This window comes from Bombus vosnesenskii, unplaced genomic scaffold (genome assembly GCF_011952255.1).
Source record: "Bombus vosnesenskii isolate JDL3184/JDL3185 unplaced genomic scaffold, Bvos_JDL3184-5_v1.1 scf7180000016265, whole genome shotgun sequence".
NCBI lineage: Eukaryota > Metazoa > Arthropoda > Insecta > Hymenoptera > Apidae > Bombus > Bombus vosnesenskii.
The window spans coordinates 1-119,631 of record NW_022884334.1 but is presented as its reverse complement, the minus strand read 5'-3'; the positions used below and the strand labels follow the sequence as shown (position 1 = coordinate 119,631).

Genomic DNA, 119,631 nt, shown 5'->3' with positions numbered 1-119,631 from the left:
AATACGTTATAACGTCATACCGTATAACGTTATACCATATTACACAATACTTTATAACGTTATACCATATAACGTAATACGTTATAACGTCATACCATATAACGTTATACCATATAACGTAATACGTCATGGCGTTATACCATATGACGATATACCATATAAAGTCATACGTTATACCGTTGTACCATATAACGTAATACGTTATAACGTTATACCATATAACGTAATACGTTATGACGTTATACCATATAACATAATACGATATATCGTTATACCATATAACGTAATACGTTATGACGTTATACCATATAAAGTAATAGGTTATAACGTTATACCATATAAAGTAATAGGTTATAACGTTATACCATATAACGTAATACGTTATAACGTTATACCATATAAAGCAATGCGTCATGGCATTATTCCATTAGACGATATACCATATAAAGTCATACGTTATAACGTTATACCATATAACGTAATACGTTATAACGTTATACCGTATAACGTAATACGTTATAACGTTATACCGTATAACGTAATACGTTATAGCGTCTTACCATATAACGTAATACGCTATACCGTTATAACACATAACGTAATACGTTATACCGTTGTACCATATAACGCAATACGTTATAACGTTATACCATATAACGTAATGCGTCATGGCGTTATTCCATATGACGATATACCATATAAAGTCATACGTTATAACGTTATACCATATAACGTAATACGTTATAACGTAATACGTTATAACGTTATACCATATAACGTAATACGTTATGACGTTATACCATATAACATAATACGATATATCGTTATACCATATAACGTAATACGTTATGACGTTATACCATATAAAGTAATAGGTTATAACGTTATACCATATAACATAATACGTTATAACGTTATACCATATAACGTTATACCATATAACATAATACGTTATAACGTAATACGTTATAACGTTGTACCATATAACGTAATACGTTATAACGTTATACCATATAACTTAATACGTTATAACGTTGTACCATATAACGTAATGCGTCATGGCGTTATACCATATGACGATATACCATATAAAGTAATACGTTATAACGTTAAACCATATAACGTTATACCCTACAAAGTAATACGTTATAACGCTATATCGTATAATGTAATACGATATAACGTTATACCACATAACGTAATACGTTATAACGTTATACCATATAACGTAATACGATATGACGTTATACCATATAACATAATACGTTAAAACGTTATACCATATAACGTAATACGTTATGACGTTATACCATATAACATAATGCGATATATCGTTATACCATATAACGTAATACGTTATGACGTTATACCATATAAAGTAATACGTTATAACGTTATACCATATAATGTAATACGTTATAACGTTATACCGTATAACGTTATACCATATAACGTAATACGTTATAACGTTATACCATATAACGTTATACGTTATAACGTTATACCATATATCGCAATGCGTTATACCGTTGTACCATATAACGTAATACGCTACAGCGGCAAACCATATATCGTTATACCATATAACGTAATACGTTGTAACGTTATACCATATAACGCAATGGGTCATGGCGTTATACCATATGACGATATACCATATAAAGTAATACGTTATAACGTTAAACCATATAACGTTATACCCCATAAAGTAATACGTTATAAGGCTATACCGTATAATGTGATACGTTATAACGTTATACCACATAACGTAATACGTTATACCGTTGTACCATATAACGTAATACGTTATAACGTTATACCATATAACAGAATACGTTATAACGTTATACCATATAACGTAATACGTTACAGCGTTATACCATATAACGTAATACAAATGACGTTATACCACATAACATCATACGTTATATCGTTATACCATGTAACGTAATACGTTATAACGTTATACCATATAACGTAATACGTCATAACGTTACACCACATAACGTTATACCATATAACGTAATACGCTATACCGTTATACCATATAACGTAATACGTTATAACCTTATACCATATAACGTAATACGTAATATCGTTATACCATATGACGTTATACCATATAACGTAATACGTTATAACGTTATACCATATAACGTAATACGTTATAACGTCATACCATATAACGTTATACCATATAACGTAATACGTTATAACGTTATACCATATAACGTAATACGTTATAACGTTATACCATATAACGTAATACGTTATAACGTTATACCATATATCGCAATGCGTCATGGCGTTATACCGTATTACGATATACCATATAACGTATTACGCTATAACGTTATATCATATAACGTAATACGTTATAGCGTAATATCATATAACGTTATAAGTTATAACGTTATACCATATAACGTAATGTGTCATGGCGTTATACCATATGACGATATACCATATAACGTATTAAGCTATAACGTTATAACATATAACGCAATGTGTCATGGCGTTATACCATATGGCGATATACCATATAACGTAATACGTTATAACATTATACCATATAACGTTATACCATATAACGTAATACGTCATTACGTTATACCATATAACGTAATACGTTATAACGTTATAACATATAACTTAATACGTTATATCGTTATACCATATAACGTAATACGTTATACCGTTGTACCATATGACGTAATACGTTATAACGTTATACCATATAACGTAATACGTTATACCTTCTTACCATAAAACGTTATACAATATAACGTTATACCATATAACGTAATACGTTGTAACGTTATACCATATAACGTAATACGTTATAACGGCATGCCATATAACGTCATACCATATAACGTAATACGATATAACGTTATACCATATAACGTAATACGCTATAGCGGCATACCATATATCGTTATACCATATAACGTAATACGTTATAACGTTATACCATATAACGCAATGCGTCATGGCGTTATACCATATTACGACATACCATATAACGTATTACGCTATACCGTTATATCATATAACGTAATACGTCATTACGTTATACCATATAACGTAATACGTTATAACGTTATACCATATAACTTAATACGTTATATCGTTATACCATATAACGTAATACGTTGTAACGTTATACCATATAACATAATACGTTATAACGGCTCACCATATAACGTTATTCCATATAACGTAATACGTTATACCGTTGTACCATATAACGTAATACGTTATACCGTTATACCGTATAACGTAATACGTTATACCTTCTTACCATAAAACGTTATACAATATAACGTTATATCATATAACGTAATACGTTGTAACGTTATACCATATAACGTAATACGTTATAACGTTATACCACATAACGTAACACGTTATAACGTTATACCATATAACTTAATACGTTACAGTGTTATACCATATAACGTAATACAAATGACGTTATACCATATAACATCATACGTTATAACGTTATACCATATAACGTAATACGTTATAACGTTATCCCATATAACGTAATGCGTCATGGCGTTATACCATATGACGATATACCATATAAAGTAATACGGTCTAACGTTAAACCATATAACATTATACCCTATAAAGTAATACGTTATAACGCTATACCGTATAATGTAATACGTTATAACGTTATACCATATAACGTAATACGTTATAACGTCATACCATATAACGTTGTACCATATAACGTAATACGTTATACCGTTATACCATATAACATAATACGTTATAACGGCATACCACATAACGTTATACCATATAGCGTAATACACTATACCGTTATACCATATAACGTAATACGTTATAACCTTATACCATATAACGTAATACGTAATAACGTTATACCATATAACGTTATACCATATAACGTAATACGTTATAACGTTATACCACATAACGTAATACGTTATATCGTTATACCATATAACGTAATACGTTATAACGTTATACCATATATCGCAATGCGTCATGGCGTTATACCGTATTACGATATACCATATAACGTATTACGCTATAACGTTATATCATATAACGTAATACGTTATAGCGTTATATCATGTATCGCAATGCGTCATGGCGTTATACCGTATTACGATATACCATTTAACGTATTACGCTATAACGTTATATCATATAACGTAATACGTTATAGCGTAATATCATATAACGTTATACGTTACAACGTTATACCATATAACGTAATGTGTCATGGCGTTATACCATATGACGATATACCATATAACGTATTAAGCTTTAACGTTATAACATATAACGCAATGTGTCATGGCGTTATACCATATGACGATATACCATATAACGTAATACGTTATAACGGCATGCCATATAACGTCATACCATATAACGTAATACGATATAACGTTATACCATATAACGTAATACGCTATAGCGGCATACCATATATCGGTATACCATATAACGTAATACGTTATAACGTTATACCATATAACGCATGGCGTTATACCATATGACGATATACCATATAAAGTAATACGTTATAACGTTAAACCATATAACGTTATACCCTATAAAGTAATACGTTATAACGCTATACCGTATAATGTAATACGTTATAACGTTATACCACATAACGTAATACGCTATAAAGTTATACCATATAACGTAACACGTTATAACGTTATACCATATAACTTAATACGTTATAGCGTTATACCATATAACGTAATACGTTATAACGTTATACCATATGACGTTATACCATATAACGTAATACGTTATAACGTATTACCATAACGTTATACCACATAACGTAATACGATAAACGTTATACCATATAACATAATACGTTATAACGTCATACCATATAACGTAATACGTTATTGACGTTATACCATATATCATAATACGTTATATCGTTGTACCATATAACGTTATACCATATAACATAATACGTTATAACGTAAGACGTTATAACGTTGTACCATATAACGTAATACGTTATAACGTTATACCGTATAATGTAATACGTTATAACGTTATACCACATATCGTAATACGTTATAACGTTATCCCATATAACGTAATGCGTCATGGTGTTATACCATATGACGATATACCATATAAAGTAATACGTTATAATGTTAAACCATATAACGTTATACCCTATAAAGTAATACGTTATAAAGTAATACCATATAACGTAATACGCTATAACGTTATACCATATAACGTAATACGTTATATCGTCATTCCATATAACTTAATGCGTTATAACGTCATACCATATAACGTAATACGTTATAACGTTATACCATATGACCTTATAGCATATAACGTAATACGTTATAACGTTATACCGTATAACCTGATACGTTATAACGTTATCCCATATAACGTAATGAGTCATGGCGTTATACCATATGACGATATACCATATAAAGTAATACGTTATAACGTTAAACCATATAACGTTATACCCTATAAAGTAATACGTTATAACGCTATACCGTATAATGTAATACGTTATAACGTTATACCACATAACGTAATACGTTATAACGTTATACCATATAGCGTAATACGATATGACGTTATACCATATAACATAATACGTTAAAACGTTATACCATATAACGTAATACGTCATGACGTTATACCATATAACATAATACGATATATCGTTATACCATATAACGTAATACGTTATGACGTTATACCATATAAAGTAATACGTTATAACGTTATACCATATAACGTAATACGTCATAACGTTAGACCATATGACGTTATACCATATAACGTAATACGTTATAACGTTATACCATATAACGTAATACGTTATAACGTTAAAGCATACAACGTCATTCCATATAACGTAATACGTCATAACGTTATACCATATGACCTTATAGCATATAACGTAATACGTTATAACGTTATACCATATAACCTGATACGTTATAACGTTATCCCATATAACGTAATGCGTCATGGCGTTATACCATATGACGATATACCATATAAAGTAATAGGTTATAACGTTAAACCATATAACGTTATACCCTATAAAGTAATACGTTATAACGCTATACCGTATAATGTAATACGTCATGACGTTGTACCATATAACGTAATACGTTATAACGTTATACCATATAACGTAATACGATATGACGTTATACCATATAACGTAATACGTTATAACGTTATACCATATAACGTAATACGTTATGACGATATACCATATAACATAATACGATATATCGTTATACCATATATCGTAATACGTTATGACGTTATACCATATAAAGTAATACGTTATAACGTTATACCATATAACGTAATACGTTATAACGTTATACCATATAACGTACTACGTTATAACGGCATACCATATTAAGTTATACCATATAACGTAATACGTTATAACGTTATACCATATAACGCAATGCGTCATGGCATTATTGCATATGACGTTATACCATATAAAGTCATACGTTATAACGTTATACCATATAACGTAATACGTTATAACGTTATACCGTATAACGTAATACGTTATACCTTCTTACCATAAAACGTTATACAATATAACGTTATACCATATAACGTAATACGTTGTAACGTCATACCATATAACGTAATACGTTATAGCGGCATACCATATATCGTTATACCATATAACGTAATACGTTATAACGTTATACCATATAACGTAATACGTTATATCGTTATACCATATAACGTAATACGTTATAACGTTATACCATATAACGCAATGCGTCATGGCGTTATACCATATGACGATATACCATATAAAGTAATGCGTTATAACGTCATACCATATAACGTAATAAGTTATGACGTTATACCATATAACATAATACGTTATACCTTCTTACCATAAAACGTTATACAATATAACGTTATACCATATAACGTAATACGTTGTGACGTCATACCATATAACGTAATACGTTATAGCGGCATACCATATATCGTTATACCATATAACGCAATACGTGATAACGTTATACCATATAACGTAATACGTTATATCGTTATACCATATAACGTAATACGTTATAACGTTATACCATATAACGCAATGCGTCATGGCGTTATACCATATGACGATATACCATATAAAGTAATACGTTATAACGTTATACCATATAACGTAATACGTTATAACGTTATACCATACAACGTAATACGTTATAACGTTATACCATATAACGTTATACAATATAACGTAATACGTTATAACGTTATACCATATAACGTAATACGTTATACCTTCTTACCATAAAACGTTATACAATATAACGTTATACCATATAACGTAATACGTTGTAACGTTATACCATATAACGTAATACGTTATAACGGCATGCCATATAACGTCATACCATATAACGTAATACGATATAACGTTATACCATATAACGTAATACGCTATTCGGCATACCATATATCGTTATACCATATAACGTAATACGTTATAACGTTATACCATATAACGCAATGCGTCATGGCGTTATACCATATGACGATATACCATATAAAGTAATACGTTATAACGTTAAACCATATAACGTTATACCCTATAAAGTAATACGTTATAACGCTATACCGTATAATGTAATACGTTATAACGTTATACCACATAACGTAATACGCTATAAAGTTATACCATATAACGTAACACGTTATAACGTTATACCATATAACTTAATACGTTATAGCGTTATACCATATAACGTAATACTAATGACGTTATACCATATAACATCATACGTTATAACGTTATACCATATAACGTATTACGTCATAACGTTATACCATATGACGTTATACCATATAACGTAATACGATATGACGTTATACCATATAACATAGTACGTTATAACGTCATACCATATAACGTAATACGTTATTGACGTTATACCATATAACATAATACGTTATAACGTAAAACGTTATAACGTTGTACCATATAACGTAATACGTTATAACGTTATACCGTATAATGTAATACGTTATAACGTTATACCACATATCGTAATACGTTATAACGTTATCCCATATAACGTAATGCGTCATGGTGTTATACCATATGACGATATACCATATAAAGTAATACGTTATAATGTTAAACCATATAACGTTATACCCTATAAAGTAATACGTTATAAAGTAATACCATATAACGTAATACGCTATAACGTTATACCATATAACGTAATACGTTATAACGTCATTCCATATAACTTAATGCGTTATAACGTCATACCATATAACGTAATACGTTATGACGTTATACCATATAACGTAAAACGTTATAACGTCATGCCATATAACGTAATACGTTATAACGTTATTCCATATAACGTAATACGTTATAACGTCATACCATATAACGTAATACGTTATAACGTCATACCATATAACGTTATACCATATAACGTAATACGTTATAACGTCATACCATATAACGTAATACGTTATAACGTCATACCATATAACGTAATACGTTATAACGTTATACCATATAACGTAATACGTTATAACGTCATACCATATAACGTAATATGTCATAACGTTATACCATATAACGTACTATATTATAACGTCATGCCATATAACGTAACACGTTATAACGTTATACCATATAACGTGATACGTTATAACGTCATACCATATAATGTAATGCGTTATAAAGTTATACCATATAACGTAATACGTTATAACGTCATACCATATAACGTAATACGTTATAACGTCATACAATATAACGTTACACCATATAACGAAAAACGTTATAACGTCATACCATATAACGTAAAACGTTATAACGTCATACCATATAACGTAATACGTTATAACGTTATTCCATATAACGTAATACGTTATAAAGTCATACCATATAACGTAATACGTTATAACGTTATACCATATAACGTAATACGTTATAACGTCATACCATATATCTTTATACCATATAATGTAATACGTTATAACGCTATACCATATAACGTAATACGTTATAACGTTATACCATATTACGTAATACGTTATAACGTTATACCATATAACGTAATACGATATGGCTTTATACCATACAGCGTTATACCATATATCGAAATACATTATAACGTCATAGCATATAACGTTATACCATATAACGTAATACGTTATAACGTTATACCATATGACGATATACCATATAAAGTCATATGTTATAACGTTGTACCATATAACGTAATACGTTATGACGTTATACCACATAACATAATACGATATGTCGTTATACCATATAACGAAATACGTTATGACGTTATACCATATAAAGTAATAGGTTATAACGTTATACCATATAAAGTAATAGGTTATAACGTTATACCATATAACGTAATTCGTTATAACGTTATAAGGTATAACGCAATGCGTCATGGCATTATTCCATTAGACGATATACCATATAAAATCATACGTTATAACGTTATACCATATAACGTAATGCGTCATGGCGTTATTCCATATGACGATATACCATATAAAGTCATACGTTATAACGTTATACCATATAACGTAATACGTTATAACGTTATACCATATAACGTAATACGATATGACGTTATACCATATAACATAATACGTTATAACGTCATACCATATAACGTAATACGTTATTGACGTTATACCATATAACGTAATACGTTATAACGTTAAAGCATACAACGTCATTCCATATAACGTAATACGTCATAACGTTATACCATATGACCTTATATCATATAACGTAATACGTTATAACGTTATACCATATAACGTTATACCCTATAAAGTAATACGTTATAACGCTATACCGTATAATGTAATACGTTATAACGTTATACCACATAACGTAATACGTTATAACGTTATACCATATAGCGTAATACGATATGACGTTATACCATATAACAGAATACGTTAAAACGTTATACCATATAACGTAATACGTCATGACGTTATACCATATAACATAATACGATATATCGTTATACCATATAACGTAATACGTTATGACGTTATACCATATAAAGTAATACGTTATAACGTTATACCATATAACGTAATACGTCATAACGTTAGACCATATGACGTTATACCATATAACGTAATACGTTATAACGTTATACCATATAACGTAATACGTTATAACGTTAAAGCATACAACGTCATTCCATATAACGTAATACGTCATAACGTTAGACCATATGACCTTATAGCATATAACGTAATACGTTATAACGTTATACCATATAACCTGATACGTTATAACGTTATCCCATATAACGTAATGCGTCATGGCGTTATACCATATGACGATATACCATATAAAGTAATACGTTATAACGTTAAACCATATAACGTTATACCCTATAAAGTAATACGTTATAACGCTATAGCGTATAATGTAATACGTCATGACGTTGTACCATATAACGTAATACGTTATAACGTTATACCATATAACGTAATACGTTATGACGTTATACCATATAACATAATACGATATATCGTTATACCATATATCGTAATACGTTATGACGTTATACCATATAAAGTAATACGTTATAACGTTATACCATATAACATAATACGTTATAACGTTATACCATATAACGTACTACGTTATAACGGCATACCATATAAAGTTATACCATATAACGTAATACGTTATAACGTTATACCATATAACGCAATGCGTCATGGCGTTATACCATATGACGATATACCATATAAAGTAATACGTTATAACGTTATACCATATAACGTAATACGTTATAACGTTATACCATACAACGTAATACGTTATAACGTTACACCATATAACGTTATACAATATAACGTAATACGTTATAACGTTATACCATATAACGTAATACGTTATATCGTAATACCATATAACGTAACACGTTATAGCGTTATACCGTATAACGTAATACGTTATAGCGTCTTACCATATAACGTTATACAATATAACGTTATACCATATAACGTAATACGTTATAACGTTATACCATATAACGTAATACGTTATATCGTTATACCATATAACGTAATACGTTATAACGTTTTACCATATATCGCAATGCGTCATGGCGTTATTCCACATGACGATATACCATATAAAGTCATACGTTATAACGTTATACCATATAACTTAATACGTTATAACGGCATACCATATAACGTTATACCATATAACGTAATACGTTATAACGTTATATCATATAACGTAATACGTTATAACGGCATACCATATAACGTTATACCATATAACGTAATACGTTATAACGTTATATCATATAACGTAATACGTTATAACGGCATACCATATAACGTTATACCATATAACGTTATACCATATAACGTAATACGTCATTACGTTATACCATATAACGTAATACGTTATAACGTTATACCATATAACTTTATACGTTATATAGTTATACCATATAACGTAATACGTTATAACGTTATACCATATAACGTAATACGTTATAACGGCTCACCATATAACGTTATTCCATATAACGTAATACGTTATACCGTTGTACCATATAACGTAATACGTTATACCGTTATACCGTATAACGTAATACGTTATACCTTCTTACCATAAAACGTTATACAATATAACGTTATATCATATAACGTAATACGTTGTAACGTTATACCATATAACGTAATACGTTATAACGGCATGCCATATAACGTCATACCATATAACGTAATACGTTATACCGTTGTACCATATAACGTAATACGTTGTAACGTTATATCATATAACGTAATACGTTATAACGGCATACCATATAACGTTATACCATATAACGTTATACCATATAACGTAATACGTTATAACGTTATACCATATAACTTAATACGTTATATCGTTATACCATATAACGTAATACGTTATAACGTTATACCATATAACCTGATACGTTATAACGTTATCCCATATAACGTAATGCGTCATGGCGTTATACCATATGACGATATACCATATAAAGTAATACGTTATAACGTTAAACCATATAACGTTATACCCTATAAAGTAACACGTTATAAGGCTATACCGTATAATGTGATACGTTATAACGTTATACCACATAACATAATACGTTATAACGTTATACCATATAACGTAATACGTTATAACGTTATGCCATATATCGTAATACGTCCTAACGTTACACCATATGACGTTATACCATATAACGTAATACGTTATAACGTTATACCATATAACGTAATACGTTATAACGTTATATCATATAACGTAATACGTTATAACGTTATACCATATAACGTAACACGTTATAACGTTATACCATATAACTTAATACGTTACAGCGTTATACCATATAACGTAATACAAATGACGTTATACCATATAACATCATACGTTATAACGTTATACCATATAACGTAATACGTTATAACGTTATCCCATATAACGTAATGCGTCATGGCGTTATACCATATGACGATATACCATATAAAGTAATACGTTATAACGTTAAACCATATAACGTTATACCCTATAAAGTAATACGATATGACGTTATACCATATAACATAATACGTTATAACGTTTTACCATATAACGTAATACGTTATGACGTTATACCATATAACATAATACGATATATCGTTATACCATATAACGTAATACGTTATGACGTTATACCATATAATGTAATACGTTATAACGTTACACCATATAACGTAATACGTTATTACGTTATACCATATAACGTAATACGTTATAACGGCAAACCATATAACGTTATACCATATAACGTAATACGTTATAACGTTATACCTTATAACGTTATACCATATAACGTTATACCATATAACGTAATACGTTATAGCGTTATACCATATAACGTAATACGTTATAACGTTAAAGCATAGAACGTCATTCCATATAACGTAATACGTCATAACGTTATACCATATGACCTTATAGCATATAACGTAATACGTTATAACGTTATACCATATAACGTAATACGCTATAACGTTAAACCATATAACTTAATACGTTATGACGTTATACCATATAACGTAATACGATATGACGTTATACCATATAACGTAATGCGTCATGGCGTTATACCATATGACGATATACCATATAAAGTAATACCTTATAACGTTAAACCATATAACGTTATACCCTATAAAGTAATACGTTATAACGCTATACCGTATAATGTAATACGTTATTGACGTTATACCATATAACATAATACGTTATATCGTTATACCATATAACGTAATACGTTATAACGTTGTACCATATAACGTAATACGTTATAACGTTATCCCATATAACGTAATGCGTCATTGCGTTATACCATATGACGATATACCATATAAAGTAATACGTTATAACGTTAAACCATATAACGTTATACCCTATAAAGTAATACGTTATAACGTTATACCGTATAATGTAATACGTTATAACGTTATACCACATAACGTAATACGTTATAACGTTATACCATATAACGTAATACGCTATAACGTTAAACCATATAACTTAATACGTTATGACGTTATACCATATAACGTAATACGTCATAACGTTGTACCATATAACGTAATTGGTTATAACGTTATACCATATAACGTAATACGTAATAAAGTTATCCCATATAACGTAATGCGTCATGGAGTTATACCACATGACGATATACCATATAAAGTAATACGTTATAACGTTAAATCATATAACGTTATACCCTATAAAGTAATACGTTATAACGCTATACCGTATAATGTAATACGTTATAACGTTATACCACATAACGTAATACGTTATAACGTTATACCATATAACGTAATACGTTATAACGTAATACGTTATAACGTTGTACCATATAACGTAATACGTTATAACGTTATACCATATAATGTAATACGATATGACGTTATACCATATAACATAATACGTTATAACGTTATACCATATAACGTAATACGTTATGACGTTATACCATATAACATAATACGATATATCGTTATACCATATAACGTAATACGTTATAACCTTATACCATATAACGTAATACGTTATAACTGCATAGCATATAACGTTATACCATATAACGTAATACGTTATAACGTTATACCATATAACGCAATGCGTCATGGCATTATTCCATATGACGATATACCATATAAAGTCATACGTTATAACGTTATACCATATAACGTAATACGTTATAACGTTATACCGTATAACGTAATACGTTATAGCGTCTTACCATATAACGTAATACGCTATACCGTTATACCATATAACGTAATACGTTATACCGTTGTACCATATATCGTAATACGTTATAACGTTATACCATATAACGTAATACGTTATAACGTTATACCATATAACGTAATACGTTATATCGTTATACCATATAACGTAATACGTTATAACGTTATACCATATAACGCAATGCGTCATGGCGTTATTCCATATGACGATATACCATATGAAGTCATACGTTATAACGTTATACCATATAACGTAATACGTTATAACGTTATACCGTATAACGTAATACTTTATAGCGTCTTACCATATAACGTAATACGTTATACCGTTATACCATATAACATAATACGTTATAACGGCATACCACATAACGTAATACGTTATAACGGCGTACCATATAACGTTATACCATATAACGTAATACGTTATAACGTTATACCATATAACGTAATACGTAATAACGTTATACCATATGACGTTATACCATATAACGTAATACGATATAACGTTATACCATATAACGTAATACGTTATAACGGCTTACCATATGACGTTATTCCATATAACGTAATACGTTATATCGTTATACCATATAACTTAATACGTTATAGCGTTATAACATATAACGTAATGCGTCATGACGTTATACCATATGACGATATACCATATAACGTATTACGCTATAACGTTATATCATATAACGTAATACGTTATAACGTTATATCATATAACGTAATACGTTATAACGTTATCCCATATAACGTAATGCGTCATGGCGTTATACCGTATTACGATATACCATATAACGTATTACGCTAGAACGTTATATCATATAACGTAATGAGTTATAGCGTTATATCATATAACGTAATAGGTTATAACGGCATACCATATAACGTTATACCATATAACGTTATACCATATAACGTTATACCTATAACGTAATACGTTATAACGTTATACCATATAACGTAATACGTTATATCGTTATACCATATAACGTTATACGTTATAACGTTATATCATATAACGTAATACGTTATAACGGCATACCATATAACGTAATACGTTATAACGTTATGCCATATAACGTAATACGATATAACGTTATACCATATAACGTAATACGATATAACGTTATACCATATAACGTAATACGTTATAACGGCTTACTATATAACGTTATTCCATATAACGTAATACGTTATACCGTTGTACCATATAACGTAATACGTTATAACGTTATACCGTATAACGTAATACGTTATACCTTCTTACCATAAAACGTTATACAATATAACGTTATACCATATAACGTAATACGTTGTAACGTTATACCATATAACTTAATACGTTATAGCGGCATACCATATATCGTTATACCATATAACGTAATACGTTATAACGTTATACCATATAACGTAATACGTCATAACGTTACACCATATGACGTTATACCATATAACGTATTACGTTATCTCGTATTTTGTATCTCTTATCTTACTTGCTATATTTTCTTTTGTAGATCATATTCAGCGAGCTAAAACTCCTTGTTGAACACATGAACGAATTCAGGATTACCATTTGTTGTGTTGTGGATTATCTAAATATAATTTGAAACATACGTTTACGTATTCGAATACTTAACATGCCTACTACGTTTATGTTTAAAATTTCGGATAACTGAACAACTTTACCTTACCAAGGCCCACGGACTTAATATAATTCTGCTCAGTTCTGTAAAACGGTTGAAAATGAGAATCGAAGTAATTTTTCTCAAGTCTAGCTCTGCTAGTAGGTGCTGCCCAAATTTCTATCGGGTTACTTGTTATAGAGAGATACGTCATTCCGTAACTTAATCCCAATATTACGCACGAACAGATGATTAACGTGTTGAATGGATATTTTGCGAATGCTATGGAATATAAGTATATTTAGTGTAATCGTATTATTCACATCTGTAAAAATAACAGGATAGTCACTAACGGTATACGAATATATATGAGATATAAAGATATATCTATAAACTTATAGTGATAAACGTAATTCAGTACTATGATTAATAATACAGTATTTTGATTAACATCCAATACAACACACGTATTATAATTATATAAATACATAAATAGATAAAGTAATTAGAAAAACGTACCTTTGCCCCAAGCAGTGATAGCCACATGAAATATTTTGTGATATCCTCTACAAATAATCCGTTTGTTTCCGTCTTCATCTTTCACAACATATCAAACAGATATAGAACAGATATAAATTCGCTTATGCACATAAGTGCCTATATATGTACTTGTACTACATAGTACTACAATGATTTTTCAACATTATTCGTTGGCGATTATTAGATATCGTAAAACCCTTATTTAAAAAAACACTATATGAAAAGAATGTTTTCAACATTTTTATCATGGTCATTTGTTGTACGCTAGATACTAATAAATTTGGTTCAAAACATGTTCTTTTTACGTGGCCGCCTATGTCTAATAAATTGTGCATCACGTTCGATCTAACGCTATGTACATATATATTTACAATGTACATAGCATACAAGTACGTATAAGCACTTATGCAAGCTGCTTATATTAAATATTATAAATACCTAAACGGAATATTCTCCGTACGAATTGATATACAAGTGTGATTAATAAGAAGTTGTAACTGATTGCAATTGCTATTATGATACCACAGGCGTCCATTCCAAAAAGAATGAAGGGAATATTATTGCTTTCGTCTAATTTGATGAGAGGACAGGATTTTGGACAGTCAACGCAACTACATGCCGATAAACCCTGTCAAAAAAGAACACAAATATAAATCATCTTTTATAGTTATAGTAACAGTTTATGTACTCATTAAAACATAGACATATGTATGTATTTAATTATATGTGTTTTGGTCTACTCTTTGTATGTGTATTCAATGTGTATCATTTGATACACATGTGAATCACAATATGAATCATTTCAATGTGTATTCGTCTTTGGACTCACATCATACTGTTCGTCACATGTCTTCGTAGGTTCGTTCCAATATGGCTTATCCGTGATAAAAGTCATTCGAAAGGCTATAAAACCATTTGCAACCGGATCACCTTAAAACTCGTACTATCTACAATTATACTTTTTTGAAATTTTGATATAAGTATGTAAATAGATAACTTACGTAAATTTACGTAAATATCTATTGTTTCATATAAAGTTACGGTAGGATGGTTTACATTTTATAATTGCTTACAATTTTGCATTGCATTTACTAGCACCGTGAACTCCACAAGTGAAATCCATAGCTAAATTTCCAGATGCTGGATACGCGACATTCTTACAGGAATCATAGGTATCGTTCATGTATTTTTCATCAATATAAACCTAAAACGATTGAAAATGGATATAATTTATTTATTCATGCGAAAAATTGAAGAATAAATAGAATAGATTTTTCGAGAGACATTAAATTTTTTACATTTAACGAATTTGTTATGTCATAGAATGATATTAAAGCGCGTCAGATTCACTCACTTCCAATTCTTCGACGTATTCTTTGCCTTCTGAAGTTTTATTTGTTTTCGTGACATTGAGAAATCTACTTTGTTCAGGACTACAACTTAAATGTAACTTATATACATTTTTTATACAAGTTGGACATCGGCCAAAGATGGTTTCGGCCATAAACAGCTGTGTAACCAACGTTTCAATATTATCAGAGTCGCAACATAATTCTGGTTCATTCGAACCTAAAACATTTACACGTAACTACATATTTAAATATATATATGTACAAGACCTGATACATGAGAAACGAATAAGCAATAAGTAAAGATACAAGTAATGTTCAAAGTAAAAATGAAAATGAAAATGAAAATGAAAATGAAAATGAAAGTAATACCTATATTTTCGAAATATTGTGGACGTTTTCCACGGAGAAGTTCTGAGGCTGATGTGTTATTGATTGGTTTTGCAGTATTATTTGCCGCACACGCAAGCTGCAAATTTTTCGGGTACCACACTTTCCGTACCATACACAGTGGTATTTATCTGTGCGTTGCGTTAATTGTAACATATAACAGAATAGTAGTAAAACAAATATTCTGTTTCGACTCATATTGCGAATAATTCAAAACTCAAGCGTGAATTTCGGATTTCACCCGTAGATTATGTTAACTTCACAGAGTTTGGTTCTTTTCTTTTTCGATACCTCTTAACTTCCTTCCTTCACAATCACTACCAACAAATGAATTGATAACTATTTTATCATTAATGTCACCTATGAATCGTTTGTTTTGTTACTCAATCGAAGAATCAGTCTGGAATACCTTAAACTAATACTGACTTTTCGTCTTCATATCGAATTTATCGAACATCTTATTGTGTGATTGAATATATTAATAAAGGAGCTGTTAGAAAGAGATGAACATTTACAATGAAATTAAACTTCTCGTAAGCAGTAATGGAAATATAAAAACTTATCGGAGCAGAGTACATCGTAGATTAATATCGATATACTCAATAAATCATTGATCGTGCAGGGCCGGTTTAAAGTTTTTCAAGCCTGGAACGTTTGGAAAATGACTTAACGGTGATTCTTCATACAAAAATGAGAAAGGGAGAGGCGTGTTGAAATGAAATAAATTTCCATAAATATAAAATAAGACTTATTTTGGAATAAATCATATTGAAATATTTTTATAAAATCCAGTTTCTTTTGTAATTGTTTCATTTTTACAAAAGTTTTTAAAAGAATAATATAAGTAACATAAATATATTGTATATACAGCGTTTGGTCGAATAATTCCTTATGAAGAAACAAGAAGAAACTATAGAGTAAAATATTTTCATATAACGCTCCGTTTCAGAGAAAATCAAAATTGAAAATTTATCAAGTATATATACTTGATAGAAGAGAGAAGAAATTATATAAAGTAGCTTATTAATAAAATTTAAAACTTATAAAACAAGCTACCGTTACAAAACTTTTTTCAAAGCATTTTCAAATTTTTGTTCCAACTTAGACAATTATTTTCAGGGACTTAAAAAATGGGAATTCCCAGTGAAGACACTTAATCCGTACCTGGCCTCAGTGTCAAGTTGTGCACACCTGGGTTCTATCTAGTTTTAATTGGAAATAATAATACACCTGTGTTATGTACTTTGTCGCAGTTACCGAATCATTCCTACTCTACAATATTATTTTTAAATTTTACTCTTGTATATACGTATATATAATAAAATCAGATAGAATCGTAATAAAAGAAAGAGTAATATGTAAGAACGATGAATGGAGTAGAAAAGGAGGTAGAAAAGATACGCATCTTTGATACTGAATAATTATATTTTAATAACTTAATGATTGTACAAATGGATCATTCTTGAACATTTCCGTGTAACCGAGGAACAATAACAATAAATACAGGAATTATCATAATTATATAATGTTCATTACTAATGTATAATTACACAAAACATAAACAACATGTTTGCACTGCCTTTGCGTATTTATACGTAAGGTACAAGGTTTCTCAATTTCTGATTCATCACACAAGTGTGCATATGTATTAATGACAGGGAAATAATATACGTAGAAAGATTCGTTATATCGTCATTGTATTCTATACTTGTTTTATTTTAACACGACCGGCCCACCCTGTTCCAATTTGTTTTGTATTCATATTAATATTCATATTCATATTCATATTCGTATTCATATTCGTATTCATATTCGTATTCATATTCGTATTCATATTCGTATTCATATTCGTATTCATATTCATATTCATATTCATATTCATATTCATATTCATATTCATATTCATATTCATATTCATATTCATATTCATATTCATATTCATATTCATATTCATATTCATATTCATATTCATATTCATATTCATATTCATATTTATATTCATATTCATATTCATATTCATATTAATGTTCATGTTCATATTGATGTTCATGTTCATGTTCATATTCGTATTCATATTCATATTCACATTTATATTCGTATTCCTATTCATATTTGTATCTCTTATATTTCCGTTTATATAATTATACAATAATAATTCTATCGATCTCTCTCATTTCAAATATTCGGATTCACATCCATTCAAAGGCTGATGTCCGTTTATTTTTTGCTTCCCACTTCCTTCTTCTCTCATTTTTCCAACTTTCTTCTCTCATTCCTCCGTATACATACACACATACATACAATCAAACGTACACACATCACGGAGCCACGTTTACCGTCTTCACTCTTATTCATTCACTCACTCATTTACTTACTTTTCCCCTTTTTCTCGCATCCTGTCTCTTCTCCCTCATTTTTGTTTTCTCCTTTCACTCTGTATACTCAGTGCCCGTAACAATATCGAAATTGTCGTCGTCACAATTTAAGTACATTATGTTCAACGGTATCGATAAAGTTTATTTCAATAAAATTTCTGGATAATGTCAATAATATAGTATAATAGATGATAAGTACTTGACGATTCACTTCGATTGGGGCGAAAAATATGAAACTTGTTACTAGGCCAACTATGTACCAAGATACGTCTCCGAGCTACAGTGTTGCGACCATTTGCCATTTTTCTCATTGCCTGCGTTGCGTGTTTATTCAATCTTCAGGAACTTTACGATACTCCTAACATTTTTAGGATCCGTTATCGCGCACCAACGGCCTAATTTTTCACAAGCTAAACACACAAAATACTTTGATCTTAATTATTTTTTCGCTTTATCGCTCTTCAAATTTCCGATTTCCTCTCATTCTTATTATTAACAATATTATCGATACTTTTCTTTATTAATACTGTTAACGTGATTATAATAATTATAATTCTCATTTTTCGTTGTACCAGTTTTCCTTCTTTTGAAACAGAAAAAATAATTAATCTAAGATTTCCATTGATTGTCATATAAATATGAATGTATGTATGTAGGCGTAATACGATCTACTGAATGGAATATTAAACACTAAAAACCTTATCACTAGGTTTTTATGTTTGATGGATAAAGTATTTCATATATAACAAACCGATTTAATACTCTGAAAAATTACGAGAAAGTAATATTTATTATTGGACCAATTACTCCTATCACGATTCTAACTCATTCTGTATCGATGTTAATTCCAAATGAATTACAATTTAAAGAAGGAATCTCATTGTGTAGGATAAACAGGATGTTATGCAGATCGAGAAAAAAGGAAATACCAACTTTTGTTCGGAGACGTATCTCGGTAAAATTTATATAATAAAATTTGTGTGTTGTTACATATTTTAATATGTTGTGTGTATGTAGTAGTAGTAGCAGCAGTAGCAGCAGTAGCAGCAGCAATTGCAGTAGTAGCGGTAGTAGTAGTAGCAGTAGTAATAGCAGAAGCAGCAGTAGTAGTAATAGTAATAGTAGTAATAGGATTAGTAATAGTAGTAGTAGTAAGAGGAAGGGGAGAGGTGGGAGTGGTAATAGAAGTAGTAGTAGGAGTAGCAACAGTAGTAGCAGCAGTAATAGTAGTAGTAGTAATAGTAGTATAGTGTAGCAGTGTGATAGTGTAATAATGTAACAGTAGTAGTAGTGGTAGTAGTAGTAGTAGTGGTAGTAGTAATAGTAGTGGTAGTAGGAGAAGAAGGAGGAGGGGGAGGAGGATATAGTGGTAGTAGTAGTAGTAGTAGTAGTAGTAGTAGTAGTAGTAGTAGACAATGCAATAACTCGAGCAACGGAAAATCTGTAAATCTTAAATCCGCACGCATTATATCTATAATAATCGTTAAGTAGATATTTTGTTATTTCTTCTCCATCGTGAAATATTAATCAATAACTTATTATGTACGTACGTATTGTGTGTATATGCGCACGTGTGCGATTATGCGATTACTATGTAAGTGTGTGCATATGTTGCAAAGTGTGCACGTATGTATGGATGTTGAATGAGAAAAAAAAGAGCACGTGGTTTTATAGCATAATGATAATTATAGAAAGTGTAAAGAATTTTATCGTACAGCTACGATCAAGCTTTCAAATTCTATAAATCGGTGTAAAATGTACATCTATCGCTTTTCTGTGATTTCAGTTTGTAGTCTTATTTTATTTTTGGTTGGTTGACAATTTTTCATTTTTTCAAATTATTTCTCATTTTCTTTCTTTCTCTTCATTTTCTTTCCTTTCTTGCTACTCTTCTTCTACTCCTTTTTATTTGTTTCCTATAATTTGTCGTATTTGGTCTTATTTGGTTTATTCTTTCGTTATATACAATATTCAACAGTATACAATGCTCATTCAATACGTTTTTTTATTGCCCGCGTGTGTCATTTTTTCTACATGTTCCAAGTGAACATACGCAAACTTCAAGCGGAAGCGGAGCGTAAAAGACGATTTTCAACCATGATCTTTCAAAGATACTTGACATGGATTTTCAAGTTTCGGTAGTAATATGCAGATGTATTCGTATATTCATACCCCCCCCCCCCCGCCCAGAATATTACATTTCTTCCATTAACTTTTATACATTTTAATCGTTTCTCTGTAAAATCCCTCGAAATAGAGTGAAAGCTAACATGAAATACCTTTCAAAATATTTTTTGACTGAAACTCATAGTCGAACTTTAATGTCTCTATTTGTGTACTGAGTTAAATACTAGCATTTTAATTTCGAGCCGCTGATATAGAAAGATGTTTAAATAAATTTATAACTTAAACTTCAACAAGTTCTTTGATACAAGTTGTTTTTGTAAAAATATTCACGAAACGCGATAAAACAAGCAGGATGCATTACCGACACACGCACACACACACTGACATACTATTTAGTAAACATGATCAACAGCGCGGTGACCTATCATTTGTAATGTAATTCTACGAAATTACAGAATCTGATAAATGTATTAATAGCATGTGTGATTTTTGCTTTTCGTAAAGATAATTATCGAATAAATTTGTTAATACAAATGCGTGCGAGGAGGATTTAAAACAAAGTCTAAGCTTTTTCATTGTACATAATTGCTGCACGATAAACATATCCGTGTATGCAACAAGATAGTGAAACTAATGATGGAATAGTCGCCGATCAAATAGAACGACCAGTTGATTGATCGAATTTAAATTTCTTATGTGCTCTTTTCTCATTCTTTTTTAAATGAATGTCGCGCGAAGTATATCTCGCTACATTGTTGTTTCGTTTCTTCAGTATATCCAGTTTGTTAGATCAAGTATACTGGATGATCGGAAATTTGAAATTTCTTACACAAGGGATTCATATTTAAATCGGTAGTGTCGAACATGAAAAAGATTAATTGGAGGACACGACTAACGAATATGCTGGCATTTTGACGAAGAAAAGAAATACAAGAATAATTTGTTCGACATATGGGCTGTCGTTGGTTGATATGTGCTTCAAATTCACATTTCGTAACGCATCGAACTATTTACTGTTATTCATGAAATTAATGCGAAATGAAACAAAATGAAGTGGAAACGAAACACGAATTGAAACGAAGTGAAATGAAATGAAATAAAATAAACCTTACGTTAAATTTTTCGTTTCATTATTTGTTTCAACAAGAAATTAGCATAATAAATCTAATAGTTATCTTGTCCGACACAAACGATTTATACCATTGATGGTATCCCTATGAAATGTTTAAAAGAAAATATATCGTATTTTGATTATGCATCCATATATGCGTGTCATTCATATAGATAATATGTGTACACGTACATGTATATATAGGATGATTCCAAGTAGTGTTCAAAAATTTAGGGATATATTTTAATTGCCCAATGTATTACTTTACCTCTATCGTTATCGATTTATACTATTTCACGGCAACTCCTTTTTTCTTTTCAAAATAAAAAAAAAACATAGAAGAAAAGTATAAGATCTATCAGTGAGTGCATAAACGTAAGTAAGTTCTTACTTATGTATATACGATTCACTTCGTTTGATATAGATATCCTTAGATTTATGAACAACCATTTACTCCCATCCTGTATACATATATTTTATTTATATACACACACCCACGAGCGCACATACGTTCACGCACGCACATACGTATATATATATATGTATATATATGTATATACAGTGACGTGCAAAAATGGTGTGCGGCCACCCTGTAAAACAAAACAAAAATTTTTTTAATTGGACCAAATTGGACTTGTACCTTTTTGAAAAGTTAGAAGGCTTAGTTTACTAAATGACGTGTAAACAAAATTTTGACAAAATTGCAATTGATCGGAAATGAGAAAAAAATAGTAAAAATTGTTCTTTTATAACCCTTTTTTTATCTAAGTCTGTAATGGAAATTTGAAAAGTATGTTTTGCACATTTATGTCAGTTATAAAAAATTTGATCGAAATTGGTTAACGTTCCTATAAGCTAGGAACGATTAAAAATGGTGAAAATCGCAGTTTTCCACGAATTTCGGCCTATAACCGTAATGAATCTAAAGATTCTTACGTTTTTCGATGCCTGTCACTTATTTCTTCATCAACTGAATTCGATGAAATTTTTAACATATATAGTATAAGTGACATAAATTTATAAGAAATAGTGTTTAGAGTTTCATTGCTTAGTGAAATAAAAAAATTGTAAAAAGTGATCTTTACTATTTTCTTCGTGATTCCATTGTAAATTTTTCAAAATATTTTTTACACATCATGTAACAAGCTAATTCTACTAACTTCTCAAGAAAAGTCAAATCGTTTGAACTAATTTTAAAGAAGTTATTCTGTTCTAAATGATGACTGAATATTTTTGCACGCCACTGCATACGCGTATATGTACAGGGTGATTTTTTCGCTAGCCGACTCAAAAGCAGCGTCGCTAATCACTCTATGGATCATTTACTCTCATTTTCATTTTACATATATACAACACATAGCCATCTCTGCACTAACACAGTGCCGATATTGACTTTTAGTGATGAATGTGACAGATCACATATACCGACACGGCGTTATCACTGCGGTGAAGCAACGTTTCCTTCGAGTTAACTAGCAAGAGAATTACTCTGAATATATATATATACACATACATATATATATATATATGTAGATATAGATATACTTTCTGTTTTCTAATTTACAAGTATTTATCCCTCGATATCATGTTAACTTATATTAGTATTCAATAACAGGGCGTTACGCGTCAAATATCGTTACTTTTTGTGATATTTATATATCGATGTTTCGACGGTATTTCACGCAGACACTTGTTTCACTGATTGCGAACTGTATTATATTAGTGGTACATTTAAGTTTAAACGCATATATATTACCGTAATAATTTTCTTTAATGGTATCAATCCGATACCATTCCGCGTATCGTTACGCTCTTTGTCATTCACTAAGCTAATAACCTGCAAACCTGCAAACCTACAAATCCAGAAATCAACAAATTCACAAATTCATCCTTATAGTTTTAGCGTCGAATATCCTAATTTAGTTTAAGTAGCATTAAAAATAAAGTTTAAGTAACATTAAAAATAAAATTCCCTATAACGAAAGAATGACAATATTGATCGCGTCAATATTACATTATATACAGAGTTTATTACGTTGTATCGCATTGCCGTCCACGCAGAAAAAAACATGAAAATAGTTACATTTACATTGGTTAAAATAGTTACGTTTAACCTAAAAGTGGTTAAAAATTAATCCTTAATTTTCACCCAAATATTTTAAAGAAGAATTACTTCATTGTACGATGCAGTAGTAGTACAAGCATGCAGTAGTAGTAGCAGCACCAGCAACAGCACCAGCAACAGCAACAGAAGAGCCAGCAGCAACAATAATTGCAGAAGTAGTGTGGTAGCAACGGCAGCAGTAGCAGCAGTAGTAATAAGAGTAAGTGGTAGTAGTTGTAATAGTAGTAACAATGATACTAGCAGTAGCAGTAATAGTAGTAATAATAGATAAAGAGAGAGAGAGAGTGTCTTGCGGTATTCGTTAAAATCGTTTACTGCCTGTTAATATTGTTGGTTGAATAACGTATATCTATGCAGTCTACATATATGCGTGCGTGCGTGTATGCGTGTGTGCGCGCACAAGTATGTATGTATGTACTTACTTATTTACGTATGTACATGTCAGTGTATGCGTGATATTTGTATTTTTTAATACAATTAACGTTTGATTTTCATTACAATATGATGGTAGCAGCGAATAGCAATATCGCGTCTTTATTCGATAATAGGTGAAAGATTAAAAGATAGTTGACAAAAGAACGGAGAAAAGAGTCCAAGTACGATTTCCGCTGGAATTGTTACCAGTTGCGCATAAGACACGTACCGAAACATTCGCCGTTTGTTTCGTGGGAAAGCTTGTTTCCCATTAAAAGCAAAGTTCTCTCCCTTCTTTAAGATTCTCTCCTGTCAAACAATTGAATATCGTTCGTTGTACAGAGGAGTAGCACCAACGACGTTTTATAACGCGTAGCGCGTTTGGAAGACGAAACGAGAAGAAGGAGATGTGCAGGAGGGAAACGCGTAGTGTTAAAGTTTAATTAAGTATTCCGCGTGGGCGGCAAGCGAGCGCTAGTTTTTACAGTTTACACGGTAATTGAGTAGTTATTTGGTTTATTCTGTTGCACGGTTTTTAAACTTAACTCGATGGTTCGTCAATCAGTTAACATCTATTTAATTTAAACGTGGTTATTACAGTTAGATTGTTGAGCACAATTATTGATTTCTATCAGAGACTTTCGGGAGGCGCTATGAGATGAGCTTATATCCCCAAACTCGCTGGCCGACTTACCCTTACGTGGCAACGTCGTAGACTCTCCTAGCGAGGGTAATTCCCGTGGTTTCCAAATCGGCGAACCTTCAACAGGTAATATTCAATACAGATATATAATAATATATACATAAAATAGTATACACATGTATACAAGTACAATATAATAGACCATATAACGTAATGAGAGACCTCTCGTTTAAGATAAGAATGCTTATTCGATTGAATATGAACTTCTTACCAAGTTCCTTGACTGCGATCGGCTGATAATTTTCCGGCTGATGAGAGGATTGGATCAGTCTCGCCTGACTACCCGTACTTCCTGCTGAAATTGTTGAAGTGGTGCTCAAAGTCAAATGATTCGGTGTGCGGCCCAAATTCGCCTTCTTCTCACCTAAAAAAGCTTGCGAATCTTCTTCTCCTTCGGATTTTGTTCCTGAATCCATCTCGACTTTCACCTCTCCTGTGCGTTAAAAATAACGTTCCTCAGAATCCTCCATTCACGTAAGAAAAAATTAATTATATTCGTGTCATAACAAACAAATCTCACCGGATGTATCGCTGATAGTCTTGCTTCGGGAGCGAAATGTTGTTTGCTGTTGATTGATTGCGCCTGCTGGCTCCTCGGTATCTTTATCTTCGGAGCTTTCATGCTCTACCGTTTGCTTCGATTGGCTATATTTTCGTTTTACGTTATGGGAAGTTGGCAATATTTGCGGTTTAACCGTTTTTTTCGATAGCGTACCGGTAGTTACGGCGCTACTGTTACTGCCATTTTGTCCCTGGCTTGCCGACTGTTTCTCAAACTTTTCAACATGTCCAGTTGACATTCGTGGTGAAATAGTAATCGGTGGTTGGCTCAAGTTCTGTTTCGTCGATGGTATACTCATATTTCGAACCGATTCTCGAATAATTTGACGTATCGTCCTCAAAAATGCATTTCTGAATTCTGTTGTGCTAAGGAAATACATAAAGGTAATATATGTATAAATGTTACACATATTACGTACAATTTCGATTCTAATCGCTCTAGAAATCGTTAGCTGGTAGGGTATACAAAAATCGGCTTTACCCAACCAATGTCAGCATTACATACCGTCGCCTAAAAAATACTCGAATTCCGAACATGGACCAATATGATACGAGTAAAATTGACAATGCCCACCATTTGATGGGCAGTTTGATGGGATTATTATCTTTTTGCGAACTTTGCCAGGTTTGAAATAAAATATGTGGATATTAATAAATCCATGTGGGCAGCGTCGCGCTAAGTTGTTTTTGTGTTAATCTTATTAACACAATTAATAGTTCGTCGTTCGCTATTCAATTGTTTCTTCGGACTTCACCAGTCAGCAGTGTATAATACTGACATTCCTCGGGCAAGACCGATTACGCACACCCTGCTGACTGCGCCCGTAACGTAATATGAAAATGTTTGTTAAGTAGTATAGCATATGATACATCACGCGTATATACAATAAAAAGTATATACCATACTTTTATATATACATACATATATAAAATGTACCTGACAATGATGTGTAGCGACAAATTAATGCAGGTAAATTTGTCGGATGATGCGGTGGTTCAGGGCAAAGCGTGTATGTTTTAAAACTTTTAATTCAAGAAGAAATACCGTTAGACGATACCTGTTAGAAAGCACGTATACTTTCTCCGATCTTCTCTGTAATTGACTTCTTAAGTGGATCAATTCCCACAGGAAATGAGATTCCATATCTTTGGCGGAACTAGCTCTAACTTGTACTTCCGTTACAGGAATTAATACTTGATAGCGAATTATTTCTACCTCACTGGAATTCGCTTTAGTGGATACCCCCTGATCAAAATATCATTAAATTTATGATATGTGTCCAGATATATATATTGTATATAAGTATACATATAAATAAATTTTTATGTTATTTTTAAGATGAAAGAAGAAAATAAAAAAATTACCATAAGCTTCTTCTTTTGTCTCAACCTTTCTTTACACAAGAATACGACAGCAGACTTAAACACAAAACACATTGCGTGCAGTTCCAGTCCTTTCTTGATTTTACCAAGAAAGTCGGAAATATTGAGCCATTCGACCCCTCCATAATATAAAAGATCTCCTGGACTTAAGTCGATCGGCTGGCGAGATAGCATCATTGCAAGATACGCATAAAATGCAAAATGTAGAATATAAAATCTGGAAGTGGAATGCCTTTGAAAGTTTATTATATTTTATTTACCTGTTTGCAAGACTTTTGATGTTGCCTGAACAAGTGATCAAAGATAGCTCCGTATTCTTCGTGAATCCTTTGCATTTCATTGATGTGTTCTGCTACTTTCTCCATTCCTTTTAAGGCTTCTGTACTCGTGATAAACAATTAATATTAATTTAACAAGTTTTTGTATATATTTATATAGAGACAAACATTTATAATAATTGTCTCGTTTACCGATCAAGTGCTGGTGCTCTTCACTTCGTTCGTCAGTTAGGTTTCGAAGCTGTTGTAACAACAACGGATATTTCAGTATTCGTTGAATAGGTTTTATCAAGTATGATTCTAAAGTCGACGAGTGTTGCTGCCTTGGATTGCGCGCTTGCAGGAACTCTTGTAAAGCTTGGTTTCCTTCATCTAATAAAAGAAAATAAAGAAAAGTTCATTTAAAGCATTTTTTTCTTCATTTTCTTAATAGAGTATAGATAGATTTTAATAAAGAAGAAAATCGGAATTTTACTCACTTGGATGTAAAACCTTTTGTGCTTTTGAGTGGCTAGCACAAAACGAACTGTACAACTTGAAATGATTTACATAATATAAGAAGGCACTTCCAATAGAAAACAGGACACCCTTTGAAAAAAATATAGATAATTCGCACATTGTACAATACAAATACATATAAATCTTTTACTTCGTACTTCTTTTACATTATTGTTCATACGTATGTATATGTGTATACTTGTACGTATGTATGGTAAAGAGGAATACACGTATACCCATACATACAAATATTCGATAAAATAAATACAATAGATAGCAAAGGTATAACCTTCTTATTGCAGATCATCAATATTGCATACCTTAAATTGACTAGGATGGTCGAAATTATTGAAATCAGCTTCCATCTCGATCGCATGATCAAGATTTTGTAGAAATTGTCGTTGAAATGTAACAATCTCTTGTATGTTCCCAAACAATGCGTTTATCTCTGCATTCGATAAGAATGTTTCGCGTTTAAGGGGTTCTAAGTAGTTCTCCAGCAAATTATTTAAGTTCTGAAAAAGTATTTCATTTGTTCATGTAATGTAATACCTATTTTAGTTATAAATATTTTACGCGACAATATATGTATATTATATATACGTATGTATCATATGTTTACACAATGTAGAGTGCAAATCCCCTAAGATTGAGATTGAGATTCGATTTTAACCCTGCTGCATTTTTCTGGTCATTTTCGAGTCGATTGTATTTTTCTAATGTTACAAAATACCTCAAGTTTCGAAAAATATGACTAAATTTTTATTAGCATGCATGATTCTTTGCTTGAATTTTATGCGAAACATTTTCATAGATCTTGTTATTTGTCAACGTGAGAACGAGATTGAAATATAAAAGTTTGAGGATCGCAGCAAAGTAAAGCGTCACATAAATACAATTTCACAATAAGTTGTGATCAAACGCACCTTCACATAAGTACGTTCAGTTTCAATTAATTCTAGAATAACTTTCTTCAATTTCTCAGCATCGCTTAATTGCCGACTCGGCGTCATAGCTTGAGAATGAGAACTAACAACACTTCCAGTGGGACTAGATTTTCTTGTTTCACCAGGTGATCGACAGATACCAGTTACTTGTTCGGCGGTTTTCAATAAGTTTTCTATTTCGAATGAATTTGTGCGAGATGTTTGTTTGCCATTTTCCATGTGAGCTGCTGACGTACACTCCTGTGCGATACTTTCTTTGCCTACATTCACCGACATACACATATGAGTATGCACAGATTATATATTTGTAATAATAATTTATTTGTTAATTTTATTTTATTAAATTATTAGATAAATACTGTATATTTTGTAACAATAATTCGACGCTTTATAGTATGGATAAAATTAACTAAAAATCTTTTTATTAAGAAAGGAAAGAATCACTATTATGCTACTGCTACTGCTACTACTACTACTACTACTACTACTACTACCAGTATTGTTACTGCTACTGCTACTGCTACTGCTACTACTACTGCTACCGCTACCGCTACCGCTACCGCCACCGCTACCACTTTCGCTACTACTATTGCTACTCTACTGCTACTGCTACTGCTACTGCTACGTTACCGTTATTGTACGAAAATGCATACAGTAGGAATAAAAATTAAAATAAAATAATGTTGTATATCCTAAATATTTTTTCTCAGAAAAGTTATTACAAGCAGAGAGAGAGGGGTAATAGAAGAAAGGGACTGAAGAAAATATGGAATAATGTTGAACAAAAAGTGGAAAATAAACTGTTCAAGTAGACAAAAATCCTTACTCCATCCGGGGGCTGGAACGATTAAACCGGAAATCATTTCTTCGCTTATAACCGGTGGATCAGAAGGTGGTGGCGGGCAAACCAAACTCTCGATTATATCATCGGTGACTCTCATTATGCCTGTAAGATCTGGTGGTTCAGTTCGCGAAGATCTCATCATCATACATAGACCAACTTCTTCTTGCAACACACTTTCCAAGTACATCATGTCTAAATCGCTTACTATTGCACCGTTAATTACCATGATCTCGTCTCCTTTAATGATTCCTGAAAAATGTCAAAATAAAAAAGTATCACGTTAGAAGTTTAATTTGAAGTCCGAAGGAACATGTGTAATTTTTAAAAAATGATTAAAAAAGAATAAGAATACATATTATCATTATTAATTTTGAAAAATACACAAAAATTAAAATGCGCTGCATAATTTATAATGTTTAAAACATGATTTTATATTATTTATATTATATATACGTAAACTCTCTAGGGTACAAGTGTAATAGGGACTTTCTCTGTCACGGACAGCACGACTTTCTTTGTTTCACAGACACAGTGACTTTCTTTGTTTAGGGGCAGCCATTTTGAGAGACATTCATTTCCCAAACGGACGGATAGAGAGCAACATCAGAGATAGACAAGATCACAGAAGAAAGAATAATTATTTAAAACATTGAAGATTGACGGAGAAAGATCGGTAGCTCAGGGCGTTGAAAATCGATTCTCGATTTTCAGGTATTGCACAGAACTTGTTATTTATTGTTTACTGTTATCGATTGGTACTAATTGTTGTTTACTCCTGTACTTCATTTAAGTATTATCACAATAAACTCGATTTTCAGACTTCAAAATCGATCACCTGAATTACCCCGAGGTTTACGACATTACATATATATATATATATTATTTAATAATATATATATTATTTTATATCATTTATATATCATATAAATATGTACATTATGCATGCCTTGCTTCGTTAAAGAATATAAATCTGTATTTGCTCAGTTAATGGGGAGTACAATACAAAAAATCAATGTTTTTCAATGTCACTCTCTACAAGATATTCTGCAGATGCAGACAAAAAAAAATCTGATTAAGGTCACCCGACTTTGTGTTTCCACATGTATCTCACCTTCATTCTTAAATTAGATCAAAGAGGGATGGAAAGAGAATCTTGAGCTTGCCTGACTGATCTCCTATTTATATTACATCAAGCAGTTTTATGGAAAACGATGCGAACGTGTAATTTTATCGAATTTTCCTCTGAAGAATGATATATTAAGTTCGAGTTTACGAGTATACGTGTTTATTATGCTAAACGAATAAAAATAAATAGTTGATTGATTTAATTTCCATATCGTTAATGTTTATACTAGTAAAAATCTTGATTTATAACAGTTATAACATAACTCACAATGATAATCAGTTTGAAAAATGCGTGCATCGTTTTACTTACCATTTTGCATTGCGACGCTCTTATCTTCAACCCTGCTAACGTAACAACACAATTCATCCTGCCGATCAGAATTCTCAATTAATTCTGCCTCCACCGAAAAGCCCCACATTTGTTCAAGAGTATTCCTCTGTAGCTCTACTTGATATAAGATTTTTGCGCAAACTTCAACGATCTCATGAGTGTGCAACTGAAATATATGTATATTTACTTAGATATGCTATAAATATGTAATTACTTCATTTATTCTTCGTTTACAATAGTCTCGCAATTAGTAATTAATAATTAGTCATTATTATAAATCAGATAGTACTTTATTTCTAGTAACAATAAAACAAAGGGATAGCCTTTCATATAAATAAAAATGTTCGAAATCAAACTTCTCGATAGAGAATTTTGCAGTAAGAATATATATATTATATGTATAATAAATTACTAGAAAATGATTACGTCAGTTCAATTAGTCAAGGAAATATCGACAAATAAGTGAACGGTTTAATTCGTAACATATAACACGACATTAATACTTACATAAGTTTCTATCATGTCCGTTCTATGTGGTACAAAATAATTATGATCTTCCATGTCGCGTCGTTTCTTTACACGAACGAAATGTTCCATCGGATTAAGGTTTTTCCTGTTGCAAGCACTCGCAAGGAATTCCTCTACTGTCATAGCGTCACGCACAAAGACGGATACCAGCTGAAAATAGAAACGTAGATAAATGTGAAAGAAATTATCTTAATTTTGATGATGTCAATTGTACAAAGTTACCGTTACAATTTTATATTCTTTCTAACTATTTCAATTACGAACATTCATAGATAGATTGGTATACTTTTAAATATAATATCACAAACAATAATTAGGGTCGCTTACCTGATTTTCCGGCACATACACCTTCACGGTTTTCTCGTCATCTCTAGACGATATTTGAAGGGATCTCCTACTCGATCCACTATTGGATCTCGATAGTAACGGTGGTCTTCTCTTGGTAGCTCCTCGTCCTGCTAGTAGATTATTCAGCAACGAAGGACTTCGTGCGCAAATAAAAGCATGAAACGACGATACGGTAAAGACTCCTAATTTGTTTAATGTTTGCTTCGTAGCACGAGATACGTGCGTCAATAAACTCTGCGGAGAAAATAAAAGATTTGAATCGAGGTGATTCTCGTATCGGAATTATCGGCTGCCCCTACTAATCTAGCGGAAACTGGCTCGTTGAAGTTTTACAAGATTCTATTTGCGGTTCACGGTGGTCGATACAAGTTTCCGATTCTCTATACGGTCTATAATGAGTATAAATTATGCACGTTAACGTAACACACAAGGATGTTTTACAGACTATTTGCGTATAGTCGAAAATTTCATTTAGTCATTACATTTATTAGAATTTTATTACGTTTAAATCAATATACAGATACAAACCTTTGGGTTTGGTAATTCGCCACTCTGTAAACTCGCCATATAGCATCTTAGTCGGAATTGCTCACAATGAAGTCGCTCCAAATTTTCTTCCCATTGAACAATTTGATTATTAATCTGCTGTTTTGTTTCTACATCGGATACAACAGACTGCTGAAGATCCGCCATGTGTTTTAGTTTATGATCCTAAAGAATAGACGATAGAGACGTTTAAACGATTTTCCCCAACTCTTCCGCTTGGTGGTCAGAAGGAACATAAATTAAAGCAAAGTAATACATAGCTATATCCGGTCCGCTTACCGATTCTATCGCTTTCTCTAAGCGAAATATTTCTTCTTGCAATAAATGAAGGGTTCCGGTTTTACCACGATGACGTGCAAACGCAGCGGCACATGCTGAATGTATGCTGTTCACCCAGTTTTCGAGTTCCACTTGACATGGTGCCTAGTATATAAAAGTAAGAAAGGACTTACGATTGATAATCGAGCAATATATATCGATAGAAACTGTATTATCCAGTGTATGACACGATAATTCGTAATGGTTTCGCAATACGCGCTTACCTGGAATAAATAAGCATCGCCGAATGCGGTGCTTAAGCAAAATATGTAATCCCGTTTTGGATGTTCCGGAATTGGTTGCATTATTGCACCATCGACTATAATCAAGTGTTTTGGTGCTGCCTCCATGGCTCTACTTTCTTGCGAATCACAAGGATAGAAGAGAAGGGTAGTTCCCTTTAAGCAAACCCAATAACCTTTCCAACCCCTCTTCCTCGCCAGCTCGATTTGATGCTTCTTTCGTAACAGCCATTTTTTCACGCTTAAAAATCTGCAATTTGATATTTGTGTTAAATTTACGTTAGAAACTTAATGTATGTTTCTCTATTACAAAGCTCTTCTTTCCGCTTACCCAGCTTTTCGAACTGCTCCCGTGCAATTGAACGAAGCTGCAGCGGTACCAGTCTGTTTTCCTCGATATGGAGAATTTATGACACTTTCACCATCGTCGTCATCGCTAACGGCAGTAGTTAGCGACATTTTATCATCGTCTGACATCTACAACATTTACCAATATTACTATCTGATTTGTCCACTTTCTCCACTTCAATGAAAAGGAATGACAAGAAAGTATGTATATACATCGTTTTCAATCTCAAATGTACAATATTAAGTTGACATTTTCCGAACTATATATATTTATAAACATAATTTTTATTACGATCGTAAGTGCAATCCAAGTAGGGTTGGCGTATAATCAAACGTAAACAATTTCTCAAACTGGAACAAAATAATCAGGATCTATGTGTGTGTGTATGTGTGTAGAAAAGACGATGAAAAGAGCAAGTGATAAAGAAAAAGAAGAAACAGCAAAAGGATGTGTAGAACATGTGACGAGCATAAGAACTGATGCTTCTCATGTAAGAATAAAAATGATATTATACACCAATTACGAATATTAACATATCAGAAATGTTGATACTTGTGTTATATACTTACTTTATATGTTCTACCGTTTTACGTATTAGCATATTTATTTAAATATAAAAAACGATCGTATACAACGATACATTGTGGAAAAAATGAGTAAAGATACGGTAAAAATACAGTAACTGCGGTGTATCAATGTCGGTATACATAGTTATTGATTCTCGTAACGATATATCGGTAAAGGTAACAGCAACGATAATGGTAACGGTAATAACGACGGTATAACAGTAACGATAACGGTAACAGCTACGATAACAATAATAGGTACTAATGAAAACAAGATTATAATAATAACGCGGAAACTCTGGTGTCTCTACCTTTTTAGCATAATTTGTCATACCGCGAAGCTTTTCGCGTAATCCCCAAAAGCCTTCACCAGCCCAAAAACTTACGACTTTTTTTAGAAAGTCGGCGTTGCAAGCATCCGCTGTCATATGCGGATGGTAATGACAGTAGCAACCTTCCTTCAGGAGCTTCATATTTTTCTTGGCGGTGCCGTTTATCTTGAACATGATCTCTTTGCGGGCAATGCTGAGACCGTGGATGTAATGCTGAGCCCAAGTGTTCAAAGCACCGTTAATGATCCTAAGCAACTTGTAGTAGTAACCGTCACCGAGACCAAAGTTGACTTTTTCTCGAACGTTCTTGTAATTAAACCAATACAATTTTCTCGTTTCATTGATACATATTACGCTGATGGTGTGCCTTTTGCAAAGGCAAAAGTACTTTCTGCAATGTCTTTTGTGAAGTGTTTTCAAATCTGTGTAGCTGCTGCTCGGATTCAACAGATTTAAGGTACTATTCATGCACTTGATTGACCATCTCGGTTCTACCATTATCGTATATACTTGATTACGTTGATGCTTTTGCTGAACCGAATCAAAAGATTTCAGATGGACGAATCAACGAGAGAAAACGAATCAGCTTTTCCTAAACAGTTAGTAAGCAAGAGTAACTCTGATTCGAATTCGTCAAAATCATCGTGTTCACCTCGACCTGTTCGTTCTTTTTCCCCATCGATGCCTTTATTGTCGTTTGGACGGTGGAAGAATAGACAACGTGTCGTTCAATCGTAGATTTGAAAGATTCCGTTCGATTTGGATTCCTTTGTTAATTTGATTCAAGCTCGAACATGTCTAAAAGCATCCTTCTATAGAACATTTCGTATCGCGTTTCTCTTTTACGATTCTAAACATGAAAGAATATTATTTGATTGGCAAACGTTGCGTTAATCATTGTAAGAACTGATCACCTTGTTATCTTGAAACTCGATGCTTAAGGCATAAATTCTTCCCTTCGGTTGAAAATTTGGACAATCTTTTTAGTAAAAGTGACAGCGTATGGCTCCAACAGTTTCCTGAATAGATGTAAAATGTTAATTACGAATGTGCATACAAAATAAAATAGGCACAGTCGTCGTGCATTGTGCATTTTCTGTGAGCATTAGATTATCGCTCTGACAGAAAGAGCTTTTTAACCATTAGTCCAAAAGCCTGTAAGAGCCACGTAGCCATGTAGAGAAAAGACAATAGAAACGACGAAAATAAAAGAAGCAAATCCCCTAATCGATTTCAATATTTTACACCTTATAACAATATATTTGATATTTGTCACGAAGGACAGAAGCAATCTTGTCGCTACGTTTTCATTACATAGGAGAAAATATTATAATACCACCGTTGTAAGATGAAAATCTTCCGATTATTTGTACATTTATAATCTCTACTTAAGGCAAACTGCTTTTGCACTATACAGATCACTACTAGGATCCTTTTTATGTGATTTTCTGTTTCGTAAAACTAGAAAGAATCTGTTTTAGAAAATCGACAATTTCGCGGATATACCGTAAACTTGTACTTTATGTGTTTTTTTTATATGCATATGTTTCAACAGGGATGCCCATTTCATCCTTCCATTTGATTTTATTTTTCAAGGTACATGCAGAAAGAAACGTTCCCTCTCTCTCTCTCTCTCTCTCTCTGCTCCTTTCTCTCTTGAATAAGACTTTTCTTTCTTTTAATACTTTCATCGATCTTTTTTAAGAAGCGATAATCAAATCCCGGGGTTGATTAATAAACCGAAAGGATTATTCTAAAAATGTTCCTTTTTCTTGGTAAGTGGATAGGTTTCAAAGGTAAATATATAGAATACTTTTGCAATATATGCATAGAAACGAACTCTCTGTATAAAAATATGTTGCATTTCTCAATATCACGTTCTCTTTAGCGTTTTATATATACATACAGATATTCTATTCGAACACCAAATACCGTATCTCAGTTTAAAAATTTCTATTTCTTTTCGAAATTATTCTTCCTTTCTATTTTCATCCGCATACATCTGTTGCCTTTCCGTTATCCTTTTTATGTATTCTTTATACATATCCATATTTCTCTTCTACACTTCTTCTCTTTTCCAGCTCAACTCTTCTTTTTCTTTGTACTTCAGAACAACAATTTGTTAGAATGAGTTTGTTTGTTAGCTCATTACCTGCTTTTCTAATTTCTCTAACTTATAAATCTATGTATCAACTATTTTGGAAAATCGTTGCTAAGCGAAACGGAGCAGGGAAATCAAAGTAATAAATATACCAGGTATCTAATCATTCAATGTATGTATGAATAACTAAAACTAGTCGAAGAACTTGATGTGTAGTTGTTCTTTGTCAACAGCACGTGAGCCCGCACGTGTCGAACGATTGTTTTAAATGTGATTCTTCCAGAAGGAAAATTTCTATACGAGGTACCAACGAAAATATTCTTGTCCGTCGCAGTTCTTCTAGTGGAGTTGTTCGGTGTGTAGCTGTGTAGTTGTGTAGGTGCTACACAGCAAACCGCGGGTTCGGATATTTTTCTGAGAAAATCTTATTTGTTCACTACCGATTTGGATCTTGTGCGAGTAACCGAAACGTTTTCCTGTTCAACAACGTATGATAACAGAACTTTGCGTGTACGGCCAATCTTCAGAAGTGTCACTAGTATCTCCATTCATTGTGAAATGCGCGTGATATTCCGTTGGACAGACTCCAGACGGTATTGGTCCTCCGAATCTTGGAGAACCGACCGCTAATTGTTAGCGAGCAAACGAAATGACCACTTTAGTGACCAGAGAAATCGATCCTGATTTCTCTGAGCTTATTCGCTGAGCTCGATAATGATCGAGCTCACTTCTTGACTTTACGCGAACGAGCAGTGAATTAGTGGGCCGCAGCCACGAACGTGAGTTGCTCCCGACTGGGGCGCTGGAGAACAGAGAAGTGGAGCTGCTACCGCGAGGGGAATCAATACCTCGCTCGCTCGCTCGTTCTGTGGAGGCCAAATGGGGGCCGGGGTAAGCGGGGTAGTCGGGGTAGTCAAGGTAGTCGGGGTAGTCGGGGTAGTCAGAGTAGTCAGGCTACTCGGAGTAGTAGGGATAGCAGTAGAAGTAGGGGAAGGAAAAGTTGGCAAGGGAATGCGAAGAGACCGGAACCGTCGGGGTTTGGAATGGGAAAATGGGTGACAGCACAGAAAGCGGGTGGGAAAGCGCAGTGGAAAGTAGTCTGTAGGGAAAAATGAGTCGTAGATATCGGTACTAGCTGCTGTTGTTGCCACTGTTGCTACCGTTTCTGATATCGTTGCTATTGCCGCCATTATCGTTGCTGCTACTACTTCTACAACTTTTAGTCAAGTAAAGAATACGTTCCGAAAATAGCGGTGCTCTCCTTTGCGCATTTTACGAAGAAGAAGCATCAAATACGATGCAACATAATCAATTGTAATTATCGATATTAAAAAAATTATAGCCTTGCTTTGACATGCTTGCGTTATCAATCTCTAGGTGTAGGTAATACATATATATTTACTTTACATACACACACGCCTGAAATAAAATCCGAGATAATAAAGTTTAATTTGGCGGTTGTAATAAGTACGAAGGCAAAATAACGTTGAAGGTATTCGAAAAACTATTTAAATATATAATCAGTCCACTTCCTCCGCTTTTCTCTTTTAAATTTTTCCATTAAACATCAATTTATGTTATATACATCATCTACATATATAAATGAATGTTTTTCTATATGAGTATGCCATTTAGGATGATGATATAATGAAAGGAAGAAATCATATGTAACTCGAATACATGTTCATAACAAAGCAATACAAAATTAATCCCTATCTGTTACTTTCTTTTCATCTTTCTATTCATCTAAAACTGATGTATCGTATTATATTGTGTTCTATCGTGTTATATCGTAGTACGAAGTAATAAAAGAAGGGAAAGAAGCGACATTGTGTACCATCAATGTTCAAGTACGATGCATAGAAATAGGCTGAAAGGTGACTCGTGCAAAGCATGTGTAGGCAGGGTCAGTAGGTTATCGACGTTTAACGAATAGATACGTATTTTTTTAGTACGTATCATTCTCTCTAACTGGTCACTATAAAAATACATTCATTCACACGTATTATATTTATTTTATGATCAGATTATGAACAACAACCGATACAATATCACGAAAATGTGATCATTTATTATCTACACGTAGATCAAATTTATATAAATGAAATACGCAAGGAGAAAAATGAATGACTTTCAAAGAATATCGATAATGATCCGATTCGAGACAGGGAACTGTTCTTTACTTTACTCCAATTATACGATTTATAGTTTTTAATAAATATATCTATCTTTTTGAAATTACTGTATACACAGTACATACACACACACACGCGCGCGCGCACACACACAGGCTTGTAAACACTATATGTCAATCTATTCTATCACAGTGTAACGAAAATTTTCGATAAACGAATCATCCTTTTTGATTGCATAAAATTTAACTCGATATAATTATTGTATTTTATTTGTCTGTTGTCAGTTTGTTATTAATCAAGTATCTGCGTTTATATTTTTACCTTATAAAGTGCAGCTAAGTGAAGCAATAGTGAACTGTTGAAGTGGGATATTGATATAAAAGGGTGATAAGGTCGACAACTACTTAGGGGACTCACCTCTGAGGACGTCAAGTAGCAAATTCTCGAGTCTGTGCTCTCCAGTGAAGCTTGTTGAACAATTCCATATCTGCCATCCCGATCGGACATATAATCCGATCTCACGCTGTCTTGTCTATCAAAAGTTCCTCTGCAAAATTCGAAAAAGCAAACACACACACAAAGTGTTATATCTTAACGATTTGGCGCAAAGAGGCACGTATGCATTGTCAAAATGAATAGAATAAACGTCTTAGAATTCATATCTATTGCGTAGATTTTAATTTATGATCAGAAACATAGCTTTACAATTATATGGTTAGTTAAATGTTTTGTTGCAAATTATTCACCTTTGTTCTAAAGAATCAGTTCGATTTGATTTATATCCGCTATCGTTAAGGCTGCCCTCGTGTCTTAGCGATGGTAAGGAATCCCAAGGAGAATCTCGTTTATGTCCCACGTAACTTGGATTCATTGAACTAGAAGCACCAGAGCCAAGTGTCGAACTACCAGACTGCCATCCATCAGAGTGGCGAAACCATTGTGCACGTGCAGACTCTCCAACGCAGCTGGTACATCTTAAAATTTCAGCATTTTTATGTATCTACGAGTATACTATCCTGGTTACGTTGTTCATTATTTCGAAAATAATCAAAAGCTGTTAACGCGAAAACGTACATTATATATGTAGAATATACTATTAAACAATATTAATATTTAATATATATTTAAACTAATATTCTTAAATGATTATCGTCTTCTATGTTTTCTTCGGAAAAGAATTAATAAGATGACATCTATTTGCTGACAAAAGCAAATTTAAAGTAACGAAATAAAATTCTATTTTCTTAAAAGATGAAATTCTTCCAAATTTTTTACTTTTTACTGATTCTCTACTTTCTTATTAGTTTGATCATTTAAAAGACAAAAGCAACAATTTACCTAGAATTATAATCACTAAGATATCCACGATCTCGGTCAATTTCTCTGTCTCTTTTCTCCCTAATCATTTCATTACGATCGCTGTAGTAACCGTCCCTATCTTTACTATTTTGTCTTTCATTGCAATGACGGTACGATAGTGGTAACGTTGACGATTTATTGGAACCGGGACCTGTGAAAATACAGAAGAATGCGTTAGACATAGAGAAAATACATTGCTTGAAAATGAAACGATAAATTTCATCTTTGAACGAAATTTATTGATTGCCGAAAGATTTCCTCAACTTTTCATTCATTATCTTTTAATTATTAAATACGGATAAGTAATACGACAGAATCAACAAGTCGAGTAATGTGTAGTAGAGTTTGGAGTATATGTGTACGAAGACTTTTAAGAGGAATAAACAAGATACTTAATAAAACTTACGTCTTCGTGAAACGTGAGGTGTACGTTGAATGTTCAACGGTATATATTTCGCAAATTCTGCAACATTGACGCTCGGTTTAGTATAGAAAAAGGAATAGAGGAAACACAGAAGGCATATAAAGTGAAGGTAATGAAAGGAAAGGAGAGGGAACAAATAAAAAGTGGAAAAGGAAGGAAAGAATGTATGTACATAATACAGATGAAATTTGTCGATAATTTGAGAAATAGGTTTACTACTCACCTAAATCTTCCATGCTTTGCGTTAGCAAGGCCTCAAAAGTACGTAAGCTGTAGCTTTCGGCATCCATACCCTTGGCCAAAGTGTTCCTCAGATGCATCTCATATTCGAGAAGAAGTCTACTAGTTGGACTACCAGGTGTTGATACAGATTGCATGTTTTGTTGTTGATACGCCTGACCACCATTGCAACGACGCGAACTGCAGTGAGTCGGTTGTTCCATATCCGAGTTTCCATTCGACGAACTTGGCGTGGTCGCGTAACACTGATTATCGAAGATGACATTATCCGATGGCGGCGACATATCACCTGTGCATCGATTACGTTCCGAATCTAAATAGGTCCTGGCTCTGCTGCCTACGACAAACAGGTGCTTCATGCAGGAATTGGAAACGGTGTGATGTTTGTATTCAGCTGTCGAACGTAAAGAATCGTTACTTTTTTGCGTTCACGTTCATTCGATGGTGTAAGTTGACATGCGCCATGCATCCCTGTTAATCAACTACGCACCCCTTTATTTATTTATAGAATATGCAATGCAATTTTTTTTAGCACTTAGAACAATACGATACTAGCTGAAGACTAGTACGTGTAGTTCATAGAATCAGTCGATGTCAACAGCATTCAGGTCAATTCCGCTAGTTTATTAAGATTTAATGAATTTTTTTGCGCAACACGCAACACATAACACAGTATGTAAATGTGTACGTGTGTATGTGTCGCGACCAATAAAAAGAACCGTTGTTTGGTCACTTTTACTTGTTCAAAAATTTTTACAGAGTTAATTTCTGTCAACACAATATTGCTTTTCAAACAGGGATGCTTATGTACGAATACATTTCTTTTGCCAGTTTTCTCTCCTTAAGACCCCGGTGCAAGCGAACGGTTTGCGATAACGTCACCGCCGTGGTGATTTGCCGCTGTGTTATAGAATAACATTATTCGACAGACGAAAGCGACAGCAAATTGTAGCGGCGCAGTGGTGACGTTGCCACAAACCACTCGTCTGCACCGGTCCTAAGCCTATCATTACAGTGCATGCATGTTATGGCGGATTCGATACGTTAAAGCAAGCGAACATGTATGGATGTATGTTCATAAGTATATATGTATATATGTAATTATGTATGTATATATATATGTAGATTCTTACGAGTGTATGCATTTCGGTTTTCAGATGTTTCATTCGTCAAAATAGCGGTTCATCAAAACGCGCATCTACTGTAAACATAGTCTTATACTATATATTATACAATAATGTTTAACAATTGCACTTGACACTATACTCTTGTTAATGAATAATCATTTACAAAAATATGGATTCTTTCAATTAAATGAAATATACATAAGTAATGCATTTAAATATAGTTATACATAATATCGTTATTTTGAGTGTGAAATAAAAATTACGCTATTAAATTAATACGCGATAGAGATACTTCTTTTCTAACAGATATATATATATATATATATATATATATATATATATATATATCTGTTAGAATATATATATAGATATATATATATATATGTGTGTGTGTATCCATATAAATAAATAACGTGCAAACAGTCCAAAGAATAGAAGTTTCATATATTCGCAATAGTAAATAAAATATTTTTTGGAAAGAAAATGATAAGATAAGAGATTGAAAGATCACCGAAATTCTAGTTTCATATTATTATAAATAATTACATACGCTCGTACATTTATGAATGTATGTATATGTGTAAAAAGGAATTTCGTGTCCCACTAAGTTCCAAATTGTAAATGAAACGAGTTAAATAAAAAAATATAACTAAAATCCGAGAGAACAAAAGTGAAAAAAAATGCATGTATCGGACCGTAAATGAAATTGTTATCGTATGTACCAGTGTACTGACGTCCCATGTCATGCACGCTCCTAGATGCCTGGAACTTGTTATTATATGGTACTCGATATAGATGAGCACAATTTTCATTTTCAGTCTCTTGCATAACGTATTTCTGATTGTTATTGCTTGGGTGGTAATGATAATTATGATGGCTGTGCCTCTTTCTGGTCATCTCTGGGGATGTAACAGGACTATCGATACTCGACATTGGTTTCAGCATTCTTTTCAAGGTATTCGAATCTAAACTAATTCCACCGTTCTGTGCATTTTCAATTCTCATATCATCGGTACTCTTACTTTTTGATTTCTTTCCACTGTGATTATTGTTCACTATGTTGAAGATATTGCCATTTTGTATTTCCAAGTCTGTATAATCAGCAGACTTTGTATGATGTAATTGCTCTTTTCGTAAAGATTTATTTTGTAAAGTACCACCGGCTTGTGTACCCTCTGATTTTAGCATTTCAGTACTATTTTGTTGAGTAGACGAATCTTGACTTTGCTTCTGACCTTTCTTCGGAGAAACTGCAGCGCCTTTTTCTTCCGGGCTATCGATCTGTAATTCAGATCAAGCAGAAACAACTTATTCTTCTAACTTTCTTTTATATTTCACTTACTTTTATGCTTACTCGTACATTACTTACTTACTTATAAGTAGTTACTTCATTTTGTTAGTTATCGTTAGTTTGAATCGAATGTTAACTTTAATGTACATGTATGTTACGATGTTACACATTCTATATACGTATAAGAATATACACATAGATAATGATTGTACAACTTACCTGTGATCCAACGGTGACTGTTTCGATTCCTACGTTTGCCGTCTTTGGTGTAGTTTGACAGGTTTCATTTTGTTTCTCCTTTTGCTTTGATTCGCCTGTTTTCGGTGTTTTTCCTGGCGTTACATTCGCATTGTTAACGTTGTCGTAGAGGGACGCACTGGATGTTGCTGCAGTTATTTTATCACGAGCTGGTGTCATTTCAACTTCCGTGGATCTTGCCATAGTTCGCGGAAGCGTAGAAGTACCTGGATTATGTATAACAGAATAGCAGTAAAATAAACAGAAATATATCATGTAAAAAATCGAAATGCAAATTGACGTTTAAGTAGATAGCTCAGTGTCAGTATATAAATAATTAACTTAATAATCTATTAAACATGCGCGCCTCTACATGAACACAAGTATGTTAAATTTTTCGTTCCCGTAGATTACTTGTCTATTATGCAATCTTGAAATTAATTTACGTATATATTAATATACAACTTAACAAATATATCGTACCACAAAAGCCTCGATATCTAGCTTCTTGGCTTCGAAACCTGGCAAGTTGTTCTGGGGTCATACAAGTGCATTGAGGTTCCCTGGATCTACTCGGTGATGCCGGTGTCGATAAGGGCTTTCTCCGGGTTTTGATCTTTTGTTTGTTAGGTGGTTCAAGCTTCAACGAGTAAGAAGAGGACGCTTTCCTTGAAATCTTGAACGACGGTGACTGTACGAAAAATTAACTAATGACTGTAAATGACTCGAATACCATGAAACTTAATGCCGATCCCTGTTCTTATGAAAATGTCCAAAATGATTCCATGCGTACCGCACAAAAGAACATTCGTTATAAACTTACGCAACATTCTCTGAATTGTTTAGCATCTATTGGAGAAGTAAAATTCAATCCCCACGTATCGTTGGTCATTGTATCTTTCCAGTAAACAAAACACTCTGATGCTTGTCCGATACGTGTGCCTAGAATAATATTAATTATCTTTTAATAAGTTACATTTCTGTCTATCGTCTTTCATACGATATCAAGTAATGATCTTACCTGGTTGAACTAATCGTACATCCAAAATTTTGTCCACCTGACTGTTGTATGCGGTAATATGGAAAATACATTCTGGCGAATCTTGAATGCATGTGATATTTACAGGAACTAAATCCTCGGAGACCTGCTGCCACTTTACAGTCCCTGCTCCACTGGCACTTACATGGAACACTTCGGCCCATAGTCTAAAAATTTTTATTGCTAAATTGTAATTGAACACAGTAAAAACATTTGTTGAGCGGATATATCGAACGGATATATCGAACGGATTACTACCGAAAGGAAACGAACAAAAACAATTCAAACGAACAAGATGTTTGAATATCAGTCAGCGTAGAAATATCTATTCAGCACATGGTATGACTACTATTGTAAATAACGTTCTCTATTCTCCGTCTTCCTCTTCTTCTACTTGTTCTTCTTTTTTTACTTTTTCTTCATCTTCTGCTTCACCTTTTAGCGCGTGGTAGTACATGAATAATTTACAAGGAAGAAATCAAACTAATATGTCAGGTGAATGTCTTTGACAAATTTCAACAGATCGGTTTGAATAAAGATAATCGTATAGAGTGTACATCTGTTTCGTTTCGTTAATCAATTATTACAGAATACAGACTTACACTTCGCATTTAATCGTGAGGAAAACTCCGTTTTTTTAAATATTTGAATTTTAATATTGAATTTTGATATATAGTAGATATATGTATGTAACGCGATTGCGAAATTAGCAGGAAGCTAAAAAGTTTATACATTTCGAGTGTCGAAATACATAATATAAGACATTTTTGTGTACAACGACAAAAATAGATGTCTATTCCGAATTCTTTCTTTCTGTCTTTTTTAAAAGGATATGTCTTAATCCTCGGTAACTACTAATTAATTAACTTTTACTAATACAATTACGGTTGAATCTCAATAAGTTGAATCTCAAGGAAAGAAGCAGAATCTTCGAATTTTTCGAATAAGAAAAGTTTAACAAGCGGGAATTTAACAAACTTAAAGAAATTTCGTGCAAGGAATAATATTTTTCAAATTGTGACAATTTGAAAAAAAAAAGATTAATTTTCGAAGGTGAATTTTTTATTTACGAAAATAAATGATAATTTACTTTATATTATATATAACTTGGGTGTGAGGGATACGCGCATGATGCAGAAATCTAAGACTTACAGAGATAAATTTCAAATTGTAGAGGTTAGCCTTGTTTAAATCGGAATTATACAGGTAAAATAACGCACCTAAACACGTGGCAAATAATTCGAGATAAAGTAAGTTTATATATCCAAAGCGGGTCGGAAAGCAAAGAATGAAATTGTAGTGCTATAGAAGTTTTCGCGTCCTTGAACTTCAACTGTATTATTCAGCAGGCAATAGCAGAAACTTAATATCGTAAATAAAAGACTGTAAGGAAAATATTTATTTCCAAATAACTTTAACGCAGTCCAAGATTTAAATCGTCCCTATAATATTCTATATATCGTCCCTATAATATTCTACATATCATCCCTATATTATTCTGGAGTTGGCTATATCAATGAATGTTTCTTCTCACTTCTTACGGTTTTAATTTAGTCGTTTCCCTTTTGCTTTTCATTTCTTTTTCTTATGTTCTGAAATTAAAGAGTACAAGATGCATATTTGTATTTTCAATTCATTTTTGAAGAGACATGCATGTCAATAACGTAAATAATTAAAGTATCAGCTAATGTGCATGTTTTGTTGTATAAATTAAACTTACAACGTATCGCGATCCCACTATCATCATTTTTGTGCAGCGTTATTATGCACGATTTCTTTCTTTTGAAATAGAATGCAATAATAACTGTATCAAATATAATTGCATAAATTGCAATGTGCATGCAATACAGTCCTAAATTTAACAGATAATGTGTTACAGTCATATAAGCATGACGAAATTTAATGGACAAAGTGCAAGAAAAGATTAACTCATATAAGAGCATGTATATCCTAAAGTGAACGTGTTACTCATATTAACAAAGTATCAATAACATTTATGGTTAGAATTTTTAAATAATTCTAAAATTATATTGGTTTGAAAGTATATAATAATTTTAAGTATAATAAAACTACAGAAATGTATAACTGACCACAGCATATGATTAAACAATGTTCAAAAACGAATTATACATTTTTAAGATCTGACATAGTTGTCAAATTATATGTATAGCTATAAAATCCTCCAAAAGATTTATGTTACGATATTAATTTTAAATTTAGTAGAAAATCATATGTTGTGTCTCCGATATTAGAAAAGATAGAAATATGATTAAGTAGAATTTCAGCTAAGACAATGGGCGATATGGCAACTAAATGACAGAAGATCAGGGATAGATAAAATAGGATATGTATCAAAAAATGAAGTCAGAATAGAGAGAAAGGAAGAGAAAGTGATTTGATGCGAAATACGTATATAGATGATTGTAAATATAGGTACATATGTGCGTGTCAGAGAGAAAACAGTAAAAAGACAAATAAACAAGAAATAAAAAAGAATGGAAGAGAGCGAAGAAAACAAATGAAAGAGGAAAATCTCAGGTAGAACAATTTAATTAAACGCGTATTTAATCAACATTATTACAATAGATAATAGTCTTTGAGGATATTTCAAGTATCAGAGAGGAGAAAAGAGAAGATCTTCAGTTTCACGAAATATTGCGCGCTCTTATTTAAAATTCAAATTGAAGAAACAGTATGCGCATTATGGGCTAAAAGTACACGCTACTGCTACATAGATACAGCAGGGAAACAAAGATAGTGATTAGTTCTCTTAAAAAGGACAATGTAAAAGCAAACAGTTCGAATAAATATATTCTACCTGAGGAGAAAACAAGTAATAGTGCATTCGATGTAAATGTGTATGTATGTGTTATATGGGGACATGTGGATAATTGAGTTGGAAGCTAAATGAGAAGGAGCAATGTGTTTTCATGAGTAAGTAGCCTTCCTAAAATGTAAAGACTGATAATGGAGTCGAATGGAGTGGTTGAATGGTTGAATGGTATGGTATGCGCACCTCTTCCTTTCTCTTAAGCTTCCGCACCTGAGCAAGTGGCCAGTGTCACCCCTGCGACCTCCGCTGCCGCCCATTCCGCCCCTCGCGCCAGCCTGCCATGGTGAATCCTCGTAACGATAAGCCTTTCTGATAAGAGGAGCACAACTGCAAGACAACTTATTGCCCATTCTACTCTTGTTATTCTCTTATACCACCTGTAATCCTTCCTTCTTTCACGCAATCTTTGAATAATCAATTTACTGTTTTTTTAACAACTACCACTATTTCTTCCTTCTTTGTGCTTTCCTTGTCTGTTTGTGTTTCCTTCGTTAAGATTTGATCTTAATCAACCTGTTCTGTTGTGTGCGTTTTGCAGTCAGTGGTCAACCCCTCGTTTCTTCTTATTCTTGTTGTTCCTTTTTTGCTCCCTAATTATCGATGTTTATCGGAATATCAAGATGCTGTATATTCACGTTGATTGGCTTGTCTATCGACGTTTGGCACCGTTTTCATTAATCATCGATTTAGTTGATGATAATTTTTATTTCATTCTCTTGTTCTATTCTAGGAAGCACTGTGTAACAGGGACAATACCCCGCGATATGAGAAAGGATGTAGGAGAATATACCTTTATTGTCACATCATTGCAGGTGTTCAAAAGTTTATCAGCTTGCCCCTGACATAATCGCTGGAAATATAATAATTGTATCATATTAATTTAAAAATTGTCAGTGAAACAAGCAAAAAAAGAGAAGAAAAGGAGAAGATTCTGTGTCGGTCATCAGCCTTTAACTTTAAGTCACCTTTAACTTTAACCTCAAGTTTATTTAATCCGATATTGTTTCTTTGGACAGTATCAGAGAGAGAGAAACAAGCTTTACATTAGAATATAGTAAAATTGCGTAATGTTACAATTCAGTTACATAATTACTAATAAAAAGAAAGCATTTGGTCAAATATCTTTAAAAATTATATGCAAAAGATGATATATTCTCTGCTTCAAATTATTTCGATACTTAAAAAAAATAATTACGATGACACAGTGTCATACGACGGCACAGACATTAGCGAGGTGAATGAAGCGGAACAAAGTGTTGCGTGGACGTGTTACGGATAATAATAGGGGTGGCGTTGCCGAGAGGGTTACTGAACCGATACAGACTTTTCACCTACATAATACGCATTACTCTGTTATACTTATATTCGTTATTTCCTGTGTGGATAAATATTGGTTTACCTCAATACTGTTCGCTATTAAAGTTATACCTACCTATTTGTAATAACAAGTAGCGCCATTTTTGCTTCAAAAACGACGAAATATCAATATACATACAAGCTTTTGGGCATTGATACAATACGACGCAATCATTTCGGCAAACAGGAATAAAAATACAGATCGCGAAATTACTAGGAACAATTAAAAGCAGCTAGGTAAATGTACCTTTAGATGAATATATTTAGTGTCTGTTAATCCGGTAAATAAGTGTTGGAACAAAATAGAATGACAATTAACGATATGAATAAAAAGGACACTACAGCTCGAAGTAAATCTTGATTAACCATCGAAAATGCTTCTCAAAATATCATTTCGAAACTATTTAACATTTAACATTACATTTAAAAACATTACGCAATTAACGATAAATAGCACATGTCACTGTAACTAGTAACTAATCATGTTATCGAATAATAAAGGAAGACCGACACCGCCTAATCGAAGATATTTCACTGTGGAATTCGAGTAAACATTGCACCAGCTAGGATATCCCCATTTGCTGTTTGGTGTTTAATCAACGCCCCTCGTTCCTCAACTTTCAACAAGAAACTCTTCTATTCAAGGTCCTTTTTAGCCTTTCTCATTTTCTGAACACCCTCTGAATACACTTTATCGTATGCTTTTCGTTCTTTCTCCTTTTACGATTCTCCTTCCTCGCCCTCCACCGCCCCACTCTCGCTCCCCCTCTCCCTCCTCAGTCTCTTTTTCTCACACATTTACTCTGCCCAGATAAATAAGTACACATATCTTCTTGTGTCCGCTCGTTTGTCGCCTACTCATTTGTACAGGTTCATGTATTTCGACTTGATTTAGTCACGAGAAAAAACTCACCATTGCATTGGCGGTATCTTCGCCACAGCGGAAGATGTCGAACACGTTCTATGTTTGACGGTAAAAGAAGGTGGAAGTAGAATGACAGTGAGAAAGAAAAAAAGGGAGAAACGAATAGTGAAGGAAGGAAGAAAAGGATATATGCTGTAGTAGGAGATAGAAAGATAAACGAACGGATGAGAAGGGGTTAGGGACGGAATCAAAGAAGGGATGGGCTACCGCGATCGTAGTAGCGGGGTGTGAGATCACGGTATCCACCCTTTTCGAAAGCAAATGATTCGCAAACGATCACCTGTCAAACAATAAGCGATAGTCGACCTAATAACTGACGTCGTTCAACAGGATCTAAAACACCTGACAATTCACTGACAGACTATTTAAAATAAAAGATTACGCGTCCGAAATTTCCGGTATTTCGCGCGAAATCCTCGCGGACGGCGTAGTCATGGATACTGCAGGATCGGGTAAAAGAGGCGACTGCCCCGTTACCCACTACCCCTTCTTCTACGAATGCGCGCCCCTCGACCGAAAATGTCAATATCCTCTCTCGCTGCGCCCGCGATGCGCTCCATGTTACTCTGAACAGCCCTGTATGCGTTTTCCCATTCCCCTTCGTCCACCTCCTTTCGACCCCTACACCAGCCCTTTCCCCCTCTTCTTCCTCTGAGTTTTACTCCTACTCCTACTTCTCTGCCCACCCCTCACCTGTTCCTTCATTCTCCCGATTTTTTTCCTTTCTCACCTCTTCCTCATCCCCACTTATTCTTTCTCTTTTTATCTCTCTCAGTTTACTTCTCTCTCATTATTTCTCCTTCGGACTGTATGTCGATTACGTGTCTCCCCACTTTAGTCCTATCAGCAAGTACTTAAACAGGGATGTCACACAAAGATCAAACTATTTTTACTAAAATTTCGAAAATTTACACCTTATTTCATTTCTTTTCACTCAATCAGCTTATGCACTTTTCTCTTCAAAGTCTTCACTTTTATCACCTTTATCCCCTTTTGCATTTGATCAATTATATCGAATCAATTATTTAAACTTTCGTTAAACTCACCGTGAAACAAATGCAGGGTGATCGCTGTCACCGTCGTTGTCGCCGTCGTCGTCGTCGTCGTCGTCGTCGCCGTCGTCGCCGTCGTCGTCACCGTCGTAGTCGCTGTCGTACCTCTATCCCGAGGCGTAACCATAGTGATTAGCGATCGATAACAGGCATGCGCATTGTCAAATTTACTCGTAAAACGAAAGAACCACCCTCGTTTTACTCTCTTGTACCACATGATCCACTGCTAAAAGTACCACCAAAGATTAACGAAACCACATCTTCGATCATCTATGCGCATGTAGCATAATTTATTATCATACACGGACTCGAGTATCATCGAGCCTTTCTTTTTTTCTAATTGATTAAACGTGTTCAGTAATTAAGGTATACATATCTATATAAATAAATTTTATCCCTATTCGTATACATAGTGCGTCAACGTGCATATATAATTCAATGATATATACAGAATTTTCAAAATCATGAATGATTTTCATTTCACACACAATTCTGATATGAAACCTTCAAATATAATTATAATATATTATTATTGTTATTATTATTATTATTATTATTATTATTATTATTATATTGTAACATATTTAGCAATATAACAACCAAATAATGCATGTATTTCTTCTAATGTTTATTATATATACATAAGTATTCTGTATATATCTATTATATTTAATACTTAAGAATGAAACGATGAATAATATCAATGACATTATATGGCGTTCAATTATAATTATCATTATCTTTCGCTAATTTCTTTTTTTAATATTAAATTCATAAACTTTATCTTTTATTATAACAGATTATATAATGTAATAATAACATTGATTGTGAAAATGTGTGATTTTGACTATTGATGTAAATATTCTAAATGAAAAAAATATTCGTTTATACATATACATTTGTATGTACATTTTATTTGAATTTATTGCTTTTAATTCGTCAATAGAAATAGAATTTCTAATCGTGGTACATTTCAATTTAATAGATAATAATGACAAAAATACGTAAATAAGACGTTACACAAACTTAATCACGTACATATATATGTATATACATGATATATTTTACACATATATATGTACTCAAATCCATATATATATATCAAAGTATACATATCAAAGAAAAAAAGAACAAATAAAAAAAGACACACGACATTAACGTTCAATTCATAATTCGTATTGGATACAGCTATTGGATACGCATTGAATACAGGAGAAATTAATGTTAGACAATTTTATCATGGAAAAGAGCTTTAATCAAAGTCACTAAATTATCCATTTTTCTAACATCATGTGTGAATTTACATTGTTAAATTATAAAAGAAAATATTTCTAATATTGCTGCGAATTAAATTAACAGAACCTCTTGAACGTAACCTATCTTTAAATCTTACATTATTTAGTGCCCAACTGAAATCAATGTGGAAAATGTTAAAAAGAATAACGCAAAATCTAAAATCAAATATTGGAACCATACAATCTCGTTTTCTTAGTAATGTATTAGCCAAATATAAAGAAAATGTTGAGGACAAAATGCAAGCTTGGCAAATTCACTCATACGGTGGATTGGAAGAATTAAAACTTTCAAATGTTAGGATTCCAGTGATCGCTAAACCAACAGATATTCTTGTCAAAGTTGAAGCCTCTAGCGTAAACTCCATAGATATAGCTATGACAAGTATGAATTATCTTATACTAATTGTCAGTTTCTTTTTTGTTTCTTACAGCTTAAACAATAAATATGTAGCATCATAATTGAATGTTTTATATTAGAAGGATATGGCGCAGTAATGTTAAATTTAATGAGAAAAGCTAGAAATCTTACCAGTGGACAATACGGTGAATTAGAATTGCCATTAACTCTAGGTAGAGATTTTTCTGGCATAGTAGTGTCAAAAGGACACGGTGTTGGAGATAGATTAATGTTAGGTGATGAAGTATGGGGTGTAGTTCCTGTGGAGCAACAAGGTTGTCATGCTGGTTATGTAGTTGTTGATAATAAATCGGTAAATAAAATTGGATAAGTAAATAATAAATATAAGGATACATTGCGATATAACATACAAAATATATAAATTATAGTGATGTTCATTCATAGGTCAGTCTACGACCTAGAAATTTATCATACATTGAGGCTGCCAGTATATTGTATGCTGGCCTTACAGCATGGTCTGCATTATGGATTACTGGTGCGTTGTGTTATAAAACTAGAATGGCTACAAGAAGAAATAATAGAGTCCTAGTAATAGGTGGTTCAGGAGGAGTAGGAACTATAGCAGTACAACTTCTAAAGGCTTGGAACATGCATGTAATACAAATTGATATTGTCATTTGTGATACAAGTAAGAATTATTGTTTTTATGTATTATAAGACATATTAAAATGATTCAGGTCATTACTACATGCAGTAGTGATGCTGTAAATATGGTACAAAAGCTTGGACCTGATGTTGTAATTGATTATAAATTAGATGGTGCTGATTCAAGAATTATTGCAGAGGGGCCGTATGTAATTCAGTCATTAATCTATCCTACATTAAAGAATGTCTATTTTTGATATAAATTTTATTAATTTCCAATTCAGCTATAATATAATTTTGGATTGCGCTAATCAAGGGGCAGATCAAATACGATTAAGGGGTTACCCCCATAGTACTTATATAACTTTGAATTCTCCGGTACTAAAAAATACCGATCAACATGGATTGATTGTGGGTACAGTGAAGAATATAGGAGAGCTGGTAAAATATAATATTCCAATTGAAAATAAAAGTACAGTGAAATGGGGATTTTTTATTCCTTCTGCAGCAGGAATTAAAACACTTAAAGAATTTGTCGAAAGTGGAAAGGTATATACACACACATATATCATCATAATATAGCATACCAATATCTTCTTACTTTGCACAGGTGGTTCCTGTGGTTAAGAAAGTCTACCAATTTCAAGATTTACCATTAGCTTATGATAGAGTAACTCAAGGTCATTTACGAGGTAAATTGGTTATTGATATGAGATAGTATCATCAATGCAATAGTAATTATTAAATAAGTATACATCTTATTTTTAAATAAATGTTCAGTTTACATTATATATTGTGTATTGTATTTTGTACTGATTTATTTTCATGAAGAATGTCATTTTTAAAACCGATTTTATTTTGAACTTCACACCAACAATCACTAGCTATATCTGTTGCCCTTTCTGTACCGCTTTTCAAAATTTCTTGCAAATAAACTGGTTCCTTAATTAATCTTGAAAATTTTTCACGAATAGGAGTCAATTTTTCTATAACTAAATCCGCTACCACTAATTTATATCTGCAATACACAAATAGATAAATGAAAAGAAAATAACTTAAATACATAGCGAGCAAAGATAAAAAAACTTAATATCTTAATTTACATACTTTCCAGTATCTAGTTCTTCTACTTCAGAACATATTTGATTTGGTGATTTTCCACTAAGCATGGAATGGATAATAACTAAATTTGCAACACCAGGCCGTGTTTCTGGTTCATAAGTTACTTTCGATATACAATCAGTAACTGCCTTCTTTATTTTTGTTGCCAATACTTCTGGCTTATCTAGTATATCTAATCTGCTCTTTGGATTTTGGTCAGATTTTGACATTTTCTTTGAAGGGTCACGAAGAGATTTTATACGTTGACTTGCATTTTCTGCAACATATGCATTCTATTAGCAATAAATATATCGTAAAATATATAGTTTATTTATCTTTAAATAAATAACATTTTTACCATTAACTAAAGAATGAGGCACGGGAAAAGTATTTCCAAATCTTTTATTGAATTTAATGGCTAACTCTTGTGCGAATTGAATGTGCTGAACTTGATCTTGTCCAACTGGAACATGTGTTGCTCTATAATATGCATTGTTTTTTTTACTAAATTATAGTTTCAATTAATACAATGTATTAATGTATCCTGGGGATACCTACTTATACAGCAATATATCAGCACTTTGTAGAACAGGATAAATATATAAACTTAGAGGGACATCTTTTAATGTCTGACTTTTCTCTTTGAATTGAGGTAAGCGAGCTAGTCTTGCTAAAGTTGTTAGACACCCCAAAATCCAGGACAGTTGTGCGTGTGTATCCACAGTAGATTGTTGAAATAATATGCTCTTATTTGGATCAATACCGCATGCTAGTAATGTTGCCGTCATTTTAAATATGTTATCATTTAATTCCTTTGGATCCTATAATGTTTATTCTTAATTGACTTGTACTCATATTTCTTTTCTTTTCATTTTAACGAAACCAAAACTTCGTTTTTTATAAACAGATATATATTTAATAAATAGAATAGATATAGTTCTTTGAGTATGTTACCATTAAATACAGAACATAAATTCAATAAATCTTTACATGCGGTAAAGTAGTAGAGTGCATATCTACAATGCTCCAAATAACATTTTCTCCGCTATCTTGTAACTGTACCCATTTTTGTATAGCTCCAAGATAATTTCCCAAATGCAAGTTTCCAGTTGGCTGAATTCCCGAAAATATTCTCTTTGGATAGTCACTTTTGGAAACCTATAATTAATTTTGTGATATATATAAAATCTATATAATATGTATATATGTATAATATAATATGTATATATATATATATATATATATATACACATTATATATGTGTGCGTGTGTTACACAATTTTTAACATAATTAAAATTAACCTTTTGACTGTATTCTTTCATAGTTATGCATTTGAAAGTATTTCTTCGACGCGTGATAACGTTTTTCAATCTCGTGAACATTTTTTATCAATTTAGCACCGCTGTAGTTATAAAATCAAAATCAAATATTAAATACTTGTTTTGAATTTATCGTAACAACCATCTAGTATCAAATTAAATACGATACACATTTTACTATTAGAGTTGAGATTTTGTGACATTAGAAACCTCAAAACTTGGAAACCCGGAACTTTGTACTATTTTTATGATCTGAAACTTAATTGATACAATTCTACAAATAAATAATTTATAGTCTGTTTCCTAGACAAAATTTATTAAAATATTCATTTCTAACAGAATAGGTACTCCTCAGAAAAGGAGGAAAAAGATAAGCATTCCAGATTTTGATAGCTTCGAAGCTTTATAAAGTCTTGTCTTCAGATACAAGTTCTGTGAATATAAAAATTAGATTTCGTCTGATCTTTAGTTTTTATTCATATTCTTATATGTACATATTACATATATACTACATCTATGATACAATCACTGATCATTAGACATAGCTCTTACCATTGACTAAAAACAATATAGGTGTAACACTAAACGGAACTTTGTGTCTCACATTTTGTAATATCGACCTGATAAAAAATCGGAGTGTTTCTTATGTCCTCTAGATTTACTACAGAGGAAACAGGAATTATGTATATTTAACTCGAAAAGTTAAACTTGTTAAACATGTAAACTATAAACGTAAGCAATAAGGGGAAGCAATTGATGAACTTCTTAATAATTCATAGGAGAAAATTACTACATTAATTATGGTTGAAATTAAAAACAAATTTTTTTAAATTATGAAGAACGCAATTGCAATACGAATATTATATGTATATGAATATAGTTACTTATACATATAAAAAATTAAATACTATTAAAAAGGAATGGGAGACTATGTAAGGGAGGACGTAAGACATTATATTGTATGTATATGGAATACAACCAATAGGAGTCTTCTTCTGTCGATTTCACAATGGATTCTGAAACAAACTCAAACCACAAAAAATTTAGTACGATCCTATGAGATATGTAATTAATTACCAATAGAAGAGATTTAAACATCATTTCATCGTATTTGTGTATCTTTTCCTTTTTAATGATTTCTTTTAATTCATATATTACACTTTTGGACCATTAACGCTGATATGTATTGTAGAGGTTATCAAAAATTCATAGGTATAATTGATACTTCTTAGAAGTTGATAAATTTGCAAATACTTATTTATTTATAGTATTTTAAACGATATACGAGGAAAAGTTTAGATATGGCAAACTCTCCAACTTTGCGTTATCTGAAACATAAAAACACTCTCCCTGGAGAATCTGACTATGAAACAAAAACTGTGAGAATACTTAGAGAACAGAAAAGTACAGAAGAACGCGATATTTAATTATTGAAAATTTTGGAGTGAAATAAATAACTATTACCTGGTATTATATACATAAGTAAATTGGCTACACATACATATGTAGTTTTTATAAAGGTAGACGGGCATCTTTCTCATTGTTTTTAAAAATGTAATGGGCAAAAGCTATTTATATCATATTGTACATAACATTTTCATTTATTTTTCTATTTTTTATACAAAACAAGTATAGATCGTGTGTGCAAAATGAAATACAAATATGATTTACTTTTTTTCATCAATATTTTTGTCACTTAAAAATTTTCACCTTTTAAGCTGTAATATAATTGCACTGAACGACTTTTTTCTTTATTTTTTTTTATTATATAAGAAATGTCCATTTATATTAAAGTATACGTACGCTATGATGAATTTCCATTACCTTCAGTTTCAGAACAACACAAAGATAAAAATCACGATATCTCATGCTGTTTGTCATAAGGCAGTTCGTATGTCTTATTAGTAAGTCTGTTTGTTTTGATATTATGATTCTGAAAAATATAGATAAATTTGTTGAAACATTACATAAAGATAAGAATAACAAAGTAATTCAAAATTGTCATATAATTGTCTAATTATCAAATAATTGAATTATCGAGAAAATCTAGAAAAACAGTGGTAACAAAAATATGAAGGGTCGAAAGACATATTCAGTGTAAGTTGAAATATTAATAGTGTATCTTCAGTTGAAATATTAATCTTAATTTTAATTTCTATTTTAATTAAAATATAAAATATAAAAGTAAAATCAAAATTGTTATTCCTATATAGAATAATTATTGGAGCAGGCATTGCTCCTTAAATACGTATTCTTTATTTTAAGTTATTTGCATTTTTACATTACAAAAAGTTTATATATAAAGTACTAGTTTGTTTTAACTTTACAACAATAACACTTACATATAAATACAAGTTACGATGAGCTACATAATAAAAAATACAATGATATTGCTAAAGCTTAGTGTTAATTCAGTATAAACTCAATTGAACCACCCCTATTATCCTAACAGAAATAAGGGGATCGATCAGTTCGTGGCTTCGATTATCTAATCGTAACGGAAATTTACGACTCCCTTTGACGTGCTTTCTCGCGATCGCGTCTCTCCGCGAATGGTCGAATAAACACTTAGAGAACAAGTATTTATAATTTACGAAACTTCTGGCTTCAATTACAGAGACTTACACTAAAGTATGCTCTAGGCCCTCCACATGTTTGATGCCACATGCTGTGCATTTATTATAAGTCTGGGCATCACCTGTTGCTGATTTGAATTTGCAGTAGAACTAGTAATAATAGTAGTGAACGAAGGTTGTTGAGCGCATGTTCTCATATGCACTGACCAATGTGATTGTTGGCAAGGATAATCACAGTATGCAGTATTCCAACAGCAGTAAAATAATGCTTCTCTGCCACACATTGCACACCATTGTTTACGTTTGATTTCTTCGATACAACGTAACATCCCCTCTTCGGCTTCTCTACGAGTTTCCTCGACAGCACGTAATCGTTCGGCTTCTAGGCTTGCCTTCATTTCTCTTAATATTCTGTCTGTAATAAAAAAATATTTGCGAAATGTATATGTAACCTTCGTAAACAGACATAATAACATGTAAAATAAAATGACGCACGAAGCGACCTGCAAAGACATACCAGTATTGTGTTTTAATTCTGTTAATTGTTGTTGGTGTTGCCACCTCATTCGTTCTATCTGTAATCTTAAAAAATGAACTGACGCTTGATGATTTTCGGACATATTACGATTTTCACAATTTTGATTCTCATACGCTGCTTCCTTATATGCCTCTTCCATTAATTTAGCCATTTTTGTGGCTAAATCTTGAGCATCATGATATAAACGGGCACTAATAGGACCTGCTTCTGGGGGCAACATTTGGTACTCGACACAATTTTCAGCCTGATGAGTAGACGTATGAACAGTAGACTCGATCGGACTGGATAATGTATTTATCGATGAACGAGAAATATGTTGCGGGTAATTACGAGGTTTATTAGGAAATGATTTTCTAGCTCTATTTTCCTTTACTTGTTGATCTTTTATTCTCAACGAATCTCTGAAAATTTGTTGTACGTGAGCCGAAATATTGCTCTTTTTTTCATTCTCGGTAGTTTCCTCAGTACACTTTTTCGTGATATTAGATTTATCATCATTTGCTACGAAAAGTAACCCGACAGGTTGATCTGTAGTATTTCTTCTATTAATGTCAATATCGCCATTAATATCAACATCAAGTGATGTTTTATTAGTTTGTACTGAAATGGACGATGTTGTTAAATTACTATTATTATCACTTTTAGAGCCTTCTTTCAACGTCATTGAATCATTCTGACGTTTAATCAAAATTGTCGATTCCACCATATTTTGATTTTGTTCCGTTGTAATAAATTTTAAAGCTTTCTCAGCGTTCATTTTATCGACTATTCTAGTCTTTGGTTTGTATACTTTTTCTGTGTTTTCATGGTTTCTAAAATTATTCTTCTGTAAATTTACATTTTGGCCGACATTTCTTTTAATAACGTTCACTTTAAAGGGAATTCGTTTTTTGGATATGTGAATGTCTTTTGCTATATGCTTTTTCGGGGATTTTATCTCTTGTTGTAATGAATTCTCCAAGGATTTTGCATTATTGTTTGTTGCATTTTCTGGATTAATATCTTGTTTCAATATTGTAGAATTTGGTGCTTTCGTGTCATATTTTATTGGATTACTGATACATTTCTCATCATTTGCACTATTTGTATTAGTTTTACTTGTACTTGGCGTATTTATATCTTCTTTCATCACCACTTTGAACTTTGCTGACATATTCTTCTCTGATTGCATATTCACTTTCCTTTTTCTTTCTCTTGGTTCATTTAAATTATTAGTTGTAATCGTAACCGTTTCGGTTTTGTGAAAGTTATCAGATTCTTGTTCTGCTTTAAATGATTTATTTTCAATTTTGCTTCCTTTGTTAGTTACGTTAAATTCATTTGATATTTTATTTTCAGTATCGGAATTGTCTGCTTTTTCCGAGTTTGTTTGCAAATTATTTTTTACATGAACCCGCTTTTTAAGAAGCGGCGTCTTTTTGGGAAGCAAGAGTTGCGGTGATGTACAGTTATTAGAATGAAGAGGATCATAATTTGGTAACAGTAATTTTATTTGCATTGGATCATGCGGATTATATTGCACTTTGGGAGGCGCAAATGTAAATTGGCCAAACACAAGTTCTAGCTTGCGACAGTGACGAGTAATTTCCCTAACACACTCTACCATATCTAATTTTCTCTTCCTCGGTAATGGAGCAGGTGGGTTTTCAGAATATAGATACAAATCTCGCGGAGGAACCCATGCTCGATCGTGTTCCCCAAAAAATCGTACATCAATGAAACCTTGAGAATTGATTCGAGGCATAGCTTTAGCAGGCCAAAATGGAAAGCCTTTCAACTTCGCCCACACAAGTGGATGAGGACGACGACAGGGTTCAATAAACCATGCTGGTTGTGGTCTTGGTAAGTTTCTGCCATGAGCATAACAATCAGGGCATGCTTCAATTTCTGATACTTCCTGACGTGCCAATTTAATAATCTGTTTCGCGGCATTCGTTAATTTAGATGTATCTGTGTATACACCACCACCTGTATAATTTAATTTAAATAAAACCCATTTAAGCATAATTTTTCTAACGTACTTAATTCTAATATAATATTAATTTATGTTTACACACATACATGTGTTGAATACAATACAATTGTGTTGTATCCACTTGGCATCAGCCATGAATGCGTCTGTACTACCATATAATTTAGCCCGAACATTCGATTCTAAAAGGCTCAGATCCATTGGCTTTACCACATAATCTAAATAATTTGGAACCTCAGAAAGTTCCACTGGTTTCCAAAATGGTTCTGACTATGACCAAAATACTTGAATTCAATTTTACTAGAATAATGCAAAAATAATTTAATATAAATAGAAAATTAATACATACACCAGGATATTCTCTCATTCTGTCGACTACATGTTTCAGTAATAAACATAATTGGTCAACAGATAGTTGTGCCATAGCTGTAGAACGTGTTTCTGCATTCTCTGCCTGTAAAATAGCTGCACATTCCCCACATATCCAATTTTGAATAATCGACTGTTGCATTCCTATACATTTTCGATGCCATGATCTAGGGCAAGCACTGCAATGTGCTTCTACAGATTCCTTGTGACATCGCCAACAAAATTTATCATTTGTATTTCTCCTTTTTCGCTTATTTCTCAAATTATTTTCATCTAAGGAAACATCCGTCTCTTGTATACTGAAAGAATAAATTTAGTTTCTAGTTTATTTTATTTTGTGAAATATTAATTTTGGCGAAATATTTAGAATCCTAATACCTAGCACTATGTCCTTACACAGACTCACATTTGTAAGTAAAATAAAATAAAATGAAAAATGTTGAACAGTAAAAATAAACATTGTCTATGCTTACCTAATATTTCGTCGTGTCCTTTTTAAATTATTTCCACTTTTAAACACAGTTTCTTTTACATTTTCATTTTTACTTGACTTAAAGTCATTGTCAGAAACAGAAGAAATTGTATCCAACTTCCCTGTATTCTGCCTACGTTCTATTTTATTTATATTACATTTTACTTCTTTCTTAATGTTTTCTAAAATGATCACTTCCTTATTTTTACTTTCCTTTTGATCAGAATTTGTAATATCCTGTGCATCTTTAATGTCGTCCTTTGTATCCACAATGGCAACTTTATTTGTTTCCTTGTTAATGTTATCAATTAGATTATGTCCTTTTTGGACATTTGCTGATTGTGAATTTTCTTCTTGTGATTCATTTGTAATTGAATTTTGTAGATACGAGGAACCTGTAAGATCTTTCTGCGCCTCTACCGATGTCATTTTGATGTCATTTTATTGCATGCATTTAGTTGAATATATGTTTACCTAAACACAATGTTGAAAACAACATAATTGTTCTTCTCTAGATATAAAAGATTATTTATATATTTAAAAGGAAAGTTCTTCAAGTTCAATATATGTAATATTGAAGAAATATACAAAAAATATATATATTCAGTAGATAAGTTAGAATTCTTAAGAAACTTTAAGAAATAGAATAAAGAACAAACATAGAAATAAGCTTTGTGAAATAAGCTTAATGAAAAATATTTACCAATGTTTTGTTTTATGTTCGATCAAAGTACTTTAATAATCTTTTAATTGTTAAATTAATAGATAAAAATGTCTTTGTCTACTTATTCCTATAGTATTTAGTTTAGTACAAAATAAATAGGAATAAAAAATGTTGTTCCAATAATATTATTATATTGTATATTGATTAACAACAATATGATAGAACACATAATAATAGTAAGGTGAACATAGGGGATTTTAAAATATATCCACTACTATAATATGCAGATAAAACAATTACCATCTGTATAGAATTTATATAGGAATCCGAAAATAAAATTAATGAAGTTATTTTCAATGATTTCTGTAACTTTTAAAATGTATCCAACAGGTCAAGTAAATCACTTTCTATATAAATCCCAAACAACAAGGAAAGCGAAATATACCACTCACTAACACGACATTGCATCAAAAGCATGAACATTCTTTCTCCCCTCCAATGTCCAGGGTCCTTACTACCAGTGCCTCCATCCCTCGGTAATGTTTGTAATTAATTACAAAAAGCGCAACATGATATTTGAAATTTACAGCACAGACGAACACATCGGATCATAGAGATATAAAGATAGAGTGTGTAAGTAAGCTGAAAAAGTGATATAGGAATAGAAAGAGAACGCTACTTATGTCTTTTTCTAATAACGCACGCATATTACATATTTGTATAATAAATATATCATAAATATATCAACGAGTCACGTCAGTGTACATGCCTGATTTGGCAAGGACTAAAAGAGGACTCTGTGCAGCGTTCCTATTCCAATATTTACACGGTAACATACGGCTTATGTACTCTATCTTTCTCTATGATACAGAATAGACCTTGCATCATCGACGAGGTACAGAATAAACCTAGAGCTTATGAAACTTTTCGTCGCATGTTCTGAAATACCGATCGTGTAAAAAATCAGAAGGTTACTTTGCCTTCTACAATTTAGAGTAGTGAATTTAGGGATTATCTTGGATCCAACTACCAAAATTGGTAAAGTCAATAGAAGTAAAAAGATGGTAGAAGTAGAAATACTGCCAAAGGCATAGCATTGACGAAGTACAGAATAGACAATCAATGTTTTTCGTGCCCCATGTTTTGGGGATCATCTGACCCCTCATACCATTTTCGCATCGCATGCTATATTATCGATTCCATATAATAGTGGTGGGGGTAAGACTTTTAGTGTCTGAACCACGATCATATACATAGGTCTGAAACTTCAATGGAAGAGGTAACTATTTAATGTCGGGAATAGTATTTTACAAATCGACCACCATAAAACGCTACGATCGAGAAGTTAGGATTTTGTATTTAACGCCATCCTTTGGTGAAAGTATTAAAGGTAAAGAATATAAACTAAACTTCAACTTACTAAGTGACTAAATTAAAGTATTTTTTATAACTTGTCACCATTTATCTGAAGTAAGTACATGCGCAATATTTCATTTGGTACAGAAAAATGTCTAAATGAGTATTAATTATGAATTTTTATTAAATATGTATCGTTCCCAATAAAAAAGTTTAACAAAATTAGAACTTCCAAATCAAATATGTACACATATATTTAATACTTTTATATCTGATGCGTGTATTGGAAATTAAATTTGTTTTTAGCTTTGTTTAATTTATTAAAAAATTCTGTAACTATCAACACTATTTATAATACATGTAAATAATATCATGTTTAAAATATTCATGATTGAAACATTTCGATGTTTCAACTTACTTTACCAATTGTATTTGTTGAGTTAAATATAATTCCAGCATCCATGACTGTGAATCGTAGAAGGCACAAGAAATACTCTGATTTTTTACACGATCGGTATTTCAGAAGATAGGGGACAAAGTCCCATAAGATGCGAGGTTTATGCTGTATACTTGTCTATGGTATGAATTAAACTTATCTATTTTTTCGGTATGAAATTAGTATTTATTTGCAATAAATAGTTTGTGGATCAGTAAAAAAATATATACATATATTTATCAAATTTTTATTATAAAATTCGGTCGCTTAAGAAATAAAAACGTTCGTATTTCAGTCATAAAGTACAAAAGTACGTATTTTTATCCTATAGTTGTATTCTATATTAATTTACAATCGATAATTGCAGAGACTCATTATATAGAATTATCTTCCTTATAGTATGCTGTGAATTCTGCAACAACATGTGCATTGTATTCACTAAATTATATTGTTCGAAGTGATCAAAGAATTATCTTGGAATCAGTATATAAATACGTAAATTATAAATTGTTTAAGAACGCGACTCCTGAGTCACTCCAAACCGTACATAATCATACTATACGTTCATTAAAATACGGTTTACATTTATTAACAGACTTATCTATACTAGTAACTGTATCGTTACTATACTGCGATTATAATATTTATATGAATACAATGTTTATATAAAAATGCACGTGTCATGAATGAATCTTACTAGTTACTACTAATTACTACTTTTATCCGAGTTGCAACAATGTTCCATTGTTTTAATCAAGCAATTATAGATATGTACGCGTAACATAATTTTACTAGTACGTTACAACTGGCTTTAGAGTTTAATGATAAACAATGCAATACAATAGTAACGCGTAACATAATTTTACTAGTACGTTACAAATGACTTTGGAGTTTAATGATAAATACATTTATGTATTCTATCCGATGAACGAATGATAAATTAATAAATTAATGAATGACTTACGTTCCTTATGATACGAGAAATAATTTATTAATTTGATTAGAATCGGAGTGCTCCAATCTGGTTCCAGTTTATTTAGCTTTTCGCAATATAAAGTTGAATTTCCATGGGATCGTGTTGAAAAAGCGTTGCGTCTAAAAATATATTACATTGGTTCATTATCGTTAGTTTGGAATATTGACTTATTCGAATGTATGTTATAATATATATATATATATATGCTTGTAACAGTACGTTTTCCGTGTTATCATTGGTATTATCATTGGTACTATTGTTAGTATACTGCCGCGTTTCTTCATTTCTTCTCATTATACGAACTGGTCTATAGTTGTTGTATATAATGACTAAGCAGTCGGGGATTAGACAAATCATAACAATGACGATGGTTAAGAACCAGAATGTTATCGACGATAATAACGTCGGGAAAACTTTCAGCATATCGCCGTCATATCGTCTGCGAAATAAATGTAAAAGATATCTCAGAGAAATGGGACAAAATTATAGGTTTCACAATTGCGAAGTTTGTAATATTCTTACTTACACATGCACGAATGAATAAAGAATCGCAAATACAAGGAATGTTAGTTCTGATAATGTTACTGATAGTACGAGGGGTAGCGTCCAATAGCAACTACGCAATAGTATCTAAAAATTGGAAATCATAGAGAACTTCGTGTAACGTATTTTCCTATGAAATAAAAATATATTTGGTATACCTGCACATTGGCCACTAATGTAACTAAATGAAAAACAAATGTACTAAATGCCCACTGATCTATTGATGTATTATTATGCAGTATAACAGGATTGATGGATATGTACACATGTGACATATAATATATGACAAGGGTATGCCATAAAGCTGGAAGAATATATTAGGTTTAGATCGTGAAATCTTCTGAAGTTTGATCATTGTTAATGAATTATCTACTTTACCTAGAGCGCTCCATACAAAAAATTGCCATTTAGTTAATAAATAATTGTGCCGATGTAATTTGTACAAATATGGTTGGCATAATAGTTTATCGGCAGTGAAGTTCTGTTCGAACAATCCGTACGCCAATATCGGCAACGATGTAAATAAGACATTGAAAAGCATTAAGAACAATGCATCGTAAAATGCCTGAAAATACGTAGATCGTAAAATGAAATCATTTGCATATAATTGTAAGTGAACATCTGTTTCAAAATTGTTTTACCTGTGCAGAAAAGCCGCAATATGTGTTGTACAACACTTGCGGTGTAATGAAGATAAAATTCTTGTAAAAAAAATACTGCGTCAAAGTGCTGACTCTTACATAGTACCAATGTCCGTGTACCAGTAGAACTTTTTTTAAAAATTTAAATTTCGCTATCGCGAAATCGGAGCACATGGTCGCTTGTCGACCTTCTTTGCCCATTATTCCGATTCCGACATGAGCTTCTTGTATCATCGAGACATCGTTTCCTCCGTCGCCAACGGCCGCGGTGTGCGGTTTATTCTTTGCTTTTTTAACCAGGCTTACAATCTGCACAGATTTAAGAAAATCTTATAAACATTAAAAATCAAAAAACATTATATAAAATGCATTTTTCTTCTCTTACGATAAACTTACTTGGCTTTTCTGCAATGGCGTTAGCCTGCAACAAACAACTGCATCGCAGGCCATTGCAACTGATCTGAATTGTGCCGCATGGTCCCTTAGTGCAGTTGCAATACTGCAGCCATCGACTAGCAATCCGTACTGTCTGTAAGGTTCGAGGATAATTCTTCGCCTGGAATCGTATGAAACCAAATAGAATAACAGTATGAATTAAAGTTGGAATGATCGTATGAAAAATAATTAAATTGTACCTACTCAAAATTCGTAAGTTTAACTAGACAAGTTTGCCCTATGGTTACTTCTAGCATTCTTAGTACTTCGGTACCACTCTTGAATTGACCACAAAGAAACGCTATATTTTCCGCAGTTTCTGCTTTGTCGCCAGTCAACACCCACACCTAAATAAAAAAGAAATCGTGTGATCTTGACAGAGTCTGTCTTCTTTTTTTCTTCTTGTTCTTGGTATTAATCCTACGAACTTTAATACCGGCTACTTGCAAGCACTCCAATGTTTCCGGCACATCTTCTTGAAGACGATCCTCAACAGCGGTCACACCTAACAGAGTGAGCCCGCTTTCCATCTGATCATAAGCTCGCTGCATGTATACCGCTCGTTCCATTCCAATTATTTGTCTAGCTTGTTCCACTCTCTGTAATAGTCGATCGTATTCGATCTGGCTCATTTTCTTATAGCCAACAACTAGGGTTCGAAGACCTCTCTAAAAAATTTGTTAACGATACATATAGGAAGTAGGAAGTAACGATCGAATTCACAGTAATGAAAGTGCACGAATTTAGTGCAAGAATCGACTAACCATTGAAAAATCGGCCACGTGTGTGATAGCTTCGTTGATTTTGCCTGAGACAATCAGTGGTAACATAGCGGAGTCGGCCCCTTTGCAATATAACCAGAAATCTCCAGCAGTGTCTTTCACTATAACCGACATCCTTTTGCGTTCTATTGACAAAGAATTAGCGATTTAAAAAACCTGCGATTCCATTGACGATTCTATAGATCTTCGAATACTAACCGGAAGTAAATTCTAAAACTTCGAGCTTTTCGTAGGTCAAGATATTCTTATAAATTTTCAACTCTATCACGTCGTTGGTGCATTTTTGGAAGACCACCCCGCATCTGGCACTGGCCTCGACCAAAGCTTTTTCGTCTGCTGATGCTGCCTACCGCATAGTGATCAGATATTTTTAAATGTTCGACCGATAGTCAAATTAGCTTCGCATAAAATATCGATGTTTTCGTACAGCTTTGTCTTTCGTTCGTTATGAATTACGTTAACACGACGTGTCGACGTGTCATATGAAACGAAAGAATTTTTCAACATTTCGCAAAGAAACAAAAACATATGACAATGTTGATTTATGTTCACCTACGAGACAAATATTTTTACCTGATACTGCGGCAAATTCGGATCCATTAGCAAGGAACTGTTCACCTGCAGGATCTTTTTTTGTTTAAAGCTGGCGCGATATTCCGTGCGTCTAGCGATAACACCGGGCGCCTGACTCGGAGGTGAAATTTGAACCGAGTGGCACAGAGAAAGGCTTATCATAAAATGCCAAATATCTGGCTAGAATTTAATTAAAAACTATATTAAACATGGACTTAAAGGAAGACTTTATTCCATTGTAAATGCGACATTACCTCCCAAGTTTTTAATCGGATTGCTTGATTTTCGTCGCCGTTCGGAGGTAATAAATATAAATTACCATCGCAATCTTTTTCGATATAAACTTTTCCATTGATCGAGGCTCGCCTGAACACCATCAGATTTTCCGTGAGTGTACCGGTCTTGTCCGCGAACAAATATTCGACTTGTCCAAGCTCCTCGTTTAGATCCGACGTGTTGGCCAATGCCGGTTGGTTCGTGACTTCGTCATACATATCGAGATCCCAGCTGAAGAAAAACGAACCGAGGAATTTTTGTAATTCTGTAACGAGAACAATTGATTGGAACTTGTTAGAAATGTTCCTATTTGCATCGCGATTAAATTGAGATTAATTGTGGCAATATTTAATCGATAGAATTGCAATTCTGAACGATGATAATTTGGTATCGTACGGCAAAAATATTTTTAGGACGAAGAAAGGATAAAAAAAAACATGGTTTTTACCTATTGTAACGTACAATGATATCGGCACAATGTAATTGTATAGAATGGTGAAGCTCAGAAAATCTGTAGCCAATGAACCGAAAGTAATGGACTGGATAGTACCAAGGTACGATTCCCACTTCGCATTCGCCTCTGTTATGACTTTCATTACACAAGATTCTAGTACCTCGACCAGAAGTAAGACGATAAACGAGATGATGTGTTTGTTGATGGATCTATAAAGAAACGTTCACTATTTATAGATACTTTTCATTTCACTGAACTATATCAGTTTTCACATTCTATGAGCATTTTGCATTTTTCAATGCGCTTACTTTTCAGCTGTGGAGAATTTGTTGCTCTTTATCTTGGAATTGAGGGACAGTTTTGTATCGTGACCTGTGTAAATCGCACAACCGATAATATAATCTGTGTCTTTTAATCTGGACCCACGAAGCAATAAATTATTAATCGTTAGATGTCCATTGGCTATTTCATTGTTCCCATTATTTATTTCCAGTTTGCCATGAAAAGCATAGAGATCGGACGAAGGATGCTGGCAAGTAACAGTGGCTTCCATAGATGCTATTTGTTGCATGGTCATTTTCGTGAGTATTTTTGGGATCATCACAGCCTAAACAAATAATAGTTCGATAAATATCATCGACACTGCTATTTCAACGTTTTTTATTATGAAATCTGTTCCTTAACACGTTGAATGCCGCGGGGGTCATCGGTGACCGGCGCACCAAGATTAGTAGAAGTACATAATTTGAACAAATGCCAATAGTTATAAATTTTGTATTATTACCATCGTTACCAAAATGGTGTGACGAAATTAATGCGGTATAAAACATATAAAAACAGTTTTATTTATACATGAAATATAGATCTATTATCCAGTGGCTGTCGATGGGAAATCCCACTTTTACCTGAGTGAACAATAACCCTAAGGAACGTTTCGACTTGAAAAATGTTTGATGGCAATTAAGAGCCTTAACAGTTGAGGTGTATAGAACGTGATAGATGCTGAAGAAACACTCGGATATATTTAACCCCTTGGCCTACACGCTATTTGCTGATCGCGCGTGCCATAGTAAGCAAGAAGTTCAGTCGCGTACCGTGCCATTCATCTGTTCAGCCGTATGCCCGAATTGGCGCAAGATGTATACTTCTTATGACATGTATATTTAGGGGCTACAAAAGGAATTGTGAAATAATAAACAACGTTTGAGGACAAATAGTGCTTTTAAGACGTGTTTTAATAGTGTTTTTAGATTCGTGGTTTTCCCTTATGGCACAAATTCTTTACCACGAGTCTCGCTTGTGGTTATAGACCAAGGGTTTAAACAGTATATTTGTTAACAATTCTCATTTCAAGACGTTTCAAGTATTAACAATTCTCAAAGTTTTCGCTAGGAAAGTGAGGAAAATGGACGTCGCTGTTAATTGGTTAATCTACTAGGTTGGTGGTTGAGGAAGGATGCTAACCGCCCTCGAGAGAAAGTTGCTAGCATCGTATCTGAGAAAAACCCGAGAAAGGATTTCTCGTATTTCTTCGTAATAGATAATAGATCAAGGAAAGCTAAGATTAAGAGATATTTGTTCAGTTTGAAGGACCTTAATTAGAGAAATCGGAAGACTTATAGCGGGTACTTAGGCTAGTTGAAGGTATGCCGACTTTTCGAAGATCTTTCGACATTTAGCAATTATCTTGTCCGAAGAACGGAGCTTTTGTGTAGCACGTCCCGGGATAGAAACCGTTGGAAGGTCTGTCGTCGAGTGCTGTTACACAGTAAAGTAACAAATGCTAAATCTTGTGACGGTCCGTTTGTGGATTGTGGTTTATCCATACGTTTATCCAACGCGAAGAAACAATATGAGATAATTGATAATCGCGAAAAATAAGTGAATCGAGCCAAATTACACCACAGCGCCATGGAAGTTACCGGTGACCTCAGTGAGATAAATTCATTAATGTTGATTATACACCGTACGATACCTCCTGTAGGTGATATTTCAACATTATATTGTATGTATCACATAATAAAAACTTCATCATGGCGGCACGGCCAAACCTTGCGAAACCGATGTGGCATTCAACGTGTTAATTCGATTAAGAAAGAATTACTTGCTTTTAGATTGGTTTCACCATCGAGATTCGATGTGGTGATATAGCAGCGTTCCGTATTATCCGTGCTAAAAAGAAGCAAAAGATCGCAAGGAACATCTTGCTCGCGATACACTTTCACTAAATCTCCAACTACTATTTCTTCACAAGGTACGTTCTAGAAATGTAAAATAAAGAAAAGTCTTTTTAAATTTTCCTCTCCACTTGATTTTTATATTACTACTTTACGTTCGATGTTGTAAATTATTATATCATATTGGTTTATCGTAAAAGGTATGAGAATGTTTACAAACAGACTTAACATCCGTCCCTTCTCGATTTCTATTGTTATCGTATTTTTGATATCTTATCGGTCGTGGTTGTTACAACACTCTTTGTTGTACAAAGTGTAATTTCTGTACTTCGAAGTTTAACTTTCGATTGGTGACAGATAAAAAGATCTTTACAAGAAATTTGTTACAAGAGTGACGTAAATTCTCTACGGAAAGAAAAGTAAATTTTTCAGGGAACCGGTTTGAAATAAGATATTAGTAATTAATTATTTAGCAAGTCAAACATCTTTTTCCTTTAATTTCGCTTCTGATCTCTAATACAAGCTATAAAACGTTTTGTTAGATAATATAAATAATATAAATCGAATAATAGCGACGTTCCTATCCTAACAGTGGACACTTTTAGGATTTCACGAAGATGGTAACCACCGCTGAGGGTAACCACCTATATGATAATCAAACAGCCAAAAATTTCTACCAAATGTCCAAATCGGACAAATTGTGAATGTAAACAACTAAATAAAAAAAAAAGGAAAAAACTTTTAGGATTTGTTTCTGCAGATATGTAAGAATTAGTAATTGTTTATACACGTCGCTCTTCTATCATGCCACCATATCGAACCAATTTTTTCAGATATGCCAATACAATTGCACCAACCTGTACACATTTATTACGGATCACTGTGATGAATGTTCGGTTTATTCGTTTGTCTGCCATGTAACGGTTATAATCTTCGTAGCCTTGCTTACACGCGGTTACAAATACGACGAAACTTAGCGGTAGAATGCTGGTTAACGGAGAAATCGGAGATATTATCATCACAGATATTATTGTCATCATGAGAAAATAAAAATTTGCAATCCGTCTGAACTGCTCAAAGAGATTCTTTGGTAGAAAGTTCCATATTGTGTACTGTAAATGAAGTGATCCAAAAATAAATTACGCACTGGATCGATATTTTTGTTTGCTAATTGTAATACCTACCTTTTTAGAGACTATGTGATTACTCGGAAAAATTGTTTCCTTTGGATCGTTACTCGGGCTAATAGTTATAACCCTATGATCTGCGTACAACGATATCGCGTTGCCCTACGTATACAAAAGCATTTTAATTAATTAGAAAGCCGAAAGCAATAGATTCATAACTTAGATTGTCAATAAACATTTGGTGCACTTGCTTTCACAAAAAGGACCGCGTGGGAAAAGGAATATTGGGTTCTTAGGAAAACTGGCACGCGTAATAATTTCTTCGACTTGAACCATCTTCTGCGAATAAAGTGCAATATTCTTTTACCGAAAGATGTTATGTCAAGTTGCACGTCTATATAGGGCAGGTTAATCAAATCATCTAAGGGTTGCGTGACATGTTGCGTCATTTCATCTCACTTTATTCTGTAATGCCGAATTACTGATTTCTATCTCAAACATTTCTGCGAGAAAGTATCGATAAGAAGCTTGGTGCCATATCAAAAACGTATGGCGAGAACGGCGAGAGAAGTTGCAGTTTTATCAATCGATCTAGTTTCACTGTTTTTCACTGTTTGTTTGAAAAATTTAGGCAAATTTATTTATTACGATTTAAAGTCTTTCTTTGAGGAACGTGTGAATGTGCATGCATCCAGCTACAGGCATATATATATTCTGTAAATTCAAACACGAATGATTCTTTCTTTTAAATTATCCTCTTTTAATTTATTGTAAAAGGCAAAGTACTAAATTTGAACTTTGAGAAGTGAGCAATTTCGTACAAGAATTTAAAGAGTATTAGCCGAAGTTAGTCGACAGAGCGACCTTCCAAACAGTCAGGTGTCACGATGTTATGATCCCGGGTTCAAATGCGATACGTTTGACGATTAAATTTGAAATTTCGAAAGTGTTTGTACAAAATTTTCAGCATCTTGGTCGCGAATACCATCAAATGGGGACATGTACACGAAATCACAATCTTATAATAGCTTTCGACTTTTCGTCTCATATGTGAATCGCTTGTTCAAGTCCCGCAATGACCAACATCGGATATTCAAACGTTGCCTATTCGTGCCGTTCGAGCCGCAACAGTCCAAAGTGCGTTTTCACCATGATGACCAGAAAGGCGGTCGTAAGAACAATAGGTACGACTACGTCTTGAACATGAATAACAGTCAGTACTTGGATCACATGTACCAGTTGTGGAGGAAAGATCCGAAGTCCGTCAGCACTTCGTGGGATTCCTATTTTAGATTAACTTATGCTGATAATCTACCGGAGTCAATAGCTTCCAGCTCACCGAAATTCTCCACCTCATCGGGGTATTCATCAGCTTCTAACTTGACAACACCTGCGTCCACTCGAGTTGAATTATCTTCTAATACGAAACCGTCAAATTCTGCACTATCAGGTGGTCTTTTCCTTAGAGTTTAATAGTATGTTTATGATAGATTACAATATTCCGTTTATATAAATTACTTGTTGCCTATTAAGATTATATACAAACGAAGTTTCATTGTATGTAATATTACGATATGGTTTTTTAAAAAAGCTATACATGTACAGTATACAAGTCTTGGGTCATCTGCGATAGCGGTCTAGCAATGGCAATCCGTCATACTTTCAGGAAATATTTCTACACGGAGTTACATAGAAACAAATCTTTAGATATTTCTTTTAACCATACTACTTGTTTGTCGTTTCTGCTAGTTCACGATTTTTTCTAGACACTTCGGTAAATTAAATGTTACAAAACACATATGAGATCATTTAGAGCCAGTATGGAGAGAAGAGCAAGGCAAAGAATATAAATAAATTGTTCGAGATATGTAAAGACATATGTAATGGTAAATAGTAGGATGCGAGTTTATTCAAAAATTGTTTGACAAGAATCACGAGAGATTTTTTTCTGCGACAGGATAAAATAGAATTACATAAAACGTTAATTATTTCAAATCATTGAATATTCTTTTAGCGAGCTACCAATCATTCTTGAATTAAACATGTACGTAAGTACAAAATATTTTCATTTAGTAGGTGACCAATGACTTTTGCACTGTACTATATTTAAAACAAAATATATCGTCATCTTGTTACCGAATAGCATCAAGTTCTGGAAAGAATGCAGAATCGAAATCCAACGGTGACATGCAAGGTGAACAATTTATAAATGGAGCTCTTGATATTAATGCCACGATTCGTGCTTATCAGGTATCACTCATCAATCGAGACCTAAAGTTAAATTCACCTTAGTAAATCCACTCGTCAATAGATCGTCAAGTTTGTCTTTATTGGTTTAAGGCACGTGGTCATTTAATAGCTGATACCGATCCACTGGGCATACAAAATCCAGAATCGTATAAGCTTCAAGGCACTTCTAATTTACCACCCGCGATCGTGGTGCGAGAACATTTGAAAGGAATGACCGAGGCTGATATGGACAGAGAATTTCCTCTTGCTCCATTCACCGTGATTGGTGGTCCTAAACGAAATCTTCCTTTGCGCCAAATACTAATGAGATTGAACCAAGTTTATTGTGGTCATCTAGGTCTCGAGTATACCTACATTCACGACCTTGTTGTAGTAAGTATTGTCCCTTAAAGAGAATAAGGAAGAACAAAAAAAAAAAAAATAAGTAATTGGATTGTTAAATAAAAGAAAAGTAGTGATTGAAAGGTGTTTGGAACTTAGAAATTACATCGAGTATTATATGAAGAATTACTTCACTAAACCTTTCCAGTTAGATTGGTTGAGACAGAAGTTTGAAGTACCTGGAGCTTGGGAATTACCAGCTGATCATAGAAAATTCATTTGGGTAAACATTATGAGAGCAGTAACGTTCGAAGGCTTTTTGGCGCGAAAATTCCCCACTGAAAAAAGATTCGGTTTGGAGGGTTCCGAAGCTTTTATACCATCGATGATACAATGCTTAGAAACATCAGCAGAAAATGGTAATAAAATTAATGAATTATTGAAAAAGCTATTTTCATTTGCATCGGCCGAAAGATGTAACATGTTTATAGGAGTAGAAAGCGCTGTGATAGGAATGGCTCATCGAGGACGGTTAAACACCTTGATCAATGTTTGTTTCAAACCGCTGCATCAACTTCTTACTCAGTTTCATCCGATTCCTTTGGAAGGTTTCGGTTCTGGTGACGTAAAGTATCACTTGGGAACACACGCGGAAAGAATTTTAGAAAGGTAAAAAATCACGTTATTATATAGTGACGCAATTTACGAAATTATAAATAATTCAACTGAAATTATTTGCAGATCCAAGAAGAAGATTCTTATTTCTATGATGGCTAATCCGTCTCATTTGGAAGCAATCGATCCTGTCGTGGTCGGTCGAGTTCGAGCCGAACAAGTGGAAAAGGACGATGCTAAATGTACGTATGCATCTATGTTGACTGCTGATCAAGAAATTTATGATTAAAAGTTTGTTTATTCCAGTCGGTAAGAAGTCTATGGCTATTTTGGTTCATGGAGATGCCGCCTTTTCGGGGCAAGGTGTCGTTTATGAAACGATGCATTTAACTAATCTGCCAAATTATACGACTGGTGGCGTCCTTCATCTTGTAATTAACAATCAGGTAATGATATCCATTTGTTACTACAATCGAACCTAATAAATGATCAATTGTTTTAACGATATCGATCAAATGTAGATCGGTTTCACCACTGATCCAAGATATTCCCGGTCCAGCGTTCATTGCACGGATGTAGCACGTGTTGTAAATGCCCCTATATTTCACATGCATGCCGACGATCCTGATTTAGTAGCTTATTGTAGCAAAGTTGCTGCAGAGTATAGGTACTTATATGTTCTATTTTTATATCAGTATAGGAATCATTTTTCTGTCACTTGGAAATTAATGATACAGGACAATGTTCCACAACGACGTTGTTCTGGACATCGTGGGATATCGAAGATTCGGACACAACGAATTAGACGAGCCGATGCTTACGCAACCATTAATGTATAAACGTATAAAGACGCATCCGAATGTACTTACCATTTATACGGAAAAGTTGCTCAGAGAAGGAGTTATTACCGAAGCGATTGCAAAAGAAGTGCATACAGATCTGATTACTATTCCATATATTGATAAGTTTTTAGTCGTCCGTTCTATCTCTTACTATTTTTCAATTTGTCTAGGAAACTGAAAAATATTTTGACTACTGCGAAGCAGAGTTTGAAAAGGCGAAAACGATAGACTCGTTGCACTTGAGCGACTGGCACGATATACCGTGGTCTGATTTCTTTGCTAATCAAAGTCCCAACAATAAGATACCATCCACCGGCATCAACATGGAAACCATGAAGACAATTTGTAAAGCAATATCAACTCCTCCCAAAGATATCGATTCTCATAGTCAGGTATACGGTGATTAAATGAATAAACATTAAGGTATGGTTTATTTTTTTTATGTTTCCGTGTTTCGACATATTAGACATTTCAGTTGTTTTCCTCGATACTAAGAACATACTGATATCCTATCAAAGTATTCTTCGAAAACGTTTGGCTGAGACAGCTATGCCGAAACGATTTAACGTTTTAACGTAGGTGCTGAGGGTAATGGACAAAAGAGCGCAGTTAATGGAAGCTCGGCAAGCAGATTGGGCGATGGGCGAATGCTTAGCGTTTCTCAGTCTGCTGAAAGAAGGTCACCACGTGCGGTTGTCCGGCGAGGACGTCGAGCGAGGCACCTTTTCTCACCGCATTCATATTATTCACGATCAAAATAAAGATAAAACGTTCAAAAATATTCTGCATGATGTGTTTCCAGGACAAGCATTATACACGGTTTCTAACTCTTCGTTGTCGGAATATGGTGTTTGCGGTGAGTCTTGTAAACAGGCAATATCTTTTAAAAAAGCAGTTACGATAAGCAACTGATGAATTGCATGATTATGAGTATAGGATTCGAGTTAGGTTACTCGGCTTACAATCATAACACTTTGACGATGTGGGAAGGCCAGTTTGGTGATTTCGCAAATACGTGTCAGGTAATCGTAATGATACATCATATATACAAAAGATACCCTTTGATTTTGTTGTGAAAAATCAATATATATGTTTTTGAAAAGAACGTTATCATTATCATATATTATCGCTTTTTAATTTGATACAATCTCTGTTATTAAAAGATTATAATTTAAAATTAGGCAAAATTAATTATATTTAGGTTACTATAGACACTCTTTTATGCTCTGGCCAATCGAAATGGGGTAGACAAGTAGGATTAGTTTTACTTTTGCCGCACGGAATGGAAGGTCAGGGACCTGAACATTCGTCTGCGAGGCTCGAGCGATATCTCGAGCTTTGCGACGACGATTATATTTATCTTCCGGGTACGGAACCGGGTGCACCCCAAGGAGAGACCGTGGAGCAAATTATGACACGGCAATTATTTGAAATAAATTGGATCATCTGCAATTTAACGACACCCGCAAACCTTTTCCATGCTCTTCGTCGTCAGATTCACATGCCTTTCAGAAAACCACTGGTTAGGCAGATTTTACTCTAACTACATCTATTATTTCTATTATTTACGTAAAACTTGGCATAACCATTTATCTATTCATGCAGTGTATTATGACGCCTAAATCCTTACTACGTCATCCAATGGCTCTATCGTCTTTCTCCGAAATGGAACCTGGCACATCATTTAGACCTATCCTTTCGGATCCTCTTGTCAAACCAGGTAACATACAAAAGGTGTTGATTTGTAGTGGAAAAGTGTTTTACGATTTAGTCAAGGAACGTGAGGAGAAACAATTGGAGGATAAAATAGTTATCATTCGTCTCGAACAATTATGTCCATTCCCGTATCATCTTCTCGCGGAAGAAGTAGCAAAGTATCCGAATTCTAAGGTAAACCAATCTAATTCTTCTTTGTAAGGATCTGGTCACGTGTTTTGTATATTTAGATAATGTGGTTCCAAGAAGAACATAAAAACCAAGGTGGGTATACGTACGTGAGGGACAGGATAGCATTAGCTCTAGGGAAAAAGTTGGAAGAAATAGTCTATGGTGGTAGACCACCATCGGCTGCTCCAGCAACTGGTAGCAAACTGATTTACACGAAAGAGTATAATGATATGATGGCTGATGCTATGAATTTCTCTTGAGCTGCAGTTAGTCGAACGCTAAACAAAAGATATGTCGTTTGCAAAGTGTAAAAATAAAGCAGAGAATGTACGAGATGACCAGATAACATAAAGTACGAATGAATGATTAAACAATCAGAATGAATGTATATATATATTCAACCGTATAATGAATTTCTCCTTGACTTTCGTTTTCTCAGTTTGAATGTCGTCCCTATCAATCAGATGTTCTTTCACACTCACCAAAAGACATAAGTGCTTATAACCAGACTTCTTGTAACATGTGCAAACCCATCTACCAAGGTGATTCCACATTGTACTTTTCTTTCACTGAGTGTTTATTCTGATTCAGAATTACTGTGATATAACAAGTGAGGCAGACGATTATGCGACGTGTAAAGTACAACTGAGCTTGAGAACTGAATAGTGTTAATAGTCAGAATAGCTTACACACACACACATATAAATATATGCTGAGATTATATTTACGGATCAAACATCTTTATTCTTATATACCATTGTAATGCTTTTTGAGTGATGAAAATCTGATTGTGTGTTGTAATTTGTGAACCAATATTGTGTACATTATTTTTTGAAATTTTATATCAAATAAATATGTAAAATGGATATAGTCGTTTGCGTTATTCCTGCCAAATATCGCATATGCATTAAACTATAATTAATGAAAACATCAATGCATTCTGAATAGATTTCTTTAGAGCCTTGAATACGTTAAAAATCTTGAAAAGTATAATCAATTAATGTGACCTCGTGTTTATAGATTTTTAACGAGAAGCAATTATATGTGGGCGACCCTGAACCTTCAGCAGTAAGCCACTTTATATATCTTCAATTATTGTCAATATTTTAGTATTTTGCATACCATATAAATATGGACGTATGTCGATAGTGAAATAATTACGCGATTAATTTATCGTGAATAATTTATCCCGGCTTACTTTTACCATCTAGAACGGACGTATGTATATGATTAGATTTGGTAAAATGCCAATAAAAAATTTATTTCTAAGGAAATCGTAAATCTATCAAACGTTTCTTCGTATTTTGCTTCTTTCGATTCTCAAGAAACATATTTCCTTTAATAAAAAGATTACGTAAAGTACAAGGTTCTTACCATTCTGCATATAAACTTTGACACCAATGACCCACCGTTGTAGAAACTTTCTTTTTCTAGTTAAATGAAATGTTTTCTTTGTTATTTTATTTAATTAATTATTCATTTACTTATCTATCAACATATAATTATACAATTCTTATATAATTCTAACCACATTATCCACTGACTGTCACTTAAATCTTATAATATATAAAAACTTTCAGTCATGTGTTGTTTCCGTTTGCAATTCTGAGCACTGAAATTTATTTAATTAACAGAATATATTAACAATTCATAACATATTTTACACAACATTTTAACAACGACATGGATAATTACTTCTAAAAATTCTAGCAAATATAATACTAAGTACAGTGTTTGTTGAATTAAAAATTAAACGTACTTATACAAATGACTTTTTTAACGCTTCACTAAACAAAATACACAGCAAACTGAATTGTTCAATACACTGACTGCTAATATAAGAGAGGATAGTAACTGAGATATTATATCGTGACAGTGGGTAAAAAAACTGTTATCCGTTCATCACCAATCGCCAATATATGTTTCATCCTATCAGACATTCAAAGATAAGCAATTTTTAACGTTATCGAACGGGCGTTCTGTTATCTAGCTTACCTTCTTTGCTAGATTCGTTAATCAATACTTGTAATTTTATCTAAAATTTAATTTATTGAGAAATTTGCCTGACAGTATAGAAGTAATTCAAAATTTATTATCTTTAAGAAGGTTTACATTAATTAGGTATAAATTTACATTTTAGCAAAGTATTTTTTTATTTTCTAAAATACGTAATGAAAAATATTTTCAAATATTTTCCAGATGTCCCACCTTCATCATTTTCACTGTTCTATAAGTTATATTATTAATACTAGAACTATCACTACAATGAATAAAATGACCAATTCGTAACTTTTCATAGAAATTTTGTAGATAGATATACATACATACATTTTGATTAGGATACATACAGGATTTGAATGACTTTTCATAAAACGTAAAGATGAAAGCTATAATGTTTCAATTTAGATTTCTCTGGTACAAAGTAATTAAGTAATCTTAAAAAAGTTAAAGATGATCGTTTTCAAGTGGTGGTAGAGAACGGCGCGCGTTTATAGTTTGAATTGAATTTCCCGCGACAGGAGTTTCTGTTTCCTCTTATTCAGAAAGATGGCACATGTTGGAGAGTGGTAGTTGAAGGTAGAGGGAGGTGGTGCGCAGAGCATTCAACGCGAGTAGTCGCTGAGTCAGTCATTAGTCTGCGTTCAGTGCGCGTTACGTCCTTTTGCGTTACATAATCAGTTAAAAGGAGAAAGCGAGACGGAAGAACGTATCAAACCGAAGAAGCGATTTCGGCTGTGTCTCGCGTTACCGCAAGCGCAACGGCACTGCCTGCCGCGGATCAAGAGATATGCCGCAGAGTGGAGACGAATATTGCTAGCGTTGTAAAGGATGCAACTGGATTTTCCACTGACGGATCGATAACGAACGACGAGCAGTTTGACACGGGTAAAATGTCGACAATAAAGTCGAGTGGTGGTTCACCGGGGACCGCTCGTGTTTTGCCCGTGTTGAGCCACTTTAAGTACGAACATCTCGTTGCTGGTGTATCCGGTGGCGTGGTTTCCACGCTGATGTTGCATCCTTTAGACTTGATCAAGACCAGATTTGCAGGTAAGTAAATTCGAGTGTGTCTTTGCTGACGACATAACGGCTGTGCATGCAAATGGCGGGTACGAATTCAATTTATTCGATATATGCACGTGGTAAACGTGCTATATTGTATATTTATACGTGCTAGAAACAGAAAATTTTCCCCTATGTTCTGCTTTTATTCTGTGACTCACACAGTCTGACATTATGCGGCTTATGTTATAATCGTTGTGTAAAATGAATATCTCGATAGTTGAATTGTTTAATTACAGAGAATCGAAGAGAATATTGTAATAATTATATTCGTAAGTGAAATCATTTTCAAAACAAATGATGCTATTTGCCATGACAATTTTATTTTATTTTAATTTTCGAATGTTTCTTCACGAAATACCTATGTTTCTATTTTTATGTTTTCTAAAATACCGCATATTCTATCTAACATAAGCTTTGTTATGGATTCATTGATGATACATTGTTAATCTAAAATAGTATTGTCGCATAAGTAATTTCTATAATAAATGATCTGATAAAAATTTCTTGAATAATTTCTCTAATATTAATTTTTGCAAATTTGGTGCAAATACTTTCTATATTTAAACTTGTCATGAGGAAAACCGGGAAGCAAGATACTAAGTCTGATATTAGTCATTTTTTGTTGGTAGATAGTCGGTCCAATTTTATATACATATATACATATATATAGAAGTAGTTCGAAATAACGTGTAGGTTCGTTAACACATTGAGTAGCGATAATTACATTCAAAAGAATATAATAAAAAACTGTGACGTCTACGGTCGACGCTCCTATCAGTTTGGCCGACAAGGTCGAACAAGAAAAGCACGTGGCGTTATTATGAAGAATAAAAAGTATTTTTGACCGGCTTAAAGACAGAGACAAACGATGTCCCTTAACTTTGCATTATAAATACTGAATGTTGCACGCGACGGGAAATGACGTTTATTAACATCGATTTTTGTTATTTAATTCCTTTAAATAAAATTCTTTCTATTTACAAATTATGATCGAATATATTTATGTATTGTTATGTGATTACATATTTTTAATTACAGTACATTGTTTACTTTGCAATTTACCTTACTTCACTAAACTCCCTGTAAAACTTAAACTACTTCTGCTATTTTACTTTCACTTCGTATTTTACTGAACTGAAGATTGTGTTAATTGGTGTGAATCTTCATGATACATTTATGGTAAAAATTAGCTAATGATCGATACCACATATACGTACACATGGTTATTCACTTTACTCAGAATCCGCGCTCGCGAGAACATATGAGAATGGCAACAGTGTAACATGTACGCTTACTACTGCAATAAAATGTCGATCGTCATCTACGAGCTGTTACTAGAAGTATAATTAGAAATTAGAAATTTGATTGTCGCCGAAGGACTTTAAATTTGATGTCACTATAAGGACAGGACTATCACTGAGAAAACTAGCTTCGCGTTTTCGCTCGACGATTTCATGTCCCTGCGTGCTCCTGAAATTTCGAAGCAAGCAAGTGCAACCGGTTTTGATATCTTGGATTATGGTACTAACGAACTACAATTAAATTTTCACGTTATTATGAACGTTATTATATGGAGAGTCCTTTTATATCTTGTTTGGTAATTTTCATTTTTAACATATTTAACATTTTCTGCGTCATACTTTAAAATTTATTAACAATCATTCTCCATAAATTGGCCGCTTTACCTGATTTTAGATCGTTCTACTGTGATTGAATTCGCTGCTCCGATGTAAGAATAGGAAAACAATTAAATACTATACAATTAACTACAAATAAAATACTTCATAGAACTCATACCTAGACAGATCAGTTTAAAAAAATAGACTTCCGTTGTTAGCCGACTAGTTCGAACGGACCCAGGTACTGCAGTACGAGGGTTAAATTTATTTGTATTCTTCTGAAATAATCTGTCTAAATATGAATTTTGTGAAATGTCTTACTATATCTCAATCGCTTTCCTTGTTCCCTATTCTTACATTCGACATATCCACAACAGAACGATCCAAAATTAGGTAATAGCGATCATAAATTTTGAAATACAACGTAGAAGAAAATTACCAAACGAGATATAAAAAGGGTCTTCAAGAAAGTGAACAATTTTATTGTAATTCGTTAGCGATGATAATTTCATTATGATTCGATCGTTCAAACAGTTGAATACAATTTTAGACAAAAAAAATTGAATTGTAATTACATTTCAGGTAGACATAATTTAAGATATCAAAATCAGGTGCGTTTGCTTGCTTCGAAGCTTCAAGCACGTAAGGACATGAAATCATCGAGCGAAAATACGAAGCTAACTTTCTCAGCGATCATCTTCTCCTTATAGTGACATCAAATTTAAGCCCTTCGACGTCAACCAACAAAAACCGCTCTGTGTCCTCGCCTAATTTTATTTCTAGTAACAGCTCATAGATGGCGAGCGACATTTGATTGCAGTAGTAAGCGTACATGTTACACTGTTGCCATTCTTATGTCTCGTGAGCGCGGGTTTCGAGTTAGGTGGATATCCTGTATAGCCTAATTGTCATGCGAATAATATAACAAAATTTGCAAGAGTAGTACATAAAATTTAGATTATATAATAATCTTAAAATACACGAATGATGTACCTCGAAATGAAATGGAAAGTTATGGTTAACTTTCAACCACATTTAGGAATGGAAAGTAGACATTCCTGTAGTTAAATTGACTTAAAGAATATCTTTGTTTCACGTTGTTGCGAATCTTACTGTTAGTGCCTTATTAACATTTCTGTTCGGTCATTACGACTATACTGCTTCTCAAATGTAAGAATTTCCAGGAGAAGTCGAATTTTCCGAAAATTTTTTTTGTTACCTTGTATTGACATTTATTGTTAACATTATATTGTTATGTTCAAATTATTTAAAGATTACATACTCGGAATCGACCAGTTTATCGCTAATGATATTCAATACAAGGAGCAACGGTCATAGTTTCGTATTTCTGCTTTTCCACGTATTTAACTTCGGTCTGACGAACTCAAACTAATTCAAATATTTATTGCATCATGCATATTAAGAAATATATTTCGATTTACTAATATAATTTTTGTTAGTTCATTGGTTTTGTTTACATCAAGAATCAAAGATCTTTTTTAGGAATAGTTGAAACGTTTTTATATGAAGGAGTATTAAGATATGATGTGAACTTAAAGAAAGAGTTTATTTCAACGTAGCTACGTAATTTCTGTTAATTAACGTTATAAAACGAATTTTAAAAGATTTCGTAGCATATTTGATTCGAAAGTAGCAACTTATTTAAGCATAATCGAAACTTTCGCGTATAATGAAGCGTTAAGATGATAGGACCTTATACAGAAGCTTATTTCATCGTAATTTTTTATCTCGCTATCATCAAAAGACTGATGATGTCCTCATAGGACTCGTTCTTTGTCGTATTCTCGTCGTAAAATCCGTTGGCTACACACCAAATTGCAAGAAATTCCGCAGATTGCGTCATACGCACGTGAGCCCGAACAATTTACATTTTAATGTTTTTCTCATGATCAAAGTTTCGTCTCGTGTGGCGAAATGAAGTAGATAATTTAATTGTTTGGTTCACAATAACTACACTAAAAACGTGAAATTTATTAAAAATAATTAGGTGATCATTTCGTTTGAGACAAAGAGAGATTACTTTTAATTCCGTATGTTTCCTGATATCGTGTAAAGTAACGTTACTATTTGATCGTCCTATAAATAATTATCTTTTTTTGAAAATTGAACGATGAATTTCGTCAGACCAGAAACTTCATAAACTAGAATAGAAAATTTATCTGAAAGATGGTAATTGAAATTAGGAAAAATTAAGTTCATAATAAGTAGTACACATACCGCAAAAATGCATTATTCTATTATTAATTATACATATTAATAATCTAATCGAAACATTATTAATTTTAACTATTAACCTAATATTATTATGGAAATTCACGTCGAGACGTAAATAGAGAATGTCATCTTCTTAGTGATTCCGAATAAGTTTCATTTCTCTTCATACATATGTGTATGAAATAAAATTAGCGTAGTACATACAAGCGTAGGATGTTTGCAGAAACTGTTGACAATTTAATTCCCACGAAAAAATACAATGGTAAATGTTGTAGAAAGGCTTGTTAATTATTCTGTTTAAAAGTATTTTGCAATGTTGCAATGGTGGCTGTGTAATACGTTTAGAAATTTGTGGACTCATCGATAATTTACCGCAACAAACATCTTCCTGAACACAAAGAATAATGAAGAATCGTCTTTTTGTGCCTGTGGCGAGTGAATTAAACTCAACACGATATAGATTATTGTTTGTTGGAAAGGAATTCGTCGAAATATCTAGTGCAATGCAATTAAGAGTAAAATACGATTTCTATTATATATCAAAATGTCACGAGATTGAAGTTGCAATACGCTCATTAGATAAATTATGACACGTGATGCGAGAAAAAATAATTAGATTTTGCTTATCATTTGGCTGCTCTTTACGTTATCGTCACGAGTTGAACGAAAAGAAATAGCGAACGTTATCTGGACAATGGTATCAGTTAGAAGAATTTTACGTATTAGCAGTTCGTCATGCTCTGTCTAGTTGCACCTTCCTCCTGGAGTCCTGGAAACAAGATGTACTCATCACTCTATTCTTTTTGCAGTTAGCGATGGTCACTCACGCGTGGGCCCACAATACAAAAGCCTTAAAAGCGCAGTAATGCAAATTGTTAAGACTGAGGGAGTGAAAGGTCTTTACAGAGGGGTAACGCCAAATGTCCTAGGATCTGGTGGTGCATGGGGTTGCTACTTCTTTTTGTAAGAATTTTAAATTATTTAAATACTTTTATAAGAAAAGATTTTAATGTAATCCTTGTTAATAATACATGAAACTTGCTTTTGTTTAGCTATAATACCATTAAAACGTGGATTCAAGGTGGAAATAGTAGGAAGCCGTTAGGACCATCATTGCACATGTTCGCTGCAGCAGACGCTGGAATTCTTACTTTAGTTATGACAAATCCACTTTGGGTAGTAAAAACACGTTTGTGTTTGCAGTACATGGACGATAAACATCTTCCAGAAACACTTAGATACAATGGAATGGTAGATGCAATTAAAAAGATATATAGAACCGAAGGATTCAGAGGCTTGTATCGGGTAAATGAATTTCCTTTTAGAACATTAGATTTTAATTTGATTCTCCTTTTTAAATGTATTCATTAAACTATAGTAAAATATAATATAAAATTTTATAAAACGTATGTTTACAGGGATTTGTACCTGGAATGTTTGGTGTTTCGCACGGTGCTATCCAATTTATGGTGTACGAAGAACTAAAAAATTGGTACAATAATTACTTGAATGTACCGATTGACAGCAAACTGGTAAGTCTATTGTGCAATTATACATATATGTTGAATTGATTTGACATTTAAAACACAATCCTGAAAAAATATTATCTTTATTCTTATATTTACAGAGCACATGGGAATATATCAACTTCGCGGCGGTTTCAAAATTAATTGCCGCCGCCTCGACTTATCCTTATCAAGTTGTTAGAGCACGACTTCAAGATCATCACCACAACTATAATGGCAGCATTCATTGCATTCAATCAATATGGAGGTCAGAAGGAATAAAGGGTTTTTATAAAGGCTTATCTCCCTACCTTTTACACGTTACACCAAATATATGTTTAATTATAGTAATTTATGAAACATTTTCTAATGTGCCTACAAACTCTCATTGATTCCTTAGATTACACTAATCTAAAATTATTAAAGGTAGAAGAAAATAAGAACATATTAATCTCATTTAAATATTTTATAATTTTCTAAAATAGAATTATGCTTTGATATTGAATTTTCCCAGCCCTAAGTATGATTTGTAAATCAACAAAGGTAATCTGGAGGTAATTATTATTTGAGACGGTCATATGTTGATTGTATTTTAAAACTTTTACCTTTTTTTTCATTAGAGGTACATTTGGAACAGTATTATTAGAAAAAAGATTCTTTTCCCGTATATATTTTTATACAAATGGCAAAGCAGTACATTAGTTTTATTCTGGAAGTGCCAACTTTTACCAAACTATTTTATGTTCTTAATTGGCATCAATGAATTAAAGAAAGTGTTGTTCATTAACGTTTAATATTTTGTTTAATAAGACATATATTTCAGTAGTGTAACTCAAAAAGGTAGTTCTATAGTATATGTAACAAATGTAATTACTCGAATTATTTAGAAAATATTTTTGGGAATTCCTTTTTGAAAAGAAACTTATGTAGCAAACAATATTATTGGGAATAGTTTTATTGTTCTTAATAATAGCATTTTATTGGAGTTTTTGAATGCTAAATGCCTTCATATTATAGGGATAGACTTTCAATTTATTTAAACTTATTTTGAAGAATACCAATCCACTAGTTTTTTTGTTACTGGAACAATTAAAAACAGTCTCTAACGTTATCTTATTATGATCATGTTATATACTAGTTGGCTGTTTCATATAATAACGGAATACTTTAAGAACATAGCGAACAAATGATATTTTTTGACATCAAAAACAGTTGTTAATTTTATTTTTTGAACATACAGTAATTTATAGAGATCAAGTATATATTTTATTTATTCTACATTTCGCGCATATAGAACAATTTTATTTGCTTTTATAACGCGCGAGAAGAGGAACGAAACTTATAAATCCTACGGAAGATTAAATTATTTTTCTTATTAGGAATTTTTCTTTGGGCTGGCACTCAAAAGTTCATAATATCTATCATGTATATTAATATCTTCTTTTTAAGATGAAATTACATTTTAATAGTTTTATTGCCATAAATTAATATTGTTTGTAAGTGCATTAAGATTGACTCAAAGAAAAAGCTTGTACCTTCTCGTTTTATTGTAAAAATGTAACTGGCGAAAGGTACAACATGTAACAAAGGATAGAAAATATCAAAAGTCGCATGATTGTATAAATAACAAATCATGCGTACACCTGAAACTACAGTAAACAATTTTTTAGTGCGAATATGTTAAAATAAATAGATCAATTACAAATCCTCGCGTCATAATGCAAGTCATAATGTTGATAGCAAATTTCGATTAAAAGTAAATGAAATGAAAACATACGTAGGAATGTAATAATTATCTACGGTTTAATTATTATTTATATTATATTTCTGTATGGAATGAATATGTACCTCCTTCCGAAAAATCAATAGACGAATGTTGCAAAGTTTATAGAGTCTGGTACTCAGTGCAACTGATGATATGGCAATAAAATTCAATGTCCTTGCAATTTTCAAAATAGTAGGTTGAATTTATTTATATGTATTTCTAATTGTGACTAGGATTCATTATTTAAAGACTATGAATGACCTAATAAACATTGGCAGCAACATTTAATTGTTTCTCATTATAAACTAGCTGTTGGATCATTTAGTTTTTAATGGTTATGCATGATGTTTGTAGAGCTTAATGGAGAAAAAAGATATTTGTCGAACGATTGGGAATCTGGAGAATGTATCCCAGCTTTCTATCGGCTGTTCAAATATTTTCCTTCGAATTAGATGATTGTGGCGATCATCTTATTTTTTTCCTCCTTGACTAAATTTCCTAATGAATTAATTGCTGTGGCAGGACCACAGTTAACGTGCGAACAATATGTAAGAGAGCAATGTGTTTACGTGTATGTTTAGGTGAGTGTTGTGTGTACGTGAGACATGGAATGTAATTACAATTAGACGGATCATTTGTTAAACCATCAGCGGTACGATTTTTGGACGTTTGTGTATGATTTATGAAGTTGTATGTGTCTCTAAACTTATCAAAGTGAAACCATCTGAATGAGAAATAAACTACGTAGAATTGGAATTGTCTAGATTTTGAGAAACTCCTTCACCCACTTTTTTCATTTTACACACAATTGTATACAATTCTTTATCAAACTAAGTTACAAAAGTGTCGAAAAGTAATTCTGATGATCGATGAACGAATAAGAACATTAATTGAAATATACAATGGAGTTATATAATGCTGTTATCTTTGACGTAGAACAATAAAAGTATGTGCAACGTTTACGATAATCGTTGTCAATACATCGCTTATCGTTTATAATTCTCGTGGCGTACAGTTATTTCCTTTTCGATAAAGAAAAACAGTGGGACAGAGAGGTGCTTTGATTAATGAATCACGACAAGAATCGTACACCGGTCTGTAATGCGAATGAAAACGTACATTGTAGCCTATTGAGAAAGTTCTATGCAATAAATGATGAAAACAGAAGAAGCAAATAACGAAAGAGTATTGCTGGTGGTTAATTGCAGGTATGAGGGGTGGCGAGGCTTTTACAAGGGTCTAAGCGCGAACCTGACCAGGGTGACTCCAGCGACTGTGATTACATTCTTGGTATACGAAAATGTGTCTCACTATCTGCAACATAGAAAAACGATGGATCAAGACCGAACTTTGCCAATTTTGATCAAGAATGTAGAAGAGAGTAACTAATTTAAGAATTACCTTGTAAAAAGATCCACTGTCATTTTAAGAAATCGACTCGAAGGTTTTATTTGATCAAACCAGCTAACACAAATGCGTTTACGATCTGTCGGTGAAAATTTTTAGGTAAATTATTATAGCAGAGAATAGAATGCATTTAATCAATATGCAAGCAAAATTTATGCCGACGTCGACTATTAGATTTCCGTTTTCCAGTGCATTATTCTATGTTCATGAATCTGTGTTGTTGATCATCATTGTCCATACATTGTTACTGTGAAAAACAATTGTGAATACAGCGACAAGATTTCCCGTTATTAATTAAGACTTCTGTTAATTTTACGAAACTCTGTACGTCGCCGTAATGAAATTACTTTAAACAAATTGCGAACGCTCATGACCTATACATTCTTAATGATACTTTCTCGACTCGAAGTTCGAGCTTTATTCGAAATGTGTATAATGTCCTTTTTCGATAATTCGGAACGAACTAGTTTCCATGATATCTTTCTCCCCATAGTTTCTAAGTAGTCTTATTTCATTTTCTTGTTGTTGATATTTGATGTCAATTTAGACAAATCGCTTTATGTGCATATACTATTCTCGCAGCGATAGTAGTATGCTATGCGAAACTTTCGATTTAAAGCTCCTAATTTATAAAAAAAACTTGGAAATATTCCTCGAAGCGAAAATAAATCATGCGAATATGGAGTACGAGAAGGAACATATGTATTTTCAATTCAATAAATATTGCAATACTATTACACAAAAAGATGTGTTTATCGTTCGATAATGATAAATGTTATTTATGGAGGTATAAAAATCTTTATGTGTTTTTTAGAAACTCCATTATCGGGCTGCTGTCCGTGAACTATACCGTGTACTATGAAGATTGCATTTAATATCGTGGCTTCTCTAACTATTATCGTCGAGATCATGGCGCCTTATCAAAGCTAATGGACTTTGAGGGCATTTTTTATAGCGGTAATTGCAATCTTTCGCGTGCTCGGCCTCGGTGATCTCGCTCGGAAGATTTTCATTTTGCGAAGAGGATGGCCTGTGACAAAAATTGGATCACGTTATTGATTTTTCAGAAACGTGTTCTAAAACTTTGAATTCGTTTAATTTATTGGAAAGTTATTGTCGAAACTGTATTTACATTAAAGTACGTTTAGCACTCACGTAAATAAAATTCGCAGCACTTCGCCAAGCACCCCATTACTAGTTAAAGGATAGTTAGCAACCTCACAGATCATTTTTAGTAGACAATTTTCACCAGAATAACCAAAGCTATAAAAATAAAGAATATTATAACTTTTAATTTAATCCATCCAGGACTCGTTTTTCTACATTTCATTTTTAACCAATTTCTTTACCTTTCCAGTTTGTTCATAAGAATTTCGTACGTCAGTCGTCGATCCAGACTTCGCTTCTTAAGATACGGCTCGTTCGAATAGTAAGTGGAGTTCCATTCCCCTGGCAGAGCATAATTCGCTTCGAAGTATAGAGAAAATAGCACCGATTTGTCGGGAATATCAATGGGTACTCCGAGGGCGAAGAATATCTGCACGCGTAAGAGTTTTTTTTTATATGATAACCATTTATTTTTATATAGATCAGATCGAAACGATCTCTACACGATATGCTATTTTTTTCCGCGGTGACAGATCAAATTACGACGTTAGTATCGCATTAACGGGTAAATGGTAGTATTAGTTGATGAAGTATGTGTTTCGACCACTCGCGGAGAGACGCGATCGCGAGGAAACACGCCAACGGGAGTCGTAAATTCCCGTTACGATTAGATAATCGACGCCACGAAATGATCGATCCCCTATTACGATTAGGATAATAGAGGTGGTTAATTGAATATGACACTGATGTAACGAGTTGTGAATGACGGTTTATTCCAACAACTTTGTGAAGAAGATAGTTACGCTGGTACGTATGTATAAGATAAGTGAGTGACTGATCTTCGGGTGTAGACCCGGTCGAAGGATGTTGTATGTTGGAAGGTTGAAGAATCAGTGATTTTCGGTGACGATACTGTAGCGGAGGAAAGCTAAGGATGGGTGTGTCTAGCATACGGGACCATCGGATTTGTTATTAATTGGTTAAACGAAGTTTGGTGGACTAGGAAAGGTCTTAGCTGCCCCCGAAAGTTGCTATTAGGAAGCATCGTACGTGGGAAAACCCAACTTTCCCTTGTCTAGCCGTGGTAGACAATACTCCTTAGAAAGTGTTTTAGGAAAGGATATTTGTTCGGTCTGAAGGGCCTTAGCAAGCAAATTGGGATTTATGACGGGTACTTAAGGCTATTAAGGGTACGCCGTAAGGATGCGCGGACATCTGAGGTCTGTCTGGCCCGCGGTGTATGGCCGGGTCCAGGTGGAGTGTTGCACGACGCAACAGTATGAATGACTTTTATTCTGTACTTTACCCCCATGCCGCTGCCTTCCGGAAACCCAATAGATCTAAGGTGTCTTGTTACTCCGTGCGTGATATTTTTCACCCCTGAAGCTTGTGATATCCACGCGAGGTAACACACGACGAGGATGTACATTGTGACTAACCGTCTGGAAGGAATATGAATATGATCCGTCAGGTTCGAAATCTCATGGAAGAGCAAATTATCGTTTATCCAACTCGAGCTATGTTTCATGAGACGATAATAGAAGAGATTCTCGAAAGTTAGATTTTACCAAGCGCGCAGCATCGCGTTAATCAAGCAAAGTTTGTCCGAATCGTTTGCTTCATTTTTTAAACGAAAGGCTACGTCGTAAGATCTGAAACGAGGCGGGAGTTAACGACTTGTAAGCTGCACATTGCCAACGCCCGTTAAACGAGGGATACTGTGGAAGTTTACAGCGGGCTAATAATTGTATACTGCTAACGAGCTGTAACTAGATTTTTTCACGTGTATGTGCAAACGCGTAAACCATCGATCCCGCTACATTTTTGCGCGGAAGAGCCACGAGTCACCCCGCAGGCAAACATAAAAGACTGAATCTAAACAGAAGATTAAATCATCCAATCTTAACGTTATATCTTCATGGAAGTTAAATTTCAATCTTTATCTTGCCAAGTTATCCGAGCAGCCACATTGTGCCAGTTCGCCCAGAATCTCCGGCCCATTTCCGTAAATTTGCAAAATCTCCTCGGGTCAGGCAGCAACATGTAGTGGGGATTGTACGAGCGTTTATCATCGACGGAGGGCATTTCAAACATTTCAAATACACGACACGGACCAGATCAGTCCGATATTAAATAAATCATCAAATCGTAATGCGACTGTGCTGCTGCGTTGTTTAGCGCATTTCAGATTCAACGCACGACTTGTATTAATAATTATTCTGTGCGACATTGGAGGCGTCGGTCTGCCAACAACCGCAGCCGAATAACGCGCTGAAACCTGCTCTCTATGCCGCGGGCCTTTGGATATCTGGGACGAAGTTAATCGTTAGAAACGCGCACATACGCGGCCGAAGATGCATCATTGATTAGAGGTCGCGCAAATTCACCGCTGGCGAATTTCGTCGCTGCACACGCCACGTGCGATACAACGATGTCAGAAAAGGCGATTGTTGCGTAGTATCGTTGGAGTGTCGTGATTTTTCACGGCTGTTCCCTGCATACGTGGACGCCAATACGCAACGATCACCACATCCACCTCTTCATGTTGCAAATGATCGATTTTATAGAAAAATCCTTTGAATTTAAATTGTCCTTACATAATGAAATCGTTGGTTGCTAGGCTTATATGTTAAAATTTTTATTTTAAGAGTTATTTTATGAAATTGTTCCGGAATTGTTGAGCAACTCGTGCTTAAGAATCATAGTGAAATCGTTGTTGGAAAATTCATCCCTCTCGGACAAAGACATCGATGAAATATTTGTCAAACTTTCAGAAATGCTTCCCTATTTCACGAATGTATACTTAATTTCTTGGTTTAGCCACCGATCAAGAGTGCACTGTGGAATGCCAAAGGGAGAAAGACAATCCACAGAATCCTGTTTCGGAGCTGGAACGCGGCACGATTGCAGTTCGCGCTGTAGTTTCCAAGATTGTTCGACCAACGGTTCGCAGATGGCGGCCGATGGCTGGTATTCAGAAGCTTCAGCCCCGCCCATGTAATTCGAACAAGAACTTTTTTGCCGGCTTTGCCGTGTAGAGAGATGGAAATTTTCGAATCTTAACCACCCTACTGGGTACGTTAACTTCTAGCGTGATAAGGATTTCGTTAAAAATCTTCAAAGGGAATTCCACCCCTTAGAACGTACGTTGCGTTGCATATTCTTTATAATTAGACGATAATTTGCCAAGCGATTCAAAGTACTAAAATACGATAAAAAAAAGATAGAAAATTATTAAAAGTAATGGAACATTAATAGGGAGGAGTGTGTGGAAGATCGATTTGTCGATCGGAGGCTGGAACGTGGATTCAGACAAAGCCGAATATAAAGAGATAGAATTTCAGAAAAGACATCCAGTTTTCAAGCACCTTGTTTTTATAATGCTAATGCACAATGCAAGCTGGAGATATCGATTGGTTGGTTCAAGATTTTTTTGCACAAGAAAGGGCGAGGACAAGAAGTAGAAACAAACTATGGATAAGTACAACATGGGGAATGTACGCAGTACATACAAAGTATTTCGTACAGGAAGAAGAATCTTTTATTTCTTTTTTCACTGAGACGACTGTTTTAGAATAAAGTTAACGTATCACGGTCGAACGGTTGATACTTCTTATAGTAAGCGCGATAAAGAAGGGAGAAATCGTGAAAGAAAAACAAGAGAAAGCGAAGAAGGATGGATTCATTTTTCTTTTACGTGTCTTTTTAGTGAATTAACATTAGAACTACCGATAGTTAACACGAAGCTATTTTTACTAAAACTAGTCAAAATGACTGATTTTTAAAAAATACCTAATAATAGAATACTTTTATATTTATTGATTTATTACTTTCTTACAGAAGGAATTCCATGTTGTGTAGTACATTTTTGCTATTATTAATTCGTCTGGGACCATGATCCCTAAACGAGGGTTGACATATTTATGAAATTGTTGAATCAGTCACTTTGACTGGTGTGGTTTCTAGCGATCTAGCGATCGATCCGAGGTTTTCTTGATAACTGATATCGTCATATTCAATGATACGCAGTAAAAATTTAAAAAACGTGTGGGAAGTTGTAGAAAACGAGGAAACTGGTTAATTGGAGTTCGATAAACAGGTTGCAGGACCCTTTTACACTTTGACAAGTATAAGTAGCCTTGATACAAAATCATTTTGAGTTTGAATACATAAAAAACGAAATAAGATTCATTATATTGTTCTTTTAGTTATCGTTGAGAAAGTCATTACGTCATTGCGGAAAAAATATATAACATGAAATAGGAATTTTAAAATAAAATTGTAAAACCAGTCAATTTGACTGGCGTGGTTAAAAGTTATGGAATGGTTTAAAACATACGAGATAATGATGATTACAAGAGATGGCAGCGCTATAATAAATGCAATTTATCATTTTCGTGGACGGTAAAAGCGTTTCTGCCGCTTCTAATTAAATAAAGCGACGAGTTTCGGTTGACTGACAAACAACGGAATTACATAGTACTTGTAAGGTGTGTCGGCGCGCACACAGAATATATCCCTTCGGGTATGTCACGAGTTAGGATCTGCGGAAATGGATACGATCCTTTTGTTTGCCGTTGAGATTCCACGAACGGAAGACAGAAGCAGCAGAGAACAGATGTAAAACGGGCGTAGCTAATGTAACTTAAGAACTAAATTATCTCGCGTGAATTACGGGAACCTAATAACGACACGGCCACGACCATTAATCTGAAACGAAGTTGGAAGAATTTTCGCATTAGAGGCGTTGGAAATTTTCCAATTTGACTACTCGTGAATATTTATTGAATGTTTAATTTTCTAAACTGGAAAACACGCGTGAAGCACGACTTTGTTTTACAGTAGAAATAACGATAACGCTGAATGATAGCAAAAGATCATTAATGAGTTGGGTCTTCGATTTCTATCTAGAAATTCGAGATTCAAAGCCAACAAACCGTGTTCTGGATTTTTTTGTTCAATTGCTATAAATTGTAAAAATACTCCGAAATTCATCTGTGTAAAGAATCTGATAATAAAAATGCAATAACCATAAAAACATGCGCGGAAAGAGTAATGTTTGGAAAAATAAACGATATATGAAATAAAAGCACAGTTACCAGGGACCTGAAAAGTTAGGAAGTTATAAGTTACAAGGCAGAATATATATTGCAGCTATTAATGAAATAAAAAACAAGGAAATTGAAATTGAAAAAAAAATGCCAACGACTCAACGAAATACTTTTTCCCTTATCTAACTAATAAATATCGTGTAACATTGCATACGAAACTATAATATAGTGGGATATAATGATAGAAATAATGAAATATCTGTCGAAGAAAATAGATTGGTTGATATCTGAAGGATTTAGAGCGTGATTAATTACAAGTCGCATGGATTTCAAGTGTGTCTCCAAGACTTATTGCAGTTGCAAATGGAACAACATTAAGTACTGGCTAGGATTCGTGGCGTGAGACTTCCAACTGCCTTAGGCTGCGTCAAACAAGTTCCTCTTCTACTATCGAGGTTCGAGAGTTGCTTTGAGGACCGCGAGTTGGAACGATTATGAGTTTGCTCAATACCAAGTGCGCAGACGATCGGCGATATCGCGGCAACTCTGTGCTCAACCTCGATAAATATAGGCCATTTCAAAGTGATATTATACATGTTATTATTGGTGAAAGCGATATGCAAACTTGCTTTCGCAAGTGAACTCATTTTGAAATTGAACGCATCGATCTAACGTTCAATCACAATGGGATACGTCGTATTTCACTTTGAAAAATTCAACACTGTCATTTATTGATTAAAAAACTGTCGCAACGCTATTGTAGCCAAAAAGAAAATGGTCAATCAAATCGATGTTCAATTGCATCGCAAGAAAAAATATTATGGATGATTGCATCGTACAACGTCGCCGGTGATGATGATTTTACAACATATTACAATTAGATCGCACCTCTTCGAGGCGACGAGTTGTCATCGATATCTTGAAGACGTGAATGTAAAACATCTTTTGGAACTTCAATTTCCTTTGACATTTCGGAAACTCGGCCATGAAACCTAACAACCTTTGGATCTCTCGTATGCGTTTTCCGTGATAAAGAAGCTAGTAGTTCTTTCGATCGTTGAGTGGTCCTGAACGAAGAGGAAGCTTAATCGTTGCACCTTGTAAAACTCGAATCTGACCTTTCCTCGCCATCGTACTGCAAGCGTAACCATCGTCACGTTCCAATATAGGTTGCTCGTGAAATCTTTTCCCAGAGACTCGAAAATTTATCGTCCTGGTAATAACTTCCTTCCGTTAAAGCAAACATGAGGCAGCCTAGCGGAAGCTCGCGATGACACGCGCACGAGTCATAATAATTGGACGCGGAATATCAAGAGGGTTAACGCGATTTCGCACGATGAAGCCATATCACGACGTTCGTCCGCCTGGGGCGGCAATGCGTGAAAGAATTCCGCTGAAGCGCGTCAGCTGGTCCCTTTTTATCGTGTCGCAAACGCCTCGAATCACCGAGCAAAAGTGTACCGTAAGCGTTTATTCCGGTTGAGCCGCTCGTACAGCTGTAATTCTCATAAGCGAGCGTCAGTCCGGCGAGCTTGTTATCAAGAGAAATTACTTTCAACCGAATGAATCGCACGTACAATAGTTCTCGCCACGTGCGTGTACACATTTCGGTAAGTTAATGCTTGAAGTAAATTAGCCTTCGGAGAAACGAGCAAATGGAGGTAACAAAGAGGGGGACAGAGACAGTGGGACAGAAACTATCTTATAGTCACGTTTCTTTTTTTACTTCTTTCCTTTTCGTTCTTCGTTCTGCTCTCTTTTCGGTTTATCTGTTTTTGCGTCTGACAGAAAATCGTATCGCGCTGCTTTCAGCGGACTCGCGCGTAAAAGGAACGCTCTATGCGATATCGTCGCCCCCTTTTTTCTTCTTCGTCCCTTTGTTTCCTCTTCTTCCCCATCCGCTGGCTCGTATCCGTTTTTTAAATAATAAGCCGCGCAATTTCCAGCTCGGCCAAGATGCAGCACGTCCCCATGAATGCGACCGGTTGCTCGCTTCCTTTTCTTCTTTTGCGTCGTCTTTTTTAATAAGGACCGTTCGTGATTTAAACGACCGCGTTTTGTTCGATACCGGCTGAAAAGTCGCCCGTGTGAAGGGTCTTTCCCGCGGAAAATTGAGTTTCAAGAGCGACTAAGTCTATCGGCAAATGAGATCGGTCAATTTTTAAACAGATCGGAATTAAAATAGTCGAAAGGCATGGATGTAGATTAGAGAAACGTCGGATTCGCGTAAATGAGAATTAATCGCGTCGATGTGAAATAATGGTAATTTTTACGTGACGCATAGCACGCTGCCTGTGCGAAAAAAAATAGGAAAAATTGCCGCGGTATACAGCCCAATTGGCAGTCTCTTCGAATTGACCGATCGAAAGCGTTTAAAATTGCCGTTAATGTTTTTAACGTCGCAATTCGAAAATGCTTGGCACAGAATGTTCCCGGGATGAACACGAAACGAGTTTGTTGAGCGTTAACGAACATGCCATCGACTGGTTGCAGTTGAAACAATTGCTCGAGGTCTCTAATTCGAGGTTCGACGATCTCAATCAATTTTTTTATTAAAATTACTAGGTGCGTTATAGTATGGCTTTTTTCGTAATTCTAACAGCTTGCGAAATAATATTCCAAATCGAATTATTGCTTTCGATACCGTTCTGTCGTATCGTGTTCATGACATTTTTCCTTTTTGGTGAATCATCGTCCGTGATGTTTCAGCCGGGGTCAGTTTATAATATACGGGCATCGATTCGAAACACCTGACACTGGCGTTCTTGTTGTTTTGTTCGATAATTCAGTCAACGCTTTAATTACGAATTCAATTACATACTTGTGAATAATAGGCGCGTAATCGTTTATGGTAATTTGCCTGTGCCGGTGTGTTGCACTCAACAAGTAGTTTGTTAATTCAGCGGGCTGTTAAGTCTCAACAAACACATGATTGTTTAAAACCGATTCAATTTTGAGCTCTGGATAATTAACGATTTATAAAGAGGTGTCTAAAACGCGTTTATCCTCTGGCCAACATACCGGCAAAAAGCTTGCGTCTTCTCTTTTCTCTGCACGAAACAAATATCGCTTTAACTGAGTCTTCCTTGAAAAAGAAACGGTCAGAAGAGAAAGAAACCAAGTCGTTCGACGATGGTTAAGGAATCGAGAGAAAAAAATAGCTGCTGATCCGACGACGTGAAAACTTGTCGATCCCAATTGCTGTTGGTCAGTTGAAAGGGGTTGAAACGGTTCCACTTGTATCTTCGGCATTTGGAACCCCAAGCGCGGTTGTACATACCTGGTTAAAGGCTGACAGAGCTAATTTTGTAAAGTGTGCGTCTGGGACTGGACGTGTTAAACGGGCTACGAACGTAGAAGGGGTGGTTGGGCCGATAAGAAAGCTTATAGAGGTCGAGTGGGGAAAATTATTCTCGAAAATATGAGATTGAAGCAGTTGTGGGAAATCGAGGGTGAATCCTGAAATACGCTATCCGCTGGTTGTTTGTCCGAGACGTTTGAGAAATTGTTCTTGACGCGATTCCACTGTGAAAGGATTGTTTTGTGAATTGGAAGTTTTGCTACGATCGAAGATCTCTCGACCGTGTACGAGCCATAATTTCATGGCTCTATTCAGGGTAATAGGAATATCAGAGGTGAATCTTGCAAAGTACATAAACGTCGCTGCGAGCTGAAACAACGAGGCGATTCTAAATAATTAATGACATTTGTCGATCTCGAGATGATGGATTTAGCGGCTATTTCCTCTGCCTAATTGTAAGAGAGAAACCTCCTCCGTGGAGATACATCCTGGATTAAGGACCGACGAGGTTAATCCTGCTAGCTACGTGCTTGGAATAGTCGATGTTGATGTATCTTAGAAAAGTAATGAAAGCAGCCAGCGGTTCGGCGCAAACGCGAAACAACTTCAATTCGTTGCTCTTCTTCGACTCAAGAATTTCTTTCAGAAGATTATTTTAGAAAGAATTGTTGCAATATTTTTATAATGAGTTCCGTAACGATCAAGCCGCGAATTAATCTACGAACAACGCGGGAAACTACGTTGTCAACGTTGATATTCAATTTAGCACTAATTACGGTGCGTTCTAACAAAGGGGGAAGAAAAGAATGGCTACAGTTTCTGATTGAAGCGGCGCGACCTCAAACCTGCCTGACTAGCGGTATGACACAAGACCAAGAAATTACTTTTGTAACCTGTCGCGCATTGCCGGAAATTGCAAGCAGACCTTGAAATATGCAATCGTTGGCAGGATGATATTGCTCGGTCAACGGGAAGCTGGGAAAATCGTTGATTCGTTCTTCCTATGACTCTCAATCTGACGTTACTCGAACCGCAGGATGTTCTGCGAAAGGGTGGATCCTCGAAATAATCGATTCGGTGCTCTGCGTACGACGACCTGGAAGGAGAGTCGCTCGAAAACCCAACGAACTGATCGTGTCCAACTGGTTGCAGCCGTTAATAGCGCTTTAATCCGATACGCCGTCCCGTGGTGATCGATTGCTTGCGACAATTATTCTCGTTGCCATCGATGCTACCGCCGGTTATCGAGTTAAATGTCGACGCGCTACTTTTGTCATAGACGCTTTCCACGTCTTTTTTTTCACCAGCGTGATTTAGCGGGTACTCGCAAATTTATTTTTCGCGTTGATCTGCCTTTGAAGTCTGATCGACACTATATTGGTAGAGTATTTCGAATCGATTAATTTCCATCGAAGAGGTTGAACTTTGGAACATCTCGTTTTATATAACGCAAAGCGCTGTACGGGTTAGTTAACGTTCAGATATTGAGGGGAGCAGATAGGAAATTACGTAAGAAAATGGGGATGGTAAGAGAAAGAGGAAAGAATAACGTAGGATAATTGCAATTTTAATTTCGAAGTGGAGATGAGAGGGGCGAAAGTATTCAGTAAAATGCAATGTCCGTCTCATTTCGAGCAAGTTCCGTGCCAATGATTGGGATAAAAGTTTCCCGGAAAAAGGAAGTGGATCGCGATCTGGGAAGGTTAATCTACGGCAAAATTACGGTCTGAAAAGTTGCCGGATGACAAAAGCTTTGCGCCAGCCTCGATGATGGCACGTTAGTTAGCTCCGCTGGAAAACCAGCTACATCGGAATGCAATTAGTTTTTCGAACCAGCTACGTGGCAACACGCGGCGACGCTGGTTTTCGAATCTTCCAACTTCGACGAACTATGTGCGATCGAAAGCTTTTACCCCCGATTATTAATCGCTCGACAATTATTTCCCTTTTCATATTTTCTAAAGAGTTGAAGCGGATACGCCAGACATTTCTCCCTCAGCTTTTATTTTCTAGGACGTAGGTGTATTTAACAAGATGACAAAGTGCCAATTAGTGGCACATGAGTCAACGGAAGATTCAAATCAGAGTGACTCATATGTTTGTGCCTTGGAGCGTCGACATTGTTTTGACTCGCTAGGTTCAAAAGTAAACGAATTCTGGACAAAAGATTATCGCTGTAATTTATAATCGTCAACCGGAATTATATCTGAGCGTTTTGTAAGACCACCAATCGATATAAATAGACGAACGTGCTAGGAATCAGTATAACGAATCAGAAAAGCGAGCCAGTATAGCGAGTCATACAGTACCACTGAGCGAGCGACGATTACGATCTGTGTACTTGTATTTAAAGTGATTTTAATATACACTGACTATCGCAATTTTATCACTCATCTCTTTAATAAACAACATGTTTAATACCACCTTAGTGTCATTGCCCTTTATCGCTCTGATGGTTTCACGAAACGCTCATCGCTCATTCTTTTAAACTCTCATATCTTCCCCCTTTTAGCATCGCTAAAGGTACGCTGATGTCATGCATTCCAGTAAGAGGTACGTCGTTAGGCACCAATTATTTGGGACCAAGCCTACGTTGACAATGACCACGACTTAATGGCTTCGAGGGTAGTCGACTCATCTGGGATCAATTCTAACCTCTGTGCTTTCCCTCGACTACCTCGGAGCATCGACCACCAACTATTCCCTTTACTGGTCGTACGCACACTTATGCATAATCTTACAATTCTACGTTCCTACATCCTTTCTTCCACAAGCTAGAATACCCTAATGTCCTTCAAAGTACCATTACCATTCTCTAAATGTCTAATCTAAATCGCCCATAAAGCTTTGGAATGCCATCTCCTTTTACCCTGGTTGAAATGTAGCTATCCTAAGTCAATCAGATCCCTTACTTGCTGAACGAGTGAGTCGAACCCATAGACGCGATCACGGTCCCTGAGCAGCCTAGGGGAGTGGCTGGAACATGTAGCCGATTTTTCGTTGGACAGAGTTATTTGCGGAATCGTAATCGAAGTGTCCGTGTCAGGATGCACGGATTGGGCAAATGAAAGTTTCGCGGTTTTCTAGAACAGCGATGGTCGATGGCCGGCAAAAAGACGAAACCGAGATAGAAGAGATGGTCGTTGACAGCGGTGAATGGACGCGGTTTGTTTAAACGAAATGATGCGAGGTTCGTAGATATACGTGGTGGGAAATGCAATTTTGTCTCTGGTCTGGTCGACCGGCTACAATCAACCCTATACCACTCTCGAGGTCTTTGTTCTCTCTCTCCTTCTTCCATCGTCGCACCAATCCTGTGTGACGGCCTATCCTAAAACGAAATCTATCCGCTGTTCGTCGCGATATGCGGATTGCCCCCTGAACAGCGAAAAAAAACTTGCCGGGGATGAAGATTGAAATATCGTTTCCGCGGATGTCTGTGTCTGCCTTCCATCCCTTTTTGTCTCCTCTTTCTTCTTCGATTATGCTCGCCCGGCCTCGATCACACCATTATCGTACGCTTGCCGCTTCTCACCCACCCTTTCTATTCTTTTTCCCGCACTCTCTTCCTTCGCTCTGTCACAGCCGACTTGTTCGACTTGTTTCTTTCTCGTGTTTTATCTTAGCTCGGACTGATCGATTAGCTGCCATTGTTAACCCAATAATGTTACACCTGTATCGGGAAGCTATTATGTCTTAAGCGTGACAATACATGGAAACAGCGTTCAAATGGTTCATTGAGATATGTGTAATTTTGTAAACTAGATTAGCCGTGTAGTAGTGGCACACATATATGAGTATGAGTGTGTGGGAGTATGTGCGTGCACAGCGTCTCGTAAAACAGAAGAATGCAACTGTTCCGTTGGTAGTATGGTAAAGAGGATGGTGAGACAAAGAGAGTGCAGAGACGCGTGCAAATGTGTGTCCACGAATATCTTGTAAATCACATATTAAATAAATCTGAAACTATTTTGATATCAATTCTAAGTGTAATGTAAGTGTTCCTATACATTTATTTCGGCGATTAAGATCCACAATTCTCAACATGGTTGAACAATGTAACTATGTTAACGTAACATCAATTTCAAACAGATTCGTGCAACTATTAGGTCGTCCGAAAAGTTTCTTTCGTTTTATAAGGAAATAATGGACGCACAAAATTTTCCGTTTTATATTATTTTATCGAATTACATATGATCATTTTGTTCTATCGAAATAAAGATCACAACGTTCGACAAATTGGGTTTCATGTTTGTATAAAGATGCATCGTTGTAAAAGACGGGTCTGTAAAAGAAAGACACTTTTCTGACAACCTAATCGTAATGTAAATAGTTTTGGTCTTTCCAGGACAGACGCGAAGAAATGTTGGATGGCGCGCGCACAGACAGGTTTCTATATATGAAATATAAAAGAAAGCAGATAAAATTGATGTAATAATAAAATAGAAAGAAAACAATACTAGCGATAATTCTAAAAACTCTTATTCTGAAGTACCGTGTTGCTTTTTCCAGTCTTTTCCGCTTCTCAATTCTACCGCGCTCTTTACACGTACAAATTTTCTAGTTTCTAGTTTTAGGAGCGCGTTGCGTATTTTCATTAGAACAAGCCATCGTAGTTGTTCAGTGAGGTTTATATTTACAATTATGTGTACAAGTGTTGATTTAACAGGATTTAACAATTTAACGTGTTTATTAGTCACTCTTAAAGTAAAGACAATGTTCTTAGGTTCAAACGAATCCACGGTCAACGGGATAACTCTTTGTACAATTGAATATGTTTTGAAACTCAAAGTGACGTTAGCTGTGACGCACAGTATCTTTCAGACTGATTGACCAGACGTTGTGTGTAAACTCTCCAAGGCGATCGTAAGAATAAAAGACTGACACGATCACACTTGTCAATTGCGTATTGATCGGGGTTATCAAGAAAATTCCAGGCGCCGTTACTAGGCAGACCCGCGTAGAGCCGTTATTGCTCCTGCCCCGGGGCTTATTTGTTAATACAGCGCGTGCCCCTCAATATTGGTACTTCTACTGTTAAGTAAAACGTTCATCCCGTGACCGTGGCTATGTTCGGTGACCAGTTGTGTCACCTCCCCCCAAGTTGTGACCCCAAGCCCACTGTCACAAACCTTGGGCAAATATAATCAGATCGTATCACAACAACTACTTCTAAGTTCTACCATTTAAGCACAGCTACAATGAATAGACCAGACCAAAGTATTGGGAATATTTTCAAAATTCCAAAAGAAAGGCCCGATGTCCCTACATCTCCGACATATATATATTCTAGAAATATAGAATTTTAAATAAACGATGGATTTTACAGTGAAAAATCGGTCGGTCGGTGAAGTGAAATAAGGAAGGCTGACAGAATTTGGCATTGATTTTTCTTCTCGCCGAGCAGAAACGTGGGCTAACCGCTGCCCTACTGGAATTGTCCGGTTTGGTAATCAACGTACCAAGAGGGTTTAATCGTAGCTGTGGCGGCTTTATTTTCAGTCCGGGCCGAACTTGAATGCTATCAGATTACTTCATCGTTGCGGAACACATGGCCGCTAGCTTAGCGGTTGCCCTCCGATATCGCGTAACTCTTTGAAGTTGAAATGTCCCTCTTTTCGATATCTGCAGTTGTTCTTGGTTTCGCGTTGATTAGATTTCGAAATGAACTTTGCCAACTCCTTTCGTTCAACGATTGCATCGAATCCTTTGTGATCTCCACGTTTGCCAATGGGAGATCGGTGTATGGCTTTGATTTATGGCGAGCTAGTTTGCTTCTCGTTCCTACTTTACGTAGGATGATTCTAACTCTGATGTAATTCAAGCTCAATGCTTGTAAACTTCCTCTAAATTCATAATCTAACTTGCATCTAACCAGATTGTAGTCTACGCAAATCGTATAGTATGGGCCAAAATGTAGAAAGATCGTGAATTACCATTAAAACCAGCAACGATTAAACTTGTACCGAAGAAATCAAAATGAAAGGTTTACTCCCGTTTTTAATTTGAAACATAAGTTTTGATGCGATACATACTCGAAATGTAATATAATTTAGTTTTCATTGTAATACACGCGATGGATAATTTTGTAATTACATGTATTTACGCCGATCTAACGATAAACGTAGATGTATGGTTCTCGATTTCCATTTGTCGTTGTACTTTTTACATTTTTTCGCTGATCGCAACAACGATTGTCGTTCGTCTGCGGATGACGAGGGTCTTGGTCGATCGAGGCGATCTTGGAAATTCGAGATTTCTTGATAATCCATCAGTTGGCGAAGAAGTCTTAGCTGGCGAGGTCGTCGACTCGAAGACGTGCATGCGAATTTCTCTAGTCGATATGCAAATTTCAGCGCAATTTGGCATCGTCGAGAGTCAGGATCAATGCAAGCTATTACTGGGTAGGATTATTCAGGGAAATTCGCGGAAAGTAATTAATGCTGGGTGAAGGAGAGGGGATTCAATTCGCCCGTATAAATATTGTAATTGTCGGTTAACGAACTTCCTCTGGCGATCGATCAGGTAAAAATCGGTATGTAAACCGCGGCGTGCCGGCTCCCCCGACATTAACAGGTATTTTTAATAGGTTGGGCAAGAAATTTGTTTTTCGGAAATTCGTTCGGCAAGTTCCGTGGAGGAAAGTTGGCGAGTTGGCGGTGAGTTTTCTTTCTCTCGCGAAGAAGTCTGCGGGAAACGGGCCGGCAAACTTTCAGATTTATCGTTCCACGTGATTTCTTATCTTGTTCTTCCTTTTTCACCCCCCTCCCTTTTACCTCGGCTTTTTATTAAAATCTACGAGTGAAAGAGTTCTTTAGAAGAAAGCGTAGCTGTGAATGAAGAAGCACATTCCTTTTCTAATAAGTGGTTGTTGCAGGCCAAGAATTTGTGTTCGGATGCTTTCTGCATTCTTGCTTGGCGTTTAAGTTAGCCGTTTTCCCTTTCCTCGCTCTTCTTTCATTAAAATAGGAATATTTAACGAATAGATGGTTACCGAGAGGCCATAATGGATTGCGCTAAAATGCTCGAGATATTCCGCAATAACGGGCCAGGATTTACAAGTATAGGATTCACGGGGATATGAGAAAGTAACGTACATGGATCCTTCAAAAGAGAATTGGTTGCGTTAGTAGGAAAGCTTGCGAGTCAAAGGTCGATCGAAATAAAAAGGTTGCCAGAGAAGTTCTCAAGACACTCCTCGATCTCTTCCTTTGCCTTGGTCGGGTTTACGGATACATCAAAGAGTCCCCGTTGCTAACGACACTCTGCTGCAAAAACTTGCCAAGTATTTAACTGAAAATTCATTTGCAACTTGCCCGACGTTCCTTTGACGAGCATTTCCTAACAAAACTTACCAGCAACAACTTGGCCCCGTGAGCTTTTTTGCGAGCCTAGATGTTACTACTTATATAGACTGGCGAGAACTAGTCGAACGGTTGATTTTGTCGAGGAAAGCTGGTTCAGGGACCGAATCCGATAGAATGAAACCGAGAAGTGTAACGTTAATCAATCTTCGCGTCTGTGATAAGATGAATTGTACCAGGGGAGCAGCCTTAGTTAGGCGATTAATTAGAGAGCCAGCGTAACAGCATCGTTCTCTACACGTGTACGCGTCTTCGTAGATGTCGTATTATCGACAGAGTTATTTGTACAGTTTGTTTCGATGTTTTACACAGTGCAAACGTATTTGATAAGACGTCAACGAAGTAGAAGGGGCTCTTATTTTTATTATCATTTTCCGCCTTCGAATAATCGCTGATTTACGGGAATCCGATTACTAACTGGGATAACTCGATCTCTGCACTAGTCTCCGACCCTTTTGCTTCATAAGAGAAGACGTATGCGTCGCCCTAAAGCTTCCTAACCGAGTTCATCGATGCCGACACCTAACGCCGACTCATCCCGCCTGCTCAACACGATCCAATTTCTTCGTCGTTCGTCACTTCGCCCTTTTCCCTTTGCTTGTCGAGCAACGGAAGCGTGTAACGTGTGTCTATCCATCGGACAAACAAGAAACCCGTGCTCATACACACAATGGAGAACTCCGTAGTTTCGTGGACCGCCCATTTGTCTCGTTATCGTTTATCTCGGACGTTATTCGATGATGGATCATCCGTGCTATATGTCTAGATTGATCGCGGTGGTTGAATCAACAAATTTTATTTATTTTTCGTCTCGGTAAATAACGGAACAAAGTGGAGAACACTCTCGATCATTAAAATAGCCGAAAGTTTGGGAATGTTGGATCAACTCGTTTGAAACTAGCGATCATGTGGGTTATGCAGGTATTATACAATATATAAAATTACTTATAATCTTGACCTCTTGGAGAGGCTTTATCCTCTTGAGGGAGGCGCTGACTCTAATACCGAAAACGAATATTCAAAAAAATAAATATATCTAAAAAAAAAAAAAAATAAAACACTACGTTACCGGGACCGCTTAAATTATGATCGACGAACAAGAACTCTACAAATTAAGAACGCGTACAAATTTAATTGATAAAATTTTATTACTTTCGCGTATTCGATCGAAATGAATAAAAAATATCGTGATTTTAAAATATTGAAAAGAAATTATTGCGTAGCAAACACTGACTCTACAACAGCATTGCGCGCGGTCACTATTCCCCGAAAATGAAGCTGTTTAAGAAGGGGGGGGGGGGGGGGTGGAAAAGAAACGAAACGTCGATTCGACAATTTTCTTCTTTTTCCTATCGAACTTTTATTTAGAAAATACTGCTATTTTTTTACGCTTAAAAATTATTATTAAGAAATTGGAACAAGTCTGAAAAATATTATTTAGTTGAAAATTGTGAGATATTTTTCGATAGCGAACAAATGCTTATGAATACCGTGAATGCAATGCAATCGTTTGCAAGAATCATACTGTTCGCAATTGGAATATATACTGTGAATTTTCGTTATTAGATTATGAAATATACATTCCACTAATACACTATAGTCGCGTGTTATAAATATTGGAAAACATTTGCAAGAATTCAAAAGTTCGCCACTTAAATATACTTAAAGAATACTGCACAAACGCGCGCGAAACCTTGTTTCGAAGTATTTGAATCTAACTGTTAACTGTCTAACTCAATTTGAAACAATAAGATAATACGTTAAAAATTCATTTGAAATAAGAGAATAATTTCACACATCGGGCTCTTTCGAAAGAGTCAATTAACTCATGTGACGCTCTCTTGTGCACAAAATAACTGCAAAATTCAGTGGAAATGAAGATTAGATTTCTATATCTCAGACCAAGTCAGAGAAGTATCATTGTGCAGAATGGGCACAGAATGGATTCGACACAGTCAAGGCATATCCCGCGGTGTTCCACGGCGTCCCACGGTGTCCCACGGTGCAGTCCAGTCTAGATCATCCAAAATTCTTTTGGCGGCATTTGGAGATCCAAACTGGACTGGTGCGTAGTTCTTAGCTTGGCATCGTTTTCCAAAGATTAACCAACTGATTAATTTTTGGAAAACGATGCCAATTACCAGGTCTCACCACGAGGAGGTAACTACGTACTCCTCACCACGAGGAGGAGACCCGCCCATGAGTTATTCAACATTATGCATCGGTCTCGACATTCAAACTATTGGTAAGAATGTCGAGTTCTGACTCTACTTGATCATGGGCCTGCGTAAAGAGATAGTTATTTCGTGTCCTAATCGCGAAACACCTATCTCCTACGCAGCAGTTACACGAATCTTTACAAACGCAAAACAAAGCTTATACAACGCAACATTCATCTCCCATACAACGATTACATCGATCAGTACAAACATCGTACAATAATTCGCAACCCTATCCGCAACATTCCGTATCAAAGACACATTTGTCTAACTTGGAACGAAAGAAACAATATGAGGCTACTACGGAAAAGGAGCCCCAACAATCAGACGATGAAAGAAAAACCGCGGCGCTCTCGGAACGAACGAAATCACGATCTCTCGAAAGAACTAACAAACCTACATAACGTACCCCCGTGCACCAGATAACCCTAAGGTTCAGCGGAAAGCCCAAGCATTGACCTTCGCCCGATTCCTGTCACGTCGTCTGGATCTCATCACGGTCGATGGCACCTACCGATGATACTAGCGATCTAGCAAATAGGCCTGCAATTTACACACTCCAACTGAACAAATGAAGGCCCGGGGAGGGACCGCTGAACAGGATTACAAAGGCAAGGCCCCAACTGAACAGTGGGGTCCACCCCCGCGGGCCCGAACAGAATTACGGAGGACGTGAAATTGCAGGTCCCTGACCGAGTACCAAAGTACCAATCGGACAGTATTGCGGATCGCAGGCATCACCAGTGCGATGACAACTCCCGTGATTCGAGGCAAACGACGAGCAGTCGTCGAGTAGTCACCAAGACAGAGGTGTGCTTGGGGCGACTTACGAATCCAAAGAGTTGGCCAGTGCACGTTGACCCGCACGTACCCGGAATACGCGCGAGCGAGTACGTCACGCTACGGTTTGAAAGAACTGAGCGACCGTGAACCGATAAATCGTGGGAACAATTTTTCCAATGTGGTAAGCGAGGGAAATTCGGTATAATGAGATTTCTTTGATTTTCTCGCCCCAAGATGATGGCACTTCTGCACAGAAATGGAGCCATACAACATAAACATGTGGCTCATCTTAAGTATTTTCACTGCGCTTTAAAACGCTCGCATCCCACGGTGTCCCGCGATGTCCCACGGTGTCCCGCGATGTCCCACGATGTCCCACGGCGCCCCCGCGGGGGGGTCTTAGTCCGGTCTAGATCACCAAAACTATTTTGGATGATCAAGACCAGACTATATTGAAGTAGTTTTTAGCTTGATATCGTTTTTCAAATAATAATACTAATATTCAAAATAGTACTTGGTGTATTATTATTTGGGAAACGATACCAATTACCGGGACCCACCACGAGGAGGTAACTACGCTCGGGTCCCATTTACATAAACAGTTTTTAAACATTGGAAGCAGAGATATAAAATTATTTTATAATAAAGCGACATTGTAGCGGCGATATTGTTTTGCCCGGAGTTTATTTTCTCTTACATTACTTGTAATCTAACGGTCTTGATACTCCGAGGCAAAACAACAGCATGATTTGAAATGTCCTCTGACTCATGTCCAGCTACAGATAAGATGTGGTTGCCTTTGGTTAAATTGCACTCGCTTCCTTGATTCCATGAATATGGTGTTGTTTCCTTAGTTTTGAGCAGACATGGAAAATTACATCTTAAGATTACACTCTGTGTTACCACAGGTTTTATACGAAATAGTGAAATGAGAAATTAAATACTGTATTTAAAACTAAAAAATAATGCTATATAGAAATAAAATAGTACATCAAAGACTTGATAGATTTCGTTAATAAAATGAAACAAAATAAATCATTAATTCACTCACTACGAATTGATGGTATTGATTTAAATCAATGAACGTAGAGTTACAACCGATTAACGGTACAACTGCTATAAATTAAGAGCGCAATTACTTTGAATTAATGGCAGAATGTGGTTAAAAATTATTGGTATAACTGTTAAGAATTAATGGAGTGATTGTTTTAGATTAATGGCTTAAATGTTATAAATTAATGGCTTGAATGTTATAAATTAATGGCTTAAATATTAGAAATTAATAGTTTAAATGTTAGAAATGAATGGCTTAAATGTATAAAATAACAGTTTAAATGTTGTAAATTAATAGCTTAAATGTTATAAATTGATAGCATAAATGTATAAAATAACAGTTTAAATGTTGTAAATTAACGGCTTAGATGTTGTAAATTAATAGCTTAAACCTTATAAATTAATGGCTTGAACGTTATAAATTAATAGTTTAAATGTTAGAAATTAACGGCTTAAATGTTATAAATTAATGGCTTAAATGTATAAACTAACAGTTTAAATGTTGTAAATTAATGGCTTAGATGTTGTAAATTAATGGCTTAAATATTAGAAATTAATAGTTTAAATGTTAGAAATGAGTGGCTTAAATGTATAAAATAACAGTTCAAATGTTGTAAATTAATAGCTTAAATGTTATAAATTAATAGCATAAATGTATAAAATAACAGTTCAAATGTTGTAAATTAATGGCTTAGATGTTGTAAATTAATAGCTTAAATGTTATAAATTAATAGTTTAATCGTTGCCAATTATTTGCTTAAATGTTATAAATTAATGGCTTAGACGTTATAAATTAATAGCTTAAATGTTATAAATTAATAGCATAAATGTACAAAATAACAGTTTAAATGTTGTAAATTAATGGCTTAGATGTTGTAAATTAATAGCATAAATGTTATAAATTAATAGTTTTGACGTTATAAAATAATTCCTTAAATGTTATAAATTAATGGCTTAAATGTATAAAATAACAGTTTAAATATTGTAAATTAATGGCTTAGACGTTGTAAATTAATAGCTTAAATGTTACAAATTAATAGCATAAATGTTATAAATTAATAGCTTAAGTGTTGTAAATTAATGGTTTAGACGTTATAAATTACTGGTTGCAATGTTGTTATTTGATTCTTTTTTTATTTACCTTATATTTAGATTCTTCTTCGATGTTCACTCTCCGGAATTTCAGGCACAAAAGAGCTCGCGCGCGACTTCCGTGTTCCTTATATACCTTGACAAGATGCCGGTTTGTTAATCAAACGGTAACGATTTTTTGACTTAGCAGTAGACGGTTTTTCCATTATAGCAAAATCAAATTGAACGATTTCTTAATTTTTATCGTAAATTGGCTTCTTTAACGATTTAATACGATATCCATTTTTATCATTTTAATAGTTTCTGCAAACTAAGACTAAATTCACACTTCTTTAATACTAGTTTTCGACTATCAATTAGTTTGAACAAAAAGGGGAAAAAAGCCTAACGGCAATCGATGACGTTACTGTGAAATAAGTTAAGGTATTAAATAATCAGACAGATAAAATTCATATTAAGCATTATATTATATTATCGATATTCGTTCATTTACTCGTTCCAATTACAAAATGAAATGTTCCTTTCTCTTGAATAACACCTACATCACTGTTTGCGATATTTGAAATTCTTATTTAATGCTTATTTAAAATGCAGGTACCTTTTTAATTCTTCTGAAGTTAAACGAGTAAATTTACTCGTTATAATTGTAACGTAAAATGGCTTTATTTCTTCAATACCGCCTGCATCGCTGTACGTGATACAGTTATTAATTATGTAGCGAACAATATGATCTAATTGGCTGTAATCACGGTTAGGTATTTCTTATTGATTCCTTGAAGAATGGTGTGATTCTTATAAATTAATGTTTTACATGTTGTCAATTAATGTTTCAGTTGCTATAAGTTAATAGTTTAATCGTTGCCAATTATTTGCTTAAATGTTATAAATTAATGGCTTAGACGTTATAAATTAATAGCTTAAATGTTATAAATTAATAGCATAAATGTATATGTCGGGTCACGATTCGAATTTTGGGCGCGCGACGACTCTTCATGTGGACTAGCCATCGTTTCACAAAGCCGAGATTTTATTTACACGTATATACAGGTCTATCACTAAGCTTAACAAATAATAAGTACAACTAATAATAAGTCTAACAAACACTAAGCCTAATGAATAATACGATCTACGAATAATTAAATTAAATAACACTATTAGCAATGTTTGAGTTCAAACGAATCCACGGTCACCGGGATAACTCCTTACTAAGCGAAACTAATTTAGACGCAAATGCGATCGTCGAAAATGCTCGATGTATCACTCTCCAAGGCAATCGCAAGAATGCCAGCCTCGTGGAGATTTTTCTTCCTGTACGATTGCATTTTGTTTTCTATACCCGTTTGGAAGCATCGAGAAGGTTCCAAACGCCGTTGCTAGGCAGTTTCTGCCTGGAGTTTTGATCACTAATACAATGTATGTCCCATTGCATCGGCACCTCCGAGGCAACATCACACGTGGCTCGGCCCGCTCTCGAGCCCGTATGCCGCCACAACCACATTTCTCGGAAAACACATACAACCACTCCAGACCTCCGTTAGATAAAACATCCATCCCGTGACCGTGGCTACGTTCAGCGACCGATTGTCACCTCGAACCCAATCTCGCTTATTACAAATCTTAAGCAATTACAACTATAATAAAATCTAGGCTAAGGTACCAGAGGATGTTCCCAAAATTTCCAAGGAAAGGCTTCGGCTTTCCTTTCATCTCCGACATATAAAATAACAGTTTAAATGTTGTAAATTAATGGCTTAGATGTTGTAAATTAATAGCTTAAACTTTATAAATTAATGGCTTGAATGTTATAAACTAATAGCTTAAATGTTAGAAATTAACGGTTTAAATGTTATAAATTAATGGCTTAAATGTATAAACTAACAGTTTAAATGTTGTAAGTTAATAGCTTAAATGTTGTAAATTAATAGTTTAAATGTTATAAATTAATAGCATAAATGTTATAAATTAATAGCCTAAGTATTGTAAATGAATGGTTTAGACGTTATAAATTACTGGTTGCAATGTTGTTATTTGATTCTTTTTTTCATTAACTTATATTTAAATTCTTCTTCGATGTTCACTCTCCGGAATTTCAGGCACAAAAGAGCTCGCGCGCGACTTCCGTGTTCCTTATATACCTTGACAAGATGCCGGTTTGTTAATCAAACGGTAACGATATTTTCACATAGCAGGGGACGGTTTTTCCATTATAACAAAATCAAATTGAACGGTTTCTTAATTTTTATCGTAAATTGGCATCTTTAAAGATTTAATACGATATCCACTTTTATCATTTTAATAGTTTCTGCAAGCTAAGACTAAATTCACACTTCTTTAATACTAGTTTTCGACTGTCACTTAGTTTGAACAGAATTCTCTTAGAGGCTTTTGGTGATTCAAACTGGACTCTTGCGTAGTTCTTGGCTTGGTATCGTTTTCCAAAGATTAATCAAGTGATTAATTTTGGAAAACGATCCCAATTACCACGTCTCACCACAAGGAGGTGACTACGCACGAGACCCGCCCATGAGTTATTCAACCTATTGGCAGAATGTCGAGTTTTGACTCTACTTAACCATGGGCCTGCGTATGGAAATAGTTGTTTCGTAGCCTAACTGCGAAACACATATCTCCAACGCAGCGCTTACATGAATCTTTACAAACGTAGAACGAAGCCTACGTATCGCAACATCCATCTCCCACACAACGATTACATCGATCAGTACAAATATCGTACAATAATTCGCATCCCTACTGGCATCATTCGGTATCAAACACACATTTATCTAACTTGGAATGAAAGGAAGAAAACGTAGCTACTGACACTGTATATACCATTTCGTGTCTCGCAGAAGGGACATACGAGTCGCTGTACTAAACTAGTTAACGTTTTATTTCTGCGACACTGTAAGATATTGAAGATACTGAAAAGTCATAAACTCTAACGTGATCTCAATAAGTATCCCTTAAAAATGGGAAAACAAGAAAATGCCCGATGAATCAGATGATAAAGGAAAAAATCGTGGCGCGCCCGAAACGAACGAGATCGCGATCTCTCGAAAGAACTCACAAACCTACGCGACGTACCCCCGTGCACGAGATAACCCCGAGGTTCAGCGGAAAGCCCAAGAATTGACCGTAACTCGATTCCTGTTTCGCCGTTCGAAACTTACACGAGTCGCGGTCGATGGCGCCGACCGATGATGCTAGTGATCCACGGGTAATTCAGCCGTGGATCCGGCACATAGGCCAGCAACTTAACACACTCCAACTGAACATGTGGAACCCGGGGATAGACCGCTGAACAGGATTACGAAGGCAAGAGGCCTCAACTGAACAGTGGGGTCCACTCACGGGGAGGGACCGCTGAACAGGATTACGAAGGCATTGACCTCACCTGAACAGTGGGGTCCACTCCCACGGGCCCGAACAGAATTACGGAGGACGCGAAATTGCAGGTCCCTGACCGAGTACCAAAGTACCAATCGGACAGGACTGCAGATCCACGACTGAATCCCCAACAGATTCGCTAGCATCACCGGCGCGACGACAACTCCCGCGATCCGATGCGAACGTCGAGCAGTCGTCGAGCAGTCACCCAGACAGAGGTGTCCTTGGGGCGACTTACGGATCCAAAGAGTTGTCCAGTGCACGTTGACCCGCACGTACGCGGAATACGCGCGGGCGAGTACGTCACGCTACGGTTTCAAAGAACTGAATGATCGCGAACCGATAAATCGCGAGTACAATAAGTACTGTGTGGTAAGCGAGTGAAGGGAGACGAGATCTTTCTTTTTTTCGTTCTAAGGTGGATAAATGTCGCTGTACAGAATGAGATCACAATGCACTTAACATAGGTATCTACCTTACGATTAATTAAGACTAAGAAGCACGCATCCCACGATGTCCCACGGCGTCCCACGGCGTCCCACGATGTCCAACGTTGTCCAACGGCGTCCAACGGTGTCCAACGGCGTCCCACGGTGTCCAACGGTGTCCAACGGTGTCCAACGATGTCCAACGGCGTCCAACGGTGTCCAACGGCGTCCCACGGTGTCCAACGGTGTCCAACGGTGTCCAACGGTGTCCAACGGTGTCCAACGGTGTCCAACGGTGTCCAACGGTGTCCAACGGTGTCCAACGGTGTCCAACGGTGTCCAACGGTGTCCAACGGTGTCCAACGGTGTCCAACGGTGTCCAACGGCGTCCAACGGTGTCCAACGATGTCCAACGGTGTCCAACGGTGTCCAACGGTGTCCAACGATGTCCAACGGTGTCCAACGATGTCCAACGACGTCCAACGGTGTCCAACGGTGTCCAACGGTGTCCAACGCTGTCCAACGTTGTCCAACGGCGTCCAACGATGTCCCACGTTGCAGTCCAGTCTAGATCATCCAAAATTCTGTTGGAGGCATTTGGTGACCCATACTGGACCGACGATGTCCCACGTTGCAGTCCAGTGTAGATCATCCAAAATTCTTTTCGCGGCATTTGGTGACCCACACTGGACCGACGATGTCCCACGTTGCAGTCCAGTGTAGATCATCCAAAATTCTTTTCGCGGCATTTGGTGACCCACACTGGACCGACGACGTCCCACGGTGTCCAACGATGTCCCACGGTGCAGTCCAGTCTAGATCATCCAAAATTCTCTTAGAGGCTTTTGGTGATCCAAACTGAACTGTTGCGTAGTTCTTAGCTTGGCATCGTTTTCCAAAGATTAATCAACTGATTAATTTTTGGAAAAGGATGCCAATTACCAGGTCTCACCACGAGGAGGTGACTACGCACGAGCCCCGCCCATGGGTTATGTAACACTACACATTCGATCTCGACATTCAACCTGTTGGCAGAATGTCGAGTTTTGACTCTACTTAACCATGGGCCTGCGTATGGAAATAGTTGTTTCGTAGCCTAACTGCGAAACACATATCTCCAACGCAGCGCTTACATGAATCTTTACAAACGTAGAACGAAGCCTACGTAACGCAACATCCATCTCCCACACAACGATTACATCGATCAGTACAAATATCGTACAATAATTCGCATCCCTACTGGCATCATTCGGTATCAAACACACATTTATCTAACTTGGAATGAAAGGAAGAAAACGTAGCTACTGACACTGTATATACCCTTTCGTGTCTCGCAGAAGGGACATACGAGTCGCTGTACTAAACTAGTTATAACTAGTTATAAACTCTAACGTGATCTCCATAAGTTTCCCTTAAAAATGGGAAAACAAGAAAATGCCCGATGAATCAGATGATAAAGGAAAAAATCGCGCCGCGCCCGAAACGAACGAGATCGCGATCTCTCGAAAGAACTAACAAACCTACACGACGTACCCCCGTACACGAGATAACCCCGAGGTTCAGCGGAAAGCCCAAGAATTGACCGTAACTCGATTCCTGTTTCGCCGTTCGAAACTTACACGAGTCGCGGTCGATGGCGCCGACCGATGATGCTAGTGATCCACGGGTAATTCAGCCGTGGATCCAGCACATAGGCCAGCAACTTAACACACTCCAACTGCACATGTGGAACCCGGGGATGGACCGCTGAACAGGATTACGAAGGCAAGAGGCCTCAACTGAACAGTGGGGTCCACTCACGGGGAGGGACCGCTGAACAGGATTACGAAGGCATTGACCTCAACTGAACAATGGGGTCCACTCCCGCGGGCCCGAACAGAATTACGGAGGACGTGAAATTGCAGGTCCCTGACCGAGTACCAAAGTACCAATCGGACAGGACTGCAGATCCACGACTGAATCCCCAACAGATTCGCTAGCATCACCGGCGCGACGACAACTCCCGCGATCCGATGCGAACGTCGAGCAGTCGTCGAGCAGTCACCCAGACAGAGGTGTCCTTGGGGCGACTTACGAATCCAAAGAGTTGTCCAGTGCACGTTGACCCGCACGTACCCGGAATACGCGCGAGCGAGTACGTCACGCTACGGTTTGAAAGAACTGAGCGACCGTGAACCGATAAATCGCGGAAACAATTTTTCCAGTGTGGTAAGCGAGGGGATCATGAGAGACGGGATTTTTATTTTTAGTTCCAAGATAGATAAGTATCTTTGTACAGAATGAGCTCACAATGCACATAACATAGGTATCTACCTTACGATTAATTAAGACTAAGACGCACGCATCCCACGGTGTCCCACGGTGTCCCACGATGTCCCACGATGTCCCACGGCGCCCCCGCGGGGGGGTCTTAGTCCGGTCTAAATCACCAAAACTATTTTGGATGATCTAGACCAGACTATGTTCAAGTAGTTTTTAGCTTGATATCGTTTCTCAAATAATAATACTGATATTCAAAATAGTGCTTGGTGTATTATTATTTGGGAAACGATACCAATTACCGGGACCCACCACGAGGAGGTAACTACGCTCGGGTCCCATTTACATAAACAGTTTTTAAACATTGGAAGCAGAGATATAAAATTATTTTATAATAAAGCGACATTGTAGCGGCGATATTGTTTTGCCCGGAGTTTATTTTCTCTTACATTACTTGTAATCTAACGGTCTTGATACTCCGAGGCAAAACAACAGCATGATTTGAAATGTCCTCTGAC

The 119,631-nt window shown here is 34.7% G+C and overlaps 9 protein-coding genes across 32 annotated transcripts; 4 read left to right on the top strand and 5 right to left on the bottom strand.

Moving 5' to 3' along the window:
* The first annotated feature begins 21,580 nt into the window (after window positions 1-21,580).
* On the top strand, window positions 21,581-22,185 carry LOC117242202 (uncharacterized protein DDB_G0271670-like). Its single transcript, XM_033508693.1, has 2 exons — window positions 21,581-21,923; window positions 22,046-22,185. Exons 1-2 carry the CDS (start codon window positions 21,677-21,679, stop codon window positions 22,165-22,167), a joined length of 369 nt encoding a protein of 122 aa, XP_033364584.1. The 5' UTR covers window positions 21,581-21,676; the 3' UTR covers window positions 22,168-22,185.
* Window positions 22,186-25,613: 3,428 nt separating this feature from the next.
* LOC117242198 lies at window positions 25,614-52,601 on the bottom strand. 10 transcript variants are annotated; one of them, XM_033508675.1, is made up of 31 exons: window positions 52,466-52,601; window positions 49,322-49,988; window positions 46,288-46,472; window positions 46,090-46,208; window positions 45,750-45,957; window positions 45,249-45,493; window positions 44,461-45,019; window positions 42,595-42,948; window positions 42,354-42,410; window positions 41,927-42,098; window positions 41,335-41,562; window positions 41,006-41,135; window positions 35,437-35,582; window positions 35,088-35,355; window positions 34,825-34,968; window positions 34,528-34,710; window positions 33,979-34,233; window positions 33,631-33,801; window positions 33,103-33,289; window positions 31,650-31,916; window positions 30,803-31,083; window positions 30,197-30,391; window positions 29,858-29,966; window positions 29,571-29,750; window positions 29,361-29,479; window positions 29,083-29,259; window positions 28,776-28,963; window positions 27,677-28,083; window positions 27,521-27,589; window positions 27,368-27,451; window positions 26,953-27,213 (listed from the first exon to the last, which is right to left on the bottom strand). In XM_033508675.1, the coding sequence occupies exons 2-31, from the start codon at window positions 49,486-49,488 to the stop codon at window positions 27,035-27,037; spliced, it is 6,033 nt and encodes a 2,010-aa protein (XP_033364566.1). In that variant the 5' UTR covers window positions 49,489-49,988; window positions 52,466-52,601; the 3' UTR covers window positions 26,953-27,034. The 10 variants fall into 10 exon arrangements, with proteins under 10 accessions (XP_033364560.1, XP_033364566.1, XP_033364567.1 ...); XM_033508676.1 differs by having other exon boundaries at window positions 27,368-27,448; XM_033508678.1 differs by adding an exon at window positions 36,332-36,861 and having other exon boundaries at window positions 27,368-27,589; window positions 40,990-41,135; window positions 49,349-49,988.
* An 84-nt stretch (window positions 52,602-52,685) lies between these two features.
* On the top strand, window positions 52,686-55,560 carry LOC117242200 (reticulon-4-interacting protein 1, mitochondrial). 5 transcript variants are annotated; one of them, XM_033508687.1, is made up of 6 exons: window positions 52,686-52,837; window positions 54,198-54,476; window positions 54,569-54,778; window positions 54,862-54,974; window positions 55,054-55,318; window positions 55,380-55,560. In XM_033508687.1, exons 2-6 carry the CDS (start codon window positions 54,261-54,263, stop codon window positions 55,485-55,487), a joined length of 912 nt encoding a protein of 303 aa, XP_033364578.1. In that variant the 5' UTR covers window positions 52,686-52,837; window positions 54,198-54,260; the 3' UTR covers window positions 55,488-55,560. The 5 variants fall into 5 exon arrangements, with proteins under 5 accessions (XP_033364578.1, XP_033364576.1, XP_033364575.1 ...); XM_033508685.1 differs by lacking the exon at window positions 52,686-52,837 and adding an exon at window positions 53,590-54,148 and having other exon boundaries at window positions 54,247-54,476; XM_033508684.1 differs by lacking the exon at window positions 52,686-52,837 and adding an exon at window positions 53,592-54,148 and having other exon boundaries at window positions 54,244-54,476.
* LOC117242201 (tryptophan--tRNA ligase, mitochondrial) lies at window positions 55,485-57,869 on the bottom strand. 3 transcript variants are annotated; one of them, XM_033508689.1, is made up of 7 exons: window positions 57,743-57,867; window positions 57,173-57,273; window positions 56,861-57,028; window positions 56,429-56,691; window positions 56,229-56,350; window positions 55,877-56,147; window positions 55,485-55,787 (listed from the first exon to the last, which is right to left on the bottom strand). In XM_033508689.1, the coding sequence occupies exons 2-7, from the start codon at window positions 57,251-57,253 to the stop codon at window positions 55,556-55,558; spliced, it is 1,137 nt and encodes a 378-aa protein (XP_033364580.1). In that variant the 5' UTR covers window positions 57,254-57,273; window positions 57,743-57,867; the 3' UTR covers window positions 55,485-55,555. The 3 variants fall into 3 exon arrangements, with proteins under 3 accessions (XP_033364580.1, XP_033364582.1, XP_033364581.1); XM_033508691.1 differs by lacking the exon at window positions 57,173-57,273 and having other exon boundaries at window positions 57,743-57,869; XM_033508690.1 differs by lacking the exon at window positions 57,743-57,867 and having other exon boundaries at window positions 57,173-57,495.
* A 555-nt stretch (window positions 57,870-58,424) lies between these two features.
* LOC117242199 (protein kinase C-binding protein 1) lies at window positions 58,425-64,287 on the bottom strand. 6 transcript variants are annotated; one of them, XR_004495198.1, is made up of 9 exons: window positions 64,082-64,286; window positions 63,119-63,591; window positions 62,626-62,944; window positions 62,366-62,546; window positions 60,284-62,272; window positions 59,889-60,181; window positions 58,994-59,123; window positions 58,862-58,908; window positions 58,425-58,518 (listed from the first exon to the last, which is right to left on the bottom strand). XR_004495198.1 is itself a non-coding variant. In XM_033508681.1 (7 exons), exons 2-6 carry the CDS (start codon window positions 63,544-63,546, stop codon window positions 59,829-59,831), a joined length of 3,270 nt encoding a protein of 1,089 aa, XP_033364572.1. In that variant the 5' UTR covers window positions 63,547-63,591; window positions 64,082-64,287; the 3' UTR covers window positions 58,945-59,123; window positions 59,816-59,828. The 6 variants fall into 6 exon arrangements, 3 of the variants coding, with proteins under 3 accessions (XP_033364572.1, XP_033364570.1, XP_033364571.1); XR_004495199.1 differs by lacking the exon at window positions 58,862-58,908; XM_033508681.1 differs by lacking the exons at window positions 58,425-58,518; window positions 58,862-58,908 and having other exon boundaries at window positions 58,945-59,123; window positions 59,816-60,181; window positions 64,082-64,287.
* Window positions 64,288-66,538: 2,251 nt separating this feature from the next.
* On the bottom strand, window positions 66,539-80,902 carry LOC117242193 (probable phospholipid-transporting ATPase IF). Of its 2 annotated transcripts, none has more exons than XM_033508662.1 (19): window positions 80,847-80,902; window positions 73,615-73,719; window positions 73,288-73,542; window positions 72,362-72,514; window positions 70,562-70,860; window positions 70,248-70,462; window positions 69,778-70,064; window positions 69,524-69,703; window positions 69,149-69,296; window positions 68,933-69,075; window positions 68,597-68,836; window positions 68,373-68,515; window positions 68,130-68,289; window positions 67,734-68,042; window positions 67,471-67,657; window positions 67,251-67,396; window positions 67,076-67,179; window positions 66,769-66,988; window positions 66,539-66,668 (listed from the first exon to the last, which is right to left on the bottom strand). In XM_033508662.1, the coding sequence occupies exons 1-19, from the start codon at window positions 80,847-80,849 to the stop codon at window positions 66,606-66,608; spliced, it is 3,360 nt and encodes a 1,119-aa protein (XP_033364553.1). In that variant the 5' UTR covers window positions 80,850-80,902; the 3' UTR covers window positions 66,539-66,605. The 2 variants fall into 2 exon arrangements, with proteins under 2 accessions (XP_033364553.1, XP_033364552.1); XM_033508661.1 differs by lacking the exon at window positions 80,847-80,902 and adding an exon at window positions 79,955-80,119.
* Window positions 74,388-80,015, top strand: LOC117242194 (2-oxoglutarate dehydrogenase, mitochondrial-like). 2 transcript variants are annotated; one of them, XM_033508663.1, is made up of 16 exons: window positions 74,557-75,007; window positions 75,701-75,807; window positions 75,898-76,179; window positions 76,337-76,547; window positions 76,620-76,797; window positions 76,870-76,985; window positions 77,050-77,189; window positions 77,265-77,410; window positions 77,481-77,670; window positions 77,756-77,977; window positions 78,165-78,441; window positions 78,522-78,607; window positions 78,787-79,107; window positions 79,191-79,475; window positions 79,532-79,824; window positions 79,912-80,015. In XM_033508663.1, exons 1-15 carry the CDS (start codon window positions 74,557-74,559, stop codon window positions 79,730-79,732), a joined length of 3,213 nt encoding a protein of 1,070 aa, XP_033364554.1. In that variant the 3' UTR covers window positions 79,733-79,824; window positions 79,912-80,015. The 2 variants fall into 2 exon arrangements, with proteins under 2 accessions (XP_033364555.1, XP_033364554.1); XM_033508664.1 differs by having other exon boundaries at window positions 74,388-75,007; window positions 79,532-79,956.
* A 1,198-nt stretch (window positions 80,903-82,100) lies between the features above and the next one.
* LOC117242195 (mitochondrial folate transporter/carrier) lies at window positions 82,101-91,814 on the top strand. Of its 2 annotated transcripts, none has more exons than XM_033508665.1 (6): window positions 82,101-82,523; window positions 87,202-87,355; window positions 87,445-87,697; window positions 87,811-87,924; window positions 88,020-88,165; window positions 90,871-91,814. In XM_033508665.1, the coding sequence occupies exons 1-6, from the start codon at window positions 82,364-82,366 to the stop codon at window positions 91,049-91,051; spliced, it is 1,008 nt and encodes a 335-aa protein (XP_033364556.1). In that variant the 5' UTR covers window positions 82,101-82,363; the 3' UTR covers window positions 91,052-91,814. The 2 variants fall into 2 exon arrangements, with proteins under 2 accessions (XP_033364556.1, XP_033364557.1); XM_033508666.1 differs by having other exon boundaries at window positions 90,017-91,766.
* A 78-nt stretch (window positions 91,815-91,892) lies between these two features.
* LOC117242196 lies at window positions 91,893-93,605 on the bottom strand. The gene is made up of 4 exons (XM_033508667.1): window positions 93,483-93,605; window positions 92,419-92,606; window positions 92,225-92,332; window positions 91,893-92,099 (listed from the first exon to the last, which is right to left on the bottom strand). Exons 1-4 carry the CDS (start codon window positions 93,603-93,605, stop codon window positions 91,958-91,960), a joined length of 561 nt encoding a protein of 186 aa, XP_033364558.1. The 3' UTR covers window positions 91,893-91,957.
* Between the last annotated feature and the right edge of the window lie 26,026 nt (window positions 93,606-119,631).

Coding starts and splice junctions, on each gene's coding strand:
- LOC117242202 (XM_033508693.1), top strand. CDS start 21,677: ATGTTGTGTGTATGTAGTAGTAGTAGCAGCAGTAGCAGCAGTAGCAGC. Junction 21,924..22,045: donor TAGTAGTAGTAATAGTAGTA/TAGTGTAGCAGT, acceptor GAGGATATAGTG/GTAGTAGTAGTAGTAGTAGT.
- LOC117242198 (XM_033508678.1), bottom strand. CDS start 49,488: ATGGGCAATAAGTTGTCTTGCAGTTGTGCTCCTCTTATCAGAAAGGCT. Junction 35,583..36,331: donor TGACAAATTATGCTAAAAAG/GTAGAGACACCA, acceptor TAAATGTTGTAG/ATGTCAGACGATGATAAAAT. Junction 31,084..31,649: donor CGTTCCAGCCCCCGGATGGA/GTAAGGATTTTT, acceptor CGGTGAATGTAG/GCAAAGAAAGTATCGCACAG.
- LOC117242200 (XM_033508684.1), top strand. CDS start 53,890: ATGTGGAAAATGTTAAAAAGAATAACGCAAAATCTAAAATCAAATATT. Junction 54,477..54,568: donor TAGTTGTTGATAATAAATCG/GTAAATAAAATT, acceptor GTTCATTCATAG/GTCAGTCTACGACCTAGAAA. Junction 55,319..55,379: donor AATTTGTCGAAAGTGGAAAG/GTATATACACAC, acceptor TACTTTGCACAG/GTGGTTCCTGTGGTTAAGAA.
- LOC117242201 (XM_033508689.1), bottom strand. CDS start 57,253: ATGTTCACGAGATTGAAAAACGTTATCACGCGTCGAAGAAATACTTTC. Junction 56,692..56,860: donor ACTCTACTACTTTACCGCAT/GTAAAGATTTAT, acceptor TAAACATTATAG/GATCCAAAGGAATTAAATGA. Junction 56,351..56,428: donor GCTGATATATTGCTGTATAA/GTAGGTATCCCC, acceptor TGCATATTATAG/AGCAACACATGTTCCAGTTG.
- LOC117242199 (XM_033508679.1), bottom strand. CDS start 63,546: ATGACATCGGTAGAGGCGCAGAAAGATCTTACAGGTTCCTCGTATCTA. Junction 62,547..62,625: donor GAATGAGAGAATATCCTGGT/GTATGTATTAAT, acceptor TTTTGGTCATAG/TCAGAACCATTTTGGAAACC. Junction 59,124..59,888: donor CAAATTCAAATCAGCAACAG/GTGATGCCCAGA, acceptor TATATTTTTCAG/AATCATAATATCAAAACAAA.
- LOC117242194 (XM_033508663.1), top strand. CDS start 74,557: ATGTACACGAAATCACAATCTTATAATAGCTTTCGACTTTTCGTCTCA. Junction 76,986..77,049: donor GGAAAAGGACGATGCTAAAT/GTACGTATGCAT, acceptor TGTTTATTCCAG/TCGGTAAGAAGTCTATGGCT. Junction 79,476..79,531: donor CAAAGTATCCGAATTCTAAG/GTAAACCAATCT, acceptor TTGTATATTTAG/ATAATGTGGTTCCAAGAAGA.
- LOC117242193 (XM_033508661.1), bottom strand. CDS start 80,026: ATGTGGAATCACCTTGGTAGATGGGTTTGCACATGTTACAAGAAGTCT. Junction 67,180..67,250: donor CATTAGTGGCCAATGTGCAG/GTATACCAAATA, acceptor TCCAATTTTTAG/ATACTATTGCGTAGTTGCTA. Junction 66,669..66,768: donor CCAATGATAACACGGAAAAC/GTACTGTTACAA, acceptor ATATATTTTTAG/ACGCAACGCTTTTTCAACAC.
- LOC117242195 (XM_033508665.1), top strand. CDS start 82,364: ATGTCGACAATAAAGTCGAGTGGTGGTTCACCGGGGACCGCTCGTGTT. Junction 87,356..87,444: donor TGGGGTTGCTACTTCTTTTT/GTAAGAATTTTA, acceptor GCTTTTGTTTAG/CTATAATACCATTAAAACGT. Junction 87,925..88,019: donor TACCGATTGACAGCAAACTG/GTAAGTCTATTG, acceptor TTATATTTACAG/AGCACATGGGAATATATCAA.
- LOC117242196 (XM_033508667.1), bottom strand. CDS start 93,605: ATGTACATCCTCGTCGTGTGTTACCTCGCGTGGATATCACAAGCTTCA. Junction 92,607..93,482: donor CGGAAGGCAGCGGCATGGGG/GTAAAGTACAGA, acceptor TTACGCGTGCAG/ATATTCTTCGCCCTCGGAGT. Junction 92,333..92,418: donor CTTATGAACAAACTGGAAAG/GTAAAGAAATTG, acceptor TTATTTTTATAG/CTTTGGTTATTCTGGTGAAA.